General features: G+C 37.0%; 3 protein-coding genes and 2 long non-coding RNA genes across 8 annotated transcripts; 4 read left to right on the top strand and 1 right to left on the bottom strand.

Annotated features, from left to right (window-relative positions):
- Positions 1-8,066: 8,066 nt before the first annotated feature.
- On the top strand, positions 8,067-10,744 carry LOC131438320 (uncharacterized). 2 transcript variants are annotated; one of them, XM_058608241.1, is made up of 8 exons: positions 8,067-8,201; positions 8,281-8,996; positions 9,055-9,135; positions 9,195-9,407; positions 9,474-9,624; positions 9,686-9,867; positions 9,929-10,207; positions 10,267-10,744. In XM_058608241.1, exons 2-8 carry the CDS (start codon positions 8,313-8,315, stop codon positions 10,603-10,605), a joined length of 1,929 nt encoding a protein of 642 aa, XP_058464224.1. In that variant the 5' UTR covers positions 8,067-8,201; positions 8,281-8,312; the 3' UTR covers positions 10,606-10,744. The 2 variants fall into 2 exon arrangements, with proteins under 2 accessions (XP_058464224.1, XP_058464223.1); XM_058608240.1 differs by having other exon boundaries at positions 8,086-8,225.
- A 1,255-nt stretch (positions 10,745-11,999) lies between these two features.
- LOC131434620 (uncharacterized) lies at positions 12,000-13,501 on the bottom strand. The gene is made up of 5 exons (XR_009230371.1): positions 13,286-13,501; positions 12,864-13,162; positions 12,519-12,633; positions 12,336-12,460; positions 12,000-12,078 (listed from the first exon to the last, which is right to left on the bottom strand). It is a non-coding gene; the product is annotated as an uncharacterized LOC131434620 (long non-coding RNA).
- A 10,143-nt stretch (positions 13,502-23,644) lies between these two features.
- Positions 23,645-85,943, top strand: LOC131434836 (calcium release-activated calcium channel protein 1). Of its 3 annotated transcripts, none has more exons than XM_058602025.1 (4): positions 23,645-24,356; positions 62,765-63,185; positions 77,904-78,047; positions 84,938-85,943. In XM_058602025.1, exons 1-4 carry the CDS (start codon positions 24,331-24,333, stop codon positions 85,460-85,462), a joined length of 1,116 nt encoding a protein of 371 aa, XP_058458008.1. In that variant the 5' UTR covers positions 23,645-24,330; the 3' UTR covers positions 85,463-85,943. The 3 variants fall into 3 exon arrangements, with proteins under 3 accessions (XP_058458008.1, XP_058458010.1, XP_058458009.1); XM_058602027.1 differs by lacking the exons at positions 23,645-24,356; positions 62,765-63,185 and adding exons at positions 64,216-64,426; positions 77,072-77,805; XM_058602026.1 differs by lacking the exons at positions 23,645-24,356; positions 62,765-63,185 and adding an exon at positions 75,999-77,805.
- A 4,066-nt stretch (positions 85,944-90,009) lies between these two features.
- On the top strand, positions 90,010-97,774 carry LOC131437256 (zinc finger CCHC domain-containing protein 8 homolog). Its single transcript, XM_058606482.1, has 3 exons — positions 90,010-91,044; positions 91,111-91,805; positions 96,906-97,774. Exons 1-3 carry the CDS (start codon positions 90,156-90,158, stop codon positions 97,533-97,535), a joined length of 2,214 nt encoding a protein of 737 aa, XP_058462465.1. The 5' UTR covers positions 90,010-90,155; the 3' UTR covers positions 97,536-97,774.
- A 19,191-nt stretch (positions 97,775-116,965) lies between these two features.
- On the top strand, positions 116,966-117,958 carry LOC131439485 (uncharacterized). Its single transcript, XR_009231134.1, has 4 exons — positions 116,966-116,996; positions 117,179-117,403; positions 117,468-117,691; positions 117,748-117,958. It is a non-coding gene; the product is annotated as an uncharacterized LOC131439485 (long non-coding RNA).
- The last annotated feature ends 26,221 nt before the right edge of the window (positions 117,959-144,179 follow it).

Here is a 144,179-nt window from a genome sequence, read left to right as displayed (position 1 = left end):
TAAATGTCACTAACAACTAGCAACTTTGCACGACGAAGCTTGGAAAGTTCTGTATGAAATGATCAAAACGACGAATGTAACAATGAGAGATTCTCTTTGTTTACTTTCTCTTTCGATTAGTGTATTATTGTCTGATGAATCAGAGAAGATGTTTGGATATAAAAAAACAAAAATTTTAAACCTTCACTTAGATAGTTTTGGCACGAAAATATTTCGATTTTTAGGTTTGGTAGTCTGTGCACGAACAAACTTCACTGCTTCTATTCAATGAGCAGTTTTTTTTCATAATCGCTCCAAATGACGGATTGTAATTTCATACACACTTAACCCTATAATTCCGGAACTGGCAGTCGTATCCGAACACAATTCTACACTTGCTTATGTGAACACAATACCTTTTATTTGAACCTAAGTTTGTCCAACCGTTTCTGAAAAATTGGAGTGATTTCCGGCTTGGAGTACACGATCACTTTTATCGTTACTTCCAGAACCATAATTTGGTGTACCAAAAATCAGTGTAATTGGTCATCAATGAACCAAACCTGTCCAATTGAAGAAGTTTATACGGCTAGTTGAAGATATTTTGTTCGTTTTTGCTGTGTCATGTACAAAAACAGGATTGTAAGACCTTTCATTTGAACCTGAAAACTTGTCCAAATTGGATGTGCGGGTTCTGAGAAAATCGAGTGTACTTTTTGAAATTGTTTTGCACATTGTATCCCGTTGCTCCGGAACCGGAAGTCAGATCCAGATGAAATTCAACAACAGACTGTACGACTTTAAGGCTTTTAATTTGAATCTGAGTTGAGGAAAATCAGTTAAGCGGTCTCCGAGAAAATCGAGTGCACCTTTTTTTCTTTTGTTTGGGCATTTATGCTCGTTACTCCCGAACCGAGAATTCGATCCAAATAAGATTCAATAGCAGAATATGGGACCAATAAGCCTTTCATTTCAATCGAAATTAGAGGAAATCGGTCCAGCTCGAAGATAGCTGATAGGATCGAGTGCACATTTTTGTATAAGAGCAAAACCAGAAAACAAGTCATCAAATTTCTCATACTACGGTTTGAATGAATCTGTGCACACGTTTTCAGTGTAGCAAAGCATTTGTTTTGTACGGATTTAGAAACCAATTCGGTTGATTTTTAAAAAGGGCGTATTCATACATTTTTCAAACCAAAAACTGTTATTTTTTGCAAAATCAAAATCAGTTCAGTGATCTTTTAAACACATCGATAAAAATCGGTACTGATCTTTCGTCAAACAAAATCGGTTGTGATTTTGAACTAAAATGATTCTTGATTCATGTAGGATCAATCATATCAATAGAGGAAAATCACATATCATCAAGATCAGACATCAGTGCCGATTGATCTACGTCGGAAATTGTTGAGGGGTGTGAAAATTAGTGACAACAGCAATCCTACAGGAACTTATAACTAAGGATAATGCGTGTCAATGGGATTGCAAAAATCATGGAAAATTGTCAATTTTGATTCTTTGGAACCTTTAGCACTCCTTATCACCAAAAATTGGAAAAAATCGGTTTTGTTATGGCACGTTATGGTTTACGTAGTTTCAACATATATTCTTATTTGATGTACCCCGTGGTCGACTTCACAACTGGTTGTTTGATTCGCAATGAAATAAATATTAGGTTAAGAGAATTATAGATAAGGTTTTCATTAAAAGTTTGGATCGTCATCACATTGATATTGTTAATTTGACAGCATTTACTACGCAATAGCATTACGCAATGCAAAACTAGTAAAAGAAATATTTCACAGCAATGAATAAACGCAATAAAACGCTTCTTGACATGAATTTAATTTATAGAAGTACCAGTACCGCATTCCTATTACTTCTGTGTATGGTAATCAAATCGGGGCTGCTTTGTAATCGAACATGTTTTTCTTATCATTATAATTATTACTAATCACAGCATATATGTCTATGTTATTTGCTGTTTTTATGGATATTACTCCGCCAACATGCAGCCGCAGAACAAATTTCAAACACATCAAGAATCATGAAATTCGGATACGACCGACCAAACAAACTTATTGAAATTCTTTTGTTCTTTCTGCCATACTTCTAGTAAAGCGGCTAGAATTTTTCTCAATTGCCGTATCGAGTGCAATCAAATCCAAACACTGCACAGTGGTCCGAAACGGGAAATAAGCGACACCAAAATATTTCCGCTATTAAATTTCATTTTTTTTTGTAGTTGGTGTCTTTACGAAAGTTTGTTTGTATTCAAGTGGTGCATCTTTTGATGTAAAAGATCAATAGGGTGGTCCATGTTTGGATTTAAATCTGGATTCTAATTTGCACTTTACAGCAAAGTTGTAGAAAATTTTATTTTGAGACTCTTTGCTGAAGCATCTTCCTACCTCTTCATTTAATCGAGTTATATATATATATATATATATATATATATATATATATATATATATATATATATATATATATATATATATATATATATATATATATATATATATATATATATATATATATATATATATATATAAACAGGGTGTCTCTGAAAAAAATACCTTTTTTGAACAGTTTTACGAGAAAATCATCTTCCACAAATTTGTTGAGAGCTAATTATTGCGCACAATGTTTTGTTTTTTCGTCAAAAACTAGTCCACCTAGTAAATTAGTGTTCTAATAGCCTTACGAAAAATCGAAAAAAAACATATAACTCTTAAAGGCCAAAACGTAGCAACATACTGCCTTCCGCAAAACAATGGTTCCAAATGAGCAATATAAGTGTTTCATACATGTTTTTTATTTGAAAAATGATAAACAAGAAAACCACAGCCGATAATAAATTTTTTGCTCAAAAAAAATAAAGTTTTTATAATTTTTTTGCTGGTGTCTGAAAGGTGATTTATTTAAAATCCATAATTAAAATCGCATCGTAACATAGATTGTTTTTATCATTGGAAAGGTAACTGGTAACATTTTCGGTAACTGGCGATGAATTGTTGATAAACACTTTTTATACCGATTTTTCTTCGTAGTATCGTCGGTAATACTCATACTTTTACGATGTAGTCCCCAAAAAGAACGCAATGACAATCCCAGACAATCGATGCCATAAGCTATCCGACCCAATATAGTAGTTGTCCGTAATATTAAAATCCTCCCGGGTCCGAATTTCCTCTTGACGGCGTTGTCAAGAGAAATGTTCTTTTAATACAATCGTGCTGAACGAAAAATACAATCGAATCCTACGAAAAAAAAGGAACACATCTATAAAACTCGCTTTCAACCATAAAAAAGGGAAAACAGCTGACATAAGGGGGGTTGAATAGAGTGCAAAACGGGCGCCTGATGAGGATTGCAATCCATTCCGATTCACTGCCTCGCTTACCATGGCTTCATTTCGACATTAATGAGAACGGCATCCGCTTCAAACTTTCCACCGAACTCTTCACGCCATCTAGCAGTGTGTGTGTGTATGTGTTCCGGAATGCCGGAATTTCCTCTTAGTCGTCAGTAAGCATAGTACACGGTCGGGAGCAACAGGCTGCATTGAGTCAGGATAACTATAGTACCCCCACTAACCTCCACGTCAATTTAGCTAACTACCTTTGCATACTAATTGGAGCTTAACTATAGACTCATTGAATGTACTGCTCTCCTCCAGAGTGAAAAGCAGAGAGTTGCGAATTGTTCGTAATTGTATGTTGTGTCGCAAGCATTCAATTTTCCAACAGTAGATAGAAAACATTAATCTAGTATTGTATAGCTATTGTGCCATGGGAGTCTATGCAAAATGTTTGGTCTCTAGCTCTTGCAGTGACATTTATTTAAGCTCATTAAAGTCAATTTTTGTCCGGCACAGGAACGTTATAGTGATATACATTTGCATGCTATTTTTATAGTTCTCTTTTCTAGCAGTATAGTTATCTAACCTTTGTTTTACACAATATAGATGCGGACTTTTAATATCTTGCATTTTTTCTGCTGAGCCATCTGTCTACATTCACTTTGAAAAGGAACTTCATAAGAACGATGTTGCATAAAATAAACATATAAATTGTTGAATCATTTTCTCTTAGCGACGAATCGTAAAAATATCGTTGTTTTTTTTATATGAAATCGAAGAGAGACATTAGATGTTAAGTTTCTTACTGAATCTCGGCAAAATCAACCACGAACAGTGAAATCTCGGTGAATATCGATATAGATTTCGATAAATTTCGTATTTGTGAAGATGAGTTCGTTAATTTATTATACAAAAATTCGGAGAAGTTATTCGGTTTACTGTAATATCAGTGAACTATTTTAACTAATCTCGCAATAAAGCGTTTCAATTACTGAGTAATCAGCTAAATTTCGTATTGTCGTTTTTAATCGATAATTTACTATACTTTTACTTCCGTCTTCTGGTTTCGGAATTATCGACGAAATTCGGTTTCGGAATTACAGGAATGTTAAGGGCGTCGTATAAGTGAAGATTAAGATTGTACAAAATCTTCTAAGCAGTTCCGATTATTTGAATTTGTAATGATTGCTCATTACGGTCAAGTGCAAAATACCCCCCTTTAAAAAATAATGAGATATTTCTGAATGTAATAACTCCAGAACTCAATGAGGTGTTAGCTCTATCGGTAAGCAATCGAAGCGTTACACATGGGCTGAAAAGTTTCGGACCTAACAAAGAGAACACGATTTTTTTGGTTCAAAATTACCTTTATTCATCGACGTTATCTCCATCAAGAGCAACGCAATCATTCCAGCGCCGCTCTAACATTTCAATACTATTTTTGTAGAACGATTTATCTTCTGCCTCAAAATAGGCCTGAGTTTCAGCGATAACCTTTCACCGGCGACCTTTTTTTCTGCAAACAGCCAGTAGTCGCTGGGAGCTAAAGTTGGCGAATACGGTGGATGTTTGTTACGTTCAAACATGACCAAACACTGTTCAGAATCATCAGCACGTTCTCGTTTTTGGTCAACAGTCGGTAAACGCGGCACCCACTTTAAACAGAGCTTTCTCATAGTCAAATGCTCATGCAATATAAAGCCAATACGTGCTTTAGATGTCTTTACGTTGTCATCTAACTCACCCAACTTCACTTTTCGATAATTCAAAACGATTTTGTGAATTTTTTTATGTTTTGTGTTGTTACCGCCTCATTTGGACGTCCACTGCGTTCTGTATCATCGGTGTCTCTACGATCACGTACGAAATCAGCAAACCAACGTTTTATTGTTGTTTCTGATGGAGCGGAGTCTTCATAACACTTTTCAAGCCATTCCTTCCCTTTAACGGTATTTTTCCCATCAAGAAGCAGTGTAAAATTGAAACACGAAATGGTTTTTGATCCATTGTTCTGAAAATAAAAAAAATAGTGTCACTCTTGGCACAATAACTCACAAACTAAAGAATAGAATATCATGAAATTTTAACAGCTGTTGTTTAAAAGTTATAATTAATTTAAAAAAAAAGGTAACTACAATAAAACTAACTCCATCTATGTGTTAGGCCCGGGACTTTTTAGCCCATGTTCATCAGTTTTACCTTTTGTCATAAATATACACAATAAAATCACTCAAACTTTTGAAAAAAAATCCGAGGCACGGAGGCCGAGTATAATATACCAATCGACTCAGCTCGGACTGAGGCAATGTGTGTGTAAGCGTTGTTAACAAAGTGGTCAAGATCTCAGAGGTGACTGAGCCGAATTTGATCAGAATTAATTGCAAATGAAAAGTTTCCTCAGGGAGTCTGTCAGAATTTCCCTTATAAACAAATTTTGGTGTAAGTGGCTTTTCCCCTATCCTAGTAATAGGAGTTTTGAGCGTTGTACGATAGAGCGATGCTTCGGAGCAAAGTGAAATTTTTAATACTATCGTGTGCAATTGTTTCTAAGCATCAAATAGACTGGGTACTGCATCCTTTTTCATGACATTTTTCCTCGCTTCGATTTTAGCACGGTTCGTTTTTGGCAACATATAATTGTTCGAATATGGCATATGTAAAGAGTACTTTTTAATGGCTTGCTGTTTTGAACTTTAAATAAAACGAATGCAAAATTATGAAATGGTCAATTTTTGTTCTATTTGGTAAACAATTTCTTGGCATTTAACATTTAAATATGATTTCGGACATATGGCCGCTACGACTATTTTTCACAAAGGTCAATCTGAAGGTCCAATTTTTGACCACTTTTACAAGTATTTCTGCTATGACACGTTGAATTTGTGTTCCAAAGCATCAATCATTGCTGGTTTATCCACATAAACCAATGACTTCACGTATTCCGACAAAAGAATGACCGTTGATTCCACCAGTCCGTAGACCGTACCAAACAGCACATTTATTGGGATGCATCAGTAATTCTTGAAAGGCGTGTGGATTATTTTTCTCCAAATATGGCAATTTTGCTTGTTGACGTATCCATTCATTAACTTATCGGCGCCAATCACTCCCGGGTTGGCAGTTCAATGCACTGGATGACTTCCGGCTGCAAATGCAATGCTCCAAAATGGCCACAACTTTACGGGACCTTTATGGGCTTTTAATTAAACACGGTTTTTGAGACATTCTTCCTTGTACAGCTTCGAGTCCATCGTCTTATTCGTCACTAACACTATGGTCTCTGCTCCGCTACTGCATTTTCCTTGTCAAATCATCTGTTTTTTTTTTAGCAAATTGGTCCATAAAAGCAAACTGAAACTTTGCAGGAACATCTCCTCGTGCCTTCGCCATGTAGAATTTTTTGCCCAAGAAGCTGTCCGAAATCCATTTTGACGTAAATTTCATCCTCGATAAGCAGGCATTATTGATACATCGTCAAAACGTGCTGGTATAATTTCCGAGCTCGAGTTTTGGTGACGAAACTTTACTTCAACGTTCTATTTGGTTGTTTGCTGGCTCGATAAGAACGATATCCTACTCGCAAATGAATTTCTCGAACGGTACTGCGATCAGCAGCGTATTTTTGTGCGATTTCATTACCTAATAGTCCAGAGTTTGTTCTTTACAAGCGTGACGAACAATTTAACTCAATTTTCTCGAAGATGGATCGACCGTTTTCTACAAACTTAGATTCATATGAAAAGTCGTATGCTTCCATACCATGTTCATTTGTATCCGACTACTGGTTCCGGAACTACAGGATGATATATGTAATGAAATTAAAATAATGTCACTCATTTTTCCCGTAGATGTCTGAACCGATTTTTTCCATTCGGGATTCAAATGGAAGGTCCTGAGATAAAATAAATATTTTTTTGTTTTTTAATCAGATCCGACTGCCGGTTCAGGAGATTAATTCAGGGTTATTAGTGTAAAAATGTCAATTTCACCTAAATTAATCGGATTTGCAGACTTTGATATTCGATGACCAAATAAACTAATTTATGTTTTACTTCAGTTTTGTATTTCTATGTACGAAATTCGATGCGTACTTGCTTGAGGGCGCCATGCTCGCAAAAAAGGATGTTGCCAATGATTTGTTCGGGAAATGTGAGAGCTGGATATCTTGTTAATATGATGTCTTTGATTAAATCAATTCAAAGACAGAATTTTTTTTTGTAAAAATAGGAATAAATTTCGGATAAATCTCTGTATTTTCTTTTGTTGATATAGTGACAATAACAATACTGTTTTGATTCAACCGATGTTTTTTTCAAACAAATATTTGTTTGGAACAAGCATATTCTTGTTTTAAACAAGTATATTTTTCTGGAATCTTCGATAACTCAGTTTGAAACAACTATTTCGAGAGTTTGATGGACAACTAATTGTTTTGTTATTTTAAACAATCAGGAGTTTTCTGCGTGCACACATACTCTGTAACACATGTTCAAATTGAAATCAATTTTAATTATTCAATGAAATAACTTTTATACTTCATAACGACATCAGCGCGATCTGTTCTTCAAATCTGTTTGTTTGCATCGATGACACAATCAACTGTAGAGGGCCAACTAAAGCAGAAAGCTTAGTTCCTAAAATCAGATACAGAAGTCCAACCGGTCGACTAATGTGTTCCCACCTGTTTCGGAACTGTGCTATGTTGTATTTGCTAGATGAGTTATTTACGTTCATGAATTTATGCAAATACTTTCATCAATTCATTTTTGATAATTAACTAGATTTTACAAAGTTTCAGAAGCAAATTTATGAAAATTCTATGAAATATTACGTTAGTTATATATATGCTGGTTGTTAAGTATGTTTTAAAAAAGTGCTAAAGGTAATTTTTGCTATATGACTATGTTACATTATTGATACTTTACTTTATGTTTTAGCGATAAAACTGGTTTCTCAAATTTCACATAAAATGGATTCAAATGCATTTCAAAAACTATTAACCGCATCGAATCATCGAAATGGTATTGTATACAAACCTGATCCTTGTCCCACTGAACAAGATGATGTCGAATCTGACGAGTATACGATCGTGAAGGTTGAAAACACATCTGATGAGGAAACTACTCTCGAGGTTTATCAAAATACGAGGTTTGACAAAAGAAACGATAATCCTGCCGCGCTGTCCACCTTGGAGCAATACCCAACTGTTCCATTAAAGCGTTCATATAGTGTTATGATACATGCCGACACTGCTTCGATTTCAGCATCTGGCCCTGTTCTAACAAAACACCCCAAGTCTTCCTTAGCTGTAAATAACCAACACAACACTAAAGTTCTAAGCTCAAGCACCTGTGGTAGTACGTTGAAAACTCGTAAAAAAGTGACTGTGCGAGAGTACGTCTATGAGTTACCCGCTGCTGATGTGCCGGATAACGAAGCGATCGGTCTGCTGTCCATGTTCGACATGGATGCTCAAAATATGCCATTGGATGCGATGTGTAAACTCTGGGGTATCGCATCTCTTTACCCACCGTTGATTGACAATAGAGTAACCGATGTCAAAAGACTTCTACGACTCGAACCAGAGGATATCAATGAGTTGACCCGTATTATTGGATACCGAATTATACTTAGAGATATGATATATTATCTGGTATATTAATTTTGTCTTCAGTATCCGAAATTAATTATTTTCTAAAACTTTCTTACAGAAGGGCAGATGTACGACGCCGTCTGTAGACTCGTCCGTTGAACCTTCCAAAAGAGCTACGGATATCGTTTATGATCCCCAAGTACTCGTAAATGTAGCTGCACTTCACATTTACAACTAAAGTTTGCTCTTTTTTCTCAGTTTCCGGATCTTCAAAGTTTCCTGTGCAGTTCCCTAACCGGTCAATGCATTATAAAATATTACGAAGCCAAGCATGAGCTCGACAACACAAGAAGAAACGAAATGGTTAAAATCATCATCCTGGAAGCCATCAAGCGAAACATAAAGTTAAATCATGCATTTTTTAGATCGATAAGCTCGTCAATCAATGCAATTTTTCCAAATGAACCGATGGTTCGTGTTTTTTTTTTCGGCCGAATCCTACCAGTTCAGATATTAACAGGTTGCCTTATTTTGCAGACAATCTATTTTACACCTCAGAGCAGAATAGGCGATCGATTACTTGCGGCGGGAGGTAAATTCATCAAACGTAAAGGTGTCATCCTGCGATCACTGGAGGTCCCAGGTGACTCTGAGTCGATCGATCGAGCTGAGGAGGATAGGATAGTTGGTAATGATTAGGTGATATGAACGGTAAATCTTTCTCATTACTATTTGTAACATATTTGTAGATAGAGAAGAACAGGAAGAGGCACGGATGTGGTTGGTTGAAGGAAGAACCCCCGAAGCAGAAGTCGTAGAACAATGGGTCAAATGTCGTGAATTGCGGAGAAAATTATTTTCTGAACTAAAATCGGTTGAAAGCCGTGTTTCTATGTTTCCCATAGTTCAGGAATCCTGTGGCAAAAGTTTGGTGGTTATTTAAGTTTACAGTCAAGACTTTTTTTTATATAAACCATGGTTTCAACTTTCAGCTAATATCAGATTTTGAAAGTGAACACCCTGGGAAATTGCAAAATTTCTACCGCTCATTTCCTGAACTGCATTTAGCAATTGGCAAACATTTGGAATCCATCAAAGATAATGAAACGCGAGACAAAATCGGATTGTACAAGAACGCGCAAACCGAGGAAAGTAAAAATGTACTGTTGGCCTTTTTACTTCCCGCGCTTATTCCTACGAATTATCGTGTGAGTGGGACTTGGCGACCTTCAATTAAAGAATCGCTTGATGGCTTTATTTTATATGTTCCGGTAGGCTATAAATTGGTTACTTTTGCCACTCTTATTACCACTTAGTATGCCGATTTCAGAAAGCCGAACAGATGGATGCGGTCATCGAAACCAGAAAGTGTCTACTGTTGGGGAAAAGCAGTGCCAGCAAGGAACTGCGTCTTCAATCAACCGTCCTGGTCATCGGTGACATCAATGACCCGACCTATTTTGTGGTTTGTGAACGCTTGCAGTACCCAGTCAAGTCCATCGTTGAAGCGATCGGGTTTGCTGTTGTACTCACGTGTACACTAAATTTGCGTTTCAACGACGATGCAAAACCAATTTGGCTTTTCATCCAGCAGTATCTATTTCAGATGTTAACTTTGGACACGGCAAAGTCCACTGAAGAATTCATCAGAAAACTAAGAATGGTGTAGCCGTAAACAAGCGTCAATTTTGTTAAGGAAAATATAATCAAATATATTTTGGTTCTACTATAAGTGTTTTTGTCACCCCATTCGCATGAAAAAAGATAGAAATATATTTAAAAAAAACATCTTGCAGATGTAATCGAAATCACCATTGACAGTCACTTAACTAAGTACATAACACTCTGCATATTCAATTGAGTTTAAATTAATTTATTTGTCTCTAGTCACCGTACCGCTATAAGATTTCTACAGAAAATTGAATTGAACCTTCTTGACATTTTGCAATTGGTTGGAATCATTGCTTTCGTGTGTCATACTTGCATACCGAATGCGAGTAAGATCTGCCAAGACGTAGGTGAGTAGTTGTATTTATTATTTTATTTTAAGATATTACCACAGAGAACAGATCTCAATGTGTGTAAGAAATTAAACGGTTGTTTGGTGAAGTAACAGTTCGCCTATAGAGGCGCTTTGAGCTCATGCGTGCAAAATTGTACGCAACGGCGATTTTGAAGTTTTTACTAGCCCGGATGTCTGTTCTCTGTGTTATTACGAAGCAAACGACCAACGACGCATATAAATTCAAGTACCACATTTAACATTATGTTCGTTTTGGACCGGGGGAAACCACACTGTTCGAAACGATTCCTGTTGGTTCAAAGTCATCATAGTGAATCCCACTTTTTTTAAGGAATATATTGAATACTGATCATCAACTGGCACAAGTGTCCCGAGTGAGCGCGAGATGCTGAGTCAAACTAGTGGCTGATATTCACGGTTAACTCTATCTATTTATTTCTACATACAAACAACTTAGAATCGAAAAAAACTGCACAAACTCAAATTTTTAATAATTATGTATTACCTACTTCCAGGTAATCTTGTTATACCTAGTTTGCAATAATATAGACATTATCCACCATTGAATAGTTTTAACTTTGATGTGGGTAATAAGCATATTAATAATTTTAAGCATATTGGTTTATTTTGTTTATTGGTTCTGTTACAACTCGTATTGTTTTTCTAAGGCATTTTTCGGGAAGAACAAATTGGAGTTTTCGCTGTTGAAAAAATCATTTATTGTTTCGAAACATTGCATTGATTTCGTTTAAGAATAATATTATTGAAATTTGAAGTGTGATATCGGAAGTACTTCTTATTCTGAGTTATCGTTTTCGTTATCCATTTCACTCAGCATTGTGCACAATCTATTTACCTTATTGCGCGAGCTATGTAGTAAAGTTTTGTACGTTACAATGCATGCGAAGTCATATAATTTAGCCAAACTTGCTGGGACACGAAGTCCAAGAACTACGAAGCTTTTTAAAAGCATATCTAGAGCAGTTGACGATCTATCCACCTTGATGAATTTCTTTGGAGATATTTCAACAACATATTTCCCTTTTTCCACTGTTCTGATAAACAAATTATTGACGGATGTGGTGACGGAAGTTGTACATTTGGTAGCCGTTCTGCTTCCTGCAATTATGAAATTTAAAAAATAAAAATTGGTGGTGAGCTATAACAACATTTATACTAAATTCTCATTACAGAAATTCGATAATAAATACAATATGAAATAATCGCTTTATTTTATGTTTTTTTCCTTTACATATAATTTTTTATTTGCATTATTTTTAATTACTTTTATTAGAATTGCAGCTTATTATTATTATTATTAATATTCATATCAATTTATTACAATTGTATTTATGAATATTCGTTATTCGTCTTACCGGTATTCATTTGATTAGAGGCGAAGCAACAGTAGCGGCAGGACTCATATCTAGTCCGAATAAATCACGTTTCACTCCTCTTGCGGTCAAATAAGTCAAAGCCTTCAAAGCTCCTCTAATGTCTCCTACAGATAAATTTGAGTCCTTATTTATTTGATGTATATCAGTTATGCCAGTACTTACGATCTTCCACTTCATTGAAGATTCCTTCTTCTAGTAACAGACATTTTCGAAAAGTGCCGGAGATGTCAGCACTGGGATTAAGCTGCTTGGTGCAACGCTCGAACGCTTGTTGAAGCTGCAAGATTTATTTTGGTTTCGATTATAGAGGCCACTTGTAAATATTATTTTCAAAAGCTACATTGAACTTTATTTTGTAATCTTATTAAAAAGGTACTACACAAACGATATAGTAACATTTTTTTTGAAGTAGTATTACCCATCGTTCGTTGTGAGGACAAGGTATATGACTGAATAAAACATTCTAAGCAACACAAGAGGAAAAGTTAAAATATCATTATTACATACCATTGTCCCATTGAAGTTAAGGATATGTGGAAACACTTCTATAATATTTGCAGCAGTCGATTTAGAATTCAGCAACCGTTGATGATACACAAACGAATGTTTCATCATATCGCTAATACGTTTAATATTTTCGGCATTTGCTGTGAGAGCTGCACAAATTTGCGCTGTCTCGATTATATCCTCATCTACAGGAACATCAGGTTCTTTAATATGCTTTCGATATTTTCGTTCGTCTTTCGGTACATCTTTTCTCATATTATTTGCTTTCCCTTGCCACCATTTTTCCAGAAAAATAAAGACTGTAATGAATAATAGAGAAGAAAAAAAGCTGATCATTGATTTTTATGCATTGTTTTAAATCTAACAAATAAAGGATAATGGTTAATATACATTCCATCGATTTTATACTAAAATACATATACCTCTTCAGGGCTCTCCGTAACATATCTTAAATTTTTCAGTTGTGGAAAAGCAATAATAATATTTTAGCCAGTTGTAATTTTTCGATCAATGATGGGTACCTGAAACGGCAAGTAACGTGAAATAAATGGTATCATTTTGAATTATATTGCCAGTATTGTAATATTCACGAAAAAAAATTTCTGTGTCAACTTATGAGTATCTTACTTGTGATGAATGAAGATGTCATCGTGAAACTTATAATCGCATAAAATACGGGTCATTAATCGTATCTTGTTAAGATTTGGTACCTTGTTGGCATTTAATTCGTTATACAGTATGATTTTGAAAGACTTATGATTTCCCAAAACTTCTTTTATTTTCTGAAACGAATTTATATATTTCTTATATAAGATGATCTTGCATTCAAATTTTCCATAATTACCTGAACTTCGATGTTTGGTACTCTAGCATTATTTGTTTGGTTGTCTGTGGGAGAAATAACAGAAATCTGATACTGATCGTAGACCGGTGTGTATGAAGCATTTGGAAAAACACAATTTTGTGTTGTTTTTTCTGTATAATACACTGGGCACTGTGACAACATTTCGATAATCTCCATAATAAGCTTACGAGGTCCAAGCTCGATTCCGATATCAATTAGGTCTTCTTTTCTCAACTGCACCAAAGAAACATTTGTGATCTTTGCATCTATAAATAAATTAATATTAATGATTCACTTATTTTTTCAAATATTGAAATCGTTCAAAATATTAAATTATTCAAACTAATATTCAGTAAACACAACATTCATCGACATTCTCCTTCACGCTTAGAAAAAGTTACTCAGAGTTTGAGTACTTGTTACTCATTTTCAAATAATACATGGAAACGTCAAAAATTGAGTAGTTATTATCAATAATATTGAGTAACTCGTACTCTAAATTTGAGTTTAACAACTCGTTTTTTTGTTACTATTCGCAAGATCAGTCTAAAAGTTGTAATAATCATTTGAAGCAACAGGTTGTATATTTTGTTAGTGAGATCGCGTACTTCGAGGGTGAGTCGCTCAACACAAACGGTGTTGTGTCTGCAAAAACCGGAATGATAAACTCTGTGTTGTGCTCTAGAATCGAAATAATATGCTTAAATGTCATTTATGAGGAATAAGTGTATGATTGGTGCCTGAGCATAACTGACATGTATGTTAATTTGCGATTGACACACTACTCCAAGCGACCACCACTTGATATAGTATTGAGTTCAATTACTTAATATTTTAGTACAATACACTCAGAAAAGGAGCAATTTTTTTGCAAATTTTGTATATGTGAAATAAAATTTCACTTAAAATTTGAGTGATAGTTACTCTATTTTTGGTACATGTTCAAAAAAGTATTACTCAGTAAATGAGTAGATTTTACCCAAATATCGTTTCCAGTGGAAGAACTCAAATTAGAGTAACTTCGGAGTTGCTCTAAATTAGAGTTGTTCCACTTTTATTTTTAATTTTATAACACGCTTCTTCAAAGCCCCGCGAATCAACGTTATTAATATATGTTCCCGGAGATGAAATAATTTTCGGATATTTTTCTGATATCTTTGGATGAAATTTCTGTATGTGTGTTTTTAAATGATGGAAGTAGAAATAAATACTATTACAAATAGTACATGTAAATGGGGGCCAGCATCTACAACTAGTATTGAGTTTATGAACATTTTTGTAATGCTGTTTTAGCTCATCCACATATCCTTCAATGAACAGTTTACATCCCGCAATATGACACGTTAAACCTTCAAAAATAAGTTTCATAAAAAATATATACGCTTACTTTGGGTGAAATAATGCAATGATTTCCGGGAGGAAATGAAACAAAGTCAAATATTTCAAGCTATTGCAATTTTCAACAATACTTCCGAACTACGAAGTACTCACCCAACAATTTCTGAAAACTTTCCCCGTCTATAACATCTCGTATCTGCTCCATGCTATAACTATAACTTTGTTATAAGTAATATTCACACCAAATATCATTAAACAATTATTTCACCGTCGTAAATTAAACATAAATTCACGAGTTCACTGTATACTTGTTGAAAACAGAACAATGAATGAGGAAATTTCATTTTCATCCTCTTCTGGGTAAAAATGACACATAATTTATTACCTATTTAAAAGTAATACTCGTGTAACCAAAAAAGTGGTAGAATTTACTCTTATTTTATAGTTTATTTACTTCTTTTCGGAGTTCAACTATATGAACTCAAATCTAGATACATTTTTTACCTACTTCTAAGCAGCTTCAATTTTCCGTGTTAGCATGTGAAATGCATCGAATCGAATTACAGTAAATCAATTGAAGAATCCAACGACTCTTTTGCGATCGCTGCGCTGCCCGAGTGGCGAACTTTGAACTAAGCGATGGTGATAATTTCCAGATTTTGCTTAAAGATTCGAACAAAATGCAGGATTTTTTTTCCTATGAATCGAATACTAACATACAAAAACGTGTGAAAATTTGGTAAAAAATCGATCATTAATGATTCAGTAACTTTCCGTGGTATGTTTGATTGATATTTATGGAGAAATCGTTACATGAAATACCAAATTCGAATGAGGTTGGGTACATCAAATAATGATGTATTCCGTTATGTTCGTTAACGCATGCTCCGGGAAACTGCAGAATTCCACGTTAAAAATCTGTTTTAGAGCGAAACAAATTATGTTGCGATTCTGCTTTGATCATTTTTACAATACTGCACACTAAGAAAAATTTACATCTTTATAGATGCACATAAATGGAGCATCGCGATTCACTTACATTCACAATTCAAAGCTTGTAAAGATGAGTTATATCAGTAACCTCACAGTTAATGTAGCTGCAGCTTACATCGATACAGACGCAAAGTTTATTTTCACATGTTAGGAGATGTAATATTGTGTCAACGCCGAAGAAATTACGGCATGCTTGAATTTACGTCAAGCGTAAATTTCATTTTTTCTAAGAGTGTGCAGCTCATTGCCAGCCATTCAAAGCACGCATACTTCGTAGATTTACCTACATTTTCTCGATTTGCGCTCATTTTCTTTCTGTTCTCATCTGATCAGATTTAAAAATCATTGTTTTTATTCGACATCCTACTGACATGCAGTCCAATTTTTTTCTGTGCGTACGATGAGTTCTCCAAGCAGAAAAAACACGAACTCGAATTCGAACAAAATGCAGGATTCTTATTTTTTTTCCTATGAATCGAATACTAACATACAAAAACGTGTGAAAATTTGGTAAATAATCGATCATTAATGATTCAGTAACTTTCCGTAGTATGTTTGATTGATATTTATGGAGGAAACGTTACATGAAATACCACATTCGAAGAAGTGAGGTTGGGTACTGTTTTCATATCTGGGATATTCTTTGTTTTTTGAGATTGTCAAGAGTATAGGCCAATTTGAAATCATATGTTTGATGACAATACGTGAATAATCGTTTTTCTTACCCATATTTGTAAGGTTTTTCCATCTGCATTCTTTCAAACTCAAGTAAATTGAAAAATTCGTCAAAATTTTTTCCAAATACATGTGATATGTCAAAACAATCACCATAACGCTATCTCGTGGTGACCACGCTAATTGGATTGTTCAATAGGGTTTCAAGATATTCGTAATTTTAATGAGCAGAATTTAAAGCAGCCAACCATTTCGTATCGAAAAAAAACATCAAATAATGATATATTCCGTTATGTTCGTTAACGAATCCTCCGGGAAACTGCAGAATTCCACGCTCAAAATCTGTTTTAGAGCGAAACAAATTATGTTGCGATTCTGCTTTGATCATTTTTACAATACTGCAGCTCATTGCCAGCCATTCAAAGCACGCCATTTCTCGATTTGCGCTCATTTTCTTTCTGTTCTCATCTGATCAGATTTAAAAATCATTTTTTTTGTCCGACATCCTACTGACATGCCGTCCAATTTTTTTTCTGTGCGTACGATGAGTTCTCCAAGCAGAAGAAACACGAACTCGTCATCCACCTCGATATCGCCACCGTCTTTCAATATACGTGATGGGAGGCGTAGTGTTTCTTCTTTAGAGCCTCTTCCTCTCATGCATTTTGTTTTCGACGCATTCCCGCCAGTCCGATACGCCTAGCTTCATCTTTCAGTCCGATGTATGTTTCCATCATCTTATTATAGCTACCAGTCAAAATATCAACGTCGTCAGCGAAGCCGAAAGTCTTCACGGACTTTCGAAAAATCGTACCACTCGTGTCGATCCTCGCTTTTCGAATCAAACCTTCCAAAGCAGAGACAAGAGATTCCAACACCTTGCCGTAACCCTCTCCGAGATTCGAAGGGACTCGAGAGCGTCCCAGACATTCGGACGTAGCACATCACTCTATCCATTGTTGTTTCAACGAAACATGTCAGTTTATCCGAAAAATCGTCTTCATGCAAAATGTGCCTTATGCTGCTTTGAAGTTTATAAACAGGTGATTCATGGGCACAAGGCCAGTGAAAGAGGTGGGTACGGTGGGTAGTACTACCCAACCGAAAATTTCAAAGGTGGGTAATTATCCACCTGAAATTTCGAGTAAAAAACCATGGTAATATTAGTATGATTTATAACAATAGAAATATTCTTATGGTAATTCGGAATAATAAATAAAATCAAAATTATAGCATGCTGGTACTCAAGGATATACAACAGATAGGTGAGACCTGACAAGGGTAATTTGAGCAAGCAGAGATCTTTTAGTAAATCATGGTGTATGAGAATTCTGTCATAAGCAGAAAATGACAAGTTCTGGTAACTTTTCGTTTGCAGGTTCAGATTCATACATACTGCTTAGAAATATTTCAATCGAGTAGACACATGTATAAACCATGTCCAATTTTCCTTGTTTCCCTAACCATTGTCGTAGTTTTCCCAAGTAGCAATCCGCAACTAGTTCAGATACGACTAAGTCCAAATTATGTTGTAACAAGAGCATGAATATCATCCTCTAACAGATACGACAGTTTCGTATACATAAGTTCAAGGTTTCCATAAGATTTCTGAAATTTAATGAGTGCGTTGGTATTTAAGAAAATCATTCACACAAAACAATATTTAATCTGTAAAACATTTCGCGGTTAATTTTAACTTCTAGTTGAAATCTGACACTCGAGCGGTTATTTTGATGTTGTCAAAAATAACTCGGCCCGAAAGCATGGTTATTTTTGACAGATCGATGGTTATTTTCCGATACTGAAAAAATCTTGCAATGAAAATTCTAATATCAATTCTTTAGTTAAAATTATTTACAGTGGAAAATAAACCCAAATAACTTTTCAACTACTTTCCAATTTAACTACTCGACACAAACAAACCGCTCAAAATTTCAACCAAAAGTTAAAATTACCTCTGTGCGGTTCGATACTGTCGTTGAGAAGGTTACTAACACATCGTTCAAAAAGTCCAGGAACTGTGGTGAGCCTGAAGGCGAAACGCGAAGAAATCAAAACGAAATACATACTTTTTGTCCTCTAAATGTTCAACATTTTTTATGCAAAAAGTTTTTTTTATTCATCAACATGAATAATGCAATACAATCGTTCTGGCACTTTTCTAACTTTTCGATGCCATACTTATAGAATGATTTGTCCATGGCCTCAAAATAGGCTTCAGTTGCGGTGATGACTCTTGCATTCGAGCCAAATATTTTTCCCTGGAGTATCTTATTGAGATCAGCAAAGGACAAGTAGTCGCTGGGGGCTAGGCTAGGAGAATATGGTGGATGAGGAAAGAGATCGGAGTCTAATTCGTTCAATTTGTCTATTGTTTTCATTGACTTCAGGCACGGTGCATTGTCTTGGTTAACGATTATTTTGTCTTCTTCATATGAGGCCGTTATTTTTCGATTTTGCACTTCAAACGCATCAATAACTCATTGTAATCATCACGTTTGATGGTGATTTGCTTTTCAAGGTAGTCGATGTTAATTGTACCTCGAGCATCTAAAAACCTACGCCATGATTGTTCCAGCTACATGCTACGTTTTCAGACACCTTTCCCTGTCTGAAAGCTAACATGACATCGGAGAAAAATGGTAGATCCATGATTCGTCCACTGTTTCATACCAACGCAAGAAATCCATTTTATGGCGACCAAACAGTGCCGAACAACTCTTTGGATCGTTGTTGCTTTTGTTCGATTGTGAACGTACGAGGCACCCATTTGGAAAAGACCTTTTTCATGCTCAAATTCTCACCTCATCTAGTTTCACGAACTTTGATTTTGTGTTTATCCATCACGATTATAAAAACTTGCTTATTTTTTCCAGATGATTGAAAAAAAAACGCAAAAATTTTTGAAAATCCTTCAAATAGGTCAAATATTTCGCCTTGACGTCCTATTGCTGAAGTGTAATTTTTTAATGTGACTTTAAATTGTCAACTTGTATTCATGAAAATCGTCTGCAGCATTCTTTACAATTCATAAATAAGCATTTCGTATATCATCCTTATATAATTTGACGTATAAAGAAAAATTAAGACGTAGGACAGCACAGCGATTCTTGTAACGTGGTCAGTGCAGTAAAACTCCATTCAATTTAATTGAAACCGAATGTGAAACACACTGATGATTTCTCTACTGCAGTAAACTTTACACTCTGACACACTCTGACACACACACACACACACACACACACACACACACACACACACACACACACACACAACGTTCGCTGACGTACCGAACGGGAAGCATTCAGTTCTTCAATCGATTCTCTTTAAAACAAAGCTCAGTTTACCCACCGTCAGTCGATCTTTTGAAGTAACAAAATATTTCTTTCAATAGTGTGAGAGCGGCATTCAAATGAGGTGAATGTAAACATTCGAATTGGTTCAAGATAATAGATGAAAGACAAACCATGTAGCTGAAAATCAATTACAGAATACTATGTGTTGATAGGTGGGTTGGCGTTTCAATACATAGGATGCTGGTCTTACAAGCCAGTTGTCGTATGTTCGAGCCCCGACCTGGAAGGATTCTTAGTGTCAGTGTAGGATCCATAGAACTAGTCATGCAATGATTCTGTACACTAAGAATCGGCTGCGAAGTCTGTTGAAACAGAAAGGCCAAATTCCACCAAAGGAATGTAATGCCAAGATAAAAAAAATGTGTTGATAGGTTCCTCCTTCAGTTTTCATTTTTAATACTTTACTCCATTTGTAATTCTATTCATTCGAACTTGCTCTTTACCAAGAGCGAAGACAATGAAGGAGCTAGACTACTTGGCACTTGAAACTGAGCAAGCCAAACTTCAAATGACTAGGTACAATTATTCAAAGGACGATGAATTCTGAGAGTTTCACTTGAAAATGGCAGCAAAAATCAAATGAATTTGTATCGGTCAGTAGCCATAAGTTTCATTTTCATCTGACATTATTCGATTGAAACTGAAATTTTACCGCACTGAACGTGATAATTAAAGACAATTCAACCTAGGTAGTCTTTGAAGAGCAAATAAGACGGAACACATCTGAACCCTTTCTATCAGACCGTTCTGAACATCGTGAAACGGGGCTCAGGATGATGCAATATATTTAGAGATCATGACAAGAATACACTGAACAAATCATTTACGAGTTAGCTCTTAGTTAGCTCCCTTATTCTGATTCGTGGAAAAAATATTCTAAATGTATCTCCAAAATATTGAAATTTGGATGTCATATTAGTTTATGGTCAAGACTTCAAAATGAAACTCTGAACTCTGGGAACTGAACTTCAAATGATCTCTCTGAACTCTGGGAACTGATAATAAATAGAGGAAATCAAATCGGGAGAATGAGCTGGATGGGTCAACAATTGGAAACCCAAATCGTTGATTTTAGCCATGATAGTGATGCTCTGATATATTGGCGGTTTTTTTCGCTTCATATGAGACCTTTTCGCAACGATTTACATCTTCTATCGCTCAAATAATGCACGCCAATGCTTGCTGTCGGTGGTTTTTCCTTTTTAGAAGCAGTGCACCAAAAGTGTACCATCATAATTCCAGAAAACCGAAGTCATGACCTTATCGACTCGTCGAGCCTCCCTAGATTGCCTCAGAGCATTCAAGCCAAATTTAGTTCTATTCTATGACGTATAATAATAGATTTCATGAACAGTGACTGACCGTGTGGTCTTGAGTCCAACCGAATCTGCATCAGCAGAGACAAACATGCTTCCGGCGTGAGCTCGCGGTCATCTTTTAAGTCCTGAATAAGCATTTTTGGTTCCCAGCGGCAAGACATCTATCCAACCTGCAGAATCTTGCCCAAACTAAAGACTGTCCCAGAAAGTATGGACGCACTTTGATTTCGCTGTAAAAAAATCACAAGTGTTAGATATTCAAATTTTATTCGATATACTGATAATATTAGACTACAACAACAGAATATTACTCTAGATATTTGCTACTTAACCATTGTAGACTAGCTGGCGCACCTTCTTGCGAACGTTCCTCATTAAATTCGTTAATGCCCAAAAATCCTCAATTGGTCGAAGTTGTGGGCAATTTGGTGGATTCATGTCTTTTGGGACGAAAGTGACATTTTTGGTAGTATACCATTCTACCGTTGATTTCGAGTAGTGGCAAGAAGCAAGATCTGGCCAGAAGACAACAGGATACTTGTGGCTTCGAATCATGGGTAGAAGTCGTTTTTGTAAACATTCCTTGATGTATATTTCGCTGTTCATTGAAGCAGTGGTGATGAAGGGTTTCGAAATCTTACCGCAGCTACAAATTGCTTGCCAGACCATAGCTTTCTTACCAAATTTTTCGCCTTCAATCGATGTCTCGGTTTCGTCGTCCATGATTATGTATTTCAAATTTCCAGCAAGAATCGTATTGTACAGCTTTCGAACCCTCGGCCTGATCGATGCTTACTGTATCGGACTACGTTTTGGTTGTTTCTGCTTCTTATAGGTTCGAAGATTCAAACGTTCTTTAGCACGAAGAACATTTGACTTCGAAGTGCCCACTTTTTTGGCCACATCCCGAACTGAAACCTCCTTCTTTTGCTCGAACGCCTTCAGTATACGTTTATCCAACTGAGGGTTAGCAGGACCTTTTTTTCGACCCGTTTTCGGTTTATCCTCAAAGGTTTAGCGAACTTCCTGATTGCATTTCGCACGGCTTTTTCACTTGCTTCTTCCATTTTTGCTATCCTTCTCAGTGACAGTCCGCGTTCTGTGCACCATTTGTACACAATTTTTCGACGTTGTTCTGCTGAAAGTCCACGCATTTCGAAACAAACTAATGAAAACGAATAAACAACTGCACAAGTGGTTAGAGAAGAGTGTAAACAACAGGACGCAGCCATAAAAATGGACAGATTCTGATCCATTGCGAAATGGTAGCGGTTTTTGGTTGCGTTCATACTTTCTGGGACAGTCTTTATGTACGCTCAGTCATAATCCTCTTTCGGTTTGACATTGTATCATACGGTCTTTCGCAGCGGGCTTTATCAGCACCATGAAACTAAGAAACCGACTATTTCACGATGTAATCTAAAGGTGCATCGTTTATCAAACGTTTCTACGATTTGTTTTTCGCCGCTTCGTCTCCCAAAAAATGTGTCCGAGAGAACGTATAAAAAGTGTGTGAGTAAATAATATATAAAAAATAACAAAAGTGACTGATTTCGGTACGTGCCTGGCCTCGAAGTGTCGCTACATCGCACAATTTTTTCCTACAATTTTCGAAGGCAGAATAGTATTACGATGAAAACACGTTAGGTGTGATTGGATACTGGTTTCCCCAGTATTTGAATGGCGATTACTTTCACCTGTCTCCAATCATGCGAAACAATATTTTGCTCAAGAAACAAATTGAACAATTTCAACAAGCGTCTTTGCGCAAGGTCGGGTCGTTTTCTTTGCCAAGTTGAATTTTGTTCTATCTGAACTAGGAGAATTAACAATTTAAAAAGAGTCTATCAATAAAATTATCATTCGAAGTAGTTTCCAACAAAAATGTAACAGTGTTAATTACTTCAAAACAACTGAACACCTCTATCTACACCCAAATAGAATTAAGTTCGCTCAGAAAATTTTCTTGTGAGCCTAGCAAAATAAGGGTAATCATAAAAATGTGAGCGGGAGAGAATGGGAAAACACTACATAAATTAACCCGCGCGACCTGCGGCTCAAACCAAACAAACCAGCATAGAATTGACTTCTTGCCAACCGGTTATTCTCAGTGTTCAGTGGCGGGGCCAGCACCAGCTGATTTTCAGGTCTCTCGAACCGAGCGAGTGCCTTCGAAGCATTGCTTGATGATATTGCCCTGCACAGCTGTGCAATGCTGCCCTGCCGGTTGTACGAAAACGAATCGTGATTGAGCGGCTAGCTCAGACCGTCTTTAGGCGTCGTTGCTGTTTGACCGATGAGGAGGCGTGCGCGCGCGAGACTGCAACCGACGACGATCGGACGTTTCGACGGAACGCTTTTCCCGAGAGTGTTTAAGATACGGTTAGTCGCGATGTGATTTAGTACACTTGGCTTGGCTAATCGGATTAAAGTGATTTCGCAATAAAGCGCTTAGTGTCCTGAGTTTCACATTCCAAGAGAATCTCTTGAATTGATAGCTGAATAACGCGTACTTCCGATTAGATTTTTTTTTTCAATCCGTGTTAGATTCCTAGTAGCGAACACATTCAAGTGGAACGAAGTTCAAGCTCACACGTAGTGTATGTTTTTGTTTTAAGTTTGTTATTTTTTTGCTCGCCTTTCGAGGACAACATGTGAGCAGCGTGAAGTTCAGTTATTCAAGTAGAAAATTTGTATGCAATTCAAGATTGTGAGCCCTGGTTGAGGCTGTGAAGTGCAAAGTGCATTCAGATTGATGTCCACTCAACAAAGAAAGTCAACATTCGATCAAAGCATGGTTTTCGAGGGGATGATATGAGTTTTGCAAGACGGCCGAATACGCTCAGTAAAGTCAGTGAAGTCAACAATTCGGTAAAATTAATCCCAACCCACTCAACCCACCGACAACAGGGCCAGCGCCAGTGGCCAGGGTCGGTGGCAGAATGTTGGATACTGGCAGAAAGAAGAGGTGAGTAGGCCGTATTTTCGGGTTCTATGTTTCTCGCGTCCCGTAGTTGGCCGTGAATGCAAGATTGTTTTTGTCCCTGTTATATATTTATTTATTTATTTATTTATTTTGTTGGTCACACGTGTTTAGTTGTTTTCGGAATTGCAATCAACCACTGAATCGTGAAATGTCAACAAGTTCACACTGCCCAGAGAGAGAAAATTGTATACCAATTATTAGGCGGCCGGCTTTTTCTAGTAGATGCTCGCACGGATGATGTGTTATTAGTATTTAATACGTTTCGCAAAATACACCCTAAAAGTTCAACAATGCTGATAAGCAAGATCAACAAACGGTTCTAGATAGGTGATAAGGTTTGTGGAAGTAGATTCCACTATGGCTGTAAATATAAGTTTTTTTATTTAAATTTACGACTAATCCATTTAGTTTTTTTTATGTTCGAGAGAACTTACGATGTTGCTATGTAATAAATCTTTCATGAATTCCTACCACGTGATTCGTAGCAAAAAAGTTGGATTGAATGTTCCATCTAATTGATTAGGTCGAAAGACGGATGTGAAACTTTCGTAAAAATGATCTGATCCCGGAATAAAACTACTGCAGAAATCGCAGCACTATGAACATCCACATCAATGTTGATCATCGCAATAAACTGAGAAATTAATTGACTCTCGACTTGTTCTTTCTTCGTTTTGCTGGCGGTAAACCCGACCCAGACACTGCGTTGGTCTTTTCGTTTATATATTCCGGTTCCAGATATAGCTGATAATGCTATGCAGTTTCTTTGCCATTTCTACCATCGAATTTCGTTTTTCAATCTGAAACTGGCACTTGGATATTGTAAATAACTTCCACTACTCTCCGCTCGCATTTTGTGACAACGAATTCCGGAACAGGATGAATGCGAAGTGGAACTTCTGCATCAAAATATTGTCTTTTTTTTTTTTTTTTTTTTTTTTTTAAATAACTATTTATTGGAATATGAGTTAAAATTAAATTATTAAGATTTAAATTGGGTGTTCAGCCACAAGTGGTGATTTTTCAGCCCTGTTATATATATATATATATGATTTGGTTATTACCATGAAGACATCATTTGCTTCCGCAATTCTGAGATTTTTGTGTAGGGAAAATTCTAAACCTACTTGTATTGTGTAATGGGGAAAAGGAACTTATATACTAACTTACTAACTAATACAGAGAGCGAATCGATTCAATTGAAGATTGCATCGATTTTTGTCGGAATTTGCTTATAATATTATGTGACATTACATCTAATGGTTCTATATTTGTGAGTCTGTGTAACTCATTTGTACTAAACCAGGGAGGACGCTTCAGAATCATTTTCAGAATTTTATTCTGAATCCTTTGAAGCGTTTTCTTCCTGGTGGAACAACAGCTTGACCAAATTGGTACCGCATAAAGCATGGCTGGTCTGAAAATTTGTTTATAAATTAACAATTTGTTTTTTAGACAGAGCTTAGAATTTCTGTTTATAAGAGGATATAAACATTTAATATATTTATTACACTTTGCCTGGATTCCTTCAATGTGATCCTTGAAAGTGAGTTTTTTGTCATACGTTAAACCTAAGTATTTAGCTTGATCAGACCATGTCAATTCCAAGCCATTCAATTTGAGAATGTGATTATTGTTTGGTTTAAGAAAAGAAGCTCTTGGCTTGTGAGGAAAGATAATTAATTGCGTTTTTGCTGCATTTGGTTTAATTTTCCATTTTGACAGATAATCACTGAAAATATTTAAACTTCTTTGTAGGCGACTGCAGATCACTCTTAGATTTCTACCTGTGGCTAACAGACTTGTGTCGTCACAGAATAGCGATTTCTGACAACCAACGGGTAGATTTGGAAGATCAGAAGTGAAAATATTATACAAGATTGGAGCTACACTCGAACCCTGCGGAACACCGGCTCGTACGGGTAGCAATTCAGATTTACAGTTCTGATAGCTAACCTGAAGAGTACGATCAGTTAAATAATTTTGAATCATTTTGATCAAATAAATAGGAAACTGGAAATCAGACATTTTTGCTATTAAACCTTTGTGCCAAACACTGTCGAATGCTTTTTCTATGTCTAGAAGAGCAACTCCAGTGGATAACCCAGAAGATTTATTTGATTTTATCATGTTCGTTACTCTGACAAGTTGATGAGTAGTTGAATGTTCATGACGAAATCCAAACTGCTCTAGTAAAAAAATTGAATTCTCATTTATATGAGTCATCATTCTTAACAAGATAATTTTTTCAAAAAGTTTACTGATAGAAGAAAGTAAGCTAATTGGGCGATAACTTGATGTTTCTGCTGGGTTTTTATCAGGTTTTAGGATAGGAATTACTTTAGCGTTTTTCCATCTTTTTGGGAAGTAAGCTAATGAAAAACACTTGTTGAAAATTTTAACCAGGAGTCTCAAGGCAACATCGGGAAGATTTTTAATAAGAATATTAAAAAATCCATCATTACCAGGAGCCTTCATGTTTTTAAGTTTTCTAATAATTGATTTAATTTCATCAAAATTCGTCTCAATAATGTCATCGTGTGATAACACTTGGGTTGAAATATGATCATATTTCAGTGAGACTTCATTTTCAATAGGACTCACAACGTTCAAATTAAAATTGTGGACACTCTCGAACTGCTGAGCAAGTTTTTGAGCTTTTTCGCCATTTGTAAGAAGTATTTGATTTCCTTCCTTGAGAGCAGGAATAGGTTTCTGTGGTTTCTTAAGAACCTTAGAAAGTTTCCAGAAAGGTTTAGAATATGGTTTAATTTGTTCAACTTCTTTAGCGAAATTTTCATTTCGCAAAAGAGTAAATCTATGTTTAATTTCTTTTTGTAAATCCTTAACTATGTTTTTCATAGCAGGATCACGAGAACGTTGATATTGTCGTCGACGAACATTCTTCAACCGAATGAGCAGTTGAAGATTGTCATCGATGATAGGAGAATTTAATTTAGTTTGAGCTTTGGGAACTGAAAGATTTCTAGCTTCGATAATGTAATGATTCAAATTATCAATTGCTGTGTCGATATCCGCAGAATTTTCTAAAATAGTTTCATGATCCACATGATTTTCAATGTGAGATCTGTAATCCAACCAATTTGCTCTATGATAGTTGAAAATAGAACTAATTGGATTAATTATAGCTTCGTTGGAAAGTCTGAATGTTACAGGAAGATGATCTGAGTCAAAATCAGCATGAGTAATCGGTTCACTACAAATGTGACTTTGATCTGTTAGAACCAGATCAATTGTAGACGGGTTTTTCACGGAAGAGAAACAAGTAGGATTACTGGGATGAAGAACTGTAAAGTAACCAGCTGAGAGTTGATTATGAAGTATTTTACCATTACTGTTATTTTGCCTACAATTCCACTGGACATGCTTAGCATTTAAGTCCCCTATTACGAAAATTTTCGATCGATATCTTGTAAGTTTTTGCAAATCGCCTTTAAAGAAATTTAATTGTTCGCCGGTGCATTGGAATGGCAAATATGCTCCAGCGATGAAATAAATTCCATGAATGGTTTCAACTTCGATTCCCAAGCTTTCAATAACTTTAGTATTGAAAGAAGGTAAAATTCGATGTTTAATTTGCCGTTGGACAAAAATGGCAACTCCACCACCAATTCCAGTAAACCTGTCAAATCGATGAACCACATAATGTGGATTACTTTTCAATTTTACATTTGGTTTAAGAAAAGTTTCTGTCACAATGGCAATATGAATTTTGTGAACTTTGAGAAAATTATAAAATTCATCTTCACTCGATTTCAAAGATCGAGCATTCCAATTTAAAATATTCAAATAATTATTTAACATCACTGTTAAATTTTAAATTCATTATAATATTATTTGCAAATTTCCATCCGATTTGAAATGCTTCAAAAAGTGATGAAGTCGAATTCATTTGGATGATCATTTGAAAAAGTTGATCTTGTAGGTAGATCATTTTATTTTCAGTTATATCGCCTAAATCGACTTCATTTAAAGAAGCGAATGGCATTGAAGGAATATTTGTAGGTAGACTGCCATTAGAAGAAGATGATTTGGCCGGTCTACCTATTAATAAATTGTTTTCGTTAGAAGAAGAACTGCAAGGCGGTCCTGTGTTTTGATTATTTACATTAGAAGAAATAGGAGATAGATTTCTACCTAATATACCAGCATAACTGACATTAGAAGAAGATGATGACGAGGTCGATCTACCTGTCAATAAATTGTTTTCGTTAGAAGACGAATTGGCAGGTGCCTTAGAAGAATTTTCAGGTATGTTCTGTAAATTTAAGGTCGTTGATTTGACTTGTTGTCTAAGCGAACGAGCGTTTAAAATTTTTTCCCTGACAGGACATTTCAAATAATTGGATTTATGATTTCCATTGCAATTTGAACATGAAAATTTATCAGTGGTTTCATTCATTGGACAAACGTCTTTCGAATGCGATTTACCACAATTCAAACACCGTATATCCATATGACAATTTTTGGTTCCATGACCGAAGCCTTGGCAACGACGACATTGCGTTAAGTTTGCAATACGATTATGCCGTTTATAATGTTCCCAATGAATTTTAATGTGGGAAATGAAACGTACTTTTTCTAAAGTTTTCAAATTGTTTACATCACTTCGATTGAAGTGTATTAGGTAAAGTTCATGGGAAATTCCAGAGCGTGGTTTAGAAGTACCATTCGCTCTTTTTTTCATAAGTATTACTTGGGAAGGGGCAAAACCAAGCAATTCTTTTAGTTCATTTTTAATTTCATCAATACTTTGATCATTTGATAATCCTTTCAAGACAGCCTTGAAGGGTCTGTCTGATTTCATATCATATGAATAAAATTTATGAAGTTTTTCGGACAAATATCGAATAAGACTTTCGTAATCTTCCAATCCATCCACCAAGACTCGACATTCTCCTCTTCGTCCGATTTGAAATGAGACTTTTACTTCCGGGAGAAAAGTAGAAAGCTCAGTACGGAATGCTTTGAAGTCGGAAATCATCACCGTCACTGGTGGCATAGATTGATGTTTCTTCCCAGAACGACAAGCGTCCATTTTGGGAATTTTTGAAGAATTTTCTTCTATGTCGCTACAATCGGATTCAGGAAGAATCTCGTAAATATTGTTAGACGGCATAGGATCAACGGAAGGGAAATCCGTCCGTTGTCTTTTATTTTTACATTCAAATTCTATAAGATCGTGAATGTTATTAGAAAAATGTTGAATAACGGATTGTGATTTATTCCGTATTGAATTATTTTTAGCCTTAGGCTTGTTGCCTTTCCGGTTGGACGCAGGCATTTTTGAAATTAATGAAATTTTAAATTAAATTAACTAGGCTAAATTAGTCTTCAATTAGACTCCTAGCTAGCCTTAAAAAAGGCTGATTAATTTCTTAGTCACTCTAATATCACTCTTTGTATCACTTAGTCACTCTAATATCACTCTTTGTATCACTTAGTCACTTAGTTAGTGATTCAGGTAGCCTTGAAAAAGACTGAAGCCTTGAATCAATGAAACTCTAGGTAGCCAGAAAAAAAATTCCAGGAGCCAAGAGCTATACGCGTGCGGTGCGAACGACTGTTCAACACCGACTGTCAAAATATTGTCTTGTTTTCGTTTACCCATTGCCACCTTTCATTCAAAAAACATATTACTGCAGCTTTGATGTTTAGCCGAATTTTGAGGAGTGATATAGGGAAAAGTCTTATAAAGCGCCCCTGCTAACCAAAATGCCCCCTTTCCTTTCTTAAGCATTGAAGACTTTTTTGAACCAAAGTTTTATCACTAACACTATCTTTTCGTTGGATCTTTCTGATATGCAAGTTTGGTGGTTGTCGTTTGCAGTAAAGTATGAAAAAACTAAAAATTTCATTTGGCAGCTTTTCGATGTAAGGTTTTGCTTCGACTAAATAGATGTTTTATTCGCCATTTCTTTGACATACTGATTATCTCAAAACAGTAACTTTATGGGCATTTCAAGAAGCATAATGCATCATTGTTGTGGGATAAAATGTCATTTGTTGTGTGTCATACCACTGATTTGTTGTGAGACATATTTTACGGCTGCTGGGGCATTATGTCTGAGGCGAGCGAAAAAAACTAAGAATGTGGCCGTTTTGGAAAATGTGTTTATATCAATCAATTCTTATCTTTTATATTGGAGCCATTTAAAATTATGTTCCTCATCCTTATTGCAATGAAATACTTACATTCTCGAGTAAAATATATCAATACACTTGGAAATATCTCAATGTTTTCTTATTGGAGGCATATTATAACACTTTACCCTAGTCAAAAAATGATCAATTGAATCTACGCTAAAAGTTACACTTGACGTAAGCAAAACTTGCCATATATTCAGATGAAGTAACAGAAAATTACTTATATTAAAACGTCAAATGACCTGTTGTTTCTATTACGATGGAGAAGTCAACTGAAATCAATAGAAACATTTACTTCTGCATTTCCATTTACACGCATCTACTAAAACATCAATTTACCTGCTGCAACGTTCTGTGTAGATCCTTTTTCAGCTTCCAAAAGAATACTAACACTATTCTATAGAATTGAAAATCCCAACTACAGTGACTAAGCTTCCATACAGACGAAATTTCGTATTATTAATAGGAAGCAAATATGTTTCATTTTTGTTGTTGTACTGGCAGATAACCAAATAACCAGTTTTAGAAATAGTAGTAGGTATTCGAAGTCAGTTAGTTAGTTTAAAAATTTTAAGTGTCGTCACTTATATGACGTTTTGAAATTTTCAACAATTATTAACCTATGATTCTGGAACCAGTACTCAGATCATTAATTTTTAATTTAATCTAGCAACCTATGAGAAATCAATTAACAGCTCTTTTCTGGTATCCACTACTTCTGTCGGTTCCGGATCTGGAAATCGGGCATATGAATTGCAAAACTGTATTTTTTTCTACCATCATATAACGAATCCAGTAAACTACGTGAATTTGCCAACCAACAGTAGAGTTCCGGAGGCAGACGAAATTCATCACAATTTTTTTTTGAAGAGAAGAAAATCTTAAAATGTCATTCTCTTCACAAATTTTCTTTTCTTCTCAACGAATACAGCAACTGAGGTCCGATTACAAATTTTCTTGAAAGAAAAGAAAATTGCCAAATTTTGCCTGTTTTCTTAATTTGGAATCTTTCGAACACGATAGTTAACTCAGAAAAGGGAAAGTTTATAGGAAAGAAGAAGCTCAAAACATGAACATGCATACAACTAGTCTCAACTAATACTTATCAGTTGTAAAAATGTCTTTCCCGACTGTTACTTGAAAAAAAAAACTTTTTTAATCCACCTACACGAGTAAAAATCCATTGCCGGTACCATGATTAAAATCATGAAATCATGAATCATGTCTATCATGAATCATGTCTATCATGAATAATAAGTCATAATTTCATGAGCAAAATGATTGGTATCATGCACAATAACACATCTTTCATGAAAATTTTCATGATATCAATCATTTTGCTTATGAAATTTCATGAGAAGGTTCATGCATGGTTCATGATTTCATGATTTAAAAATCATGGTACCGGTAATAGATTTTTATCCGTGTAGTGGTGTAATGATGCCTTTATCATATTATTTATATTTTCAAAAACATCATTAGAAGGTTCTGTCAAGTTCCTTTTTTTCGAAATTTGAATGAAATCAAAAACTTTCTTCGATATAAACTACCATCACCTTTTCAATTTGTAAACAGTTATGTCAAGTCAATAAAGATTTAAATGTAGCAACCCTGCACGCTATACAAAATTGAACAAAGCTATACAAATGCTGTGTGCTAGGCGGGTGCGTTTTCTTCTTCTTCCGTACGAACCGATGCGTACCGATTTTGCATCATTTTGTATGACAGTTTGAAAATTTTGATACTCATTGCCCTATAGTTTAACCGGAAGTCAGATCTGGATAAAATTGCATAGTATTTTTTAAGACAACGAGAGCTTTAATTTGAATTATGATTTGTAAAAATCGGTTTAACCGTTGCTAGGAAATCGAAGTGAGTTCCGTTTTTGGAGCTTTTCTCTACTATTACCGGTGCATTCGGAAGCGGAAACCGGGCACTAATAGTCTCAAAGTAGATTTATATATCCACAAACAAACAAGTTCTGTCAACTAGATGAATTTACCAGTAAATTTTATAAAAATGTGCACCTCGTTTCGCCATCGCTTGTGAAAAATCCTCATGAAATTGAAATTTGTGATACCGATATCGGAAGTCGGATGTAGATCAACTTCTCGACAACTTTTTGAAAAATCTGAAGACCTTTTATTTGCATCTTAGTTTATAAAAATCTGTTGAGGAGATTTCCGAGAAAATTGAAGGCGCATTTTCTCATAGATTTGAACATATTGCCTTGTAATTCCGGAACCGGAAGTCGGATCGGTATAAAATTCAATAGCGATCTATGAGACCGCATAAGACCTTTCATTTGAATCTGAGTTTGTGAAAATCGGTTCAGCCATCTCTGAGAAAATCGAGTGACATTATTTGTCACTCGAAACACAAATTTATGAAAAAATGCGCACTCAATTTTCTCGGAAATTTCTGGACCGATTCTCGCAAACTAAGAAGCAAACAAAAAGTCATGAAATTATTCAAATTTTTTTTAGTTGGGATGTCTAGTTAGTGAAAATATGTAACTATCCGGTTTCCGCTTCCTAAAGCACCGATAATAGTGAAGAAAAGCTCCAAACACGAAACTCACTTTGATTTTTCAGAAACGGTTGAACCGATTTTCGAGATTCAAATTAAAGTTCTCATTTTCTTAAAATATACTGTGCAATTTCATCCAGATCCGACTCCGGTTCCGAAATTATAGGGCGATGAGTGTTAAAACATTCAAATCGTCATTCAAAATGACGATGCAAAACTGATACGCGTCGATAGATGCGACTTTGCTCCGTTCACAGAGTGCTTTGTTCAGTTTCGTATAGCATTCCGGGTTGAATTTATATTTTTCAGGTGAAAAATATGTAAATTTGTAAATCTTTGATTCAATTTGTACCTACTTGTTAGCGTTTATTTGTTTATTTGTTTATTTGTAGTGTTATTACAAAATCATGATAACAATGGTTTTCTATAAAAGTACACTTATTGCCTTTCTTGTATACAAAGTTTTACAACCACTTGAAAAGCTAACTAGTGAAAATTGGCCTGAAGATATAAGCAGCTGAGCAATGTCTGTGTGTGTATGTATGTGTGTGAGTATGTGTCAATAAATGACTTTCAAAAAAAGAAAACTCACAGTCCCATAGAATGCTATTGAATTTCATCATACTTTCATAGGGTAAAGTGTGTTTAATATTACACACCGTCATTTAGAGCGACGATGAAAAAAGGGGAAAATTCTTGCAGATTTGCCTCAAAACTGATTCAATTCGTAGGCATTATTAGTTACTTACTAAACGAACCGACTTCAGTTATACTGGTTTCAAATTCTCGGCTCCAAAAATACCGGAAATAGTAGTCAAAAACTCTAAAACGGGAAAAATCATTTAATTTTGTCAGAGATAATTTAATCGAGTTCCACAAACTTAGGGGCTCAAATGAAGGTTCCTATAGTCTCGTGGCTTGCTGTTTAATTTCATCCGGGTGCGACTTTCGGTTCCAGATCTATACGGTAAAGTGTGTTTAATCATTTAGTTCGACGATGTAAAATAAAGAAAAAATCTTATTAACTTGACATAAGTGTTTACAAATTGAAAAGATTTTGTTAGTTCATACCCAAAGCAAGTTTATTTTTTCAAGATTAAAAGAAAAATTCGTGACAAAATCTTTTGTGATATTCTTGGAAATATAAGTGATATGAGAAAAGCATCATTTCACCACTAGGTGGGTTAAGAAAGGTTTTCTTATGAACATTACACTAAAATATAACTTAAGCCAAGATATCTCAACATTGTAGGATCTTGTAAGTTGAACGGTTTTGTTGTAGTATTTTCATTTGGAGCCGGATCTGGATAAAATTCAACAACAGCTTATGAGAACATAAGATGTTTCATATAACTTTGTGGAAATGGATGAAGCAATCTCCGAGGAAATTGAGTGCCCTTCTCATTGGAGGATTTTTCAACATTAAGTTCATGAACAATAGAGTACTTATAATATAAAAGTGCAATTCAATTCATGACAATTCATACTTCGTTCTCAGAATTTGTTTTACTGTGTCAATATTGTGGATGACGCACTTTTCTTTCAAATTTTTGTAAGAAGATACATCGACTCTTTCATAGATTTTAGTTTAGATTAGTTTTTAATCGATTTATAAGAGAACTTAAGAGTTTTTTAATATAACATGTACACAATAAAAATTTTTTTAATCGTCTAAGTAAAACAGGAAACAGGTATTTGCTATGATCTTTTCTAAATGGGCAAATGATGTATACTAGAGAAAAATAATATGGTATTTAAAAATAACCAGTAGAAATATATTTCCAAATTGAAAATTAATACACATGAATTTTTTATTATTATATTATGTAACATAGATATTATTGCAAACAAAATCTATTTTTTTCTACTCTGGAGATTTTAACCTTAAGACCCTATGGGAAATGGTTGGGAATCGAACCCAGGTGGGCTGCACGAAAGGCATCGACTAACTCGTCAAGTTAAACCTGTCCCCATAAAGAAAAACTGATATTTAATGATCATTCAGGGGTTAGTCGAATTTTGAGCTAGGGCACGTAACCGTTTTTAATATATTTACGTTTCGCCTTTGACTCATCAGTGCATAGCAGTTCAAATTGAACTACCTAATGCAAAAATCAGCAGTTCAATTTGAACCGCTAAGCAGACGAAAAGTTTCTGCTTTTTATTAAGCAACAAAAGTGCAAAGTTTTTACTAACGTACCGAACGAAAACGTGTTTCCGACTTTTTCTGGCCGATACAGGTTTGGTCATTTAGGGGTTAGCCAAATTTTGTTTTATTTTTACATTTTGTCCTTAGCTCATCAGTGCATAGCAGTTCAAATTAAGCGTAAAGTTTCTGCTTTTACAGAATACTTTTGGTTTGCAACGAAGTGCAATGTTTTTACTGACGTGCCGAAAGAAAACGCGTTTCGATTATCCGAGTTTTGCATTAAGCAGTTTAATTTGAACTGCTATGCACTGATGAGTCAAAGACGAAACGTAAACATATTGATATATAATGTTTCAGTGACTAAGCTGTTTTTGTTACCTTTTTTTTGACGACCTCAAAGAGGAAATCAAAAGATTCTACCTAACCGAAATTATTGTTTTTTCCCCTTTCATAAGGCACTCGTTTGAAATGATACAAAACCGTAGAGTCAGAATCGGATCAACTGTTCTTCCTATTATTTCAGATGATCCGCGAAAAAACAATTTCTAGTTGAGAAATATTACTACCGGCAGGGGCTATGTTCATTTCGCGTGCCCATAACGCTACATTGCGGCACGTCATCCCAATCATCATGAGATATGAGATTCTCATCTTGTACTTTGCACTTCGTACTCATTTTTTCACATTCTCTACTTCCTACATATTTCATTGGCACCAACAGCTCGTAGCCGAATATCGTAAATCTTCAGCCATACTATATTTGACACAAGTCACAAGGATCGTTCCAATCGAAATATGAGAGATTGTTAACGAACCAGCAGAAACTACACGTCGTGGATAAGTGAAACCATTGCCAGGTCTGACGAAAACGATCACCACTCGTGTACCTGAGTATGTGCCGGCATGTGCCTGATGATCAGTAAAAACATTGATCTTTGTACTGCATGAAGTGGATGACCGCATCTTGAGTCCACTGATCACGAACTTGGGATGGGGAAAGCCCACACATTCATATTAAATTGAAAAATAATGTGCAAGCAGTCATTATTCACAAGATAAATGAAACGTCACTCGTGCCGTCGTTCGTAGGATTGATAAATCTGAAACATAATCCGGAATCCCCGAAGTAAGATACCATCAAAAACATGAACAGCTGGAACAATAACTGAAATTCGCTGCTGACTATTCGGTACAAATTGATTTGCTTCTTCAGGTGTCGAAAAATGGTTAATTTATTTTTGACGTGTGGGAGTAAGAAGTCATTGGGGGCTTAATAAGAGCTATACGGTGGATGATCCATTAATTCGATGTCTTGAACGTCGAAAAAGTCATTTGTTTGGCGAGATGTGTGCGAGCTCACGTTGTCGTGATGGAGAATGATAATTCTTTGGCGACTCGTTGTTCACATGTTTTCGAAAGCTTCTGACAAACAAATGATTCAGAAATTGTTGCTCTACGTTACTCTAATGGAACAGTGGCGAAAAATGTTGCAACACTAGTTTAGAGTGTAATATTTGCAATTATAAAATTCAATTACAATCTGTCAAGTGGTTATCGAGATGTCTTCCAAGCATAATAAGCACCAACAAAAAGTTTTGTGCGCGGTTGTGGAAAATCTAGCCCGATCATGTCCCGTGCGGTTAAATCGTTCAACAAGTCCTAGAGGTCCGCTGCGAGCTGGCAACGAAGAAACGCAACCCTGTAAACGAAAGGAAAATGAGAAATATCTTCAAGCACAATACGAATCGTTTGATTCGGGAGAAGGCCAAAAATGTCAATCCATCCGTTTGGTTCATCCAACAGACATCGAAGAGGGCCGAGCTTCATGTCTTCGAGGTAACGAAGGGGTTTAACTGAACTTGTACACAGAATATTATGGCTAAATCTCGCGTCAGGGTGCTGTACTACGAGTAGTTTGTGAAACCGAAATGCATCGTACCGGACGACAAGATCAACCTTAAAACGTAAACCAACTCAATCCCCAGTCTGGAGTTTTTCTTCGACAAGTCCCGTCAGGATGTACCAGGGAAGTTTCGGAACTCGAATAATTTTCCAAACAGTACTTGGTGTGGCAGGCGATCTGTGGATTCGGCAAACTCAACAAGTCGTACATAATGACCGACATCATCAACTGTATTCGCTTTCCATCAAATTTCCAAGGAATTCCTATACAGAGCAAATTATTAGGAATTAGGGAAGTTTGTTCCGATTTTCGAAGTTTTATTCGAAGTATTGTCCATCGCTAGCTACTACTTTATCCCATTTTTCTGGTGATTCACGGATACCCTTTTTGGAAAATTCGACCGATTTGGCAGTAATCCACCAATCGATCCATTTTTGCCTTTCTCATATAGAGAGGTTATGAAATCACTGTGAAAACCGACTTTTGAACCGTGGCCCGGAGGGCTGAGTGTCATATACCATTCGACTCAGTTCGTCGAGTACGCAAAATGTATGTATGTAACATTTTTTTGCACTCACTTTTCTCGGAGATGAATGAACCGCTTTCCATGAGCTTAGATTTAAATCAAAGGTACAATTGTCCTATACAAAGTTGTAAAATCTTGTAATCCCACAAAAAGTTCCTGAATTTTATTAGAACTCGACTTCCGGTTCCGGAATTACTGGGTGATATGTGCAAAAAAAATGAAAATAAGTGCACTTACTTTTCTCAGAGACGGCTGAACCGATTCTTACAAACTTAGATTCAAATGAAAGGTACAAGTCCTATACAAAATTCCTGAGTTTTATTTTGATCCGACTTCCGGTTCTGGAGTTACAGTGTGAATAGTGATTATTTCAAATTACTTCCTCGCTTTTCTCAGATTTTAAACAAACTTAGATTCAAATGGAAGGTCTCATACAAAACTTTCGAATTTCATGCGGATCCGACTTCCAGTTCCGGAATTATAGGGTTTTGGATTCCGTCGCTTGAAGCGGCGAAACAAAACACGTAAAAAAATTCTTAACTTGCCTCGAAACTTCCGAAACCAAACAACTCGATTCCGGCTATGCTGGTTCTCGGTTTCTGATTTCGGAAGCATCGAAAATAAAAAGTTAAATAATTTCTAAACTTGCCTCAAAACTATTCCAATCGGTAGTCATTGTCAGTAGATTGCCAAACATTAATTTGGCTTTCCTTGTTCTTGGGTTTTTGATGAATGAGCGAAGATTGTAGCCATAGACTCAAAAATGGATTTCAGTCACTTTTCTCGAACCAACTTCGATTATACCGGTTCCCGGATTTCGGTTTCGGAAGTACCTCTTTTCGTTACCTCAGAGATGGCCTAACCGACCTGACTATTGTTTCACTCTGTAGGTTATACTAGTTTATGGACAAACCTTTTTGGTTTTTAAGAATCAAAGAGAATTATTTTGAAGAATACCACACATTTACATATAAGAATATGTGAGATATGAGAAAGGCAGCATTACACCACTAGGTGGATTAAAACAGGTTTTATCCTTATAGTTGAAGAAGTACTGGTCGGTCAAGCCAACCTGCTTCGTCCGAAACAAAGAGTAATCGGAAGGAGCAATGTCTAGGCTATACGGTGTGTGGAGAAGAACTTCCCATTTGAGCTTTTCTTAGTATGTTTCACCAGCTGTGCAATATGTGAGAGAGCATTGACATGCTTGCAAAATTACTTTGGCTAGTAAATAGGTGTATTGTGACCATTTTTCTTGAAATGCTCGGCTCAAACGCATCAATTATCGTTGGTTTACACCACACTCAGCTGGTTCCTCCATGTACAGAGTGTAACCTTCAGATCTTGAATATTCTGAATGTTCATACGTTGCCCGACGCTTTGGAATATCGTAATGGACTCACTCAGGTGCGTATCCAAAGGGGGGGGGGGGATTACAGGGGTTCAAACGGCGTTCGACGCCTCTTGGTATCAATTCATACGGCATCCAGTTGTCTACCTTTTGGATCACTGAAATTTTGAAACTGAAATTGAGCTTTGACCAGATTCATTTTCAAAATTCCCGCCAGGAATTCGGATTTAGAATTCTAAAACTGAATTCAGTTCCACATTCCTAGAAATATAACTGAATTCAAGAACTATATTATGAAAAATCTTGAACTAAAGTCCGGATCTAGATTCCAGCACTGAATTCATGAGTTGAATTTTGGATCCTATTTGAAAACTAAATCTTGGGCCGAAATGCTAAAATTCAATTGCGGATTAGAATCCAGATCTAGACAGAATTCAGTGCCGAACCAGCATCCTGGCCTTCAGTTTCAATACACAGGTTCGGCGAACAGTGCAACATATCAGAATTTAGATCTAGAACTCAGTTATCGAGTTCAGGTAAAAAATTCAGTTTCAGCATCGATATCAAATTTCAGAACTCTGTTCTAGAATTCGGGCCAATAATTCGGTTAGAGAATTCATATTCCTTAACTTCGAAGAAACTGAACGATCCTTTTTATTCGTATTCACGTTATCCGGTTATGTCTCTGACATTACCCACCCGCATTTTCATTTATTCGCAAATTATTCAATACTCCTAGTAAAGCAACGCGAAAACCCGAACCGAATGCACTTCATCTCACGTTTAACATCATTCTATCGGAAAGAGACGACAGATTTCACTCTAATAGTTTTTGTATCTGAGATCTTCACTGAAGCTGAGATGAATTAGTGTAGCGTTATCCTAGGATTTAGGTTTAAGTAATCACGATTGATGGTTTCGAAAGTGTATCAGTGTATCAGTTGATACATGCCGAAAGAATGACACGATAAAATAAATCGGCGAATATCTATTTACTAAGTTTGCACCTTTTTAAAATCGGATATTTTCATGAATATCTCAAGTAGCAAACATTGTTCTAGTACTGAACTTATATCTCGCAACGATTATGCGATTGGAAAAGCGCACTTTTTTTGTATGATGTGCAACAAGTTTCTAAATTTGCTAAGTGGAAACCGGAGTTGAAACTGCTTAAATGATCTTGTCGTACAGTCAGTTGAAAACATTCGGTTTTCCGGGAACTTAATCCATTCAGGTTTTTGAGTTGGTTTTACAAGCAGTAAAATGAATGAATTTTACACCTTTTACAAAAACGTGTTAAATCAGTTATCTAGCATATCTAACACAAATAACCGATCTGAATCAATTGTGAAAAATGCCAATCATAACAGGTTTTAATTGTGACTTGGGATGATAAATAATTAGAATTTCCTGGCATTTGTCCCCCTGACATGCACATTTCAATGGATTGTTTCTTGATGGTACTTAAGCTACATAAATTACGTTGTCTCTGATTAGCGAAATAAATGCAAAACAATCCAGTAAATCAAATTGAACAATCGATTTGTAATTCAAATCCTGAAATAATAGCAATAAATATTAGAAAGATGAATCTAACATTCAAATAGCTGTGTATAGTTTTGAATAATATTTTTGAGATCTAATAAGGGGTGTTTTTTAGGAGGTTTGATTTTCCAATAGGGATTTCTCTGTTGTATGAAAGTTGTTTTGACAGTGAAACGTCACGTCTCTACTCAGTATTGTTTGGCAAATCATCAAGAAATAGGTTAACGCCAGAACAACGCTTCCAAATCGTGGAAATGTGTGGCATGTGTTTCATTTAAAGTTCAAATCAGAAGCTCTTTAAAATAGCCGTTATAAGAGGAACTAATCGTCGATTAAAGATGGTCGATTTTAAAATTAGAACAATTATCCATTGTACTCGGTTAAAGTCTACCAATTTTTTTAACTCTTTTTTTCTTTTTAAAACTCTAAGCGCTAACGAAAACAATAGCTTAATCGTGGGATTCCAAACATTGAATGTAATTTACCTTTTCCGTACAACACGATTCTGCAAGAAACATAACTAAGCGTTGTAGCTTTCGAGTAAGATAATGGCATCATAAAGCTTAAGACACCTAGTCCCGATGGTCACTAAATGGATACTACTGTTGTTATGCTATGTTATATCTTTAAACACGAGACAAGTTAAAACCATCTGTAATTTAATTGCGCTTTGTTGATGTTGCACGTTTGAAGCAAATGCAGCGGAAATAAAGTTTCACATTATAAATAAACTTTATTCAAGTCTCGCCTAGCGTGCGAGATCATAAAAGCGAAAGGTTGTTGTTCGAAAAAAATAATAGTCAGTTACGAAATTAAAATTTCAAGGCGAATGCCAAATGGACAATTCAGTCTATGACCTTTGCTCTGAACAATTAAAATGATCTGTCAATTATCAACCGCTGCGATTGTTGGAGCGTTAAATCCAACACCTGTAGCTCGTTTCGAACCGCAAACCATCCTAAATGAACATTCCGAAAGAAAGTGATACCAGCAATAGTATTCGAATCGCATTGCAAATCGAGGCTTGCGTTTTATTTGCAATGACTTATTCAGAAAACAGTTTTAAGTATTCCTGAGACCATCCAGTGAATGTGACGGCGGCTAACGCAAGCGTGTTTTTTCTCTTAAACCGCAAACTCGCAGCATTGTATAAAACACAACTCGACGATGATAAACCAGATGCACGTGGCATCGTTCAAGTCGTAATCCAGAATGGAAAAGTGGAAGCAATAGTTTCTGTCATTCACTGCTTTCAGATAGGAGCACTCAAACACATTTACCGCGAACTTTGGACTACCTTTTAGAATAATCGAATAGTTTCGAGTTCTTAGCCATTGCTGTCTGTGATATTTCTTTAACTATCTACTTTTGTTTTTGTGCTCATATTTAGTACAAAAGATATTTACAGTGTACTATGTCACGATTGATTAATAAAATTTTTATTATCTTCCATCGAGTACTTAAATTTGACTAATTCAAAATTTCACGATAAAATGATAACAAGCAGTAGTATTAATAAAGACTGTCCCAGAAAGTATGGCCGCAACCAAAAACCGCTGCCATTTCGCAATGGTTCAGAATCTGTCAATTTTTATGGCTGCGTCCTGTTGTTTGAACTCTTCTCTAATCACTTGTTCAGTTGTTTATTCGTTTTCGATTGTTTGTTTCGAAATGCGTGGACTTTCAGCAGAACAACGTCGAAAAATTGTGTACAAATGGTGCACAGAACGCGGACTGTTACTGAGAAATATAGAAAAAATGGAAGGAGTAAGTGAAAAAACCGTGCGAAATGCAATCATGAAGTTCGGTGAGGATAACACCACACCTATAAGAAGGAGAAACAACCAAAACGTAGTCCGAAACAAAAAGCATCGATCAGGCCGAGGGTTCGAAAGCTGTACAATACGATTCTTGCTGGAAATTTGAACTGCATAATCATGGACGACGAAACCTACGTGAAACTCGATTACAAATCCTTGCCGGGACCACAATATTATATGGTACGAGAAGGGCAAGTGTTAAACCAGTCCGAGACATCGATTAAAATCGAAAAATTTGGTAAGAAAGCTATGGTCTAGCAAGCAATTTGTAGCTGCGGTAAGATTTCGAAACCCTTCATCACCACTGCTTCAATGAACAGCGAAATATACATCCAGGAATGTTTACAAAAACGACTTCTACCCATGATTCGAAGCCACACGACTTCTACCCATGTTGTCTTCTGGCGAGATCTTGCTTCTTGCCACTACTCGAAATCAACGGTAGAATGGTATACTACCAAAAATGTCACTTTCGTCCCAAAAGACATGAATCCACCAAATTGCCCACAGCTTCGACCAATTGAGGAATTTTGGGCATCAACGAAGGCACATCTTAGGAAACATGTCTCGGCAGCCGAAACCATTCAACAGTTCGAAAAAGATTGGAAAAAAGTGTCAAAACTTACCGCTAAGAAGTCTGTACGGAATACGGAATATTATCAGTATATCGAATAAAATTTGAATATCTAACACTTGTGAATTATTTACAGCGAAATCAAAGTGCGTCCATACTTTCTGGGACCGTCTTTATATTCACACCTACTGCTGTTTTTTCAGTGTCTGAAAATAACTATCGATCTGTCAAAAACAACCATGCTCTCGCTCAGGATTATTTTTGAAAATGGAATAAGAAACTGTTCTACGTCGTCGGTTCTACTGTCAGCAGGCCCGTGCCCAGGATTTCATTTCGGGAGGGGCCCAAAGATTAAAAAATAATGTTACTGCAGATTGCTTATGTACTTAATTCTCGGTGTGCCTTATACGGGTGTTTTCAACAGACACTTTAAACTTTTCCACTGGAACTGATATTGTATAACATTTCATTACGCTTACTGTCTTGTTATTTCAGTAGCACATATCTGAGACCTTCTAAATAATTATATATCTGTTTTTGATTTCGGGAGGGGCCAGAGCCCCTCGCCCCCCCTTCTGGGTACGTGACTGACTGTCAGTAGTAGTAAGACGCCAAAAAACAAGAAACTGTTGATCATATTTATTCTCCACTAATTGCTAGCTACAGTTTGACGTTAGTTACATATATTAACGGACTATTGAATATTCGCTCGCGCGTAATAAACTAGATCTGTGCATGCATCCGAACGGTATTCGCAGTTGTGATCAATTATCACTTTCTATTTTATAACGCCGCTACTGACGTAATTCAGGTGGTCAACTTCATGAAATGTTCCGTTTACTCTCCAACATGACAGAGCTTTACTAGCACCGAAGGATCCGGCTATGCTGGTTGGGGATTACTATTTTTTGCATTTAAAAACTTATTGGCAGTTCGTTTTTTTTTCAAAGTTGAAGTCTGTGTGACGACGGGGGTGATACGATGTAATAAACAAATTCTGCATTCAAATCGCACTATGCACATAACTTAGTAGGCCTGTAGCTAGATCAGCATTCCGCTGCTGTGAAGTAGGTTGGTCTGGTTTGAATATGTTCTTTGACGTCAGCAATTTTCTCACACGTTCTAGGGCAATTGTACCTATTTTCATCTCAATAGTCGTAGCTTGATTTGTTTATTACTCGGTATACTTTCAGTGTATAGCGCTGCAACCGATGCCAGTAACTTTGCATGGGATCTGAACAAATGTACTAAACAGGCCCGTGCCAAGGATTTCGTTTCGGGTGGGGCTCTCAGATAAAAAAAAACAATATTACTGAACATAGCTTATGTACCTAATTTTCGATAGGCTTTTCACCGACGTTTTTAACAGGCACTTTAAGCTTTTCCACTGGAACTGCCATAATTGAATATTTAAAAACAATGGTGACTTATTGTTTATTATCTTACAAACAAAACAGCAATCGACTGTGTGGGTGTTCCAAGACGAGGAAAATTAAACTAAATTTGTTCGTGCACGAAAGCACTGCGAAGCAAATGATCGCCTTTTTTTTTTTTTTTGAAGAACGGATCATGTGGTACCTGTGCCACTGGAGCAACGTAAGACTGTGAATTCTGAATCCTCTATTTTTTACCGGCCAAAACTTCGAATTAATGGGTCACCCACCGTACAGCCCTGATCTGGCACCCAATGATTTCTTTTTGATGTGGAACACATCTTTGTTTTCTATATATAGGGGTGCAAATTAGAAACTCAAGGTAAAATACACGTAGAAATGTGGTCAGATTTTAAGCACTTACAGCTCAGCCAATTTTGCATCAATCATTAATATTATTTCATCATTTGATTGGAAATATTTCTAAGTTTCGGTTTGAATGTATCAAGACACTTGTTTTCAATTATGTATGATTGAAATTTTGAGTAATAGCTACCAGTGTCATATTTTGTCTGCTAAAAATCTTCGGCATACCGGATTTCCCTGCCATAGACGACTGTTTTAAAGGAATAAGCGATATATCAATAGGGAAAGCATCGCTCTGATTGGTCAATCGATGCAAAACCAAAGCTGTTGGTATCACGCGAATCTATAAATACATATAAGCGAAATTATAAGCGGTCCTCACACGTGACAATATTATTGTCAATCCAAAGTATTGTCAATACCATCAATCCAATTGGTTTGATAACTTGAGTCCGACTTTTTCGAAAAAATTAAGCGCTTGGCGCCCTAAATATTGCAAATGAATATTGAAATATTGAGAAAAGAGGTAATTGCACATATACGACAGTTTCTCTCTGGAGAGAAAGTATTGTCGGATTGATGAGCAGTTTTGATGTTTTGACAATATTTTCGTCAATCCAATGAAGTTTCCATTACACGGCCAAAAGTATTGTCAATACTCCTTGAATGGACAGTAAAATTGTCTCGTGTACGGGCCGCTTATTCAGTCCTACGTGTAGCATGCTAGAGGTAGGTTGTTGTTAGACAGCAAGACAAAAAGTGCCATAAAACGATTTGAAGTTTCAATTGGTTTGCTTTGATCTTGTATCATGGGAGTTTGGATGAAATTGTTATGTCGCTTTGCAAGAATCTCAGGGTAAATTTTAAGTGCCTAAGATTAATTTCTTATTTAAATAAGACTTAAAATCGCAGTATGGTCAGCGTAATGCTAACATAAATGGTTGTTGGGTATTATTGTTCTCTACAGACAGTGATTAATAATAAATGCTAAGTATTTTCCAACGATGGTAGGCAATTGAAACAACTTAATTGTTGACTCAAGAACAGTGCTGTGTTTGTTATGTTTAATGCTAATATGCTTGAATGTTAAAAAATAAACACATATCTTGTTTGGATGGTGGAAAGAACATTTTCATATCTTCTGCGGCTCATATAATTTACACTCGACTAGCAATTAATTAATTGCATAATTATATCTGAAAATCTAGGTCTTCAATTATCTCATCAAATCATTGTTTCGTTGACTGGAATAAACAATCATTGGATTTCAATGGTATCTGTGCGATGCACCATGTGTAACTTGTCTACATCGAATATGCCAAAAATCGGTAATTTTCAATAATATTTTTAACTTTTTCTGTACAATAATCAGAACAAGTTTCATTAAAATATTCTGCATCCGGAAACAGTTCATCGCATAATGAGGTGTACGATCGTGATCATTGCATTGCACCGGTGGTGGGGGTTACCCAGGTCGATCTTTCAGCAAGCCGATCGGAAAATTCTCCCATCGCGAACTTCAAAAGCGAACAATGAGCTACGGCGAAATTCAGTAGCTTTCGATGTAATACGGCGAGATTATGCAAATTTGTGCTCATTCCGCCTGACGGACGATGCCTTATCACGGCTAGATTGTAATCATCGAATCGGGCTGGGCGTGCGAAATCATTCTGATGTTGTTTCATATCACCGACGCTCAACCAACCGGTGCCCTACACTAGAACTGTGTCGCAATTATCCCAGCGATATCATTAAAGTTCCAAACGCATCGGAAAGTGATATTTCAACTCGGTGCAGTCAATATGCACTTTCGTTTGTCGGCTTTACGGTATTCAGTTTGAAGCGAACATTCTGGCTTCTAACTAGCAAGAATAGTGGAATCTTTTGTTGGACTTTTTTTTAGCGATCGGTAAACTATGTTCATCGGAAATGCAAATGATGGCGATTCTTACCTAATAGTGAACGTGACTAGCGATTTTCATCCGATACCACAGACGTAACGAGATCGTAATTAAACATTTTCTACTATTTTGTCGGACAATGTGGCATTAACGGTTTCGAATTAAATAAATCAACTACAATTAATGGATGAAACACCTCCTCCTCCTCATTCTGGCATCAAGATCAAAAACACAGACAAACATACGTAGCAGCTTTGTTCACATTTTGAGTTCAGTTTCAGTCCGGAGTTTCACGTCTGTTAATCTAAGGTTCGAAAATTACCCCGTGGTGAGTGACGAGAAGACACATTCCGCCACTACCCACTACCCCACATGAAAATCGCACACACGGACCAGAGTAAAAAACCCATTCGATCCCACAACGGCACTTCCTTTCAACAGGTACCACACCTGTGACTGTGCGGTTCACACGCGAAATCTCGAATCGCGCTCGGTCAAGCTGCATCTGTCACTAAAAAAGCATCAGCGCATTTTAATCGCGCTATAAATTCTTCATATCGCCTTTCTAGCGTTTTCTTGGACCGACCGGGGTCAGGCAATGAATGAGATGAAGCTGATTTTTTTCTATTGATGCGACGTTTGCGATCTCCAGCTCAGGCAGTGCGCCTCGAGCAGATGACCGACGGATAATGTAATCAAAACTGGGCTTTTGCAGGTGTGTCAATATTGTTTTTTTCGCAGTATGTAGGTCAGTTGCATTTTTGAGATATGATTTGGACCTAGTTCAAATGACGATGGAGCCTTTTTTAAATGATTATAGTTGGAACAATATTACACACACCCGGCAGAATATATCTACTTAGCTACTCTTGCGTGTGATATGTGAGTTGAGTCGAGCATTTTTAATAAGCACTGACTACCTAGTTATCAGTCTAAAATAGGGGATTCTTCCGTTCTATCATTCAATGCACAAACAATACCGATAATCACTGTTTTCAGAGAATAGATACAATGTTTTTCACTAGAATGAAGTACTCATTTTCATTGAGTGGATGCATATGCGTTTATGAAAGTAGTAGTATCATTTTAGAAGCGTGCCATTATGGCAATGAAAATCGTGTTGCCCTGATATCGGCTGCATTTTCGTTTGATAATAGTCGTCAGAGCCATATGTTCTACAAAATCAAAGTTATTAGACCTGAAGCATGCTAACGAAAACTCGTTTTCAATCATCGTTGATACGAACTTGAACGCATGAATGCATGTTCGATCGTAAATTCTCACATCACGTAAATGCTTGGCCGATTGTTTCTACTAGATAGGCTAATTGCTACTTGTTGATGAATTTGCAAAAGAACAGTTAAATTTAGTTAAACACACATTTGTATACCTAAAGAGCCTCAAGGTCCTAAAAACTACTATTTAACCGTTATTACAACGAATAAACATAGACAATTACTCATGAACTAACATTTTCTATAATTTTGAGTTTTATTGAATCCTAAAGCATAGTTCAAAATCACTCATATTGCGTGGAAATAACTGTACAGTTGAGTAAATGTATCCTACCATTGAATAGATTTCACCTAGCTTTCAGCTTATTTTTGCAAGGAATACCGTAAATATTTAGTAAGCAAAGAGCTCCTTTGCTTACTAAATAAAATTCCGATATTGAATGGGAAGTGCTCAAAATTAGGTATTTCTCTGGATCCGTGTAAACACTTTGTGGCGCTTCGTGTTTCACGCATACTGAAACCACTCAAGTCCTGGTATTAAATTCCTTTTGTGGAATTTGTATTGAACCGCTAACCCTGCTCTTCTATAGCATGCTGTCGACAAACGATTTCCGAATACTTTCATTAGTAGGTTGGTTCGATAGTAACTAGAAAACGTGAACCCGGAACTGTGATCATGAGCAAGGACCTATTGAGAAATAATATGAATTAGCTTGGGTTATGATTATATTTATTACGTTTGAAATTCTGGGAAATACGGAACATCTATTCTCTTTTAAAACCCTTGAAATGGATTTTAAAATACAGTAGCTATAGTTCGATAACGTATCAAACTATTTGCACACATAATGCTGAGAGTAAATTAATATTGGTTTCGTATTGGTGAAACTGTCATAATCTTAAGTTTCTAAGCGCAAGTTCCTGAGAGAGCATTTGAGAAAAGTGCCCTATATTAGTTTATGACATGAATGTTATTTTTTTTACGAAAAAGTTAGACATATTGTACATTATTTATTGTACTGAATGTGATGTTTGGTACCGGAGATCCACATTTAATTTTGTGTCAAATTTGAAGTTTATTTGATAGTGATAAGAAATATTGGTGATCCAGAAATTGCTAAGCATCACTTCTCCGATATTTTCATCATGCGACAATCCAGCACTTCGAAGTCCATGTTGGGATAATGCTCCCTACTCGTCTGAAATAAACTAATTTAGATCAAGTAAACTGTACTGTACTGTTAGTAAACTTTAAATATTCAGCTCAGTCGTGATTCTTCTAGTAAGTAGTAGCTTCATTTATACATTTTTCTGGTCCGAAAAAACCTAACTCTACCCAATTTCACATATTTCTGAAGAAAAGTAGTAGTAATCATTTTGAAATAATTTTTCTTCTACTCCGAGTTTGTTTTCATTGCTGATAGCTATTTGTACTATTGATTAAACAAAAAAAAATCGTTGCAAATCATTACTCACGATATGAACATTTTCGGAAGAATCCTACTTTTCTTGGTTCCATTTTTCATTGTCAGGTGTCGCTACCGGTAATGCAGCTTAGCGACAAAAAATCTTTTTCCAAAAATTCATCTTTTCTGTTAGTTTTTCTTTCACTTGGCTTCTCCAATATATATTTCCGCTCAGTCATTGCAAAAACTGGACAAAAAATCGTAGAAGCAAATTTCCTAAGACAAGACCTGATAACTGGCTTCTTATTCTTCCTTCCGAATCATCCTTCTCGTCATTTTCGCCCTGTGGAATAAATACCAACGTATCGGCTACAGTGTAGCCATATTTACAGATTTTTTTAATAACTATGCTAGGAAAAAAATATTACATTTAAATTTTTAGACTTTAGGTTTTTGATTTGAAATAAACATAAAACATATTTTGGTGAATGCATTTCTTTATTATATAATAATGCTTAAAAACAATTAATTGAGCTTTGAAGACAAAACACGAAATATCTCATGTTGAACGAAAAATCGAATCCATTGTTGACGTATTACCGGATCTGTGGGAAACCGGTAAAAGTCAGGTTTGGATAGAAATGCTTAATGCGACCAAAGTGTGGAACACAACAGTTCATTCTTCTCGTAAAACTAAACACACTTTCGAGTTTACACTAATTTAACAAATCTGTGTAACTTAATTCACTAAAAAGAAAAACGGCTTGATGCCTATTTTAATTACACAGTCCTGCCACTTTAAACATTTATTACCAATGAGACTGAAAAAAAGTCAAACATTCTCCGAAAATTTTCATTTTCATTGGTGAGTTAAAATTATACATTTTAATAAATTTGTTTTCTGATTGTCTTTATACTTGGCATCATTGCTCGCGTACCCTGCAAAAGTTTTTTCCTTTCACAATGTGCAGGTGGCAACATCAAAATCAGCCAATCAGTCCATTTTGGAACAAAAACAGCCCCCCCAGATGTCAGGTCTTGTCTTAGCAAATTTCGAAATCAAATACACACCGAGAAATTGAAGAGGTTTAAAATAACAAAACAGTTAGTAGATTTTGAAATTCGATTAAGTTAATTTCAAAACTAGAATATATTTGTTTTAAACCAGTTTCTCTCTTCTACATTAACAATAATCTCTGTTTGATTATAAATTATTTACAACATCATTGGTCATGCGAAAAATTAATTTCTGTGTGAGAAAAATCATTTTCTTATAAAATCAAAAAATTTCTTGCATTATCAAATGAACATTTCTTGTAACAGATAGTAAAATTTTACAATATAATTGAAATTATATGAGTTCCCAATGAGATCCTGTGTAAAATCAAAGACATCATATTAACAAGATATCCATCTCTCACATTTCCCGAACATATCATTGGCAACAACATTTTTTGCGAGCATGGCGCCCTCAGGCGAGTTCGCATCGAATCTCGTACACAGAAGTAGGGAAGAGAAATGTCAAATTCTTGCGCGCCAAAATAGCTGCACTGCGCACCCATACAATTGACATGATATGTTGAATGTGACACCGTGCGATGGCGTTGCTGAACTGAAGATTGATTTCGCTCCAAGCTGACAGGGTCTGGTAAAATGTAACCCTCATTCTAAGAAAGATTAAAATAATGAAACTTAGATGGCGCGTTAGGTAAAATTAGTTTTGCGTTAGATCTAGGAAAGGACAGGACAGGATCAATATTCTCGTCCGTATCACACTTCGTGATTTCTGGCTTTCTCTTTGTATCACCCACTGATTGTTAAATGTACTCGTATGCTTTCCACGTTAACAGGACTTAAAAACAAATTGAACTTTGATCCTATTGAAATTAATAGTTTTGCCTTTCTCATATAAAAAGGTTATGCAATCACTGTGAAAACGGACTTTTGAACCGAGGCCCGGAGGGCCGAGTGTCATATATCGTTCGACTCAGTTTGTCGAGTACGCAAAATGTGTGTGTGTGTGTGTATGTGTGTATGTAACGTTTTTTGCACTAAGTTTTCTCGGAGATGGCTGAACCGATTTTCACAAACTTAGATTCAAATGAAAGGTCTTGTGGTCCCATAAAAAAATTCCTGAATATTATTTGTATCCGACTTCCGGTTCAGGAGTAATGAGATAAATGTGCAGAAAAAAGAAAATATGTGTTCTAACTTTTCTCATAGATGGCGCGACCGATTTTCACAAACTTAGGTTCAAATGAAAGGTCTTGTGGTCCCATGCGTAATTCCTGAATTTCATGCGGTTCCGACTTCAGAATCCGGAAATATAGGGTAAAGTGTGTTAAAAATAGTATACCATCACTTAAAATGGGGAAAAACCTTAAAAAAATTCTAAATCGACCTCAAATCTTCTCCAATTGATAGTTTTTATCAGTAGACGGTCAAACAAACCGATTTCGGTTATTCTTTTGAGAATCGAAGAAAATTATTTTGAAGAATACCACAGTATTATGATAGTATGATTGATATGAGAAAGGCATCATTACTCCACTAGGTGGATTAAAACAGGTTTTTAAAAGATGATCCGAAAAATAAAATATGCAATATCAAACCTCATTGTTACCGACGATACTGACAACACTTTTTCTACCACCCTGCAGTAATATATTTCAACAACTTGTACTTGCTTATGTCAATTTCAACCAATCACGAGCTGGTTCGAAACTGGTTCTAGAAGTGGATTAACAATTGACCAATCTACGCGTGAGTGTAGTGGTGTTATTAATACTAGTGTGAGTGTGTCCAAGATGTCCAGTGAATTTTTTCAAGCCGCATCGGTCCAATGATTGAAGTAATATATGAAGCGGAAAATCATACAGTGACTAGATAACAACAAAGATTTTCATAAAACTGTTTTTGAAAAGTTAAAAGATTGGTTAAAAATTCTGAATTCAGGCCCGTGCGCAGGGGGGGGGGGGGGGGGGCGTTTAAAACTCCCATGAAGAATTTTTTTTAAATTAAGTTTCATGAACAATGGAGTAATTATTATATTAAAGTGCAAATAACTTGACAATCCATACTACGTTTTCAGAATTTTTTTTACAGTTTCAATATTGTGGATGACGCAACTTTCTTTTTCAAATTTTGGCGCCTTTCCCACTTTCTGTCAAGTGTTACTGGGAATGCAGTCATCGATGTTACGCATTTGTATCTTGCGTGCCCGACTACCACGTGCCCGACTACCACCGCTCTCAATAACGCGCATCTTTTCTCTAGAGTAAAGCCATGTAGGGGAATTATTTCTTTTATCGTTTTCGCTAAAAAATGTTCGACAAAACTGCCACACCCCCCCCCCCCCCCCCCTTTAATGATTTCTGCGCACGAGCCTGTCAGAATTCGTTTTACATTGTCAATATAGTGGATAAGGCGCCTTTTCGCCTTTTGGACACCCACCTCTCCCCTTGAAACCCCCTAATGGATGATTCCTGCGCACGGGCCTGTCTGAACTTATGAAATTCTTAGCGCATTCTCCTCAGTGTAAGCTTTTGATACTTTTAAACGCTTTTTTCCACTATGTAAAACTGAACACACTGTCAACTTGACCGAGGTTGAACATATCCGTACTAGAGTGACTATAACCAGTGCAGTTTAAAAACTATTGAGTTTGATCCTGGTTGGACTTCCGGTTTTGGAATTACATGTTGATAGATGCGAAAATTGACAACAAAATATGCACTTAATTCTCTCGGAGATAGCTGAGCCTATTCTCACAATGATTTCTCAGATTCAAAGCCACACTTTCGTATCCAATGCTTTTATCCGGATCCGACTTCCAGTTCCAGATTTACAGGGTGATATGCGCAAAAAATTTGAAACACTCCTAGTTCTTGTAGATGTCTGAACCAATTGTTCCAAACTTAGGTTCAAATGGAAGGTCGAACGAATTTTATTTGGATACTACTTCCGGTTCCGAAATTATATGGGGATGAATAGAAAAATATTAGTCACATTAAACTTATGTGATGTACGTCTTGTTAGTAATTGGCCATCAAAATGATTTAGGAAAAATTGGTTAATAGTACTCGGTTCTGGAAGTACCGGAAATAGTAGTCAAAAACCTCCGTCATTCAGAGCAGAGATGCAAATCTGCAGATTTCTTATAAAGTGCTGCAGACATTTTGTGTTGCAGACTCTTTTGCACACTTCCGAAAATCAAGGATTTCGCAGACTTTCGTAAAAAATTACAGACTTTTCAATTTATTTTGCCCGCCAAACCCAGAGAAATAAAGATGTTTGAAATTTTTACCTGGCATCTCTGATTCCGAGCGGCGAAGAAAATAGGAAAAAAATTCTTCTAAATTCGTCTCAAACCTGTTCCTATATGAAAGTTATGTCAGTTGTTGGTCTGACAGTTCCCAGTTCCGGAAGCACCACTTCAAAAACTTCAAAATGAAGCTCATTTCATTTTGGCAATGATGGGAGAATTGAATTCGAAATTTTTGGCTCCTTATATTGCTGTTGAGTTTCATCCGGATCCTAATTCGAAACTACAGGGTAAAGTGTTTTCAAAATTTCAAACCATTGTTTCGAACGACGATGAAATAATCGGGAGAAATTCTCCTGAGTTTGATTATTCAAAACAATTGGGCACAAAGCAGTCTCTCTTGTTTTTATTCAAGATTCAATGGAAATAAAATTTTTTTTTTTGGATAATTCTACAGTAATATTTACAAGAGCATGAGTAACATGAGAAAGGCATAGTCTAGGTGGATAAAAACAGGTTTTATCATGTCTCTTACACAGAAAGTGAAACCAAAACCAAAAATGACTCAAGTAGTTACATTTGGGGGAACACCTAAGAAAAATTCACATTATTGTCTACATATACCACAAGAAAACATAAAACTTTTTTCTGTTACCCAACGAAAAGACAAACCGAAAATATGACTGATGAAATGAAAATAACGAGATCAAAAAAACTGTCGTTACAAGTTGTCATAGACAGTAATAAATCTACAATCTTCCCAAACCGGAGAAATCGTTTTGCCAACTGAACTACTGTGGATGTGATGAAATACAATTCAGAAGACTTCCCGGTCGAAAAGAACTTAGTACGCCCAAACCTCCATTTACGTAACTTATATATGTATATATGTATTAATATACGTACGCATGTGTGCAAATATTTGTATTTCCTAATACATATAAATATTGGTGAAGTAAAAGCGATCATTTATATGTATAAATATATACACATATACGCAAACGAGTGAGTGTGTAAGCATACATATATACATATATTAGGTTCGTAAATGGAGGTTTGGGTGTATTTGATTCTACTGTGATCCAATTCCGCACCCAAAAACGTATCGTGCCTTTCCTCGACCAATCAGATTATCTCTTTAATTTTCCTGCTGGGCATTGATATATGAGATTTTACTTACCTAATGTTTGCTCGAAAGGAGCTTGAAATAACGTTCATTTTCTACCTTGCAGGATTGGAAAGAAAATTATTTTTTGTGCCATTTCTTTCCATTCTATATTTGAGTTTCAAGTTAACAGAAAAATGATGAATCGATTGCAAGGGAATTTTTAAAACTACTAGAAATCTCATCCAATTAAAAATTACGATGAGGTAATATTATTACTTAAGTAACCGTTATCATCTCTCTGATGTATGATTTAATAATGAAAAATTATGATAATCCATTTAACGCATCATTTGAAAACACGCAATTGCTCTATCTAACACGTAATGCAGAATCACCTTTAACGAAAAGCACCCAAGCAATTCAATGACCTGCGCATTCTTAATGCGCACTTTCAATTGCAGGAAGCTCAATCATTAACGAGGTTAGCCGATCGCCTTCATCCCAGGTTATTATTAGTGGTATGCCTAAATTACGGACATTGCGAGTAAAATAAAATTAATTACACGAACATCGGGATGGGCGAAAGTGAATTTGCCCAATAAGGCATACCCGATAAAAAAAGCTATGATGTGTTGCAATAATGTATCCTGTAGAAGCTTATTATGAAAATTTTGAAGAATTATTCATTGTGTATACATCACAGAACTACTATAAAAAAAAATTGGTGGTCTTACAGGTGACCTTTTTATGGCTTTTTAGATTAAAGCAGAATCCTAAGCTGGAACTGGATTAGCTCTAACCCTAATTTCTGTGTATTTAATAAATTCAAATGTAGTGAGGTTCGAAGTAGATTAAAGTTTAGCCGTATTAGAGTGTTTGTAAACTCAAAGTATAAAACATGCAATGGATAAAAATCTGTTTGCAATCGCAATCAATTTGATCTGTGTTATTTTTATTGTCCGCTACCGTTTTTGTACTTTGTAAGAAAATCAGAAATCCATCACTGGAATGAAATTTGTTTCACGACAAAAGGCGTGTCGAATACAAATGATTATGGATTTTCTGACAGAATGCATTCTCTTCGGTCAACGGATGGTAATCACGTGTATCACCTAATGCAATTATAATTGATCGTGGTTTAGAATGTATGATTTATTTAGTGAGGAGTTCAGCTTGGCAATTTATTAAGCTAGAATACTTCGTCGAATGGAGAATGTTGTTGTTTAGTACAAATGTTTTTATTATAATTGAGACACTAAACGATTTTACCACAATGAGTTTGAAGTTTGAAGAGACCTATTATGCACTGTTGGAAAGGAAGGTCATTGCAATTCTAATAAAATGTTCGAATGCAGAATGATTTTTTTCCTAGCTACTGTAAATACTGGCATCATTGTGAACGTGACGATGCAAAGCATGATAAGTAATATTGATGCAATCTAAAAGTACGTTACGGTAGTTATCGATTATTCTGACAACACGTGTTCAGAAAATTTGTAAAATTATTCAACTACTGGAACTGATCATGAATTGTTAAATAATTTATATCAATTCTTAGGTTGATTCTTTTGTCGGCACAGTCACGAAATACGTGATTGATGATGACATTTTTAGTAGCCAGCTCACAGGAATCCCGGAGAATCGTTATAGGAAAACAATTATGACACTGTTGTTATGCAAAACTTGTCTCGGGGATGTTTCGAATTTATTGCTGTTTAATTGCTTAATATAGACAACCAGACTATTAGTCAACATAGCCAAACTGATTTAGCGTTTCAAATCTAGTATTCAAATCAACCAAACGGGCAAAGTAAATTAACTTAATTTTATTGCTAAAAAGCAAAAGAAGCATAGGCTTAAGTAATACAAAGGAATTTATTCAATTGAAAATGAATGATTTTTTTAAAATATAGATCCAATTTATTTCGTGGAATAATTATTTTTTGTTAACAAAACATTGTTCAAAATACTCTTATGACAGTTTCGCATAAACTCAGATGAACTTTTGATACCATTTGAAACTGAAGAGTTTGCCCAGTTTTGAAACAACTGATATCGATATGAAATAATAATAAAGCCATCTGAAGTTCACAAACCTAGCCTTGAGTCCAGAGCAGCTAATAAAAAGATCATTTATTAGACGTGTTTGAGGTACTTTCCCTGCTCGTGACTCTTATATATCAAAGACTCTGAGAAATTCACATTTTCGTCCCGTGACATTAACAATAATTCAAAACGATTAAAACATAAATTAAAATGCAAAATTAAGTATTCAGATTTAAAGATTAAAAGATTCAGCTAATTCGAACTAACTAAAAGTTGCTGAATCATCCAAATTTCTTCTTTAAGAAGAATGTTGACAGATGGTTTATGGACCATTATCACAAAAAAGGCGGGATGGTAATGTCCGAGATATGACTTGATGGCGTGATTATATTCAAAACTGTCATGCTTTTTCCCCACATCACAATATCGATAATCGCACGTACTAGTTGATTAATTGTGTGAATTTTGCAAACTTTCAATGCGTCACTTGCGTAATTGTAACGGAAAAATTGCAAGGCGGAATATGACATAAATTTCAATAACTTACTTGCCAAACCCGTCTCGAAAATACAAATTGTATTGAGATTTGAAAAAATATTCTCAAACAAAAAGTATTTGTTGTTTTTTCAAAAGTCATGAAAAATTGTAAAATATTCACCCCCCTGCTATGGAAGCTGGTTCCTGAAACCGACGCATTTTGTTTTGATGGCGTTGTTGTCAACAATATTTTAAGCTACGTTCATACCATACAATCAAACCTCACTGGTGTCAAAAGTTACTTTCTTCAAACCCAATATAAATATAACTCTTTTCTAGTATTCTCTGCAAAACAAGTAATTTGACCTCTTTTTGAATGAGAAAAAAAAGTGGTTTGTGTGAAAATAGCAGGAATCACTCCGCATGTCAGGTCTATTGTGGTCACGTCTTACCTCCTCAGCAGCTTGTGATTGAAAGAGGTCGATGTCAGTTACTGGTTGCTCTCGTTCGTGGTCCAGGATTGCTGCGTCGAATGTTGGTGGGTTTTCGTTCTAACACTGATGTAGCTGTCAAATATGAAACATTTCGTATCCATATCCCACAGTTTGTTATAGTTTGATTATATTCCATCAAAATCATTTCCTTATGTTGGTGCAACCGCATGAAGAAAGATGTGAACACTGCTTAAACACAGTGTTTGACAACGAACTAGAACCAAAAGAACCAAAAATTTCGGCTTCAAGCCAATTGTATGCAGATGACAATCGCACCACCGGGGTGAAAATATTATTCACTTATATACTGATATGATAAGCACTTCACAAACTAGATTTTTTTATGAACATCTTACAAGCCAGTTGTAAGTCCATATAAAAGGAATATTATTCAGTTCTTTCATTAAATGATACTTATTTGCAATCAGTTAGATGAAGTATTTACCCCATATTCTGTATATCGATCGAATTGGATTATTAAAATCGAATGCGGAATTTTGCCATCTGCATTTTGATCGAGTTCGAGTTCTTCATACAAAAGTGTCGCTCGATCGAATCACGGAATGCAAATTATCACATTCGATCGAAATTATCCGATTCGATCGAAATTCAGAATAGGAGTGATTGTCATCATGACAAAGAACAATAAGGTGAGAATAAATTATAAAAGCGTTTTGGTTAAAAATTGAACATAGTGCCTGTACTACTAGCGAACAAAACGTACACTCAACAACTGAAAATATTCCCTATTTCTATGTGTCGGTTTTTTACGACACGTTTTGTGCGATGGTTCGTTCAATTCATGCGGTTTAAATTTTTGCGCATCTTACTTTGGCTCTGAATTTCACTTTAGTGCTTGTTCATACCAAACATTTGAGAAAACTTCAATTTTGAGTTATTTGCTGTTACCACATACTACTGAAAATTTTATCATAAATTGCTGACCACATTTTCGATTATATGGAGAAAAAATATGTTGCTGAGTTGAATACAACAAGAGATATTTGCCATTAAGTTCTACCCATTCTTCCGCAAAGAGAATTTTGAAAAGGCGCCCCATACTAAAACGTATTCATGCCAAAATCAACATTTTGAACCTAGTGTATTTTGAAAATATCCTGAATTTTCTGCTACGTTTGGAACGTTTTGAAAGATCGCGACGAATAGTTGAGTAGGCGGCAGTAGTGTTTCCAACGTATAGCAAATTTGAATTTGTCATTCCATTTGTTAACGTTAGTTTCACCCTCCATGTTCCAGTAGTAAGGAAGGACGAAACTATTTATTTTCTTTATTTTAGATGGTTTACGAACCGTTTACTACTGGAAATTGTAAATGAGACGATAAAATTACCCGCAGATTTATCTTAGTCGCAAAAACCAACTAATTTCACAAAAAATGCACAAGGGCGTAACTTCATAATTCACACAGGAAGCATAAAAGTAAACAAATCGAAAAATGGCGAAGCGAATTTCTTCTACAATGAAAATAAGTGATAGCAAATAGTAGAATAATGGCAATTGAGTGCACATAAAAAGAACTTCGAGAAATAAAATACTTCGATTGACAATATATTGGTACGTCAGAAAAGACATTGCACTCCGTTGCAAAGCAAAAAGTGTTCTGTAAATAGCAGAAACTTTACGTCTGCTTAGTGGTTCAAATTGAACTGCCGAGTTTAGCACTAAGCAGTTCAATTTGAACTGCTCTGCACTGGTGAGTCAAAGACAAAACGTACAAATAATATATACACACTTTTTGCAAAGACATCATATTGACAAGATATCCAGCTCTCACATTTGCCAAACAAATCGTTGGCAACATCCTTTTTTGCGAACATGGCGCACTCATGCGAGTCCGCATCGAATCTCGTATACAAAATTAGGGGAGAAATGTCAAATTCGTATGCGCCAAAATAGCAGCACTGCGCACCCATACAATTAACGTGACATGTTATTTAAAAGATATTGTCGTGAATACGACTTACTTTACTATGGAGTGCCTTTTCAAAATTAGCCATATGGAAGAATGGGCAGAACTTAATCGTGAATATCTCAACTTGTATTGAAGGCAGCAACATAATTCTTTCATCAAAAATATGATCATGAATTTAGGATAATATTTTGAACAGTGTGAGATAACCACAAACAACTCAAAAATTAAGTTTACAGAAAATTTTAAATCAACGCGGAAAACTCTTTACTTTTGCTTCGGGTTTTCGCGCAAGGACGATGATTTTGAGGTAGTCAGGCACATATCTTCAACTGAACGTTATAAAAGGGGAACCGTGGTCGAAAATCGATCATTTTTTCTTGTGCGTTGGATGAAAGCAGACGTCGGGGCGAGAAGACGCATTCAAACAGCGGCATCGGAGAGCGCACCTTCTGCGTGGTTAAAAACCTCAAACGCTCAGGCCGTAGTTCTCATTCGCCTTCCGGTCGTCAAGGCGAGAAGATGCATTAAACCAGTTTCGCATCTTTTGGCACTGCGTGCTGATGTGTCAGTTTGTACGCAAAGCTAGTTTCAATTCAAGCAAGAACGATTGCATCAGCTGCTGGTGCTTTGCATTGGAGAGAAAGAAAACAAGAAACGAAAAGTGGACAACATTATATAAAATCAGCCGTTCTAATGGCTCTAAATGTTATCTAAAGAACTATTAGGATTAGTCTTCGAAATTCGCAGGTAGAAATCATCAGTTTAGTGAAAATCCAAAATAATTTGATTTTGTTCGTGCACTTTTCGCTGTGCGAAAATCGTTCGAGATAAATGTTCCGAACTGTGCTAAATATCGTAGAGAATTCCACAATTTGGTCCTTCTAAAAGTCTCTGAATCCTGTACTGCATCTTGATAGTTTCTTTCAATGAAATATGCAAATCCGAAATGAGATAATCGACGTCAAAAATCGTTGAAAATTTTAGTAGTGAAAAAGAGGAGAGTTTCGCAATTCACACAATCGATCAACTATCAATTCGAATTCGAAAGTGTAAAGAAATCGTGTCAGATTGTGCCGATTTTTTAGATAATTTTTTTTTTAGTTGGATCTCGTTGTCACCCTTTTTCTAAGGAGAGAGGAGCTTCCATTTCCCTCCTGCGAGGATTGAGGGGCACTTCGTTCGTGGCTCGTCTCGTCATCCATTGCCATATCGATGGTATTGTTGTTGGTTTCATTGCTAGTTGTTGGAGATGAGCCTTGTTGTACATTGTTTGCAGTTGCTGGTTGGTTGGCAGTTCGGTTTTACATCTCATCCAAGTCAGTCGATAAAACAAAACCGCTTACGTTGGGGACAGAAGAAACCAACTACAGTATTGTGTAGTGAACAATAGACCTCGAAAATGAGTGAACCAAACGAACAAAAGCTACCGCCGACACGAAAAAATACAATTGTTGTTGACTTCAAGCAGTGCAAAATTCGACCTTCGATACGAGAACTTGAAGGTTTGCTTAAGGAGCAAATGCAGCTTGACATTAAACGTCTGCATTTACTTCAATGCAATAAGACCAGTAATGTTGTTTACATCCAGTTTTATAAAGAGTTGTATGCAATTCAATTCGCAAAAGACAATAACAATGTGCACTATGTGGAGCAAGAGAACATTAGGTACAACATTCCAGTATATATGGATGATAGTGCTATAGAAGTGCGTGTACATGATCTTCACTCAAGTCACCGATTCTTATATTCGCAAAACTATGTCCCAATACGGAGAGATTCTCTCTATCGAAAAAGAAAAGTGGAAGAATTTTTTCCCCGGTATTCTAAATGGCGTACGTTTATTACGCATACACTTGAAGAAGCCTGTGGTATTGTATCTGACTATAATCTGTGACAAGTTGTGTGTCTGTATGGGACTCTATGGTCGAGTTGGAAACGAGAGAGGATTATTAAAAATCAGGAAAAAGCAACTGCAACGTGTGTTTTATTGTCTTCCCAAATTACCACAAAGCCTATACCTTCTTATGTGATTTTCGGTCAAGATACAAGAATTCCGTGCAAATCACTTATTACCTATGACAATCAGATGGCCACATGTCAATATTGCCAAAAAGCAGTACACTACGGTAAGCCATGTGATAAACTGGACAAGGAGACAACTACACCAAAGGACAACGGTGCTTCTTTCACACCAACCCAAAGCAACCCCAGTACACCTGTAACAGTCACCAACAACAGTGAAGCATCTTCAACGAAACCATCCAACGTATCCCCTATAGAACAAAGTGCATTAGCTGCAGTGAACAACTTACCATCCAACCAACATGACATGTTGAATGTGTTGCCGTGTGATGGCGTTGCTGAACTGTAGATTGGTTTCGCTCCAAGTTTACAGGGTCAAGACTAAATTGTTTGATTACAACACATTTACTCGTAGGAAAGAAAAACTCGATTTCTTCACTATTGTAAGTTTTGCCCGTCTTTGGAAAACTGCTGAAATGATTTTTACAAAAAATCTTAGTTGAACTTTGCTGAAAATTTGTTTCCATTTTCTTAAAATAACTATCGAATTGTCGATAACAACCATGCTCTCGAGTAGGGTTATTTATGACGATGAAATAAACTACTAAACTGTCCGATTATAGCTAAAAATTAATTTTCTCCCGTAATGGTTCTCTGCCGAAATAATCATAATTGACTCTGTTCTCCGTTTATCAGCAGCTTTTCAAACTCGTTCAATATTAGTTCCACACAGGTTTTACATTTACCGATTTGTAGGACGTCCAGCATCCAATAATTCGCTAAAAACATAGTCTGTGGAGGCCCAATACTGATAGATTCTGAAACACTTTTCACTGGGATGTATTGATCATCTTTCGAGTGTGAACAGCACTACCTAGTTTTCACTGCTGGAAACTGATATGCAGTGCTGACTGTCATCGGTTTACAATTCGATACTTTTCCCATGACTGTAAAGACCGCAGTCCGGCTCGCTGTCAGATGATCTCAGCATCATCATCGCAAACAGCCGCTTAATCGATTTGTAATTCAAAACATTCCAGCTCTGCTATTTGTGTTCGCGCACTCGTTCGGTGTCTTTATCAGTGCTATTTTTTTTATTCGTTCCGACACTGTGGCGTAGCGACTACCATTGAACCTTCGCGTCGCGTATTAATCTGTGCCGAAGACACTAACACCCACCATGTCTTCCTTAACCTTACAGAAACGGGACTATGTCCGTGTGGAGTACTAGTACGGCCGGAATCGATACAGTGCTTGCGACGACCCTTGGAACGACGATCAATCCGAAAACGTTCAGTACCAATCATCTGCCCAGCACCGGGCTGATTGTGACGCAAATTCCCAACGGAGGTGCTACTCTCCCCAGCCAAACCACTCACCACCATCAGCTTCATCACTTCAGTGCCAGCAACACAGGCGGCATAGTAGCCACGAACGGCCTCAACCATAGCCACCATCATCTGGTCACCACGTCCAGCCATCCGGCCGGGAACGGTGCCACCGGTCCATTCAGCAGCCACAGTAACAGCAGCAACAGCAACCACAGTCATTCCCCACCGATTCACGGATCGGTGCAAAATTCCGTCACCTGGAACCGAACCAGTATTTGCAGTGCGCACAAGGTAGGATGTTTTTTTATTTTCAATCTTGGAATATCCAGTATGATAAGTATTCGTTTCTATTGAACTGTTTGAATTCGCTTCATAGTGGCGCGGGTGAGTCGCAATCGTGAACACGAAATGCATTGAATAATGTATGGCAATAAAACTCACGTGGCGAGTGGAGTAACATTGAGTGTAGGTACTGAGCAGGCCCGTGACTGGTTGGGAGGTTTCTAATTTCACAATATTTTGCTGTTTTTGCTGACCGAAGCTCTAGTCGATTATAAAAATTTCTAAATTTTTCTGGTGCTTAATCGAGCAATAAAATCGCTAGAATGACTCTTACTGGGTACTTGCCAGAAGGATGGTAAAATTTGCACCGGCCGGTAATGATTTACTTCGGTTTTTATCAAGATCATCGCTTGACTTTTAAATGCCGTCAATAGCCAATGGGGTTGCGAGAGAACGGTCGAGTTCCAATTTCGTTGGAATATTAGAACATGTTTGAAAGAATACATGGGTGGTAAAAAACTTTTCATCGCTCGCTGCAATTTCTGTCAGTTCAAATTAGATAGCTCAGTCTTGGGTTGCTGCCAGATAGACAATTGCGACATTGAGAAAACGATCTGGTTTCCCATGAACTTGTCCTGCTGTGTAACGTTGGAGGTTCTGACATAATGTGTTTGTTTATTCTTTGACGGATTCATGATGTGTCATATACAAGACATTCGTAAATGCAGATTTTAAATCAATGTATTTTGTAAACGACTTAAATTTGTTTTGTTAGTACACTCCAAGCTATGCTACAAGAGCTTTATTTTATTTTTTGAACATCCCTACGATCTTGCATATCCGTCCTCCCACTGTCTTCGTTATGGTAGAGTGACTAAAACCGGTCATCGTTACCTCTGGATCGTTGTCCCGTCCGTCTCTTCTATCTATTAGATTTTTCGTTGCAAATCCCACAAGCACGCACATAATGCATTTGGTAGGGGACGACAGCCAGTTGATGAATGAAAATCTAAACCAACTGTAGGAGCGTCACTGCTCAGTCGCGATCGAGTTGCAAGAAGTGTGTGGATTTTGTGTTTGCGGTTTTACTATCTAAACATTTTCCCGTCTGTTGATTTATTTTCCACTTACTCAAACTCGGTTCCCTGCCGATCGCGTTGTGAAACTTCAAGCGCCAAACCGGACGCCAATTGGTACAAGTGTGTTGCCCGAACATTTCGGAGTAGCCGCTTGGCGAAGTGAGAGCAAGTGTTGGTGAATTAATAAATAAACAATTTTTTTGTTGGTGATATACTTGCCAAGAGTGTGTGGTGATCGTTATTGGCCCGCCACGAAACTACTCAGTTCAATATTTTGTTTTGCTAGGTCGTGTGTTTTAGGTCGCACATCCAGCGGGTGTTTGATATTTCTTTTATCGCTGGTGCGAAAGTAATTAACAGTACCGATGGTTTAGTTTTGGTGATATCAAGTGGCAATTTTACAGCAATTAAGGATGACTAGGTCGATAAATGCGTTTTAATGGGTTCTGGAAATGCTGTCACTCCATGGTCACCCCATAAAGTGTTTTGTTATCATTCAACCTACTTTCATGAATGCTATCTATCGTTTGTTTATGCTTGGAGTTGAAAATTGAACCGAATACTTCCCTGCATCGTTTGAAAATGTTGTAAATTGGTTGTCAGGTCACCTGTGCGTGTACTTGGCATGTTCACCGTTTCACAATTATTCGAAAGGAGATTCTGGGTCGGATTCGATAGCACAACAATACTCAGGTGAATGTGTCTATAGCTCAGTGCGAGGTAGTGTTGCGGGTGTAACGTAGACAGTGTAAAAATATGATTCAGTTTCTTATCCAAACGATTGTTCAGTTTATTTAACGTTAAAAGTAGAACTAATACTTAGTTCAATCCATGATACACGACTACACGCAGAAAATAATATTGTAAAAATAAATGAATTCCAAGTAATTTTTACGATTTTTAGTTGTTGATATAGTGACAACAATTCTGGTTTGATTCAACCAATTCCAATGTTTTTTTTAAACAACTAACAGTTGTTTTGAACAAGCATATTATGTCTCGGTTCGAAAAAAAAAATTTTTTTTCTGTTGTTTTAAACAACCGGGATCAGAATATCGTTGCTAAGTTCCTGGAGTTTTGAAGAAGTGCTAAACTGGCTAGAGTATACAAACTGAGTTTTTCATTAGGCGTCAACACACTGTAAGTTTTCATGTGGAACACATCTTAGTTTTCTATATAGAGGTGCAAATTAGCAATTCAAAGAAACAAACATGTAAAAAGTGGTCCGGTTTAAATATTTACAGCTCAGTTAATTTTGTTTTGATTAGAACTATTATTGCTGATTTATTGGAAATATTCTCAAACACATTAGCAATCGACACAGAATTGCATACATTTGGGCTATTGACATCATTTCATCCGATGCAAGCCTAATTAAATTGCAAACAAAAGCACACTGTTCGCGTATGTTCTTCAAGCGCGTTTTTGATATTAATCTGATATTTACATAAAAACTTTAGGCTTGGTATAGTATATGGGGATAAGGGTGCCAATATTTTGGGGTTAAATTCGTTAAGTTGTGATTGTCAAAAGTTTAACAGTTTAAGCACTTTCATCTTTCTTCGAAATAGTCTCATGAAAATATTTTTTACCTTATTCATAAATAATTTCTAACACTAATTTGGGTTCATTCCTCATCACTAATTTGGGCATCATTACTCAAACCAAGCGCTGTCCCAGAAAGTCGATTAAAAAAAAACATTTTTTTAGATGACACTAAATGTCGACGTTTCATGCAATTCTAAGACTTTTGGTATAAAAACAACTTTTTTCGTTGTCGGAAATCTCATAAACCGTACCCTATGGTGATTTTTCAACCTTAATCGCCGGGCAGCACCCTTTACCTATATTCGATGTAGCTCAAATTTTGCATGGGGACTTTCTCGATGTGCTAAAACTTTGAGCACTACGAAATTAGAGGTGATCCCAAAATATTGACACCATTTTGTCGGTAACGTCACTTATACCATCATGTCTCCGGGACCCGAAGTAGCAGTCATTTGATCTTCGAACTTGATCAATGGTCCAATAGTAGTTTTCAAACGAGCCTAAACTTGTTAAAATCGGTTCAGATATCTCTGAGAAAATTGCGCGGTAACAAAACAACGCGTTTAGTCGGTTACGTCACTTACATCATCATATCTCCGGAACCAGAAGTCGCAGTCATTCAATCTTCAAATTTGGCCCATTACTAGCTTACTGAAGTCGGGTAAAGCATCGCTGAGAAAATTGCGCGTTAAAAAAATCGTTAAAAGGTGCACATACATACACACTCAGACATTTTCAGATCTTGTCGAGCTTAGTCGATTGGTACATAACACTATGGGTCTCCGAGGCTCCGTTCGAAAGTCGGCTTTTCCAGCAATTCTAATACCCTTCTATAGAGAAAGGCGAAAACCTGATTTAATCCAACTATTGGTGTACTGCTTCCTTTCTCATATCTCACAAATATGTGTGGTATTCTACAAAATAATTTTCTTTGATTCTTGAAAACATAAAGGATTGTCCATGAACTAGTATAACCTACAGAGTGAAATATTATTCAGGTCGGTTAGGCCATATCCGAGAAAATGAAATGAGTCCCACTGTTGCAGGTACTTACGAAACCGGAATCCGGGAACCGGGATAATCGAAGTAAGTTCGAGAAAAGGAACTGGGATCCATTTTTGAGTTTATGGAACAACCTGGAACCAGGAAGGCCGATATTATTTTGTCAAGTCGTTTACTGAATCGAAGAGAAACATTTTGAATAGAATACCACAGTATTATATCTGAGAAAGGTATATCATTACACCACTAGGTGGATTAAAATTTGTTTCGTCGCACATTTTACCCTATAGTTCCGGAAACCAGGATTCAGATCCGAATGAAATTTGGTAGTTTTATTTGGAACTATGAGACTTCTAATTGGAACCTAAGATTGTTAAAATCGGTCACGACATCTCAGAGAAAAGTGAGGAAGTAATTTTAAATAGGGATTTTTTCACTAATCACCCTATAATTCCGGAACCAGAAGGTGCATTAAAATAAAAATCAGGAACTTTGTATATGGTTACAACACCGTTCATTTGAAGTTCATGAATCTGGCAGACAGAGGTCCATTCTTGAGCCATTTTCAATATGAGGAAGGAAGGAGGACTAGTTTTACTAGAGAATTTTGAAAGCTTTCATCCACTTATTTTTTTTAATGAACACTACCAGGGTGGCAAGCGACCGGGAAAACCGGGAAAAAGTCAGGAATTTGGTTTCACCGGGAAAACTCGAGAAAAGGTCGGGAATTTTAGTAAAATTCCGGGAAATATTACTAGCTCAAATATGAGTAACAGTTGTTAGTATCATGCTTTTTTTCAACAAGTGAAAAGTAGGAAACGATACCCAATTTTGCGTTTGAGCTATATGTTCAGTAGAAGTGTTAGAACAACTTATTGTCCTATACAGGTTCTATGTTGAACATTCCATTGGATAATAAAATTTCAGTGTTTACATTGCTTTCGATATGAGATCTGTATTCTAGCCGAAACTAATTGAAATAATCATTGCTTAATTTGAAACCCTGAATGTTATTGATAGATGATTTGATGATCTGCAAGAATCAGGTCAATTTTAGAACGATTTCTCATAGAAGATAAATTAGTTGGGCTATTTGGAAAAGAAACTGACTACAAACCAGCGAAGATTTCATCATGAAGAACTCGTACACCCTGATTATGTTCCTGATTACTCCACGAGAGATGCCTAGCATTTAGTATCCTATTAGGAAGAACTAGATCGTTATCTTGTGCAGCTATCATTTGATTTATTTGCTCATCAGCGCATTGTAATCGTAAACATGTTGCATTTCAAAAATGAGATGACATGACGGATGTACCTATTGTTTATTGACTAACAGATACATTAGAAAAACTACAAGGATCAGCCCCATGGGGTTGTTCGAGCCATTGATGTGGAATAAGGCAACCAAAATTTCTAATGATCAACAATCAAACAGTTCAATCAATCGTCACACTTTTTAATCTGCAAGAGTCTGCTTAAATTGATCTTGATTAGGAACCAACACCGAACTTTGTTTGTTTTATAGCCGACGAAATTAGACCAATATCCCAAATGTATGCAATTATATCTTTGTACATACTTGCGATACGATGTTGATATTTAAGCTTCTCTTCGTCAAGCTTGTGTTCAAGTTTTGTATGCAAGCAGTTATTTTTATAGCGTTGACTTTCTCTACCATTCTACGATTTCGGTTGAAGCGATAAACTTTTTCTCATTATCAATTGAGTTCATCTTATATAAATTAAAAATTTATTTTAAGCACTCAAAATTTACTCTAGGGCAGTTGTCAATTTCTCAGGCGAAACGACATAACATAAAATTTCATATGAGCTTGTATGACACAAGATCAGAGCATACCAATTAAAGCTTCAAATCGTTTTATGGCACTTTTTGCCTTACTATCTAGCAACAACCTACCTCTAGCATGCGTAGGACTGACACGTTAGCTTTAATTTCGCTTATATTTATACATTCGCGTGCTTCCAACAGTTTCGCTTTTGTATCGATTGACCAATCAGAGCGATGTTTTCCCTTTAATATATCGCTTACTCCTTCAAAACCGTCGTCTATGGCAGGGAAATCCGATATGCCGGAGATTTTTAGCAGACAAAATAGGACACTGCTCGCTACTAATCAAAATTTCAAACATTTATAATTGAAAATACATCGTCGCTTGATACATTCAAATAGAATCTTAGAAATATTTCCAATCAAATACTGAAATAGTATTTATAATTGACACAAAATATACTGAGCTATAAGTGTTTAAAACCTGACCACATTTCTACGTGTATTTTTCTTTGAGTTTCTGATTTGCACCCCTATATAGAAACTAAAGATGTGTTTTACTTTTCTTTACGTTTCGTCTTAGATTCGTCAGTGCAGAGCAGTTCAAATTGAACTGCTTATTGCAAACTTAAACAGTTCAACTTGAACCGCTAAACAGACGTAAAGTTAATGCTATTTGCAAAACACTTATATATTTGGTACCGAAGTACCACGTCTTTCTTGACGTGCCGAACGAAAACGTTGTTTTCGGCTTATTCTGGCCGATGCAGGTATGGTCAATTTGAACTACTCTGCACTGACGAGTCTAAGACGAAACGTAAAGAAAAGTAAAAACGGTTATGTGCCCTAAGCACAAACATAGGCTAACCCCTAAATGACCTAGTGGTTTTATATTGAATTCTATAACAGGAGAATATTTTTTGGGTCTGATAGGATATTGCTAATAATTGGTTTCATGGTTTCCATTAAAATCAGATCATGACAATCTGTTCATTAGACGTGTTTGCAAGCGAATTACTATAATTGAAACAGCGTATGTCCGTATGACAATTTGTTGTACTATAGCCAAAGCCCCGGCAATGACGATATTGTTTTGTGTTCGCTGTGCCATCATGTACCATTTATAATTTTACCGCCGTACTGAGAGTTTCACTTGCACTTTCGGAAATTTGTTGAAGTTTCTTATTGATTTATTATTCTTCTTGGTTTATCATATTTAGTTATCATACCTATGTATACCAAAAAATAATTAAAAAACAGTCATGCTTTCAGACGAAATCGTTACGTGTAACCAAAACCCCTAGATGACTAGAAAAAGGATGTACGCTTTTCTTATATGCATTAGTAATAATGAATATTTCCTATTTATGCATCGAGATATTCGCAAAGTACTTCAATCCTCAATTAGCGAGTCTATTATAATGTTCTTTATTTGACATGGGGTATTTGTGTAAGGCTTGAATTAAAAGAATATTAAAAAAAAACTAAAAAGAGGCGATTCGAGGCTATTCCAAAAACCGGGAATATTTATCTTGCAAACCGGGGAAAACCGGGAAATTGAAACCGACAACTCACTTGCCACCCTGCACTACATACCTGCAGAATACTTCTACTTTATGTATATTAACAACAAACTTTCTTTCTGTGTGAAGATAACACCAAATTTCCACAGTATTTGTGTAGGAGTAAAATCAACAACAAACCGTTCCTGCAAACTGAACGATTGTTTCGTGCAGTATGCCGTTCAACAAACGCTCATCGAACAACAAAATATAATCGCTTGCTGATTGGGAAGCCAGTGAATCAGTATAACGTCTTAGATGTTTTTGCAGGCAACATAAAACGCTACTCACTATGGACGATCTACCGTTGTATTTACAACATAACTTGTTCATACGAAAAGTAAATTTTAGCAGTTATTTTGGCAGCCATTAAGATTCTGTTTCAAACAATGAAAATTTTCAGTTCCGATTTCAACATGTGAGAAAATGTTATGCTGGTCATTTTTAAATGACTTTGTTCATCGCGTACATTATGAAATGTCACTTGAAGGAACGTACAAATGCGCAAACCCTTCCAAATATGCGATATTATGATGAGAAATAGCTTATCACCGACTTTTGATTTATTCATCTTCTTGTTATCAACAAATCGTTTTTAATCCACCTAGTGGTGTAATAATGCCTTTCTCATATTACTTATATTTTCAAAAACATCACTAGAAGATTCTGTCAAGATTTATTTTTTCAAACTTGAATAAATTCTTTTCTCACTTTCTGTGGTATAAACGACCATCACCTTTTTAATTTGTAAACAATTATGTCAAGTTAATATAGATTTAAATGTGGCAACCCTGCACGCTATAAAAAGTTGAAGTATGGGAAATTGGGGCAAGACTGCCAGAGGGGCAAGTGTGCCACCCCTACCATTTTCACATAGAATGAACATTTATCATAAATATACACATTTGGGTTTGGTTTGTTCATTGAATGTCCACGATATAATTTCACATTGCTTCTATTTTTTCTCATTTATTTATTAGGTCGTGAAATCCAAACAAACCAGATCTTGTAATTAGCACACAGAAAATATAAGAACGAGATCTTACAAAATAAGAGTTTTTCAATTATTCTCCATTTGCTAGGGTTTTATTTTAATGTCGGATCATTGGTATACCTTTTAGTTGAATATTTGTTAAAAATTGAATATCGATAACTGATTCATTAGTAACATAGTACAATGGTTTTGCAATCAGCTCATAACGGGGCAAGTTCGCCATATTGCTATGGGGCAGGTGTGCCATAACAGATGATGAACCTAACCTAACCTAATCTCAAAGTCGATCAGTGTTGAGACATTCAATGTAAACAAACAACTGAAAGCAGATTCTGAACGATGGTACGGACATACAAGACATTCTTCGCGTAAAAAGTGGTCAAACTCAAGCATGCTTGCTGCAATCCAGTCAGTGCACGGTGGTTGCTTAACAATTCGTAAGGCGGCTAAAGAATTCGGCATGCCGCGGAAAAGTTTAAAGAAGTAAATAATGATGATATTTTTAATACATGTAATATCTAAAATAAACGTGAATCTTATTGATTGTATTAAGGAAAGCAGTACAGTAGAAGAAATCCAATTAAATTACGGAGAAAATGTAATTATTGTTAAGGTGGCGGTTCTACCCCACATAGACGGCACTTATGCCCCGCACTGAAAATATTGAGCTACTCAACAAGCCTCCGAAAATTACATGTATTGATTATCGAATTGTTTTGTTTATCAATAATGTTTTTTTGGCTATCTACTCATGAAACTACTTCATAGACGTATCAATTACCAAAATCAAGTGTTAATTTATTGTAGAAACACGAAAATTCTTAGCATGGCACACTTACCTCACCATCCCTTAAGCGAGATGTGTGCTAGGCGGTGGCGTTTTCTTCTTCCGTACCAACAGAAACCTATGCGTACCGATGTTGCAACATTTTGTATGACAGTTTGAAAGTTTTGATACTCATCGCCCTATAATTTCGGTACCGGAAGTCGGATCTCGATCAAATTGCACAGTATCTTTTAAGACAATGCGAGCTTTAATTTGAATCATGATTTGTGAAAATCGGTTCAACAGTTGCTGAGAAATCGAAGTGGGTTCCGTTTTTGGAGCTTTTCTTCACTTTTACCGGAGCGTTAGGAAGCGGAGTAGTAGTCCCAAAGTAGGTTTATATAACAAATAACTAACAAGGTGTGGCAACTAGATGAATTTAGAAGTAAGTTTTATAAAAATGTGCACCTCGTTTCGACATCGCTTGTGAAAAAATACTCATGAATTTGAGAATTTTCGCAAATCACTCTGTAATACAGGAGCCGGAAGTCGGATCTGGATCAACTTTTCGCAGACCTTTTAAAGAATTTCAAGACCATTCATTCGCATCGTGGTTTGTAGACATCGGTTGAGAAATTTCCGAGAAAATTGAGAGTGCATTTTCTCATAGATTTGCACACATTGCCTTGTAATTCCGGAACCGGAAGTCGGGAAAACAATAAACTTTAATAGCGATCTATGGGACCATAAGGCCTTTCATTTGAATCTAGGTTTGTGAAAATAGGAGAAGTGAGTGACCATTTTTTTTTCTATGCATATCACCCTGTAATTCCGGAACCGGAATCGGGATAAAGTTCAATAGCAGTCTATGGGATCGTATGACCTTTTATTTGAATGTGAGTTTGTGAAAATCGGTTCAGCTGTCTCTAAGAAAATCGAGTGACATTATTTGCCACATGCACACATACAAACATACATTTGCTCATTTCGTAGAACTGAGTCGAATGGTATATGACTCGGTTCAAAAGTCGGTTTTTACACCGGCATGCAACTATTTATCATTTGAAAACACTTAGACAAATGTAATATCAGTCAAAAAAATAGCTCTAAATTCATTTTGATCAGATGTTAGTTTTAAAGAAAACGTTTAGTTGAAACAGTTTGATACAATTTCTCTAAAACCCATTTTTGGGTAATCAATTTTTGCTGCTTTATTAACTAAAGAATCCAAAATATTCATTTTGAGAATAATTTTAATTGTGATTGTTGAATGTAATCGTATACTTTCCACATTGACAGAACTTAAAATCAAATTGAACTTAAATCCTATTGAAATTAATAACTTTAAAAAGATGATTCGGAAAACAAAATATGCAATATCACACTACATTGTTACCGACGATACTGACAACACTTTATCTACCACCCTGCAGTAATATTAATTTCATCAAGTTGTACTTGCTTATGTCAATTTCAACCAATCACGAGCTGGTCCGAAACTGGCTCTCGGACGTGGATTAACAATTGTCAGGTCCTGTCCTACACGCTGCCAAAAAAAATACCTAATTTTAAGTACTTTTCACTCAATAGAGGGGTTGTGTGCAGGAAGCCAATTTTGGGTAAAATGGGTTTTACTTATTTTTGAGTAAAAGCATCAATAGTACTAATTAGGTAGAAACTACGCAAGCGATATAAAAATCAACTTGCGTAATTTGATTTCAGTTTTCGTTCGATGGTTTGAAAAATAAAACGCAAACAATAAAATCAACTATGATTACTTTATTTATTTAATATTTATCTTTTTACATATTTCAACAATGTAATTATGTGGTTTGTTACCGTTACATTTACAAAATTCAGAATGGGTAATAAAATTAAATCACACTTATGGGAATTCATATTCATTGTACTTTGCAATTGGAGCTGCAACAGTATTAAATCTACAGACTATATAATTGAACTGCCAAGGCTGCTCTATTGAGCTGCTGGAACTGCACCGTTGAGCGATCGAACGCATCTCAATATCTTCCATCGCCTGAAATGATATTGCGGTGTAATTATTGTTTCAAAAAGAAATTATACAAAGCTACTCACACTGCGATTGATGACAATCATTGAATTATTCTCCCAAAACCGGCAATTTTACAAAATAATTTCACTCACTTCAAATCTGACCGATAGTTTCTGCGATGCAACACACAAAATTTTTTCACCCAACAGCAACTTATTGAAGTAAACTACACTGTTGAGTGAAAACTACTCAAACGATACAGTACTTTTCACCCAACAATTGAAAACATGCTTGATTACTTCATGTTAGGTGAATTTAAGTCAACCGTTGGGTTTTTTTTGACAGCGTGTAGATTAATTTCAATTATATACAGCGTTGCCATGTTATTTTTTCAAAAAATTATCTCAAAAATTTATCTGGATTTATTTTCAGTGAACAATAAAAAAGGTCTCACCACCTATCGTCTAGAGGCCAGAAGCGTAGTTTACACTAAAAAATCGGACAAAATTTGGTGAAATCCGTAAAATTTGGAAATAAGATCTGTTTAGTTAGAATTAGTCTGTCGAAGCGATTTTCCTACCGATTTGACAGCTCTTGCTAAAAGTATCATCTCTAAACAAGCAGCGCCTCTACATTTCAGTTTTGCGACAAAATGCCAATACGTAGGTGAATTAATACTAATCGAAACGAAATTTACTGAACTATTGGCAAATTGTCGCAAAGCTGATTTACCGGTAGCGACATCTGCCAATGAAAAATGGAACCAAGAAAAGGAGGATTCTTTCGGAAATTTTCATATCGGCTGTAGTGATTTGCAACATTTTTATCGTTTATTCAATAGTACAAATAGATATCAGCAATAAAAGAACATTCGGAGTTGAAGAAAATCGATTTCAAAGTGATTACTACTACTTTTTTTAGTGTAAACTACGATTAAACATGGAAAATGTTCAGAAATGTGTGAAATTGGGTAAGGTTAGGTTTTTTCGGATCAACATTTTTTTAAACAGAAACCAGTGTAATGTTGATTTCTCGAGTACTAGAATGTACTATTTATTCTGGATACCTTATTTGTTATTTCCAGGCATTTGAAAAATGGTATCAAACCAAGTTTAATGATCTATTCTGAATAAACGATAGATTTCGCACAATGAACTAAGATCAACATTACCACCTCAGAGTAAAAACTTTTTCTTCAACTTCTGCTATGATTTTTCAAATGAATTTGCCCGTTTTCAAAAGAAATCGTTGAAAAGATGGAGTAATTAGAAATTTTCCTGCCGATTTGACAGCTCTTGCTGAAAGTATCATCTCTAAACAAGCAGCGCCTCTACATTTCAGTTTTGCGACAATATGCCAATTAGGTTTTGCACGATGACGACACAAATGAACTGCCGATGAATCAAGTTCATCTTTGACAGTTAGGTTTTGCACGATGACGACACAAATGAACTGCCGATGAATCAAGTTCATGTTTGACATTTGCCGTGTACTTGTTTTGTTATGCCACTGCAAGTTAAAAATTGAAAAAAATGACGAAAAAGTACCTGTTAAAAACGTATTCCACAGTGAAAATAACTAAAAAGATTGCTCTGTATGTGTTTCCAGCATCAAGGAGCGATATATGTACGAATCTGTTGACGACTTGCAATTTTTACATTCGAACGATGAACTTCTGATGAACTTTTAAACTGTAAACAAGTACACGTCGACTGTCAAAAAAAGTTCATTCTGTTAATTTTTGTGAGGTTATGTCAGGTTCGTGCAAAACCTAGTTGCCGTGTACTTGTTTTGTTATGCCACTGCAAGTTAAAAATTGAAAAAATGAAAAAGTGCCTGTTAAAAACGTATTCCACAGTGAAAATAACTAAAAAGATTGCCCTGTATGTGTTTCCAGCATCAAGGAGCGATATATGTATGAATCTGTTGAGTGTGAGGCGACTTGCAATTTTTACTTTCGAACGATGAATTTTTAAACTGTAAACAAGTACACGTCGACTGTCAAAAAAAGTTCATTCTGTTCATTTTTGTGAGGTTATGTCATGTTCGTGCAAAACCTAATGAACTACCGATGAATCAAGTTCACTTTTTGACAGCTATCAGTGGTTTGTTTACATATCTATTAGGTTTTGCACGAACATGACATAACCTCACAAAAATGAACAGAATGAACTTTTTTTGACAGTCGACGTGTACTTGTTTACAGTTTAAAATTTCATCAGAACTTCATCGTTCGAATGTAAAAATTGCAAGTCGCCTCACACTCAACAGATTCATACATAAATCGCTCCTTGATGCTGGAAACACACACAGGGCAATCTTTTTAGTTATTTTCACTGTGGAATACGTTTTTAACAGGCACTTTTTCGTCATTTTTTCAATTTTTAACTTGCAGTCGCAAAACAAAACAAGTACACGGCAACTGTCAAAGATGAACTTGATTCATCGGCAGTTCATTTGTGTCGTCATCGTGCAAAACCTAATTAACACGTATTCAAATTAGAATGAACGCAATAAACACATAAACAAACCACTGATAGCTGTCAAAGTTTATTCATTTTGTTCATTTTTGTGAGGTTATGTTATGTTCGTGCAAAACCTAATTAGTACCCGGGCATCCGGTACTATATTGTGGAACTGAACTTCACCTTTTATTTCGACAGACTTTGCTGCCATTTCGTAAGATTACAATCTCTTGGTTGTACATCAATTTAATTGGCTTTAAACATTCTTCTAGGTTGGTGTTTTATGAGACCAGTATCCTAAATCTCTTGAATATTCGACCAAATGCGGTGTTGTCGCACCTTTTCATTTCAATTCTTTACCATGAAAGCACCTCTGTCATGTCGCTGTGCGTCACCTTTGTACGGGGATGTCCAATATACCAAACTCTTTACTGCTATTTTTAAAATAAATTGTACATCGCCTGTAAAATAAAAAGATACGGGACCACCACTACCAGTCACTGTCATCATTCCAACAATTTATTATGAGCGCGCAAATATTAAACAAACAGTTCTTCGCCGAGCATCATTTCTCATTAATAGCTGCTCGTTTTTCGATTCAGTCTCTCTTGGCATAGGTTTCCCCAAAGAAGAAATCGTCGACCAACGGGTTTGGTTTTTTCTCTCGTTGCCCACAGTTCCACGGATCACTCGAGCGGTTTTCACCGGATTCGCTGAAAATCCCCCCTCCCGAGCTCCAAACTATGTAGCCAGAAAACAATTAATATCGCACACAATCCTCTGTCGGATTCGAATACCTGTGTATAGAATTAAAGCGAAAAGAATAAGTGGAAGATAAATCATTTCGACGGATGGGTAAATCTTATCGCGGAACTTTTGTGATAAATGAGATGAGTTTCTTTCACCAACGCTCGAAAAAAAAATGTTCAGAAAAACTTAAACCTACGACATCGGCTCAATACTTTCTAGTGCATCGTTCATTGAGTGTTTATCGCAATTTCAATGAATGACCACGTTGGCCGGATGGCCAACAGTCGCTAGTATTTTTTTGTGAACGTTCAACTTTCAACACACCGCACCCGCGAGAGCGATTCGCGCCACAGCGTCGTTGAGAGAGCCACCAACTTACTTACGAGGCGATTGAGCGCCGGCGCAGTGTACGGTTTCTCACCAGACAATGCATTTACATCCGAGCTGTTCACAATCGAATCTGTGCCTGAACTCACCGTACTACAAACAATTCAACAAACCGCCTGGTTGTTCCGGGACTGGGACGTCTGCCAGTGCTGCTGCCCACAAGCAGTCATTCGCTGGTGCAGCAGGCGGTGCGACGAACTTCAACGGCGTTACCTCGTCCGGGGCCAACGCAACCGGAAGCGGAAGTGGACCGAACTACCCCAACGATACGACTGTGAGCGACTTCAACAAAATATATTTTCTTCCATGTGCATGTGGCTATTCGATTGGTGATAGCTAATCAGTGTTTTTTCTTTCTTCTGTATTTTCCAGAGACGATCCGGTATAAGCACCATGTCCCAGTCTGGAGACGAATTTAGTTCACCGAACTACCTGTCGTGGCGGAAGTTGCAACTTAGTAGGGCCAAACTGAAAGCATCGAGCAAAACATCAGCGCTGCTGTCCGGGTTTGCCATGGTAAGTCACTCAACGTCATACTCGCTTATGTCACACAAGCACACCTCGCATTCCGGCCCGGTCTAGTCAATAAATAGTTTAATTGACCCGTGACGCGCCGTTCTTCGGGTACCGAAATATTTTGTGACGACGGAAGAGCAGGTGTCATGGTCAGGGTTTAGGTTAATGTTTTTTTTCGGTTTGGTGGTTCCACATCGCATTTGCATCGTTGCTGTCGCTTGTTTTCGCTTTTAAGTTTCGCGGCAACCGATTCTTCAGTTTATTTATTCGTCGACATTTAGGAGTACGGACCAGACCATTCACTTTTGTGCCCGGTTGGTGTGCTGTTTATAAATAATTTAATTGCAGATCCCTTTCGTGACACTGCGTACCGGTTGTTTATTCGTTTTGGTCAAATGGTTGGAACATTTTCACACCGTTGATTTCACGCTTATGGGGCGCATAGATCGTCCGAGGACGGGTCAGATTCATTTATTGCTATTCAATTGTCTTTAATTCTTGATCATTGAAGTAATCAAATAAATATTGAGAGCTGATTCCTACTCATGGGAAGGTTTTTTAAAAATATCACAGAGTATAGTAAAAAAACAATTTGTTGACGATTAGACAAAAGAATAGTTGTTGAAGTTTATACTTGAACAAGTCGATCGTAAAGATTTTACTTCAATATTTTTAGCAAAGCTTTGTCACAGTGATCGTTCGACTTTTCCCATTACTGTGTTCTGAATGTTGAAAAGCTAATATGTTATCGTACAAGAAGTGGAATACTGTGTTCACACTATGGGTTAAAACAAGTTATAACTCCGATTTCATGTTTTAAGCGAAATAACATGTTTTACTTTTGCGTTGTTTCATATTCATAAACGTCACATTAAAATATGTTTTCCCGAAATAGCATGATATAATTGTCAGTAATGCACAACCCTGCTAGCATTTTCCTTCACTTTTCGACTATGTCAATTGACAAACTGTTCAACAACAGCACTTTTCCATCAAAGTAGCCATGTAATCATAATAAAACAAAACTGAAAACTGGTACCAACGTTGCCAGGTATACCGATTTCTCGGTATTTATACAGATATCACAATACAGATATGTTCTCTCAAAATACCGATAATTCACGGATCACACAGATAAGTACCGATTTTGGTTTTTAGCTTGAATAGACATGAGAAAAGGTTGTCGTGGGACCATTTTTTTCGCTCACCTTTTCTACTACTTATGTAGAAGAGATATTGATACCGATATGATACAGATAGATTTTGGCGCCGACTACATATTTTTGGAAAAATGACCTGGCTACGCAGATAGGTACAACCATTTTTCTTAGTGTGAACAGTGCGGTTTTAACTTTATATTACTATCGTTGAAACATGTTATTTTCGGCCAGTGTGAACATAGTATAATACTATGTTCACACCTGCAGAAAATAACATGTTTTAACGATAGTAATATAAAGTTAGAACCGCACTGTTCACACTAAGATTATGTTATACTCATGACATATTACTTGGTATTTGGTTTGGTCTTAAACAAACTGCAAAAATGCCTACGTCGCAGGTAGGAAAGAAAAAGTATTTTGACAACATCCGAAAATTAAGAAATAAACCAGGTATTGCCAACGTTTCGAATATTTTTGAGCAGCAAATGACAAAAAAGTAATCTTTTAATTTAAAAACAAATGTGGTTGTACCAGTCTGCGTTGCCAGGTCGTTTTTCCAAAAATTTGTATTCGGCGCAAATATCTATCTGTACCATATCGGTATCAGAGTCTCTTCTACATAAGTAGTAGAAAATGTCACCAAGAGGTGAGCAAAACAAAAAGTGGGACCTTTTTTTCTCATGTCTATCATGGGACAATCTTTTCTCATGTCTATTCAAGCTGAAAACCAAAATCGGTCCTTATCTGTATGAATCGTGAGTTATCGGTATTTTGGGAGTACATATCTGTATTGCGGGTATTGCGGTATAGACGGCAAAAATCTGTATAAATACCGAGAAATCGGTATACCTGGCAACGTTGGTTCCATCTTTGTTTTATTATGATTACATGGCTACTTTGATGGAAAACTGCTGTTGTTGAACAGCTTGTCAATTGACATAGTCGAAAAGTGAAGGAAAATGCTAGCAGGGTTGTGCTTTACTGACAATTATATCATGTTATTTCGGGAAACCATATTTTAATGTGACGTTTCTGAATATGAAATAACGCAAAAGTAAAACATGTTATTTCGCCTAAAACATGAAATCAGAGTTAAAACTTGTTTTAACTCATAGTGTGAACAAAGTATAATACTCTGATAGGTAACGGTTAGATCATTAAATTTTCAAAAGAAATATTTTATTCAATCTGGGGATTTTAACTTCCAACAAGATTAGCGAGACTAATCCTCGTGAAATGCCTCGTGGACTTAACGTAAGTGGTGTATGATTTAGCCATTGTGATTGTTTCGGTTCCCAAGGTAGGATATAACACTTCACCGGCCACATTTTTATTTTAAATTTTAGAAGCGGAATGATGAAAATATATGACGAAGTCCTTATCGTAGTCTATGGCAGAACAAAATCGAGCCAACGAAGGGTAATCGCGTTACCATATTATAGCTCGATAGATCGAAGAGATCGAAGATCATTATTTCTAAATGAGTGCTAAGTACGTCAAGCGTTTCAAAGTTATACGGCCTCTCTAAACATCAAAATTATCACCTCAATTGGCTGCAAAATAATGAAATAAATTTTCTAGCTTTTGTTGTGAAGCGATCCAGTGATTCGAAAATTAGGCACGATAAATCAATCACCGTTTATTTGCTCTGTCACTCGTTGGATTCAAGAAAGTGAGAAGGGCTTGTGTTTAAGAGTTCAGGCCGTGGACCATCCCGCGAGTTATTTTAACTTTCAATTAAAATTTGACAGTCGAGCGATTGTTTTTGGTCGAGTAGTTAAATTGAAGTAAAACTGCGGTCGATTTAAAAGACTGACGGATGGAAAGTTATTTGGGTTTATTTTGCACTGACAATAAAATGATATCAAGTGATATAATAATTGTAATGAGGAGAACGTTACCAAAACTTCGAAAAAAATATTGACTATATATATATATATTGAAACTTTCTATTAGGGTATTTTCATTGAAATAATATTTAGAAGAATCTTTTACTAATAAACTGAAATTAGAATATTTTTGCAAGATTTTTTTCAGTGTCGAAAAATAACTATCGAACTGCTTCCGAGCTGGGCTATTTTTGACAACGACTAAATAACTGCTCGACTGTCAAATTTTTACTAAAAGTCAGAATAATTCGCGAGATGGTCCACAGCCTTAGATGATTGTTGACTCATTGCCCTTCGAGTAGGGGAATTCACTGCTAAATTTCTCGTTTACCTGATTGATACTGATTACCTCTGGTAATATTCTACCTCGGTTATGTTTTGATTATGTGAAATCGCAGCTGCAATTATCGATCTCCTGAGCCAAAAAAATTTTTGCTCTGAGTTGCTATATTTTAGATCCATGCCAAGGGAAAGTGATGCTAAGTCTCTAGTGACTTTAGGCGCAAATACCCGAAACCCGGTACGGGTCGATTTCGCGTTCAAAACAATTTCGGGACGGGTACGGGTAAAGATTTTTGGATTTTCATTCGGGCACGGGTTAGGTCAGGTATAAGAATTTGCATGCCCGACCGTCTCCAATTGACTTTCAAACGCAAAACCATAAATAAAATAAACCTAGATTCCCCAGTGTAATAGTGCTGTAATTGAGCAACCCGTGACACCAAAAGCGCCATCTGGTGTAAAATGGGTGCGTAAATGCTCCTAAAATGCATGTACAAAGTTGCCTGCGCATTTAACACAACCACAGTAGCATAAATCAAATAAACATAGATTTCCCACTGTACGGTGACATTAACAGCACCTCTAGTAAGAAACGGGTGTACGTTTTTCCAACTCAAACAACTCAAAACTCAGAACAACTCAGCGCCTTCTATGTTTTACTTTATGAACCAAGGAAACGGTGATGTTAGCAAATTATCACATCGAGCAATTCATGAATCGAGTATCAATTACGGAAATAATTACGAACAGTGCAATAGTTCCTTAAACAATCTTTCGGAATGGGTAAAACTGTCGCATTCGTAAAACATTTGCGTGAAAAATTTAAAGTAATGAATAAAGTCTTGAGAGTTTAGAATAAAAAAAAATAAATGGTAAAGGATAATTAATTAAGAGAGAATAATAAAAAAAAACCTGTTTTAATCCATCTAGTTGTGTAAAGATGCCTTTCTCATTTTCATTTTATCTAAAATACTGCAATTAAAAAAGGTTTAGAAAATAGTTTTGGAGATTTCTGTTGCATATAATACTGCTACATTGATATACTACATTTGAATTTAAGTTAGTGAAAATCTATTCAATCATGTGTGAGAAAGTGTAGTGAGCTACATTTTATTACATTTAAAAACTACTGTTGGTACCAAGGATGGCTTTTATCGTATCAAAGAACGTTCGCTGGCAACTCTTCAACGATTGAATCAGTGCCATCAAAGAGAGTTGAAAATCATCGCAACAACAAAAACCCGGCATGGCTCATTTAACATAGAATCGACACCAGTGCGAGAGCGAATTTCTCTCGATGATATTTCTGAGAATCAAAGGTTGGCACACCGCTGTGGGGATCTTCTCTGAAGCAACAAACGGTCGCTTATTCTCGTTTCGCGATCCGATTCTATACAGGCAGTTGATAATTGCTATTGAATCATTTTACTATTGCCGCTTATTCTAACTATGTGCATATAACATTTGTATAAGTTGTGTCTATGAAAATGTATGTCAATGCTTCACACAAGGGTTTTGAAATATTGCAACCTAGTATGAGAATCATCAAGTTGAATCATCGATTCGATTTTCTGCGATAATTGTCAACTTGCGATTCTCTCTTGCTAAATTCCACACAGCGGCGATCATTATCAGACTGCAATTTTTTTTAAGAGCCGAGAAATACTCAGAGTATGAAGTGGAGCGAAGGAATGTAGAAATTCTCTCGCGGTTCATGCATTGAGAGACTCGAGTTCTTGTAGCATCTTCTACCGGATTGAAAATGTTGTACACAATATAGATAGCAATATAGCAGCTTCTGTGAAATTTTCGGCAATCACCAACACTGGTTGGTACTTCACAAACCAAAAGCTGGATATCGGCATAGTGACATTCGGTTCATTCAACACACTAACTAACACTAATATGACCTACCAATTTATTTACGATTCTCTATCAAGATTGGAATTTTGGAGAAAAAAAATGTACTAGTAGTCGAACTTGAAAAAAAATCAGCAGATCTTTTATGGGATTATCGATGGTTGGTTTATTTGGTTGCAAACTAGAGAAATTAACTAGCAAATATAAAGAGGTAGCTTATGAACAAAAACGGATCCAAATGAAATTCAGGAACTTTGTATGGGGCCATGAGACCTTTCATTTGAATCTAAGTTTGTGAAAATCGGTTGAGCCATCTCCGAGAAAAGTGAGTGACAATATTTGTGAATTAAAAGTAATGACTGAAGAATTAAGTTAAAATTTATTATCATAGGGAATATTAGCAAAGAAGGATGAATTAGGACCGGAAAAGTTTTAGTAGACCTTCATCTGTCGAAGTACTAAGAAAAACGAAGTTAACTCTGTAACAATTTTCGATTAAAAAAAAGCATTCTCCGAGATTACAACAGATCTCGACGTTTCACGCATTTTTAAGTCATTTAACATTTAACAAAAATGGATATCAGAAATCTAAAACACTTGTTTAAATATTAAAGTCAATTTTTTTCGCACAAATTTTTCTTGAGATAACACAAAATCTCGATGTTGCATGAATTTTTGAAGACATTTGGCAACAATTTTTTTCCATAGTTTTGCAGTTTTTTTCGTTTTGGAAAATTCATGTTTCTATCTGTGCATCATGCTTTATAGAGAACTTGAGAACTGCAGACTTTTTTTTTTGAGTTTACAGAATTTTTCAACCTTGATTAAAGATGTTATTAATTTTTACCTGGTATCTATTATATACATTTAGTATTGCGAAGAATCAAAACATCCTCTTCTAAAAAGCATCACTTAGCACAGCAAGTTCAAAGCAAAAAATATTCACAGGACACGACTGATTTATTCAAGCTTCATTTAGTCATGTCATGTCATATTAACCCTAACTTGACAGCTTTGGTTTTTTGGTGGTGTTTACAATATGGAACAGGAAGCCAGTGAAATAATTCCACCGATTGTTATTCTTAGCCAGTTTGGTACTGGGCCACCGAGATGGAAGGGGAAAGGACGAATTCCCCTGGGTTCGGACTTTTTCAGGGGTCCCAGAAATTCTAAGTTATGAAAATTGTTTGTATTTTTCATTATAAAAACACATATGGCATGTGAAATTTATAGTTAAGTTGACGTTATTTCAAGAAATTTCTCATGTACAGTCCATAATATTGCAATCCCACCTAGGACGAGTTTTCTCTCAACGGCTCTGGTTGTGAATAGCTATCGTCATTACACGGCAATCTAGGCTGCTCGGGAAAGGAAGTTGACAATGTAGGCCAATTTCCATTGAAGAATATATAGTTTTCTTTGGGTTTTTTTGTTGGATAATATAGCTTATACTGAAAAGTATTCCTTTGTTCCTGATTCAATGTAGTAAAGAGCTTTAATAAGATTAGTTCATAATTCTTCCTGGTGCGAACGAGTCTTCACAGTATTGAAATAGCTAAGGCAGAATGGTTAGATTCCTGGCCGCAGAATGATTTGTTTCTATTTGTTCCTATCATAACATGTTAATTCGACTATATTCCAATGTACTGTTAAAAGAATTTTTATAGACTCTCACCATTTTTTCCTCACCCACCAGGTCGCCATGGTTGAAGTTCAGCTCGACGAGAACACTACCGTCCCACCGAGCATGCTGATAACGTTCGCCGTCTGCACCACGCTGCTGGTGGCAGTCCACATGTTGGCCCTCATGATCAGCACCTGCATCCTACCGAACATCGAAACCGTATGCAATCTGCATAGTATTTCCCTGGTCAACGAATCGCCTCACGAGCGACTCCATTGGTACATCGAAACGGCTTGGGCCTTCTCGACGCTGCTCGGGCTGATACTGTTTCTGCTGGAAATTGCCATCCTGTGCTGGGTGAAGTTTTACGACCTCAACACAACTGCGGCCTGGTCTGCGTGTATCGTCCTCATCCCAGTACTGATAATTTTCGTGGCATTTGCCCTGCACTTCTATCGGTCACTGGTTACCCACCGGTACGAAGTGACAGCGTCCGGCATCCGAGAGCTGGAGATGCTGAAAGAGCAGATGGAACAGGACCATCTGGATCCACACCATCATCACGGGCCACCGTATCAATCGGTGCAAATTGTTTGACCGGATGTCGGCATTCTTCACCGGATGCGATCGAAGCACGTGTGAATCTGTGATTGTGCTTTCTGCCTGAACTGTTACTGTTTCTCTGTTGGTTAGTTCCGCTGTCGCTATTTTTTTTAGTTTTACACAGTAACATTACAGATCTGAAAGCTGCGAAAAGCAAAAAAGAAAAATGAGAATATGTCCGTTTCCCTCCTTTGCGTTGATCTTTCTTTTTACGTAAAATGTTAATAAGCGCTTATTTGAAATGAACGAAAGACAGCTCTAGCTAGTTTGTTAAATACAACATTTTTATTTTTGTGATTCACCGAAGCAAAACAAAGTGATGCTAACGTTTTGATACTTATTTCTGTAAGATGAGCCTATGTAGCTCATTTGGGTATCTTGTTTTACCAGAACGATCGTCATAGCCAGTTGTAAAATATTTTTTTCTAATTGCTCTTTTAGAGTTAAGTATAATATTATTCAAAGTTAACAACAATTTGTCATACAGTTCTCATTCTAATAGATATCACATTCCCTAATATTCACTATAACTTTATTCATTTTTTTTATTTGTGCTATGAAATCATACAAAAAGAGTGAAGGAATATCAGATGATGGAGACGTACTTGAGCACAGATTATACTATGTTATTCGTTCTTTGTTTGGAGTGTTGTTAACTAACTAGGTCAAATCAACGGTGAGTAGGAAATACGCACTGCTGTGCCTGAGTGAGTTGTTTCTGTTCTTAGCAAATTGCCAGTCGATGAGAAATCAGTTGATTAGTGAATAAATTCTTTTCTGAAAGCTCAACCTTTCTGGCACGCTCTTTCAACATAACTCATGGTTTGAGTTGCGATCACTCAAATTCATAAACTGGAACAATATGGTAAAATTTGAGTAAAATTTTCTCTGGCTATGAGTTCTCACGCATTTATTTTTTTTTTGTTTCAATAATAGAGGCTTTAACATTAATGTCATTCGCCTCTTCGGGTCAGAAAAACTTTCTGAGATTTCAAACATTTGAGTGAAAAAACTACTTCAGTGCGTTTTCTTTTTCGGAATATTCTTACCGAATTTAAGGATGCAAGAAAACGTTTTTTATTGTCGTTTCTAGATCTGGTTTTTGAAACCATAAATCATCAATCATAGATGTTTCCAATAGAAATTTTGTGGTTTCAATTTGCTAAGTGAGAAGTACAACATAAGGATATCAGCATCGTTCAATTTTGACTCTAAACCGGTAAAAAAGAAACAGATTTGAAACACTTTTCTGGGCTTTCAATTTAAAAGAAAGAAGAATGACTTTGTATATTAACATTCACGAATAAGAATTATTTTGAGTGCAAGGAACTCAAGTTTTGAGTTAAACTCACTCAAATTTTGAAAATTTCCATATTTTGAGTAAAAAATATTCAAATTTTGAAAGATTCGTCTCTTAACTCAAAAATAAGCGAAAACTCAAGTTTAGAGTACGTAAACTTTTTATGAATTTGAGTGGTGTGTCACTCATTTTTGGGTTATGTTGAATGAGGGTGTACAATGGTCCCCGTCGTTGTATTTTTCCAAAAACATCATATTAACAAGATATCCAGCTCTCAGATTTCCCGAACAAATCATTGGCAACATCCTTTTTTGCGAGCATGTCGCCCTCAGGTGAGTCCGCATCGAATCTAATACATAGAAGTAGGGGAGAGAAATGTCAAATTCGTGCGCGCCAAAATAGCAGGGCTGTGCACCCATACAATTGACATGAAATGTTGAATGAGACGCCGTGCGATGGCGTTGCTGAACTGAAGATTGAGATCGCTCCAAGCTGACAGGGTCTGATTTTTCTCCAATGCAAACGACCAACAGCAGGATGACGTAATCGCTCTTGTTTTAAGCGAAACTACGAACGTCCAAGAGCAGATTTGTTCATAGAAGAACTAGTTGTTGTTTTTCTGCGTTTAAGGTTTGAGCAACGAAGGCTTATATTCGTCACTTACTGAAGCACCAGTTGAATAATGCCGAGTGTAGTTCCATTGTCTTGACGTAGATGGAGGTCTGCGAACTCAATGTGTCTCCGTTCAAGGATTATCATAGACTGAAGCTTGCTTGTTTGGACCTATTTTTTTCACTATTTAAACAATGTTACTGTGGTTGTGTTAAATGCGCAGGCAACTTTGTACATGCATTTTAGGAACATTTACGCACTCATTCTACACCAGACGGCGCTTTTGGTGTCGCGGTTGCTCAATTACAGTACTATTACATTGGGGAATCTAGGTTTACTTTATTTATGACAGTAACTAACGGAAAAAGGTACAACGGTTTCTCACTAGAGACGCTGTTAGTGTCTCCGTACAATGGGAAATCTATGCTTATTTGATTTATAGTGGGAGGCAAAACGTTCCAATCAGCTGTTTTTCAAAGAAGGGCGAATCTTACAAAATCTCAATCCTAGTAATACCAATCTCAATCTTAGTAATACAAAGAACTATAATAGGCGAAACTGCCATTCCATTTGTTTCCGTTAAGTCGTTTCCCGGACATATCATTGGCAACATCTTTTTTTGCGAACATGGCGCCATCAGGTGAGTCCGCATCGAATTTCGTACATAGAAGTAGGGGAGAGAAATCTCGGGTAATTTTTCAAAAGGGGGTATACGCAAGTCACAGTTTCTCTTTAATCACTCTCTCTTTCGATTATTGTGATGTGATTAAAAATATTTTCTTTGATATCACTATTCTGTTTGAAAGTCGAAAGTTTCGGGTATCATTTCATGCAAAGAGTTGAGTGATAAACGTGGAAACCGCTTGGTAATTAATAGAAGAGTAAGTAAACAAAGAGAAACTGTCACTTGCTTATTCGCCCTTTTGAAAAATTAACCGAGAAATGTCAAATTCGTGCGATCCAAAATAGCAGCACTGTGAACCCATACAATTGACGTGATAAGTTGAATGCGATGCCGTGCGATAGCGTAGTAGTCATCATTTTGAAATCGACTTTCTTCTTCGCCGAGTTTGTTTTCATTGCTGATATCTATTTGTACTATTGAATCAACAAAAAAAATTCGTTGCAAATCATTACTACCGATATGAAAATTTTTATAAGAATCCTCCTGTTCTTGGTTCCATTTTTCATTGGCAGGTGTCGTTACGATGAAAATTAGCAGTTCTAATCTTAGCCAAAGACACTATATTAACAAGATGGCCAGCTCTCACATTTCCCAAACAAATCATTGGCAACATCCTTTTTTTGCGTGCATGGTGCTCTCATGCGAGTCCGCATCGAATCTTCAACATAGAAGTAGGGGAGAGAAATGTCAAATTCGTGTGCGCCAAAATAGCAGCACTGCGCACTCATACAATTGACATTATATGGCGTGCGATGGCGTTGCTGAACTGAAGATTGAGATCGCTCTAAGCTGACAGGGTCTGTCTTAGCATAGGAGAAAATGTTATGTTGATCATCATTTTTTATTCGTCGCGTATATCATAAAATTTTACTTGATGGACCGAACAGATGCGCAAACCGAACCAAATATACGATAGCCCGCTTTTTTTTCGAGAACGGCTTATAAGCCACCTGTCAACTTCCACTTTCAAAAGAAAAGAAAGCGAGCTATGAAAGATACAGCAAGCGAGCTGCTATGAAAGATACAGTATTAAATTTAACACCAGACGAAAGAGAAAACTTTTCTCTGCCGTTTACTATTATGACTTACTCTCAGCGAGTGCCGAGTCATTCGAAATTACTCTTCAAAGTAAATGTTGATGGATGGCTTATTGAAGAATCCAACCAACTCTTTTGCGATCGCAGCGCTGCCCGAGTGGCGAGCTTTGAACTAAGCGATGGTGATAATTTTCAGATTTTGCTTGAAGATTCGAACAAAATGCAGGGTTTTTATTATTTTTTCTTATAAATCGAATACAAACATACAAAAACGTGTGAAAATTTGGTAAAAAATCGATCATTAATGATTCAGTAACTTTCCGTGGTATGTTTGATTGATATTTATGGAGAAATCGTAACATGAAATACCAAATTCGAAGAAGTGAGGTTGGGTACTGTTTTCATATCTGGGATATTCTTTGTTTTTTGGGTTGGATTTTGAGATTAATTGATAAATTATGATCAAAAGTTTTATGACTAGTCTATTTACTCATGTTTTATCATCTAAATCAAATCTGTATGTGAACTGAAAATTTCAAATTTCATCCTAGATTGTCAAGAGTATAGGACATTTTGAAATCATATGTTTGAAGACAACACGTGAATAATCGTTTTTCTTACCCATATTTGTAAGGTTTTGCAATCTGCATTCTTTCAAACTCAAGTAAATTGAAAAAATATGTCAAAACAATCACTATAACGCTATCTCGTGGTGACCACGCTGATTGGATTGCTCAATTGGCCGTTAAAAAAATGCGTGGAATTGTGTTTTAATGCCCTTTGATATTTTCTTTTTATTGAAATAAGCGACACCTTCATGTCATATTGTGTTGTTACGACATGCGCAATTCATGTCATACAAAATATCTGGCATCGCTGGTTTCCATGACAAAACATCGCTTTTCTTTTTGTCAAAACAATTGGCGTGTGTATCGAATCAAATTGTACGGGAGTTATTTTTGTATTCAGTTGATTTTCTTCGGCGGTGGACTAACGATATTACATTATTAACGAATTTCATGTCTTTAAAAAACCTCATATCAGTCTGTCGAAATGGATTCTAAATGTATGGCCGATGATGAAGTGCTTGAAATTCGGAGTGACGATGATGATGATAGCGATGTGCAGATTCAGGAAAAACCAATCCCAGTAGTAACCGTGTATGACGACGATGAAGCATTGAAATTACAACGGGTCGGTTCGTTGATCTCGATGGCTCCGTCTGAATCAGACACAATACCTCTTTCACCATTCAGGACAAACCCTTCGGAAAATCAAAAGGATATGTCGGAAGCCAACCCAGACCAGCAGGAGTTGGAAACTACAAAGGAAAAAAATGAAGATTTGTTGCTGAGTTTAAAGTTCCGAGATTCAGGATTATTCCAGTTGTTTAAGGGATCTCTAACAGAGTATCTCAAAACAACATTCCAATTAAAATTAGCAGGCCAGGAGGTGGATGTTGTGCATCAGGTGGAAAACGCGTCCATTCAGGTGCTCAAGAAGAACCAGGAAACCACACCGTTATTGTCTCAGGAATGTTCAACCACTACTCCGAAAGGAGTAGCCACACCAGAGAATATTGCTAAAAGCAATGACCAAGATGACGGAATATTCGTGATTGATTCTACACCGGCCAAAAATGCCAAAGGCGGGCCAATCATTCCCAGCTACAAAAAAGCACTGCAGAAAGTACTTGACAATTCACCAAAGGCGTTGCCGGATAGTGCTACTAAAAAGCCGAAACCCAAACAACTTTGCTGGAACTGTGAAGGTGATCACGGTTTAAGAGATTGCACGGCGCCTCGAAACTTTGCCAAAATCAGCAAGATGAAGCAGGAATTTATGAAACGCACCGATCGCTATCATGTGGATTTGGAGCAAAAATACGGCCACATAGTTCCCGGTAGGCTATCCGGTGAATTGAAACAGGCTCTTGGATTGGGTAAGGCGATGAATTTCTAGTATACATTTTTTTTTGGGTGAAATAATATTAAATTTATGTTTTCAGGCAAACGTGATCTTCCGATGCATATATACCGAATGCGAATGTTCGGTTATCCTCCGGGATGGCTGGAGGATGCTAAAGTGACCCACTCAGGGCTGCAGTTGTTCGATTCTAATGGTGATCCCGTGCAGGATTCAGACGAAAGCGAAGGGGAGGTCGACGTGATCAAGAAGAAATATGACGTTCGTAAGATCGTCTGTTTTCCCGGATTTAATGTATCTGCGGGTAAGGAGTTCTTTGATGATTCCAAATATTTCGGCGTTCCCCCTAGAATGGAACATCAGAGCCGGGATGAAATGATCAGGAATCTCGAAGGCACTCTGGTACAAGGGTACCGGAGAAAAAAACTGCGTTTGGCAGCCTTTGGTCCAACAGAAACCGGTCACCAGTCAACCGATATGGATCTCGACAACGCTGAACTCATGGAAAATAGTTTAGTCACCGTCGATGACGTTGGTAAGCTCGATGAATCGGTCACGCTGAGTGCGTTTAGTTCACTTCCGTCGTTCAATGGTGTCGTTGAACCTGCACCACCAAATATAGACAACGAACCAGAAGAAGGTGAAGTTAACGAGGCTGTTGAAGCTGAAACTGAAGCGCAAACTGAGCCGGCACCTGCGGTTACCAACGGAAGGGAAAACGAAGCCAACGACAGTGTCATATTGATGGAGGAAGAAACGGATATTATTTGTTTGGACGTAAGTAGTGATGATGAGCTTTTGGCGTGATTTTTGTAGTTTAGTTCGATTAGTTAATTAACAGATAGAATGTAAATATATTTGGTTATAGCGGTTACTAGTTTGTAGCTAGCCTTGATGGTGAGCCCTGTTCCCCCATCCCTCCTTATTTAACAAAGTGTCTCAGTGTTGCTTAATTATTTACATTATCAGTTCCATACTCATTCAGGGGTTAAACTAATTTTGTTGTGTTAAGGGTACAAAACCAAAGTATTTTTCTTTACGTTTCGTCTTCCACTCGTCAGTAAGGACAATAAAATACGGTGTATTAAAAAAAAAAGTTGAAATTCAATTAGTTTGAGCTTTACGTCTGCGTAGCGGTAGCATCCGGCGGAATTATTCTATACCAAGAACTGATCCACAGGTTTTCTGTTTCATGTCGTAAGAGCCTACAAAAATAGGAACTCCCAAGTCAAGGTGTATTTCCGTGCCGTTGACTGAACGGCTGCAGGAGGTTGAACAATGCAGTCATGAACGGAATATCTTGGGTTTTGTCATTATTGTGTTAAGCGAAGTTAAATGATTAAAACATTTAAAAAAATCCTTCCATGGTTTTGATATAGGGATTATAAGCCAATATAGTGCTGGAGATGGAGTATTCATTACTTTAATTGATAATGGTTAGAGTAGCACAGCATAAACGTACAGCAACTATGAAGCTATCCAGACTTCCGCAAGAAGTTTAAGCTTCCATAGCTTTGGTTCAAGAAAATTCTACGTTGCAAAGTTGTTAAACCCAGTTTTTGTTGCCTTCAACCAGAACGGTATGACTAATCCACGTGAAATGTTTCGAGCATGCATACTCGCAAATAGTGCTCTCGATGCTTCTCTCATTTCGGAGCTCACAACTCGGGATATTTGTGCTGTCACAGTTGGTATGTGCTGCAAAAGTGCTTTACCGCTTATAATCGGTAGAGACAGCAATGCCCACCATATCATTTGGGGCAGCACAGATATAAATTCGAGGGGCTCTGATATGATGGAATTTGTGAGCAGTACAAACCTGCACTTAGTCAATGCAGGAAGACGTTGGAGGTTTTGAACGTAACTCTCTGCTCTGATAAAATTGCGCATGAGTTGGTAAATTGGCTCGTCTCCGATGAGCTCGAACCTTCGTGACTGATCATAAGTACATCTTTTCTGATCATTCAAACGTTAAATTTGATATTGTCATATATCGTAATCCCAAATCTATAAACTGGGACCTCTATGAAGAGAGCTTGGCGACTAGATTTTACGGGTATCTACCAACAATTGAAACCCCAATTGATTTGGAAAATGTTGTCGACGAGACAAACTCACTCATAATTGCAGCATATGAAGAGGCTTGTCCACTTCGGATTGTGCGAGCTACTAGAGGAACTCCTTGGTGGAATGCTGAACTTGCTAGACTAAAAAAACTATGCAGAAGAGCTTGGAACCACCGACGGAGAGATGGGCTGGGGGCATTTGTGTCGGCTCGAAGGGCTTACAAAAATGCTCTTCGATCGGCTGAGCGAAGTGGTTGGAAAAGCCCATGCACAAATGCCTCTAGTCTCAACGAGGCTAGCAGATTAAATAAGTTACTTTCGTAATCTAAGGACTTTAATGTCGTCTTCCCAAGAACTTCAGATGGTGAGTACTTGTCTGATGAAGGTGATGTACTTCACAATCTTTTCAACACTCGCTTTCCAGGATGTATGGAGCCATCACCGACAGCTGAGACTTTTTCGAGTAGTTACGATTCTTGGGCCCTTGCTCGAAGCGTTGTGACGATTGAATCGGTCAAATTGTTGCAGCATATGAAGAGGCAGTTTGAGAGTTTTGCTCCGTACAAGTCTCCTGGAAAGGACGGAGTTTTCCCAGTGTTACTGCAGAAAGGATATGAACATTTCTAACGTGTTTTGAAAAAAATACTTACTTTTAGTCTTGCGACAGGATATATTCCAAGAGCTTGGCAGGAAATAATTGTCAAATTTATTCCCAAAGGCGGAAGAAAGGAAGCGAAGAGTTTCAGGCCTATCAGTTTTAGCTCAATTCTTCTTAAAACAGTCTAACGCATAGTTGATCACTATATCAGGAATTTTAGTTTGGGCGTGCATCCGCTACATGGAATGCAGCATGCTTACCAACGTGGAAAGTCCACTACAACCCTGTTACATGATGTTGTGTACAACATTGAAAAAGCTTTCTCACAAAAGCAATCTTGCTTGGGAGTTTTTCTAGATATTGAAGGTGCCTTTGATAACGTGTCTTTTAATTCAATTCTGGAAGCAGCCCGTGGTCATGGCATACCTTCAAGTATCGCAATGCTTAGTAATCAACTTCTTTGTTCATCGCTTCGGCAAGCAGAGATTAGAAAGCTGAGTGTCTGTGGGTGTCCTCAAGGTGGTGTATTATCCCCACTTTTATGGAACCTAGTCGCTGATGGTTTTGTTAAGGAAACTTAATAACCTTGGATTTCCGACTTACGGTTTTGCCGACGATTATCATATATTGCTGACCGGTATAAGCATTAACACTCTCTTTGATTTAATGCAGCAAGCCCTGCGATCTGTTGAACAATGATGTTGTCAGGTTGGGTTATCTGTAAATCCGGGCAAAACATCAATGGTGCTTTTCACTCAATGTAGGATAATCACATGGCGAAGACAGTGTGTATTGAACCACTACATGTGTTCCTAAAAGAAGAAGCATTATCTTGTACATATCGTCTTGAGGTTACAGGGCATTGGAATAGTAACCCTAAAGACTCGCTTGTGGTTTCAAATGGTTACCTGGGATGAGTATTTACTCGCTCCAAGTGACCTATTTGGAATGACAATTTGATGAACACATAGTTCGTTATACGGACGGTTCTCTGTTGAATGGTTGGACTGGTGCTGGTGTATACTGTCGTGAAATGAGGCTAGAGCAAGCTCATCCACTTGGTAAATACTGTACTGTGTTCCAAGCAGAAATCTACGCGATTCTGTGTGGAGTACAATTGGCACTTCAGCAGAGAATCTGTGGTAAACGAATTTATTTTTGTTCCGACAGTCAGGCAGCCTTAAAAGCACTCAGTTCGAATGATTCACGGTCGAATCTAGTGATCGCATGTTGAACTCAAATTGAAGACCTCAGCATTTCAAATGCTGTTTACTTCTTATGGGTACCCGGCCATTCTGGTATTACTGGAAATGAATGGGCTGATGAGTTGGCTGGAGATGGTGCAACGAATGATTTCGTTGGTCCTGAACCAGCTTTACCACATTCAACTAGTTGGATAAAGCACAAGATTCATTCTTGGGCTGCATCCAAACACGCCAGCTACCGGCGCAGCTTGAAAACTTGCGCTCAGACAAAAGCATTTCTACTAGATTTAAATCTGAAAATGTCAAAGTGTCTGCTGCATTTTTCCAAGCATCATTGCAGTATTCTGACTGGACATTGCAAACTCAATTATCGCATGGCTACTGTTCAACGTGCTGAGGAGTATTATTCGTGTGATTTGTGTGAATGCGATTATGGTAATTCATATCATGTGATACGTAACTGTCCCGCATTGACGCAGCTTCGTATCCGGGTTTTGGATTCTCCATACATGGTTGAGTCTGTGTATGCGGAGCTAAAATTAGAAGATATTCTATCGTTTCTCGCCCAATGTGGTTGTTATAAATGAGTACTAGGGGTTTCTTAGCAGTTATTATTGCTAGACTAGACTAGACACGCTAGGTTTAGTCAACGACTGGTAAGAGAGACCAGCTCTATATTGAACGTCTTTTTTATATGAAGTTCTGCAAAGCTACTTACTCTCACATGCTGAGAAGTGTACTAATAAAAGGTTTAGACAAATAGTTCGAACAAGTAAATTACAGTGGTAAGGAGGGTTCATCGGTTAAAAAGGTTTTAACAGATTGTTTGGCATCCTTTATTAGGTGTCGGATTTACTTCTGCTCGTACATACTGCGAAACGTTCTGCATTCTTCTGGGAATGCAGAAAGGTGTCGCTTTTGTAAAATCCTTTCGGGGATGCAAAACGATTTGTTTTTTTAATGTTTTGTGCTGTTTTCCTATTCCATGTACTTTAATCCTTTACTTCCCATCAGGAAATTGATGAGAAACCACGACAAGGCACAAATTTCCACATAACTTACGGAACGTGCCACTTAAGCACTCAGTTTTCTCGCAAATTTCTTAATCGATGTTTACAAACGTAGATGCAAATGAAAAATCTTGAAATTCTTCAAAAAGTCTCCTTTAAAAGCTGATCCCGATCGGTTCCGGTATTACAGCGCGATAAGTAAAAATTTTCAATTTCATGACCATTTTTTGGATAAGTGATGGCGAAACGAGGTGCAAGATTTTATTAAACCTACTGGTAAATTCACCTTGTTAGTTGATTTTGTTAGTTGCTGAATATATACACCAAATACGGCAATTTTTGCTTTTTGACGTATCCATTAAACCAAAAATGCGCCTCATCACTGAATCGATTTGGAAGCGTTGTTCCGGAGTTAACCTATTCATGATGACTTGCCAAACAATACTGAGTAGAGACATCACTTTACACTGTGAGAATAACTTTCAGGTAATAGAGTAATCCCTATTGGAAAAACAAACCTCATGAAAAGTACCCGTTATTTTAAACGAAGGGATAGTTTAGTAGAAAAGAACAACCAAATTTGAAACATTTGATAAAAATTTAAGCCAAAAAATACTGTGTTTTGCAATTAGCATTAACTTTACGTCTGCTTAGCGGTTCAAGTTGAACTGTTTAAGTTGCAATAAGCAGTTCAATTTGAACGGATCTGCACTGAAGAGTCTAAGACAAAACGTAAAGAACAGTAAAAACTTCTGTAGTTTGTAGCCATACTACATGGAAATAGAGCCCCAGTTATGTATACTAGGCTAAGTTATTTTTACCGCCGGATTCCACTCGGCCTTTAGGCTGGTCGTGTCCGGAGAAGAATCATGAGGCCTATCGGTCTCTTAGTGGACCCAAGGCCCTTATAATTTAGTTTATGATTGTTTCTGACACATGAAAACTGCTGTATAATCCCATTACATCTGTTCTAACCTAAAAACGTTTCTGTCTTCCAGGACACCTGCCCAGAATCACCTTCCTTGGATGATCTGAGAAAGAGACAACTAGAGATCCTAAAACAGTTGGAAGATTCCCCTCGCGGGTTGAATCCGGCAGACCTCTCACATGAAGATTCCCTCCTAGACGATGTACTGATGGCCGAACGGTTAGCAGAGGAACAAGAGTCCGCGGTTAGTCCCGTTCCTTCTATACCGCTACCGACAATGGCAGCGCCGGTTCTACCGGTGTTTCCGGTACCGGTTAATTTTGTGTTCCCTGCGCCGATATTGTCACTGCCAGCTCCTCCCCCTCCGCCGCCAGCACCGGTGGAAATTCAACAAGAGCGTCCCCCGGAGCCGGAATTTCTCAACTTGGACGAAATAAAAATGTCGAAAATACCATTCATTGACGATCCCGGCACGATGGGATTGAAAAAAATGTCACTCGGCACGCCTATCCTGACGGCATTTTCTCCATTCGACCGCTTACCTTGTGGAAAAGCCTTCTCCGTGGGGGTCAGCGATGTAATCAATTTCGAAAATTTACCCAACTCCACGGGTAAGTACGAGCGCATGAAGTCCCTGCTTTCCAAGGTGCGGAATGTTATCAGTGCACACAATGGCGAACCGGACGATGACTCCAGATAGCCCGGCCAGGATTGTTTGCACGAGGATGATAAATTGAGTGAATAAAGCGAGATTGAATGGATGTGTTTGATTTGTTGTATTGCTAACCTGAAGTATGTTTTTGCATGTTTTAATATGACAAACTATGGAACTACAATTTTGGTTTTTTTAATTGAAATTTAAAATTTTGAATAAACGGATATAATATAATACTTTAATATTATAATGAATACAAGTTTGTATAGAGTATTAAGTCTAAACTTTCTGTTCGTTCTGTGTTCTAAAGCAACCGAAATTTCCTAACACAACCCAGCAAACTGCATTTAGTCAGCTGTCAACCATGAAACACTACCGTAAAATTTAAGGGTCGTTTGGATTTTTTTTGCCCTAAACTTTTTTGCCTGTTATCCAAACAAATGCTAGCGAGGTGCATCACATTGATTTAGAGGAACACCCAATAAGCCCCATTCGTTAAATCGCTACTAGGATTACCGACGTGATTGCGTTGAGAACAGAGAATAAATCTGTCACTCACTTCATCCGAAACCGCCTCATAAATTAGTGAGGTCCGAGAGCGCTCTGAAATATTGCCATCAATATTTTATCTGAAGCATTGTTGGAACAGAGTGTTCTGTTGGTTGCTCGATAATAGACATTCTTTTCCATCCCCCTTTTGTGTGCACCCTGCGGTGTTCGAGGGCGGGGTCGGCCGAACAAGATGATCACAGTCACGCTGTGGCCCCCATCGACGCGCACCGGTGTATGGGAGTAAATCGCCTGTCTGTATAATGGCTAAAATTGGCTTCTAACACCAGCCGTCGACTGACTTATCCGTTGAACCCGTGCTCTGCATGTGTGTGTGTATGTTCGGCTTTTTCGGCAAATGTGGCTGGTTTATGTGTTTGGGCCAATCCAACAACGGTGGTGTGTCTACGCGGTCAGTGCCCAATCTATTAATTTTGCGTAAATTTGCTAATTACTGCCAATGGCCATTTGGTGGGTGAGATTAGCTGAAGCCTTGAATTAATGTTTGCTGGAACCAAATTTTGCTCATTTATCTAGTTGAATGGGTGAGAAAATTTGGTATCGAGTTTTATGCGTGTCGTGAAATGATCAATTAATGCTTGTACCTTTTTACCTTTCTCCGTAGAAAGGATGTATTACATTACTGGAAAAACGTACTTTTGGTCGATAACTCTAACATTCGACTCATCTCGACGGAAAAAAAATGATGCGTTCAAGGAAGTAACAACTTTGATTGATGTTACGATGATATGATGTTGAGCAATCGGAACGCTGGTTGTAGAGACAAAATTCATTTGCTTTGAATTAAATGAAAATTATAGTTGTTTCCAAGTGAAATGAAATTAGATCCAGATTGGAATAAAATACATTTGAATTTGAAATTCATTTCTTTTTTCTAAGCGGGTTGGAACAAAAATTATTTACTTTGAAGTGAATATTGAATCAAAGGAAAATGAAAATAGCCGATGCACAGTGGTCCAAAACTGGAAAAGACTGAACTTCATTGATTTTTAAGAGCTAACGTGTCTTCGAAGAAGTTTTACAAGATTTTATAACGCTTCTTTTGAAAGTTACACCTTATCTTTTGTTAAGGGGGTAGTACCAATTTCGAATAATTTTTTTTCTTGTTTTGAAGAAAAAAACATTTGAAGTATTTTTTGATGAGATATGATTTCCACTACCTGCATTGTACGAACCCTGAGCTTGTATTATTCCTTTTTTTTTTTTTTTTTTTTTTTAAATAACTATTCATTGGAATATGAGTTAAAATTAAATTATTAAGATTTAAATTGGGTGTTCAGCCACAAGTGGTGACTTTTCAACCCTGTTATATATATATATATATATATATATATATATATATATATATATATATATATATATATATATATATATATATATATATATATATATATATATATATATATATATATATATATATATATATATATATATATATATATATATATATATATATATATATATGATTTGGTTATTACCATGAAGACATCATTTGCTTCCGCAATTCTGAGATTTTTGTGTAGGGAAAATTCTAAACCTACTTGTATTGTGTAATGGGGAAAAGGAACTTATATACTAACTTACTAACTAATACAGAGAGCGAATCGATTCAATTGAAGATTGCATCGATTTTTGTCGGAATTTGCTTATAATATTATGTGACATTACATCTAATGGTTCTATATTTGTGAGTCTGTGTAACTCATTTGTACTAAACCAGGGAGGACGCTTCAAAATCATTTTCAGAATTTTATTCTGAATCCTTTGAAGCGTTTTCTTCCTGGTGGAACAACAACTTGACCAAATTGGTACCGCATAAAGCATGGCTGGTCTGAAAATTTGTTTATAAATTAACAATTTGTTTTTTAGACAGAGCTTAGAATTTCTGTTTATAAGAGGATATAAACATTTAATATATTTATTACACTTTGCCTGGATTCCTTCAATGTGATCATTGAAAGTGAGTTTTTTGTCATACGTTAAACCTAAGTATTTAGCTTGATCAGACCATGTCAATTCCAAGCCATTCAATTTAAGAATGTGATTATTGTTTGGTTTAAGAAAAGAAGCTCTTGGCTTGTGAGGAAAGATAATTAATTGCGTTTTTGCTGCATTTGGTTTGATTTTCCATTTTGACAGATAATCACTGAAAATATTTAAACTTCTTTGTAGGCGACTGCAGATCACTCTTAGATTTCTACCTGTGGCTAACAGACTTGTGTCGTCACAGAATAGCGATTTCTGACAACCAACGGGTAGATTTGGAAGATCAGAAGTGAAAATATTATACAAGATTGGAGCTACGCTCGAACCCTGCGGAACACCGGCTCGTACGGGTAGCAATTCAGATTTACAATTCTGATAACTAACCTGAACAGTACGATCAATTAAATAATTTTGAATCATTTTGATCAAATAAATAGGAAACTGAAGATTAGACATTTTTGCTATTAAACGTTTGTGCCAAACACTGTTGAATGCTTTTTCTATGTCTAGAAGAGCAACTCCAGTGGATAACCCAGAAGATTTATTTGATTTTAGCATGTTCGTTACTCTGACAAGTTGATGAGTAGTTGAATGTTCATGACGAAATCCAAACTGCTCTGGTAAAAAAATTGAATTCTCATTTATATGAGTCATCATTCTCAACAAGATAATTTTTTCAAAAAGTTTACTGGTAGAAGAAAGTAAGCTAATTGGGCGATAACTTGATGTTTCTGCTGGGTTTTTATCAGGTTTTAGGATAGGAATTACTTTAGCGTTTTTCCATCTTTTTGGGAAGTAAGCTAATGAAAAACACTTGTTGAAAATTTTAACCAGGAGTCTCAAGGCAACATCGGGAAGATTTTTAATAAGAATATTAAAAATTCCATCATTACCAGGAGCCTTCATGTTTTTGAGTTTCCTAATAATTGATTTAATTTCATCAAAATTCGTCTCAATAATGTCATCGTGTGATAACACTTGGGTTGATATATGATCATATTTCAGTGAGACTTCATTTTCAATAGGACTCACAACGTTTAAATTAAAATTGTGAACACTCTCGAACTGCTGAGCAAGTTTTTGAGCTTTTTCACCATTTGTAAGAAGTATTTGATTTCCTTCCTTGAGAGCAGGAATTGGTTTCTGAGGTTTCTTAAGAATCTTAGAAAGTTTCCAGAAAGGTTTAGAATATGGTTTAATTTGTTCAACTTCTTTAGCGAAATTTTCATTTCGCAAAAGAGTAAATCTATGTTTAATTTCTTTTTGTAAATCCTTAACTATGTTTTTCATAGCAGGATCACGAGAACGTTGATATTGTCGTCGACGAACATTCTTCAACCGAATGAGCAGTTGAAGATTGTCATCGATGATAGGAGAATTTAATTTAGTTTGAGCTTTGGGAACTGAAAGATTTCTAGCTTCGATAATATAATGATTCAAATTGTCAATTGCTGTGTCGATGTCCGCAGAATTTTCTAAAATAGTTTCATGATCCACATGATTTTCAATGTGAGATCTGTAATCCAACCAATTAGCTCTATGATAGTTGAAAATAGAACTAATTGGATTAATTATAGCTTCGTTGGAAAGTCTGAATGTTACTGGAAGATGATCTGAGTCAAAGTCAGCATGAGTAATCGGTTCACTACAAATGTGACTTTGATCTGTTAGAACCAGATCAATTGTAGACGGGTTTTTCACGGAAGAGAAACAAGTAGGATTACTGGGATGAAGAACTGTGAAGTAACCAGCTGAGAGTTGATTATGAAGTATTTTACCATTACTGTTATTTTGCCTACAATTCCACTGGACATGCTTAGCATTTAAGTCCCCTATTACGAAAAATTTCGATCGATATCTTGTAAGTTTTTGCAAATCGCCTTTAAAGAAATTTAATTGTTCGCCGGTGCATTGGAATGGCAAATATGCTCCAGCGATGAAATAAATTCCATGAATGGTTTCAACTTCGATTCCCAAGCTTTCAATAACTTTAGTATTGAAAGAAGGTAAAATTCGATGTTTAATTTGCCGTTGGACAAAAATGGCAACTCCACCACCCATTCCAGTAAACCTGTCAAATCGATGAACCACATAATGTGGATTACTTTTCAATTTTACATTTGGTTTAAGAAAAGTTTCTGTCACAATGGCAATATGAATTTTGTGAACTTTGAGAAAATTATAAAATTTATCTTCACTCGATTTCAAAGATCGAGCATTCCAATTTAAAATATTCAAATAATTATTTAACATCACTGTTAAATTTTAAATTCATTATAATATTATTTTCAAATTTCCATCCGATTTGAAATGCTTCAAAAAGTGATGAAGTTGAATTCATTTGGATGATCATTTGAAAAAGTTGATCTTGTAGGTAGATCATTTTATTTTCAGTTATATCGCCTAAATCGACTTCATTTAAAGAAGCGAATGGCATTGAAGGAATATTTGTAGGTAGACTGCCATTAGAAGAAGATGATTTGGTCGGTCTACCTATTAATAAATTGTTTTCGTTAGAAGAAGAACTGCAAGGCGGTCCTGTGTTTTGATTATTTACATTAGAAGAAATAGGTGATAGATTTCTACCTAATATACCAGCATAACTGACATTAGAAGAAGATGATGACGAGGTCGATCTACCTGTCAATAAATTGTTTTCGTTAGAAGACGAATTGGCAGGCGTACCTGTTTTTTGTTTCGAAGAAATCAGTGACTTAGAAGAATTAGGCGTGGCATTTGTAACGGTTTTTTGATTTTCAGGTATGTTCTGTAAATTTAAGGTCGTTGATTTGACTTGTTGTCGAAGCGAACGAGCGTTTAAAATTTTTTCCCTGACAGGACATTTCAAATAATTGGATTTAAGATTTCCATCGCAATTTGAACATGAAAATTTATCAGTGGTTTCATTCATTGGACAAACTGTCTTTCGAATGCGATTTACCACAATTCAAACACCGTATATCCATATGACAATTTTTGGTTCCATGACCGAAGCCTTGGCAACGACGACATTGCGTTAAGTTTGCAATACGATTATGCCGTTTATAATGTTCCCAATGAATTTTAATGTGGGAAATGAAACGTACTTTTTCTAAAGTTTTCAAATTGTTTACATCACTTCGATTGAAGTGTATTAGGTAAAGTTCATGGGAAATTCCAGAGCGTGGTTTAGAAGTACCATTCGCTCTTTTTTTCATAAGTATTACTTGGGAAGGGGCAAAACCAAGCAATTCTTTTAGTTCATTTTTAATTTCATCAATACTTTGATCATTTGATAATCCTTTCAAGACAGCCTTGAAGGGTATGTCTGATTTTATATCATATGAATAAAATTTATGAAGTTTCTCGGACAAATATCTTATAAGACGTTCGTAATCTTCCAATCCATCCACCAAGACTCGACATTCTCCTCTTCGTCCGATTTGAAATGAGACTTTTACTTCCGGGAGAAAAGTTGAAAGCTCAGTACGGAATGCTTTGAAGTCGGAAATCATCACCGTCACTGGTGGCATAGATTGATGTTTCTTCCCAGAACGACAAGCGTCCATTTTGGGAATTTTTGAAGAATTTTCTTCTATGTCGCTACAATCGGATTCAGGAAGAATCTCGTAAATATTGTTAGACGGCATAGAATCAACGGAAGGAAAATCCGTCCGTTGTCTTTTATTTTTACATTCAGATTCTATAAGATCGTGAATGTTATTAGAAAAATGTTGAATAACGGATTGTGATTTATTCCGTATTGAATTATTTTTAGCCTTAGGCTTGTTGCCTTTCCGGTTGGACGCAGGCATTTTTGAAATGAATGAAATTTTAAATTAAATTAACTAGGCTAAATTAGTCTTCGATTAGACTCCTAGCTAGCCTTAAAAAAGGCTGATTAATTTCTTAGTCACTCTAATATCACTTAGTCACTTAGTTAGTGATTCAGGTAGCCTTGAAAAAGACTGAAGCCTTGAATCAATGAAACTCTAGGTAGCCAGAAAAAAATTCCAGGAGCCAAGAGCTATACGCGTGCGGTGCGAACGACTGTTCAACATCGACTGATGTATTATTCCTTTTTTTTATTCAACTTCCTAATACTGCGGAACTGTACACAATCATCACAAATAAATGCGTTTTTCTTCCAACCGATCGTGTTGTGTTTTAGCTACTTCTTTGTCCGTATTTTTACTTCGGTTCCGCATGTCTGCTGGTAGTTCCGTCCATCATTTTTGCAGAAAATATAAATAATTGTAGTAGATAATACTTAAGAGTAATAATAATAGTTGTAATAATAACAATAGTATAATAAAAAAAAATAAAAATAAAAATAATAATAATAAAATCAGACTTTAGCATCAAATAAAACTAATCATTCTGCCAACACTGTGTGCCGCCCAAACTACCTCAATGCATTTCGTTACTTTGAACTCACTTATACATAGAGGCTCGTATACTTGGCTTGAATCGGTGTACCTATTTAAGAGGACGATGATAGACAGACGCCTCATTCGATTGGCGACGTTTGGACAAGATACATCGGACAGGAAGAAATCCAGCGAAGATACCGGCAATCCGAGCGAACAGGACTCGGTGTTTCAACAGCGAAAGCGGACGGCTTCTCGGGCGGATTGGCTAGCTTTCCCCTTGGCGAAAAAGCTACGGGAGTATCGCAAACATGCAGTGTTACGACAATGGCGCAGTGGAGGATGGAAACCCTCGCCGAAGGTATGAACAGTGTATATAAAAAAAGTGCTCGTGTTCGAAAAGATTGGTATGATTAAAGCGACAGGTCTTGACGAAAAAAAAAACCTTTCTCTGTCAAGCGTAAGGTCTTGACTACGGACTTTGCTAACAGATTCTAAAACTGCTTGGTAGGAGTGATAGGTCTCCTCGATAAGATTCAAGCGACAGGTGTTGAAGAAAAAATAGCTGTCTGTCAAGTGTGAAGTCTTGATAACGGAATTTTCTGATCCAAAAAAAAAAAAAAACCTCGGTAGAAGCGATAGGATTCCTCGATAAGGGATAGAATATGAGAATGTACGAAATGCGAATAGTAAAAGTGAAAGGTCTCCTCAATTATTACAGTAAATGAAAAAAAAGATTAAATGTTGGAGTAGCGAAAGTTCCTCTCAATAACAATGAGTAGTTGACAATATTTTTTTATTCGGCGTAAATTTCTCTTTTGTTTGCAGTGAATCGCCGGACGTTATTCACATTTTTCGAACAAAAGTGACTAAACGTGCCTTACAAAAGGAACTAAAGGAAAAAAGGCGGGTGAGTAATGTCAGAGACATAACTGGATGTCGTGAATACGAAAAAACTGACACGCTCCCATCACTTTTCCGAATATCAGTTAGTTGATTGATTGTATGAATTGTGCAAGCTTTCCTTTTTTTCACTAATAGAGTTTGAAGCGATGCACCTACATTAAAGTACAGTTTAGTTACATTAAACAGCTACTATTCTACAACTATATATTCCAAACTTGAAACAATTCCTTTTTAATTTGCTAATATAGGAAGCTAGGTACGACAAATTTGTAGTTTATTTTTATTGAAGCTATGAAGTTCGAAGATATCTGATTCTTCTCGAAATTTCAGTACGAGACAATTGCAATGGCCTGGTCTGAAATGTATCTACGATCTTCGGTATGCAAGAGTGATTCTAATAATAATAATAATAATGATAATAATAATAATGATAATAATAATAATAATAATAATGATAATACAGATTGATCTGTATATATGGCAACCCTGTTTCGCAAGGCATATTTTCACACGACCCCATACTAGTATAAAGATGTGTTCAACATCATCATTTTCGCTTTCGCATTGCCGTTCGTAATTGAATGTGTTAGTGACGGTACAAATCTGCTTTTCTACCTGTCTTCGGAGCCATCGTTCTGACGGTGTCTCGTACGTACAGAGTAGCTGCTTTAACTTAAATGACGCTATTTCTCACATCACATTTCCTTTTATACGTGCTAGTGGTAGCACGGTAAGACGTCCCATTTGTTAGAATTCCTTTCCTATACGCAGAACGGGAAACAGTGAAACGATATAAAAGAGAGAGTTAGCAGAGCGGCAGCCAGTAATACTGAATGGGTCGTCGAGCTGTGGAGGAACAATTAAGGGCAAGGCAAAGTCCCGCTCAAACCGTGCTGGTCTGAAGTGCCCAGTTGGCGGCAGAATCCATCGTTTGCCTCGGAAGGGGAACTACGCCGAGCGTGTCGGTGCCGGTGCACCGGTCTATCTGGCGGCAGTGATGGAGTACTTGGTTGCCGAAGTGTTGGAGTTGACCGGTAACGCTGCCCATGACAACGAAAACGAAAATCATCCCTCGCCATCTGCAGCTGGCCATCCGTTGAAAACCCCGTCCTTTTCAGGATGACCACATCACTGTGATAAAGAAATATTTAGAATTGCTTTAAGTTTAGCCAGTTCTGATACGCCTGGAAAGTAGAATGTGCAAATCAAGTGGAAACATTTGTTCTAACAATTTTTGTTTTCGGCCGCATACTAAAGTAATCGCGACAAAAATACATATTGATCTGTGGCAAATCTGTTTCGCACGGCATATTTGTAAACTAGTATAAAGATGTGTTCAAAATCATCACTTTCGCTTTCGCATTGCCGTTCGTAATTGAATGTGTTAGTGACGGTGCAAATTATTTTAACTCCCATCTTGATGAATCTTTTGGTAGGAAATATTGAGATCTGAGATGGTTCTCGTGTGTGTCTTGTTTCGGTAATGGGCCTTGCTGGACTTTTTGGCTGCCTTTTTCGGTGGCATTGTGCTGACGGTGTCTCGTGCATTCATATCGGGAAACAATGAGACGACAGGTCCTCGATGTTGCTGTCGTGTGTCTTGTTTCGGGAAGAGTTGCTCAGCAAATGATAGGAAAAGTGAACCATTCAACTTTTATATGGATGCTCTTGTATAGATACAGACATCTCGCGTTCTGATTGGCTGGTGCTGTCATGGGTTAAATCAAACAGGTTTTTCAATAGTGTACTATTGAAAAACTTCAATATTGTTGTAATACACGTTCAAGTTGAATATTTTCGATTCTATTGGTAGTTAGATTATATAAATCCTTCTACAGATCACTGAGCTATGAGCTTTCAAAATACGAGAAAGGCAAACGCGCCATATGAATTATCCTCTTTGATACTCGTTTATACCAAACATTTCAGAAAAGTTTAATTGTGAACTATTTAAGAATATGTCACACAACTGAAAGTTTTATCATAAAATTGTGATCATATTTCCGATGGCATGTAGCAAGAATTATGTTGATTCATTAGATATAACATGAGATATTCACGATCAAAAACTTATCACTCTCTCAGAGGGTAAATTTTGAAAAGGCGCCCCATAGTAAAGTAAGTCGTATTCACGACAAAAAAATCACATATCGCTGCATTGCAAGACGAAAACAGACAACTGCGGGAGGAAATTGAAAAGTTACGTGAATCTAACACCGAAATTGTTTCCATTTCTACGAAGAATGACTGTGAAATCGATGCAAGGGAGAAAGCTTGCTCGAACGGTACTCGACAAACCAGTTGTTCAACTGATAAAGACGAAACCCAGTTTTTGCAAAGTATTAACCACCTTTCAATCTCTTCACTGAATGTACCAGAATGTAAACCAGATACTATAGAAGGAGGTATACAACGCAATTCGTTCGAAATGTGGCGAGATTTGTTGGTCGATTCGATGAAATTGCTCGGGATTCAAGATGAGTCGACTATGTTCACTATTTTTAAAGTGAAAGCTGGACAACCACTTCTCGAAATTTTTAAAAATACAAAATCAGATGCGAGCGCACCTGATGTCGAACGTCACCCCTTCTCTAACGCATTACATCGATTGAAGACGTATTTCGGTTCTGGATCCGATATTTTACTTCAAAGGCGCAAGCTTGCTGTTATGGATCAAAAAGTAGACGAGACGGATCTCTCTTACATTAGCCGAGTTGGAGCGACCGCGAGACTATGCAACTTCGAAGAAGGCAAAGAACTTGAACAGATAGTGAGTACTGTCGCTGAGCATGCACTGCGTAAGGAAGTCCGAGCTATTGCGTTAAAAATGTTAAGTCGAAACTCATCATTCACGGACTTGGTTGACAAAATTCGTGAATTGGAGGCTATTCGTCTGAACGAAGAACTTTTAATGAAAAAGCAACAGAAATCCGAACCAGCATTACTAGCTCCGGTACGAGCTGATTTTCCTCGCATTGGTGGATTCCGGCACAAATATAATCACAAATTTCCAGCTAAAACTGATAACCGTTCGGGACCAGCATCGAGAAATCCTGGAAACCGTTATGAATTCGGTAGGAGTTTAATTTCATCGTCGAACAGAAATGCCACTCCATCTCGTGGAGGAAGATGCTGGCGATGCAACAGTGTCTATCATCTGCCTGTGGATTGTAGTGCAGCTGACAAAGTTTGCCGTAATTGCGGTATACTGGGACACATTGCGAGAGCGTGTTCCGCAAAGTTCGCCACTGGTTCCATTTCTCGGAAAAGACATTCTGACGTAGATGTTATAGACGCGGAACCCAATACAAAGAAGTTGGCAGCAATTGAGGCACCATCTTCAGAACAAATTGATAAAGATATTGTAAGTGTTGCTATGTAAAATTGATACCCCAAATTGAATCTTTGAATTAACAAAAAAAAAAGCTTGAATTAAATTTTTTTTAATTGCTATAATTTTGTTATTTATCAAATTCAAAAAAAAATTGAAAGAGCATTTCCTTCTTTTGACACAGGATGTACCATCTGATATCTTTCAAATAGCTGCAGTATCTTCTACTAGAGACGAAGGAATGATTTCAGTTACAGTAGCGGGCATGCCCTACGAATTCTTGATAGATTCGGGAGCTCAAGTTAATACATTCTCTGAGAAATATTTCCAAAAATTAACAGCAAACGAAGAATACCGAAAAGAAATTTATAACTTTTGTAAGCAATCCGATCGCTTACTGAAACCGTATGCATCTCTGAACGAAATCAAAGTATTAGGTACATTCGAAGCTCCATTGTATATATCGAATGACAGACCAGTACACATTGAAAAGTTCTATGTAGTTAATGAGCGTTACTCCTTACTTGGACGGTCGACAGCACTCCGTTATAGCGTGCTGCTTTTGGGTCTAAAAGTTTCTGATCATCACTTACATGCTGATATGGATTCCAACAGTCAACCAATGCAAATCAGATCAATAAACACCGTTGGTATATTTCCCAAATTTAACATCCCCCCGGTAATAATACAGTATGATAAATTGGCGCCTCCATGCAGAAATATTTTCACAAATATACCAATAGCATTAAAAGCAATGGTACATCAAAGGTTACTGGATTTAGTCAGTGCAGATATAATTGAACCCGTCGATGAAACATGGATACATCATTCTGTTCATCAATGTTAGTTGTCCCGAAAGGCAAAAATAATATACGACTAGTGATCGATTTGAGAGGACCCAATCGATATATATATTCAGAACACCGTTTGTCATGCCAACTCTAGAAAACATCGTTGCAAAACTTAATGGAGCTCAATGGTTTTCAACGATAGATCTTTCGAATGCTTTTTATCATATTGAGCTTGCGGAGGAATCACGGCACCTAACTAATTTCTTTACCGAATTCGGTACATTTAGATGTGTTAGACTACCGTTTGGGCTATGCAACGCGCCCGATTTATTTCAAGAGACTCTTGAACGAAAAATTCTGGAAGGGTGCAGAGGAGTCGTCAACTACATCGATGACGTTTTAGTGTTCGGCAGTACAGAAGAGGAACACGATGAGAATCTTAAACAAGTTTTGAATCGATTAAAAGATCACAATGTTAAATTAAACGAAGCTAAATGTTACTACAAGAAGCAGTCGGTAATATTTGTCGGATTTAAATTAACTGCAAATGGATGGGAAGTGGAGGATGAAAAGATAAATGCTATACGACATTTTAGAAAACCGACGTCATGTCAAGAGGTTAAAAGTTTCTTAGGAATGGTGACATATATTGATCGTTTCCTTATAAATCGAGCGGAGAAAACGGAATATTTGCGCCGTTTAGCTAACAGTGACAAATTCTATTGGACCTCGAACGAAGACAACGAGTTTGAATCTTTACGTAACACATCCGTATACATAGTTCAGAGGTTGGGTTACTATAGCCCACATGACAGAACTGAACTTTTCGTTGATGCTTCACCAACTGGTTTGGGGGCCATTCTAGTGCAATTCAATAATCAGTCTGTACCAAGAGTAATAGCATGTGCATCTAAGTCATTGACATCTACGGAACAGCGCTATCCCCCAACAACTTAAGGAAGCACTGGCCGTTGTATGGGGCATCGAGCGTTTTGCAACGTATCTACTAAGTAAATCATTCATCGTGCGCACTGACTCAGAAGCTAATGAGTTTATCTACAATAGAAAATATAGACTGGGAAGACGCGCAGTGTCCAGAGCTGAATCGTGGGCGTTGCGCTTACAACAATATGATTTCAGCATCCAAAGAGTCCCGGGTAATCTCAATGTTGCTGACGCACTTTCCAGATTATTTCAGAATTCTCAAGAATCAAGTCCTTTCGACAGCGAAGATGAAAATCACTTCTTGTACTCCCTTGACGCGGGAGGAATGGAACTAACTTGGCATGATATCGAATCGTACTCTGAAATTGACGATGAGCTACAATCAGTCAAACAGGCTATCGAAAACGATGTTTGGGTACCAGATCTGATCAGATTTGAGCCCCATAAAAAAGAGTTGAGGGTTTTGGGTAATCTATTGTTCAAAGACAACAAAGTTATATTACCAGCATCTTTGAGAGATAAGGCTATTAAATACGCTCATGAAGGTCATGTTGGAGAAATGGCAACAAAAAGAATAATGCGCGACTTTTTTTGGTGGCCTGGTTTGTCCGCAGCAGTAGAAAAATACATCAAGAATTGTGAAACATGCATCAGGCTGTCAAAGAAAAATTCACCAGCGCCATTATCATCTCGAGTACTCCCAGACGGGCCATGGGAAATAATACAAATCGATTTTTTGAGCTTGCCTGGATGTGGTTCGGGAGAGTTCCTCGTCGTTGTAGATACTTATCCGTAATCGAGGTGCGAAATATTGATGCAGAAAATACGAATGCTGCATTATGTAGTATTTTTAAGATCTGGGGATTGCCGAAGATAATGCAAAGTGATAACGGTCCTCCGTTTCAGGGATCTCGTTTTGTTTCAACATGGGAGGAACGTGGAGTTCGTGTTCGAAAATCTATCCCACTGAGCCCGCAATCGAATGGTTCTGTAGAACGTCAAAATCAAGGTCTTATAAAAGCAGTAGCTGCTTCTAAAATCGATAAAACTAGTTGGAGAAATGCTATTCAGAGATACGTGCATAATCATAACACACTAGTTCCACATTCACGTTTAAATGCTACACCTTTCGAGTTACTCGTCGGGCGGAAATTCCGAGGAACTTTCCCATCCTTATGGGCGTCAAATAAATTGGACATGACTAATGTCCGCGAAAGAGACACTGAGACAAAATTCAAGAGTAAGCTATATGCAGACAAAGCTCGACACGCGAAGGACTCAGATATCAAAGTAGGAGATTGGGTGCTGCTGGCCCAACAAAAAACAAATAAAACTGATCCCACTTTCTCTGCTGAAAGATTCCGTGTTGTCGCGGTTGATGGCCCTAAAGTGATCGTAATAAGCAAAAACGGAATTCAATATTCGCGAAACGTACAGGAACTTAAGCGGATATCCATTTTTGACGATGAAAACTTGACACAGAATTCTGACTATGTGTGCCGTAATAAGTGTTCAGATAATGATGAAACGGAAGAGTTTTCATTGCTCTCACCTTCAATGGAGGATGATGAATATTCTACAGATTTGACTAGCAACACTGCAGCTGGAAATCCAAACTTACACAAAAATTTACGACCAAGAAACATTTTGAGAAAACCATCAAGATTTGATAATAAGTTCGTTTATACTGTTTATCATTAGAGTATACATAGTGAGATATGTAGTAGATAATACTTAAGAGTAATAATAATAGTTGTAATAATAACAATAGTATAATAAAAAAAAATAAAATAAAAATAATAATAATAAAATCAGACTTTAGCATCAAATAAAACTAATCATTCTGCCAACACTGTGTGCCGCCCAAACTACCTCAATGCATTTCGTTACTTTGAACTCACTTATACATAGAGGCTCGTATACTTGGCTTGAATCGGTGTACCTATTTAAGAGGACGATGATAGACAGACGCCTCATTCGATTGGCGACGTTTGGACAAGATACATCGGACAGGAAGAAATCCAGCGAAGATACCGGCAATCCGAGCGAACAGGACTCGGTGTTTCAACAGCGAAAGCGGACGGCTTCTCGGGCGGATTGGCTAGCTTTCCCCTTGGCGAAAAAGCTACGGGAGTATCGCAAACATGCAGTGTTACGACAATAATGTATAAAAATTATTTTTTGAGAAATATTCACTTTATTTCAAAAACAGTTCTTTTGGATTTATCTGCGTAGAATCTACCTCTTTTACCTAAGTATCTACTACAAAGTTTTAGATAGCATTTAAATGAGTAACTTTTCCCAATACTTTTCACAACCTAATCAATCAATTAGGTAATCAATGTTACCTAATAAATCATTACACTTTGTCACTTAATCCTTAGGCTATCGTCCGAGTTTTCTGTGTCTTTAATTTCTTGCTCTGTACCCAAGCAACCAGAAGTTCCACAATTACTTAAAAAGTCCACTTTCTTGCTGCTTAAAAGTACACGCGGAACTTTTGAGAACTTGAAAGTACAGAACAAGTTCCGCGTGAACTTTTTCGCTGCATAGAAGCTAAACAATGTATTCTAGAAGCAGCTTAGAAGTTCGTTCCGCTGTGTCGCGCGAACTTTCAAGTGTGGATAATTACTTAAAAAATAGGCTGCCAAGAATGCTATTGATTAACTTTGAGAGCTGCTTAAGCCAAATCAGTCCTTTTTATCCGAACTTTTGGTTAGTTGGGTATTTTCTTGTTCTATTGTAAGTTCTAGCTTATCAACTGCTTCCAGTGACAATTCCTTTCCAGCTTTCAAATTAATATAGTGTATAACAAGATAATAATGTATAAAGATTATTACTATACATGCTATGCATGCATGCATATATATGAAAAATATTTCTATCCGATTTCCGAGGAGGAGTGAAATCAGCGACTACCAGTCTGGACGCGCGTAAACACGCATAAACAAGTGCATTGTTGCACGTGTAACTTAAGTAAATTGACTCAAGGTATTCTCATTGGAAATGGAAATTGGAATAGGAATATATTTTCCTATCAGTATTGTAAAAGTTTTCTGTATTAAGCTGCATAAAGACTGTCCCAGAAAGTATGGACGCAACCAAAAACCGCTGCCATTTCGCAATGGTTCAGAATCTGTCAATTTTTCTGACTGCGTCCTGTTGTTTACACTCTTCTCTAACCACTTGTGCAGTTGTTCATTCGTTTTCAATCGTTTGAGTCGAAATGTGTGGACTTTCAGCAGAACAACGTCGAAAAATTGTGTACAAATGGTGCAGAGAACGCGGACTGTCACTGAGAAAGAGAGCAAAAATGGAAAGAGTAATTAAAGAAGCCGTGCGAAATGCAATCAGGAAGTTCAGTGAGGATAACACATTTGAGGATAAACCGAAAACGGGTCGAAAAAAAGGTCCTGCTAACTTTAGTAGGATAAACGTATACTGAAGGCATTCGAACAAAAGAAGGAGGTTTCAGTTCGGGATGTGGCCAAAAAAGTGGGCACTTCGAAGTCAAATGTTCTTCGTGCTAAAGAACGTTTGAATCTTCGAACCTATAAGAAGCAGAAACAACCAAAACGTAGTCCGAACCAAGAAGCATCGATCAGGCCGAGGGTTCGAAAGATGTACAATACGATTCTTGCTGGAAATTTGAACTGCATAATCATGGACGACGAAACCTGCGTGAAACTCGATTACAAATCCTTGCCGGGACCATAATATTATACGGTGCGAGAAGGGCAAGTGTTAAACCAGTCCGAGACATCGATTGAAGGCGAAAAATTTGGTAAGAAAGCTATGGTTAGCAATTTGTAGCTGCGGTAAGATTTCGAAACCTTTCATCACCACTGCTTCAATGAACAGCGAAATATACACCAAGGAATGTTTACAAAAACGTTTTCTACCCATGATTCGAAGCCACAAGGATCCTGTTGTCTTCTGGCCAGATTTTGCTTCTTGCCACTACTCGAAATAAACGGTAGAATGGTATACTACCAAAAATGTCACTTTCGTCCCAAAAGACATGAATCCACCAAATTGCCCACGACCAATTGAGGGCAATTTTGGGCATTAACGAAGGCACATCTTAGGAAACATGTCTCGGCAGCCGAAACCATTCAACAGTTCGAAAAAGATTGGAAAAAAGTGTCAAAACTTGTCGCCAAGAAGTCTGTACGGAATTTAATGAGGAACGTTCGCAAGAAGGTGCGCCAGCTAGTGTACAATGGCTAAGTAGCAAATGTTGAGAATAATATTCTGTTGTTGTAGTCTAATATTATTAGTATATTGAATAAAATTTGTGAATTATTTACAGCGAAATCAAACTGCGTCCATACTTTCTGGGACAGTCTTTATTTCGCTTCGGTACAAGGTTTCCTAGGTAAAAATAGGTAACATTATGTATAACTTTTAGAGAAAAGAATAAACCTATGCATAACCTTTTACAAAATTATAGTATTTTATATTTTCTACAATTATTCCAAACAAAGTATGCACAAAAAATAGCTCGAAAGATGTCATGATTAGAAAACTAGTTTTAAGGGGGTTGCCATAATTCAATAACTAAAACTAACTTTGAAAAGGCTTAAAAAACAAGTTCCATCGAGTTCCACTTAGATTTGCTATAGTATTGGGCATATCTTTTCCTATAAATTTTATAAAAATCAGCTGCATAAAGTTGCATATTTCGCTTCGGTGCAAGGTTTTATCATAGGTGAAAAAAGGTAAAATGTTGTATAACTTTGCCAGGAAAGAACAAACCTATGCACTACCTTCAACAAAAATATGGGATTTTTTATTTTCTACAATTATTCCAAGCAAAGTGTGCTTTAAAATAAAATGCATTAAAATAACGGTTTGGCAGCTACTGATTTATGTCCACGTTTTTATTAATTCGAACCACTGTGCGATGATTGGAAACAAAATATCAAATTTGAAATTAATTTTTCTGTGTGTACTATAAGTTTGGAAGACTCATGGCAAACACTTTAATCGTAAGAGTAACCTTAACTGATAAATCGTACAGTTTTCTCAGTGATGGCTGAACTGATTTGTGTAAATTGTGTTGTGGCAATCCTTTCCGGTAACCGACATACCGCACTGCTTCCTTTCCTGCACAAAATTTCTTATAGATTGATTAACCGATTTTGACAAATTTGGGAGGTAACTGATAGGTCATTGATCAAGTTTTGAAGGCCTTTTCTTCCTCGGTTCAATTCGATGGTTTCATTCCTTTGGACTAAAATCTTCTTTATTCACTGTTACCCATTAAATACATGTTTTTTTTTTATTTCGAATAAAATTAATTTGCGAATAAATATCATTTTATCCCTGTGAGGAATATTTATTTCTGTGAACTACGGAGAAGGGCGTGGTCGATAACGGCAGCTCGCATGCTGTTACAATATTTATTCAGAAGAAGAAAAGTATCGAGTCCGAAATACTATTTTCCTCTTTACCAACTACTGTCAATCGATAGATGTTATTTGGGTTTCAAAGCTTTACAAAAACAAAAAAGCTTTAGAAAGTGTTTATTTTAAAAACGTATTGGTTGTATTGTCCATCTGTTGTACCTTAGGCAAATAATTATGCACGACATTAGGAAATATACAAATCTGGAAAACATTCTCGAAGTGAACCACCGTACGTGTCTTTAATTTTAAATCTCAAATGAATGTCACGTTACGATGATATTTAATCTATTTGCTTTTATGGCATCATGCTCGAATCCACTCAGACTTTATGATGCGTGTTTCCTTGCAGAATAAACTCTCTACTGGATCAAACCCGAGTTGGTCAAACAAACACTAAATGGAGAATCAGTATAAATAGGTATTACTTTTGATATACTTGTTTGAGTTAAATATGTTTTCGAACCTACTGGTTGTTAAATCTCGATGATCATTAAAATTTGGTCCAAAGTGTAAATAACAGTTCCTTTTTCACTGAGTGGAAACATATATTGGAGAAGCCAAATGAATGAAAAACTAATAGAAAAGATGATTTATTGGAAAAAGATACGCTCAGAGACAGGACTCGAACCTGCGCATTCTTATGCATTCCGTGCATACGCGCTACCATTTCGCCACTCTGCACCTTGGTATTAGACGATCTAACACGCAGTCAGACATGGTAGAACATACATCGAACATGGTCTACATCCTGGCTGTCACTCTCGAACGATACCATATATCCGAACATCTTCTCTGTCCATCAAACAGTAGTCTTCTCGCTTTATACCTATTCTTCCGCTCAAGCATTGAGTAGGAGAGTGTACTTATAATCGCTTGTCACCTTCTTTACATTTAGAGTCATTGAAGCGGCTGATTTTGTATAATGTTCCCCATCGTTGTCCATTTTTCGTATTCTTTTTCTCCAATGCAAACGACCAGCAGCAGAATGACGCAATCGCTTTGGTTTGAAGCGAAACTCACAGAAGAACTAGTTGTTGATTCCCGCATGGCGTTTTGGCTACCTGGGCAGCCATGGGCACCAAAAGGCTGCCAGGACCGATTCAGTGACGGCTGTCAAATCTAATTTGCAAAACATAGTCGCCTGTATCTTAGTTAGCCAAGAGTTTTTATTTTTTCATCTTCGCTGAAAATGTCAGATTGCGGTTGATGAAAAATGGGTGAGTTAGTTTTAATTATACATTCGATTGGATGTGGAATTTCTATTTCCATTCAGAATATTGCGATAGAATATGTAATTTGTTCCATATTTACTTTTATAGAAATACATTATTCGCATGAAATACAGAATGGAAATTTCACAATCGATCGGACTAACCTAACATAACTAACTTGATTCCAGTCAATAAAGCACTACTAGAGTCTTGTGCTACTCTGATGCTATGTACAGTAAAGGTTCAAGTTTGAAAAATACGCGTATCTGGAATTCGAAACTCTTCGTCTATACTTCGAGACCGGCCGCGCTGTAAACGGGTGATGTGATTCCCAAAACTTTGATCACCAACAAAAATCCTCCGTCAAAAAAGAAGCACGTACATATTTACCGATCAATTCGAACTCTAACAAGGTGATATATTATCTTCTGTATTGTTTGTTATTGTTGGCTAATGGGCATTTATTTATTGAAATAGTTTTTTTCAGAAGCCCGTTCGATAGTGAAGAAAACAAAAGCGACAGTACTCGATGTTGATATTATCATGATTTGTCACTCAGGTGATTCGCTTTCGTCACTAGATTTGGATACTTTTTCGACGGTTCAACGCAACATAGGTGTTCGCACATGCTTAACGGGGGCACGTCCGGCCAAGAAATTATTATGTCTAGCGTATCAAATGCTTTGCAGGACGCAAAAGATGTAAGTATAATCATGGTATTTTCCCACACGAAAATGAATCTTCTAATACTTGGCAGATTGTATTCGGTAATGTCTACCAATCTTGTTGGGAAAGGTTACGCCGGGATTACGTGAATCGACCCGGAAACATCTCAGGGCAGATCAGATTATCACGTCCAGGATCGAAGAATCAAGCCGAGGTGAGCACATTAATAATCCCGGCTGCCGATGAGCGGTTACTGTTGGAGGAATGTCAAACCTACTTCGAAGCGATTTCGCGCAACTCACTCTACCTGAGTGATTTAATTTAATACTAAAATTAAATTTAAAGAATATAAATAATGTAAAGTAAATATATAAGTTTACGATGAGTAAAGATCCGAAATTGAATACAAAATCTAAATAAACAGGGAAAAAGGAGAATAAGAATAAAACGGTTTTCTTGCGGTTATCTTCACTCTGGCTGCCAGCAGTATGACAAACGCCTGGCAACCATGTCTCTCTCAGAACCATGAGTCTTCCAGATGACGTTGTTAAATATCCATGGCCGCTTCCTTCGGTTCGTGTGGGTCAGCGGGAAACACCCCCTTATAGATTCGGTTGATTGTGATGTTTCGTGTTTGGACGTATTTTTTCACTATTTAAACAATGTTTTCGTAATAAATGTGGTAATCATAACAATCTTACACCTTTTTCCATTCGTTAAACTTAGTAAGAAATCAAATCTTTAAAGTAATTTTTTTGCTCTTTCGTGTTGTAAAATTTGCACCCAAGTGTGCATAGTAAAAAGGCGGGTGGGTAATGTCAGATACATAACTAGATTTCGTGAATACGAAAACAACTGGTACTTCCGAATATCAATTAGTTGATCAATTGTATGAATTATGCAAGCATTCACCTTTTGCACGACTAGAACTTGAAACGAGGCACCTAAACTAAAGGTGTGGCTTCTGGGGTGGTTTTGCTGTGTGACCGCGGCCTGGCTGCGACTACCGCTCGCTGCATTTCAGCGTGAATTCTTCGATGTTGCTCCCACAATATAACTGAGCAGCTCTTCCTTGACGACTGATGATTTCAGCTAGCAGTCTTCTGGCGTGGTTTCGCTGTGTGGCCGGCCCGATGTTACTCTCGTGTGTGTCTTGCTTCTATAATCGTTACTCACAAAATGATACAAAAAGTGAAAAAATCAGCTTTTATGTCGCTGGAGCAGCAAATATTGTGTGCTCTTTCTCAGAACGCGTTTTGATTGGCTGGTACTAAAATGGATCAAATCAGACAGGTTCTTCAATAGTGCACTATTGTAAAATTTCAATGTTGTTGCAATATACGTTCAAGTTGAAAAATTTCGAATCTATGGGTAGTTAGATAATAACAGATCGGCTGAAAAGTTCGTATCGTTTATATGAGAGGGCGCCACTAGAATTAAATCCATACCATTTTCAGTTAGTACCAACTTTCAAAAGATACGTGTATAAATTCGACAGCTGTCTGATTATTAGTTTGTGAGATATTGCATTTTGAGTGAAGCTACTTTTGTTATTGTGAAAAAAATTGAAAAAAAAGGAATTTCGTGTGTTGATGAAACACTACTTTTTGATGAAAAAAAGTCCGCCGATACCAAAAAATGGCTTGATGAGTGTTATCCAGACTCTGCACCGGGCGAAGCAACAATTCGTAAATGGTTTGCAAAATTTCGTACTGGTCATATGAGCACCGAAGACGATGAACGCAGTGGACTCCAAAAGAGGCTGTTACCGATGAAAACGTGAAAAAAATCCACAAAATGATTTTCAATGACCGTAAAGTGAAGTTGATCGAGATAGCTGACACCCTAAAGATATCAAAGGAACGTGTTGGACATATTATTCACGTATATTTGGATATGAGAAAGCTTTGTGCAAAATGGGTGCCGCGTGAGCTCACAATCGATCAAAAACAACAACGAACTGATGATTCTGAGCAGTGTTTGGAGCTGTTATATCGAAATAAAACCGATTTTTTTCGTCGATATATAACAATGGACGAAACATGGCTCCATCACTTCACTCCGGAGTCCAATCGACAGTCAGCTGAGTGGACTGCACGCGATGAACCGACTCAACAATCGGCCGGTAAGGTTATAGCGTCTGTATTTTGGGATTCGCATGGTATAATTTTCATCGACTACCTTGAAAAGGGAAAAACCATCAACAGTGACTATTATATAGTGTTATCAGAGCGTTTGAAGGACGAAATTTCAAAAAACGGCCTCATTTGAAGAAGAAAAAAGTTTTATTTCATCAAGACAATGCACCGTGTCACAAGTCGATGAAAACCATGCTGAAATTGAACGAATTGGGTTTCGAATTGCTCCCTCATCCACCGTATTCTCCAGATTTGGCCCCCAGTGACTTTTTCCTGTTCTCAGACCTCAAGAGAATGCTCGCTGGTAAAAAATTTAGAAGCAATGAAGAGGTAATCGCTGAAACTGAGGCCTATTTTGAGGCAAAGGACAAATCGTACTACAAAAATGGTATCGAAAAGTTGGAAGATCGCTATAATCGCTGTATCGCCTCTGATGGCAATTATGTTGAATAACGAATTTTGGCAAAAAAATGTTTGTTTCTATTAAACGATACGAACTTTTCAGCCGAACTGTTATAAATCCTTCCACAGATCACTGAGCTATGAGCTTTCAAAATACGAGAAAGGCAAACAAGCGTAATGTATTTTCCCCTTTGATACTCGTTGATACCAAACATTTCAGAAAAGTTTAATTTTGAATTATTTGAGATTATGTCACACAATTGAAAACTTTATCATAAAATTGTGTTCATATTGCCTATGGCGTGTAGCAGAAATTATGTTGATTCGTTAGATACAACAAGAGATATTCATGATCAAAAACTTATCACTCTCTCAGGGGGTAAATTTTGAAAAGGCGCCCCATAGTAAAGTAAGACAAAAAAGACGTAGTCCTACATCAAAAAGGTGGCTTCCCTTTTATCTAAATCTTTGGTTACTTGGGAATGCTTACTTTCGCAGCTTCGGGCAAAAAGTTTTAAATCAGCAGCTACAAATTCCATGTCAGATCAGCAGTCTCTAGTCATGATTATTGGTGAAAGCTGGATTTAGTTGAAAACTGGCTTCGTAACTAATGAGAAGATGTTTTCGAGAGCTCGTAATAATCCGTCTTGTTTGCATCGCTAGCACACTCCGTAATGCAGACGAAAGGCACGGTGTGCATAATTGGAACCGAATATAAATTAATTCAGTGACATTTTACTCTCATTCATTCAGTTGTGGGATGAAATGTCTCAATCTACATTCAAAATTTCCCGAAAGGGTTTCAATCGTGTTACATAATCTAACATGTGTTATGTTAGTTGTGATCAGGAATTCCGCCAAACGAGTCAGTATTAGACGTCGGATACAAGGAACTTTCATCATCCATCGTAAATCTCGGCAGCAACGTGCAATTACGTCGACAAAGCTCACACGTTTTCATTTGATTCACTCATTCACCATTGACTGGTGAAAATTGTATAAGCATTCCTGCGAAGTCCCGGTCTTTCGCCTACAGACATCACATGTCGGGTTCTTGTCGCCACAATGGATGCCAACGTGCTGCTGACGGCAGTCACTTCTCCAATATGTATGCATGGAGATGTACCGACAATTATGAGCGGGTTATGTTTAGAAAATTATTGCTCCTCTGATGATGACATTCATTTCGCGTGTACGTGAGATATTCGTCTTGTCGAATTGTATCCGTATAATGCATTTCTGTTTTTTCAACCACAATGAAAATTTCAGTTGAAAATATTCTTACAAATCAGTTTAATTTCATTAAATATATTTTTACCAATAAACTGCAGAACTCATCATCCAACTAATTAACATAAACTTATGAATATCAAAAAACAACAAACCTTGAATAAAATAGCCGGAAGTACGAGCCAGTCTGCATACCGTTTGGGTTTTTTTTCTGTTGTAATTGGTGAGCAGGAAATATGTCTTTGTCTGGTGCATTTTCCTCTGCGTAATATATTATCGATTCATTGCCGGAAAGAAAATTACACAATATGCCAGCTTTATTGCACATGGAATTGAAATCACCGCAATCATCGTACATTATCACGGCAACTAGCCGGGGGCACCGTTATTCTGTGTAGTGTCTCTCGATATTTTCAGAACTTTTCCATTCCATTTTCCCGAACCGGATGAAAGATTGTCTGCATCCCTTTTTCACATCATCGTCGGGCATTTTATTTCCGCGTGTTGCTTATTTTTCTCTGTATTTTAATTTTAATTTTGAAAGTTCAATTTATCACAACAGTATGGAATCACGGTATGACACTAATTGCATTCATAAATATTATTTTATCTGTACCTTCTCTGTCTCTCTCTCCCTCTCGCTCTCACTGGTGTTGGTACCAGTCCCCGATGGCTTCGAGCTCGATCGTTGTGATATTTTATGGCATTGCTTACTTTGAGAAAGTGCGCCTCCATGGGGAATCAGATGAAACTCCGCAAGTTCACGTACACGACCAAGCGAAGGTCACGTTTGTCGGTATGTGTGTCTCGACTTACGGGAATTCGTGCGATGACAATTATAATTATGTTTATCAATTTTGAACATGTAAATTTGTTGAGTCCAGTAAACATCAGAAAATTAACGGTAGCTTTAAACTTGTGTTTAATATTAATTGATAAGTAATTAGTGACATTGATTTAAAATTAAACGAGTAAAAAACGTGTTTTGATTTCATGTTAATAAAAATCGTTATTTCGGGGAAAGATCGAACTACGGACTTTCTTCATTAAATTATACACAGTTGACTTAAATTTTACGTTTCGTCTTTGACTCATCAGTGCGTAGCAGTTTATGTTGAACTGCTAGCGCGACCTGACGGCTCAACAGAAACCGCTAGGAAATACACAGTTGCTTGTGCGACTTCTCTGGTGGCAGCTTTACAATTTTCACTTGTTTTCAGACATTATCCTTCTTCCGAATGTTTAGTTCAATTACCCGATGATCCGGACAGCTCGTCGGATTGATGTCCGTTGTCACGAATTGTACCTACATTATTTTCTATCAACCACTGTAAACCCGACTTTGCGTAGTTAGTGGAAGCCAAATCCACCCAAAAAAAGAGGGCACCTTATGTTTTCTTATGTCCCGGGTTGGCGGTTCAACGCATAGGACGCTGGTCTTACAAGCCAGTTGTCGTATGTTCGAACCCCGACCTGGAAGGATTCTTAGTGTCAGTAGGATCCATAGTACTAGCCATACAATGATTCTGTACACTAAGAATCGGCTGCGAAGTCTGTTGAAACAGAAAGGCCAAATTCCACCAAAGGAATGTAATGCCAAGACTTTGCTTTTATGCTTTCTTCAAACAGATCCATTCCATGTGGAATCGGTTAATTGTTAGCACAACCCCTTTCGATTTGCATGAAACATTGTATGTGTGTTCGTTATAGCAAATGAAGTATTTTTCACTGGTCTAGAGATTTTTTCACTCATGACTAATGTTTGAAAAGGGCGTATGTGTTTTTAGCCACATTATTTTCAAACAATTATTACTCTAAATCTATGACTTCTACAAAAAATACGTCTAAAAAAAAGTTATGGGTAATCAATTGAACTTTCTAAAAAAATATGCACTGAAAAAAAAATCATTCGATTTTTCGTGAAATCGGAAATAAAAAGTTGAGTAAAATTGAGAGTATCCGTATTTTATCATCTCTTGAGAAATCTGATTGGGTAAATTTTGTCTTTAATTTATCAATGATTTCGTCGAATGCTGCAGTTTTAGCTTACAATGTCTGAAATTCTTCAGATTAATTTTGTGGTGGATGGTTGAATAGTTGTTTCCTGATGTCTTCAACGATTTTGGAATACTTTTCTTGACAATAGTTATAAAATCTGAGGTTTCTAACTGCTACTGGAGATAAACTAATTCCAGCAATACCTTCATTAGATACCTCAACATTTTGATTCCTCAACTCATCTGCTAGATCACTGTGTTGGGAGGATGTTGAGACGAGTGAAGCTGCTGATGGTATTCCTTCTAAATCATATCTCGATGTAGCTAGCGGTATTTTTTCTTAATTATTTCCCGATGTTTCTGGCGAACCTGTCGTATGATCTGGCATCTCGTTGTCGCTGGAAGTTAGTTACTGTGCACTTTCAACAGACACAGGTCGATAAAAATTGCGTAATTGCGCATTGCTTGAAAGCAAAGTGTTCAATCATACTATCTGATACTTTACGACGCTTAGACGAACAAGGTTTTCCATCATCACGGAAAGGTCTACAACAATTATTTTTTCCCATCATTGGGCACTCTAAAAAAAATATACACTGAAAAAAAATTTGATTTTTTTCTCAATTATTTCAAAATGAACCAAATAAATTAAATTAAATAAAATCAGGGTTTCGATTTTTTTTTGATAATTTTTATTTTAAAGCTCTTATTAAAACCAACAGATTGATGGCTATTCCATCCGTGCCTTTTGAAAAATGAAGAAGTTACAGCTAAAACAGTTTACGGGTGCATGCAAATGATCAAGCTTTTCTCGTTGTAATTCGGAAACCGCTCTAAAAAAATACACTGAAAAAAAGTTTTTTCTCAATAATTTCAAAATGAACCAAAAAAACTAAATTAAAAAAAAATCAGGGTTTCGATTTTTTTTTGATAATTTTTATTTTAAAGCTTACGTTAGTACTACTGAAATGATTATCTTTCAACGAGAACTTGAAATTTCGAATATATCTGTAAATTGTTTTAGCTGTAACTTGTTCATTTTTTATAAGGCACGGTAGGCTACGGAGAATATGTTGTAATTTTATCACGTTTAGTATTAATATGTGCTTCCTACTAAAATACGAAATTTCTTACGAAACTTGTAAAACTCCGGACAGCCGGCTGGTGGGAGGTTCGATATCAATTCATACATTTAATGCATTGTGCTATGTTTATTTTTTTCAATAGACTGTCGGAATACTGGCAAAATATCACTTGACCATCATCACTCGAACAATAACGCCTTACGCGATACTAAGTAATATCTTCTCCCCAACCAAAATGATTAAATACTAAATGGATCCTCCTCGCAGTATAAAACTATATATACAAACGTCCCAGCACAAAAAAAAATATCTGCACGTTTATAAACTTTACGCGCGCGTCTTAAACGTAGCGTGTAACGGAGCTTAGTCCAGACCGATTTTCAGTAAAGAGAAATATAATAAGATTGTAATTAAGTAAAATGTGAAATATCTCTAAGGAACGATCTCACCAGTATTCTATTTCTCCTATTCGCATTGCTGTAAACAACGTGAAATGACTCTTAAAACCTGATGATGTTAATACTAATCGCTACAGACAACAAATGAACAATTTGAACCATGAATGAATCGCCAAACGACTAGAATAGGTCAGAAGACACGGAAAAATATTTTAGTAACACGACAAAAACAGGTTCTAGATACAATCTTGGCTGGGAGCTGTTATCCCATCCCCCTGATTCGGCAGATTTACCCCCTTCCGACTATCATTTGTTTTCATCGATGGACCACGCAACAGCCCTTCGATTCTTACGAAATAGTCGAAAATTGGGTGTCTGATGGGTTTGCTTCAAAAGACGAACATTTCTATTGGCGTTTTATCCATAAATTATCGGAAAGGTGTAGAAAGTAATGGTCAATATTTTTTTCCATTCAAAATTTGTGTTTCGTTTTAACAAACAAAAGCTAACTCCATAGCAACTTGATCTGTGCTTTCAAGTTCTCAAAAGTTCCTCGTATACTTGTAAGCAGCAAGAAAGTGGATTTAAAAAAAAATGGTGGAACTTCTGGTTGCTTGGGAACGGACTTCCAATATAGCGATACTCGGATTCCTGTGAAACTCGCTTCGTTTTCCACATATGACTTAACCGATCTGAGAACTGTTTCAATTTTTACCGTTACTAAATCATCCAAATAGCTATTAACCGGAGTCGGAATATGTGGCATTGTCGCGTTGTAAAACTACGGACTCGCACCTTAAATGTACGATTTAAATAAATCGGTTGGATTCGACCCAATGCTCTTTTGATGGTTTGATCACTCGAAAAAAGGGCCGCTCAAGAAACATTTCGTATATGTAACCTCATCTTTCGATATTTCCTAGGTTCAAGTAGTCTGTAACCCAATTTCCAACCATTTGAATGATCCCCTATACTGTTCGACACAATGCAATTGTTCTCAATGTCAAGCCAAACGATACATAAAGCTGTTCTGTGACTGGAAAGTAGTTCTCCAATTATTTGTCTTCAAACAATTTTCTTAAAGAAATAACAAACTTCAGCAGCACCAACATGTAACTTACGTTGGTTTCTCTAGAAAATATACACGATAGAAATTATAAATATGTATTTACGCTCAGTATAATATATGATATCTAACATTTCAGATCATTTTTTTTGTTTCGATTATAGAGGTTTTAACCTTAAAGTCATTCTCCTCTTCGGGCCAGAAGAACTTTCTGACCCTATGTGCGGGGTTGGGAATCGAACCCAGGCGGGCTGCAGGAAAGGCATCGATTCAGGTCTATTTGCGTACAAGCTTTACGTGGCCGATTGAGCCGATTTTATAAATAAATTTTTTCTTGTATTCGATCTCGTTGTCACCCTTTCTCTAGGGGGAGAGGAGCTTCCATTTCCCACCTGCGAGGATTGAGGGGCACTTTGTTCGTGGCTCGTCTCGTCGTCCATTGACGCATCGGTGGTATCGTTGTTGGTTTCCGTCTTCTTTCCGTTTTCCTTGTTATTCGCAGTATTGATCTCGTTGCTAGTTACTGTAGAAGCGCCTTGTTGTACATTGGTTGCAGTTGCTTGTTGGTTAGATGGTGAAGGTGTTTTTGAAACAGGAGCACTGCATTCACTAGTTTCCGTTGTTGAGCGGTTGTCCTTATTTTTGTTTGTTTTCGCAGTTTCGGTGCAAGATTTGCCGTAGTGTGCAGGTTGTTCACAAAACTGACATGTAACTAGTTGATTTTCATACGTAATCAGCGTTGTACACGGATGTATTCCATCTTGCCCACAAACGATGTAAGATGGAATTGCTTTACGTAGTTGCATACGTACCACTCGCACGCCATTCCGGATACCGGGGAAAAAATTTCGCCATACTTCCCTTTCGATGGAAAGAACTTCACCGTACTGCGACATTGTGTGGGTGCAAACGAGTTTATAATAACTAATGTATAGTATGCCATGACAAATTGCGGTAGACATCATTGCACCAGGTCAAGCGAGCTGTAACAGAATTGCTTTGCACATTTCACCACGAACAACCTTACAGGTAAGAAGTGTACCGCTCTGGGTGATTCCGTTTTCAATTAATAGTTATAAAATTCACAATGGCGATCCTGCCAGGAGTCATAATTTTAATAGCAGTTTTTCAGAAACATCTCGCATGAAAACGGAATCACCCAAAGCAATTCAAAATATATACAAATATTCGGCTACAATCGTACTATCTGGAACGCAGATTTTCTTGTTCAATTGAGAAAAGAAAATGGCCGAAGAGAAAATGCGTAATGTTGAAAATGAATGAAAAAGCGGATCACTATGGTCGCGCATTATAAGCGGACCAGGAAGGTCGCGCAATTTTAATAAAAATGGCGGATCCTCGAAATCGCGCATCACAGAGCGGACCAGGAAGGTCGCGCAAATATTTAAATGTAAATAAGCGGACCGGAAACGTCGCGCACAAAAGGAAGCAGGCAACGTGGCCGTGCAATTAAAAAAAGTGGATTTGAATAATCGTGCATTGCAAAGCGGATTTTGAGATCGCGCACATTTGCTTCGTAAGTAATCTTACGCGCATATTTTTGCGTGCAATTCCAGACCACAAAAAAAGTGTTAAAAGCAAGATATATGGAGAATAACGGAAAATATGTCCGATGGGTCAGCGGTACGAGCAATGCAGAGAATCAGACGACATTTGACGCATCTGTTGATCAGACTGACGAGGAGTCAACGATTTCAGTAACGCCGTGCAATTTGAGCATGTTATACTTCAGGTAGTGAAATCGAACTCGAAAACATGTTGACAATGATTTAGAAAATGTACAAACAAATGATGTAGAAGTTTCGCTTCGCCATCATGATACACACAAAAAAATTGAATTTTACAGGTGTACTCATAAAGACCTGGGAAATTTCATTTTTTTTTTCCATAAGTACGTTTATTTAATAGGCAATATGCTTACGTTTTTCTTCGCCGTGGCATCCACAATACATAGTACTTTTAACGTAATACATTTCGAATATCATATTAGTATGTTTTTATCAAGCGATTTACTATTACTGGGACATTATATAGTCTACCTTGGGTACGCAAGAAATTTATTAGTTGAGATCTGACATCACGATACTCCACGCATGTCCAAACGACATGATCTATATCGCGATAACCTTCACCATAAGCACAATGATTAGTCTAGGAAAGTCCAATTCGAAGGAGATGTGCATCTAACGTGTAGTGATTGGACATGAGTCTGGATATCACACGAATGAAGTCCCTACTCACATTCAGTCCCCTGAACCATGCCTTTGTCGATATTTTAGGAATAATTGAGTGCATCCACAGAACCCAGAACTTGCTGGCAAGTGTTCTTTGGCGGGACGCGCTATAGAATTCGTTGAAAGCAATTGGTCTCTCATGAGTTTCACCCTCAAAAGCACCACGTTTGGACAAACTCTTTCATTGCCTAGAATGGAACAATGAACCGGGAGTCAGACTAAAGTGATTTGATAATTATTATTCAATATGTCGTTCAGACACTGTTTTATTTTGCCCAAGAAAAATGATTCATTTTTGCCAGCAGCGTTTGAGCGAATGGCTTCAATTGCACTCAGACTATCTGTGAAAAGAAAATAATGGTTTGGAGATAATGTGACGATTACACTCAAACTATAATGAACTGCTGCTAACTCTGCTATATAAACAGATGCAGGTTCTTGAACCCTAAATGAGGCCAAAACATTATTGTTGAACATACCAAACCCTGTCGCTTCTTCAATTCGCGATCCGTCCGTGTAAAACATTTTCTCAGAGTCAATAGGACTGAACTTACTTGAAAATATTTTTGGGATTTCCATCGAGCGTAGGTGTTCCGGAATTCCACGCACTTCGCGCTGCATGGATGTGTCAAAAAATTAAGTTGAGTCAGGGACATTTAGGAGGCTGTGACGGATAGGAATATATCTTGAAGAGTCGATTTCCTGTGACATATGGATAAAATATACTGTCATGAATCTTGTTTGAGATTGAAGCTCAACTAGCCTTTCGATGTTATTAATAACCAAGGGATTCAGTACCTCATATGCTATTAGCAGTCGCGATGAAAGCTCCTAAAAACGATCTTTCAATGGAAGAACTCCCGCCAGAACTTCAAGACTCATTGTATGTGTCGAATGCATCCAGTCTAAGGCAATTCGCAAACAACGGTACTGAATTCGCTCAAGTTTGATAATATGAGAGTTTGCAGCGGAACGAACACAAACGCATCCATATTCCATCACTGAAAGTATCGTTGTTTGATACAATTTTATTAGATCTTGCGGATGAGCACCCCACCAAAATCCTGTTTTTGTTCGAAGAAAATTTACTTTTTGTTGGTATTTTGTTATCAGATACCTAATGTGTCCTCCCCACGTGCATTTGGAATCAAACCACACTGAGAGGTATTTGAAAGTCAAAATCTGTTGGATAATTCTTCCCATCATATGAAGCTGAAGCTGCGCAGGATCATGCTTTCTTGAAAAGACGACCAGCTCCGTTTTTTCCGCAGAGAATTCGATACCCAGATGAACAGCCCAAACGGACAAGTGATCTAAGGTATCTTGCAATGGTTTTTGCAGTTGTCTTAGTGTACATGGGGTTAGCTGTCAATGTCATTTACGTAACAATTATAAAGGAGCGGACAGAAGCAAAAATCAAATATCCATCTGTTCGAGTATTCCTCACTCTCATGTCCTACGTAACGATTCCTCATTCGACTGGTCGTATTGACAAACCTTCGACAAAATGTCTCCAATAGCTGCATTTCTTGGCTCGAAGTATGTTCTGGTACTTGGTTTCTAAAACAAGAATTTTTCAAAATTCTGAGGAGTTCCTCATCCTTGTTTCAAAAACGTCTTGAAAGCATTTTTTTTCGCGTGTTTAGCCCCTGAGCACTCTTTGTCCCACCAAGGGCTTGGAGGCCTTCTGTTAGACGATGGACCAAGAAATCGTTTGGTTTGGGCTTGTTCTGCGGCCTCCAAATAATGGCTTAATGTTGAATTAGCATGAATTTTACTAGTTTGATTGTAGTGTGCATTCGGCTAGCGGGTTAGACTGTATGAATACAGATGTGTGCTTCTGTTGCTCAGTCGATCAATGGACGTACTTTGTAATCCGATTATTCTCAGTTCAAGTCACAGCGGTCGCAATCATAACCTTCTTTTTATTTCAATGAATTTCATGTCATGGAATTTTAGGTATAATATTGAATGTTCTTGCACGTAAAATTGCTCCATTTATGTGCATTTGATAAAATATAAAATCACAGGATTTTTTCGAAGTGTGCAGTGTTAATTCTACATCGTGGATCCGAGCGATATACCACTAAGGGATATACTCGATACACCCAGGGATGCCAAGGATTAAAAAAAAATCTGTGCATTGCGAAAAATTTGAAAACTTGAGTGAAACTGTATGATTACACTGAAACGTTATTCCTTCTCTGACATAAGTTCTCGTATATCGATCTATAAGATTATTTTATTTGTTTTTATTTTGATTTCTTAGAAGTAAAGCTAAGAGAACTAGCATTTCATTTTTTTTTGTGAAGAGGGTGGATGTGTGGGTGCAAACGAGTTTATAATAACTAATGTATAGTATGCCATGACAAATTGCGGTAGACATCATTGCACCAGGTCAAGCGAGCTGTAACAGAATTGCTTTGCACATTTCACCACGAACAACCTTACAGGTAAGAAGTGTACCGCTCTGGGTGATTCCGTTTTCAATTAATAGTTATAAAATTCACAGACATGTTTTCCCGAACGAATCCATCGCTGGTCTGCGGGGAAAGGTCATGCATGCGTACTTCTATGGCATTGTCCACCAAGTACACAGGGATTTTATATTTAACTTTGTCATGATCAACACTATGCACCTCGTTGTTAACCGAAGCGAATGCAATCGCATCTCTTTCACGTTTAAAAATAATGTACACACTGTTAGACGCCTTGTTGAATTGAATTTCACTAACATTATTAGCGTCTAGATGCATTCGTTCTTTAAGTAAGATTTCAATTTCATTTGCTGCTGGTCTAACTTTGCAGCGCTTGAAATCAATACAAATTGAATTTAGTCTTGTAGGCCAAGTTTCAGGCATTGTTAAATCGTATTTGCCCATTTCGTACACTCTATTGTTCACTACACTGTATTGTCTTTGTTTCTGTTGTCTCGACCGTAAACGATTTGCGACTGTGTCGGATGAGATGTGAGCACGAACTGAGGCATCGACTTATCCATCACGCTATGCCCGTTCCCCGCATTTCAGATCTACTGTAGGTACCATCTTTTGTGAAACACCAGAAGCTCATATTTAGATCCAGGAAAATATCCATTTTTTCATAAATTAAATGGTATGTTCCTGGAAATTAACACTATAAAAATATTTCAATTTACTCTTCTCAGTCTTAAAAAAAGCCTATTATTTGGTATAACTGTTAGGAACTCGTTACTTGCACATTTGTCATAAATATTCATTTCACTAAACTCAATCAATGATGGATATTTGAAATGACGAATAACGAATTCCTTTGCAGTAGATGTCTCTTCAAACAGGTTACGAAGTAAGGCGTAAATATAATTGAAAGCAAATAGAAACAAATATAATTCAAGAAGACTAACATCAAACCACGTAATCGCATACAAATACTATTACTGGATTAGCTTGGACTATAATTTGCGTAATTCGAAACAATGCAGAGCTGATTTACCGACTTCAATCAATCACGCCGAGTCACTGTACTCGTGCCTGCATACATCACCCGTGCGCTTCTACGTGTACCAGTTCTCATCTGCGTCAGGTGCTTCCGGTGTGTGTTTTTGATCCAGTATAATCCTCTTCCGGTTGTACTTCTCAGAACGCCATACTCGATGCTGGAGCTGCTTCACGGCAGATGAGTGTGCTCCGGCACATAGTGGTAATTTATTAGTTCATCACGAGGATTGTTTATTCCGCACAACATACGAACTAACTTTTCTCATTATCAGAAGTGGTACGGTCTTTATACACTGGTGGTTCCAGGATTGGTCAAAGAAAGTGTGACGGGTTGTTACCATGGTTTAGAAAGCTACACACTTTAGCTGTTTGTTTCGTTTGAGAGTGTTTCGTATTTCTAAATTAGGTACTTATTCGAAAACAATTGCAAATGCTTTGTTTCTGCTTAGTTACAATTCGATTGAATCCACATACTTGACTTGCGGACATGTGAATGATTTAGAAGTTCTGAATTTTTTACAGTATTCTTTCAAAGTTCGTCCCGTGGAAAAATGGCTAGAATTAGGATAATTACTTATTATTAGGATAACATCTCAACGCTGAATCATTGTCATCCGCCAGAAACATTTGCATTGGGGATAAGTATTTTCAAATAAACTCTGTAATCAACAGAAATGTCATCTACATCCAGTAATGTTCAGTTGGTCCCTGTCATCTGAAGAAACGTGATCGCAGCGAACAAGGGGCAATTACTTTCATCGACATTCAATGGCAGAAGCTCGGTCTAAAAGAACTATTTGGTACTTCTATTTGTTAAAATAACAGTCTGCAAAAAAAATCGATCGATCAACGAAAACATTCTGTGTGTAAATTTTACGACCTTAAATTGTTCTGTTTATATGTAGAAAAACCCGTCTCAGTCTACCTAATGGTGTAATTATGTCTAATGTCTCTCACATTTTCATACTTTCCCTTCACCCTTAGAAGAATATAAAGAAGTTTGATTGGGAATCAAATAGCATTCCCTGTAAATCGCAACGATTTGACATTTGAAAGACAATTCATGCACTAGATTTTCTCGGAGATGGCTGAACCGATTAGTACAAACTTGGATTCATATTATAAGTTTCATTTTCCCATAGAACGCCATTAATTTTTTTTCTGGATCCGACTTCCGGGTCCGGAACTAAAGGATGATAAGAGCAAATTATATTCGCTTAATTTGCTCGAAGATGGCTGAACCAATTTTTATAAACCCAGATTCAAATGACAGGTGTTACGATCGCATAGAACTTGATTGAATTCCGAAAAATCTTACAGTCCAATAAGTTGTTTTTGAATTTTATTTGGATCCGATTTCCGGTTCCGGAGTTGCAGAGTGAAGTGTGTTTAAAATAATTTTAAACCATCATTTAGAGTAAAGTTGTATGAAATGGAAACCATCTGCTGAATTTTTTCTGAAAACTGTTTCAAATTGTAGTTTATGTTACTTGCTGGGAAAACGATTCCATTTCGGTTATTTAGGTTCCCAGTTTCCAGTTCCGGATGTACCGGAAATTGTGTTTGACAACTCCGTCAACGGAACAGATTTCATTCTTGTTTCTATTCAAAATTCAATTTAAATTTTTTTGAAGAATGCTGCAGTAATGTTTCTTAAAATATGAATTAAATAAGGAAGGCACACTACTACGTGGATTAAAACAGGTTTCTCGACAATAGTACTGGATAATATAATTTATTAGACATAGCTTATTGTGTATAACTTCTGTTATCCATTTTAATGTCAAGTTCTAATCAGGCACGTACTCAACGGGGATGGATCAAGGGACCCTGCCCTCTTGCGAAATCGGACACTTTTATTGATTGTAAAGAACATACTATTTGTTCATTTATTTTTTTATACATATCATAGAACTCAACAAAAGATTTGGCCTTGTTTGGAAGGCGAAGAAAACCAAACAAAAGTTATGATACGAGATTATGAGTCTAGCGCTCCTTTGGATAGCACCGTGAAATTGTGATTTCGAGAGTTTTGTGGTGATCGATCCCGCAGCGGTTGGGGCTCTGATGCGCTTACAAGGGACAGTGTCAACATTACATGAAATGGTGCTGGATGGATAGAAAGGAAAGGTGCGCAGTCTAACAGATGCCACAAGAATCAATACTGAGCGCACTTACCATAGTTTAAGTAAAATTCTGCAGATGCAAAAGATTTTCACTGGATGCCGCGAATGCATACTTTGGACTAAAAGGACGAACGCAAGCGCACTTCGGAAGCATGTTTGGTTATGCTGATGCAGATTCGGTTAGACTTTTGTTGTAGGTTGTTAATTGTTGACGAAACCTTCATCTCAATCGGACAGGTTGGACGTCAGTTTTCTTTGGATTGTCATGGCAAACTTTTCATGAACTATCTTGAGAACAGAGATGTCTATCTCCTCTGTGTGACGAAGAGCAAGCAAAATTTCTCCCCTCGCACTGACAACTTCAACGAGAGCTCTTCTCTTTCACATTTATACACCACTGTTGTGTAAAGTGTACACGCATCATGAGTGCGTTTGTTTATTTCCTTTTACCTCTTCCACTGAATCGCACCAAAGTGCTAGAGCATTAGCTAATAAATTCTCTGAGGTGGATGCAGATACTTTCACAGAGGTGCACACGCCGGTGAGCACTCTGCTGTATGGTTTTCGTAGATGAAGCGTGGACACGCAAAATCAGCAAAATAAAACAATTTATCGTAAAATTTTCGGTTTTCCTTGCAAATTTTTCATAGCAAGGCCAGATCTACTCTCTATTAATTGAAGTTCACAGAAGTGTTCGCTCCCCATCACGCGCCAGTGGTCACTTGGGTGTATTTAGACGAGAGCGCGTGTGAGCGATTCATGCGAAGAGAATGTGTTTCACTCGCGCCAGCTGCTTTAACCACAAGCACACACTCAAATGCTGTCTATTCGACACTGAGAAGAAGTGCGCTTTCCTCTTTGTGCGGTGCTTCGTTTTTTTCATCCTCGGTGTGGCAAAAATCTGACTCTAGCGTGTATAACTCTGGTGAAATGCCATCTCTGCTTGAGAATTGAAAATTAAACCATAGTATTTGTCTACATTATTGGAACGATTGAATACCGAAAATCACTGCCGATCTCCTTGTGCTTATCAGTTCCAAGATATTAAGAAATCGATGTTAGTTTCATTTTGAAGGTTTCAACAGCTGCTTCCGGAACCTGAAATCGGGAACCGCGGAAGTAAGTTTGTATGGCTATCAATTAATGTGACTTATACATTGGAGTAAGGAGTGCAGAAGACTTTCTGTTCTTCGCGAGTCCAAACAAGGGAGCCACTTTGAACCACTCATTTTCATGCTATTCACGAATAATCATTGCAGTGAACAGTGTTGGTGATTGCCGAAAATTTGACAGAAGCTGCTATATTGCTATCTATATTGTATACAACATTTTCAATCCGGTAGATGATGCTACAAGAACTCGAGTCTCTCAATGCATGAACCGTGAGAGAATTTTGCTACATTTCTTCGCTCCACTTGATACTCTGAGTATTTCACGCCCTTAAAAAATTTACAGTCTGATAATGATCGTTGCTGTGTGGAATTTCCCAAGAGAGAATCGCAAGTTGACAATTATCGCAGAAAATCGAATCGATGATTCAACTTGATGATTCTCGTACTAGGTTGCAATACTTCAAAACCCTTGTGTGGAGCATTCACAGACATTTTCATAGACACAACTTAAACAAAGGTTATATGCACATCGCTAGAATGAGCGGCAAAAGTAAAATGATTCTATCGCAATTATCAACTGCCTGTATAGAATCGGATCACGAAACGAGAATAAGCGACCGTTTGTTGCTTCAGAGAGGATTCCCATAGCAGTGTGCTAACCTTTGATTCTCAGAAATGTCGTCGAGAGAAATTCGCTCTCGCACTGTTGTCGATTCTATGTTAAACTAGCTGACCCGTCGAACTTCGTCTCGCCCAAAAAATATTTGTTCGAATTTATGTTTCCGGAGAGCAGAACTGTCAAACGACTAAGTGGTTCACGTTTCTCTCCAATATTTTTCTGAATAATTAATCTTCAATCAATGGATTTCGACACACACAAAAAAGAGCCTTTTCAGCCCAAAAAAAAAAAGAAACATAGACAAAAATCTATGTGAAAATGTGATAAACTTCTGTTAAGTAAAAATAGAACAAATGAACAGACACACCGACTCTCATCCTTTGAATCCGAGATCCCTCTCTAATGGCTTCGACATAATGGATATAAGCATTCTGAATAGACCGTTTTTAAGGAATTACTCACATTTGAATGTTCACCCGAAGCAATAGAACAAACTTTGAAGCTGTTCCTTGTACAGCTTTTAAGCAGCGAGAAAGTTTTCTCAGTACTTATTCTGTATGTTCAAGTTGCTAAAATGTGCCATGCGTACTTTAGAGCTCTAATAAAGTGGATATTTTTCATATACTGTTGAACTTTTTTTTGCTTGGAGAAACGACGCTTGAATTTTAATTTGATATTGATCTTACCAATTTGAACATTCTTCACATAATATGAAATATGAAATTTAAATATAACAGCCTCAATCCATTATAGTAATCTTCTTGAACTATAAATAATTATCAACTAATCATTGATATTTAGGGGTTTTTTAGGTTTGTGCAGAAAACCACATATTTTATTTTAGCTTTGTTTATGTTTCGCATTCGGCTCATCAGTGCTTAAAGCAGTTCAAATTGCACAGCAATCTCCGCCTAACAGTTCAATTTGAACCGCTAAGCAGACGCAAAGTTAACACTATTTATGTAACGACTTTTTTGATATTGCACCGTCTGCTTAGCGGTTCTAATTGAACTGTTAGGCGGAGATGGCAGTTCAATTTGAACTGCTTTAAGCACTGATGAGCCGAAGGCGAAACGTGAATCATTGATATCTAATTGCCACTTATTGTGTGCGCTTAGTCTTACCTAAATCATTAGAAAGCAAAATGCAACGAAAATCTCGTAATTTTACTTTAGTGCTTCTACAGCATAATCTTTTAATTGATTCAATAAAAATTTTTCTTAATTTTAGAGCTCGAGCCCGCGATGACTAATACTATTCATCTGACTCCATTGAACACAATTCATCAACTGGTAAATGATGTCAGAAATTAGTCATATGCATCCGTGTTCGAGTCATTTGATAAGCAATAATTTCGATATCCAATTGAGCACGTGGCTCGAAATGACGAATAACTCGTAGCACGCCATTCTTTTCTCGTAGTATTCTTTTCTTCGACGGCCCAACACTTATGCAATTCATTATGCGCCAAACACCTATCGATGATCTAGCAATCATTGACGACTATTTTCAACGGAAAATTCCATTGTCCATACAAATCAACAATATGGATTTTCCCACTTTTCCGGCAAGTTTTTCTAATTTTTGTGATGTACGAACCCGGTGGGGGTAAAAACTGATAAAACAAAAAAAGAATCATGTAAATCCGTCCATCCGTTCTTACGTGATGCGATTACAAAGAATGATCTCTGCATTTTTATATATATAGATAGATAGATAGATGAGCCATGCCGGGTTTTTGTTGTTGCGATGATTTCCGTTTCTCTTTGATGGCACTGATTCAATCGTGTGAAGAGTTGCCAGTGAACGTTCTTTGATACGATAAAAGCCATCCTTGGCAGTGAATTTTACAAATAAATCGCATCATCACAAATTCTTGAGGGTTTTGGTGGTCTTCAAATGGAGTAGGTTTTATACATGTGTAACCGAAACGGCACCCAGACTGTTTTTGTTACTGCGAAAGCTTATGCAGTTTTGGTACTCATCACATGCAACACTCAAAACTTTAATGATGTGTATTTTCTCTGGAATTTTTATATTTCACTAGTACGTAGTATTCTTGAATATGGACCTACAATTTAGGCCTTGTATTACAATGTTCACATCGATCGGATCGAAAGGGTACGAAAGTCAAAAGTGTCTCGTCCTATTTGATCTTCGACTGCCTTGGCTGAATCACTACGTTACGAGAATCGCTGTGCTCTCATCAACCAACATGCTCTGTAGCATAGATGAATATTCCTTCAGTGGTTCTTCGTTTTCGATTCACTCGGAATGTCGCATCCCTACTAGTATATCATAGTTTACTTAAAGTGTTGATTATTTTCTATACGAATTCGGGAATTCTTTACAGTTCAATAATTACTTTTGAAACTGCATTTACGCATCTAAGAAAAAAGAGGTGCGCACCAGATTTAGTTAAATATAAAAGTGCGCACCAGATTTAGTTAAATTAAATGCGCACCAGATTTAGTTACATATAAAAGTAAGATGTTTTATGTTCGATCAGGGCCCCTCCCGAAACGAAATCCTGGGCACGGGTCTGAGTTCTTATATACTACATGAAATATCTATGTTTCCCCCGAAGGTCTGAAATGAGTAGGTCACAACCGTCTAACAAACAAATTTCCTAACTTCTGTGGAATGCACGTAAGTGACTCTACTTACGGGTGCACCCAACTTATGATGGCTTTCTGAAATAGCAATAATATGAATATGGATCCAATTCGGATCTACTGTAAGTCCACCCGTATCCATTGCTAATGCCTTGAACTGAACGTGGCTACACACATACACCCATGCATACATTCAGTTCACCCAAAACTAATGCTCCACTTAGACGTTACTTGTTTTCATATTCTTGCTCGTGTTTTTTATGCCGTCAGCTGTCCAGCTTTCGGACATTGGCGAACATTAATGTTGCAGTTCTTTATCGATACAACATCGATTTCCCTTTCGGACAACAAATTCCGTCGTCTGGCTCCGTTCAGCTTCAAATTTTGTTTTGCTCTGGTACGAACACACAACCTTTCTTCGACCTACTGATCCTAGGAGGACGACCATAATGGCACTATTATTGTAATTATTCCCAAAAGTGGATTGGCATCATAGCAATATTGTGGATCCAATTAGCCTGCTTAGGAGATAACAATCATAAATTATATGATATTAAGTGGCAAGTACTGTTCTATGGAGCTCTCTCGATAGTTAACACGACTGGGAAGGAATATTTCTTCTGCCAATTACAGACTAGTGGTAACCTTCGTTCCGACGAAATTAAATTCATTTCTCCCGTGGTTTGGCTACACTCCCCGGGTGAAGCTCAAGATACTTTGACATTTTATTGGAAATTCAATCAATTACGATGAAACTTCTGCTCCAAACATTTATCTTGCTCTTCAGCCGAGTCGGACGTGTTGCTCCTAGGCACCCATGGTTCTGGTTTCCAGTACAGTGGGAAGAACAGTAAGTTGCTAGACGAACCCGTGAGACGAGAAAAAAGAAAAACCGGCCGGTATCTGAAGCTGACAGGAACGAGTATCAGAACTGCTGCCGCTGCAGCAGTTTTCTGGAATTAGGTTCCCAATTTAGAACAAATAGTTTTACGAAACTGCAGCTGCACTGCCAATAAATTAAAATCGATGTGGCGTTGAAATGGTTCATTCGGGACCGTTTGTTTTATCGCTATCCTGGCCGCAACCGGCCGACATGTGCCTGGTCAAGTTGTTGAGCGAAACGAAAGAAAACGGTTCTCCGCCATTCATTTGGGGGAACGGGGGTAAAGCGAATGGGATGGGAGTGTTTCTTTTTGCGAATTGTGATCGGAGATACTTTAATTGAAAATAGAATTACTGGTTCGATATATCCGATGTGTAAAAGAAGCCAATGAAGAGAAATGAGTTGCGTTTTATAAAATAAGTTTTAAAACTTGTATTCAGTTATTCAGAGTTATGACTCTTCGTTTGCTGTTGAGTGACAGTTTGTATTATTTTATTACATTTAGTCAGTTTTAAAAGAGTAGATGCAATTGAGTTGGAACTATCAATGATGCAGAGAACAATCAAAGCGAACAGCGAAAAAGATCTTAAATTTTAAATGGATTGAAATATTTGTCATAAATGGTGAACATTTATCAGAAAAGGTTCTAACTTCTCATCAAACTGTCATCATCTAGCATTTCTAGAAGCTTTACCCTGCGGATTGTGAGCCAAAACAATCTTCCCAAATGAATATCGATCACCATGGTCGCGATAGTTTTGAGCTGGATTCAATTGACAGAAAACATAAAAAACAAACGATTCTTAATTTTTTAAAATTATTTCATCAATTATACCCTTAAAATGATGTTATATCCGTTTTACCCGTTACATCCCTTTAACCTTCTTAGCCGCAGTACCCTTGCCATACAATAACAATCCTTGTTACCGGAAAGTGTTGCATGGTGTAAACTCCGCGAGCTGCAATTTTCAATCCGCTCATTATGGAACTAAGTTTACATTGAAAAGGACGGGGGACCAGGGAGGGTGGTGCACATCCGAGTGCAATAAATTTGATAATAGAATGGAATGTCGAACAATTCTTTTTCGGTTGAACCTATTTCGCCAGCGCCTTTCAATAAACGTGGTAACTGCCGGTGCTGTTGTTGAATAGCCAACGTAAACAGCGTCAGTTTTTCCAGAAGGAAGCAACATTTTAGCAGCCGTGAAATTAACTAGGTTTCAAGGTTGCCCCGCATTAGGCCGATCCGAGCTCTCCGGCACCGACTTTTTTCTGCTTCGTGCCAGTGTGCATGTGCTGTTCAGCCATAGCCGAAACAGAGAAAAAAGTCGGATCGGTCGGGTCGGCCTAGTGCGGATAGACATACAATTTAGGTGAATTTTTCGAAATTTGTCGGTTTTGTGCTAAACACTGTTTGCTCATGATATTGCGAAACAATTGGCAATGTACAACCAATCGAACATTTAATTAGTAGCAACGTAATTAAATTCTTTAACATACTGGAAGTACCTACGGGACTCTTATCTAGGCAGACGCGTATAAAGTGATAAAGTGATAAAGAATTTTGTTTGGATCTGACTTCCGGTTCTGGAGTTACGGGGTAGAATGTGCAAAAAAATGTGTACTAATTTTTCTCAGATATGGCGTGATCGATTTTCACGAACTTAGATTCAAATGAATGGTCTTATGGTCCTGTAGGAAACTTCTGAATTTCATTTAGATCTGACTTCCGGTTCCGGAATATTAGGGTAAAGTGTTTAAAAAAGCGGTTGAGTAATGTCAGAGGCATAACTGGACGACGTGAACACGAACAAAACTGATGTGCTTCGTGCACACTTCCGGATATAAAAAAAATCGTACTTATTAGTTGATTGATTATGTTTATTTTGCAACTTTTACTGCTTTGTTTCCAGAATTGCAACGATGCGTCTATAAAAACTTTATTTTATTAGTCCTCGGGAATGTTGTTAGGGTACCTCAGTTCTGTGCATTCAGGAAGTTAATTAAAAAACCTAATTCGGAACCTGGTACTGGCTTCGAACTAGGTAAAAAAATTCAGGTTGAAAATAGGCATTCATAATTTAGTTCTAGTATTCTGGAACTGAACTCATTTTCAGAATTCTGGCTTTGAATTTAATTATATAATTGAATACTGAACTTGCATTCCGAACGTGAATTAAGACACTGAATTCAGTTCCAAGATCTTGTTCCAGAACCCAAACTCCGAATTCAATTCCAGCGTGCTTAATCTGAATTCTGGAAATGAAATTGAATTTAGGAACTAAATTCTGAAACTAAATTCAGACTCAGAAGTCAGCTTCAAAATTGTGGTTTGGAGTTCGGATCTAAAGTTTTGTTCCAGAATAAGAATTCTGGAATCGTATATGGAGCTTAAATTTATGCACGGAATTTAGTTACGAAAATCGTAGTTTTAACTTTCGACCCTGTATTATGGAATATTATGGTTCTGAACGCTGAAACTAAATTGTAACAAAAAAATAAGTTCAGAATATAGGTGGACCTGAAATCAGTTTTAGAATATCGTTACAGAATCCAATCCAAATAAGGTTTAACGAGCGAATGAAAGCGCAAGAGGCCGGTGGACAGTGGCTTGCGTATAGATTTTGAGTCTCCCTCCCTGACTCCTTTAATTCCCGTTGCGACTCTTCTTTTTCCGAACCTTATCAGGAAAAATAAGGAAAAAACTTATCAGGAAAAAAAAATGACGGACGCATTGAAATGGATTGTGTTTCGCAGAAAAATATAAGACTTTCCGTTTTGAAATGACTGAGTGGAAACATATATTGGAGAAGCCAAATCATTAGAAAACTTAACAGAAAAGATGATTTATTGGAAAAAGATACGCTCAGAGACAGGACTCAAACCTGCGTTTTTATGTATTCCGTGCATACGCGCTACCATTTCGTCACTACGAACCTAGTTATAGACACAGCTCTAAAACACAGTTTCCGATTCGGGAGGCACAGGGAATAGTGGTCATATTTTTTCAAATGGATCTCACTCACTTGTCTTAGCGATGATTTGACCGATTTTTAACAAACTTAGGTTCTAATGAAAGGTCCGTTGGTGTTGCACGAAATTCCTGAATTTAATCCAATTGCGACTTTCGGTTCCGGAATTATAGGGTAAAGTGTGTTAAAAATTTTATACCATCACTTAAAGTGGCGAAACAGAAAAAAATTAAATCGACCTCAAAACTATTCCAATCGGTAGTAATCAGTATGCCAACTAAACCAATGCCGGTTATTGTTTCAAGAATCGAGGAAAATTATTTTGAAGAATACCACAGTATTACATATATAATAGTATGATGGATAGGGACCGTTCATAAACCTCGTAGACCCGTAGAAAGAAAAAATTCCAGCAAAAAAATTTAACCAAAAACATGAACTTGAAAAACCGACTAGTGAAAATTGTCACGTGTCATATACCATTCGACTCAGTTCATCGAGCTGAGCAATGTCTGTGTGTGTATGTGTCAAATAATCTCACTAGGTTTTCTCGGAGATGGCTGAACCGATTTTGACAAACTTAGATTCAAATGAAAGGTGTCGTGGTCTCATACCGAATTCCTGAATTTCATCCGGATCCGACTTTCGGTTCCGGAGTTATAGGGTAAAGTGTGTTCAATATTGTACACCGTCACTTAAACTGGCGGAACAAAAACCGTACAAAATGTTATAAACTGAACTCTAAACCGTTATTGATTTCTTTTAATAATCGAAGAGAAAATGTTTGAATAGAATACCACAATATTATACATGAGAAAGGCATCATTACACTACTAGGTGGATTAAAACCGGTTTTTATCGAGTAGTCAAGTTTAACTGAAACTGCGGCCCAATTTGAAGTTTGACGGATTGAAAATTACTTGAATTTATTTCGCACTGTTAGGAGTGTATCGAAAATAAGCTATCCTCAATTTTTTCTTTCAAATTGTGATAAAAAACGATATTTTATTCAAACTAAAAATTGATCCTTTAATGGGCGAGGTTAAACTTGAGTATAATGAAAACCGGATGAAATTTAAGTTGTTCCTTCACGAATTTTTGAACTTTTGATCGAACACTCTTCATCAAGTTCCGGATAAGTGTTGCATCCAGGCGCGTACACAGGGGGGGGTTTTAGGGGTTCAAACCCCCCCCGAAACAAAAAATTATAACCCATGGGAAACATTGTGATATAAATTGTACATGTGTTGATTTATCACCATGTTCTAAAACCCCCCCCCGAAAATTTTCTCTGGCTACGCGCCTGGTTGCATCGCATTTTTTTGACGCTTGTGCCCAAAGTTTTTTGAACTCCTGTATGTTCCCAGCTGCCTTACCAGTCTTCTTGAAGACCCTCTTCGCGATTGCCCAGTAACGTTCGATGGGTCGGAGCTGTGGCCAATTTGGTGGATTGATATTTTTCTCAACGAAATTTATACCATTTTCCGAAAGCCAATTGAGAGTGGTTTTGGCATAGTGAGCCGACGCTAAATCCGGCCAAAACAGGGAAGGTATACTATGCCTTTTATATAAAGACAGGAATCTCTTCTGGAGACACTCAGGTCGATAGATTTCTGCATTTATAGTTCCGGTAGTGTAAAAAATGGTTGACTTCAAACCATAGGAACATATTGCTTGCCATAACGGTATCTTTCGACCGAATTTCTCAACTTGAATCGACCTGTCGCATCGCTCACATTCTCCAGTAAAGTGTTGTGGACCTGGAAGGGTTTTTGAGTCTCATCGTCCATCAAAACGCATGCATCCGGGCACTGCAAAAGACGCGAATACAATTTCCGAGCCCTTGTTGCTGCTCGCTTCTTCTGTTCTACACTTTGTTTTGAGATTTTCTGCTTCTTGTTGGTCTTCAGGTGATTTCGCCTCTTGATACTCTGGATCATTCCGACACTCGTTCCTGCTTTTTTGGCCAAATCACGTATTGACATTGATTTGTTCTTCATGATTAGAGATACAACTTTCTGGTCCAGTTTCGGGTTAGAAGAACCGGGTTTTCTGCCTCTTCCAAAGAATAGTGTTCCCCAATCAGGAATCAGAATCTTCTTATTGGACTATTTTCTTTTACTGTAAGTATTAGAGATATTATACAGAA

The sequence above is a fragment of the Malaya genurostris genome, chromosome 3, assembly GCF_030247185.1.
Source record: "Malaya genurostris strain Urasoe2022 chromosome 3, Malgen_1.1, whole genome shotgun sequence".
NCBI classification, from domain to species: domain Eukaryota; kingdom Metazoa; phylum Arthropoda; class Insecta; order Diptera; family Culicidae; genus Malaya; species Malaya genurostris.
Note: the sequence above shows the minus strand (reverse complement) of the source record. Positions and strands in the feature narration are given on the sequence as shown.

Coding starts and splice junctions, on each gene's coding strand:
- LOC131438320 (XM_058608241.1), top strand. CDS start 8,313: ATGGATTCAAATGCATTTCAAAAACTATTAACCGCATCGAATCATCGA. Junction 9,136..9,194: donor ATATCGTTTATGATCCCCAA/GTACTCGTAAAT, acceptor CTTTTTTCTCAG/TTTCCGGATCTTCAAAGTTT. Junction 9,408..9,473: donor TTTTTCCAAATGAACCGATG/GTTCGTGTTTTT, acceptor CTTATTTTGCAG/ACAATCTATTTTACACCTCA.
- LOC131434836 (XM_058602025.1), top strand. CDS start 24,331: ATGTTGGATACTGGCAGAAAGAAGAG. Junction 63,186..77,903: donor GTATTTGCAGTGCGCACAAG/GTAGGATGTTTT, acceptor TGTATTTTCCAG/AGACGATCCGGTATAAGCAC. Junction 78,048..84,937: donor TGCTGTCCGGGTTTGCCATG/GTAAGTCACTCA, acceptor CTCACCCACCAG/GTCGCCATGGTTGAAGTTCA.
- LOC131437256 (XM_058606482.1), top strand. CDS start 90,156: ATGGATTCTAAATGTATGGCCGATGATGAAGTGCTTGAAATTCGGAGT. Junction 91,045..91,110: donor GAAACAGGCTCTTGGATTGG/GTAAGGCGATGA, acceptor TTATGTTTTCAG/GCAAACGTGATCTTCCGATG. Junction 91,806..96,905: donor CGGATATTATTTGTTTGGAC/GTAAGTAGTGAT, acceptor TCTGTCTTCCAG/GACACCTGCCCAGAATCACC.